The sequence below is a fragment of the Electrona antarctica genome (assembly GCF_951216825.1).
Source record: "Electrona antarctica genome assembly, contig: scaffold_210, whole genome shotgun sequence".
Classification (NCBI taxonomy): Eukaryota; Metazoa; Chordata; class Actinopteri; order Myctophiformes; family Myctophidae; genus Electrona; species Electrona antarctica.
In genome coordinates, this window is record NW_027637633.1 from 140,001 (window position 1) to 245,000 (window position 105,000).

General features: G+C 46.7%; 3 protein-coding genes across 4 annotated transcripts in view; 2 read left to right on the top strand and 1 right to left on the bottom strand.

Annotated features, from left to right (window-relative positions):
• Positions 1-9,572, bottom strand: part of LOC306918753 (peripherin-2-like) — a gene marked incomplete at its 5' end in the record, with an annotated part of 35,719 nt that extends 26,147 nt beyond the window's left edge. The window contains 3 exons of the mRNA XM_079531620.1: positions 3,236-3,336; positions 5,503-5,663; positions 9,254-9,572. Coding sequence (XP_079387746.1) covers positions 3,236-3,336; positions 5,503-5,663; positions 9,254-9,572 — 581 coding nt within the window. The remainder of the gene's footprint in view (positions 1-3,235; positions 3,337-5,502; positions 5,664-9,253) is intronic.
• A 20,078-nt stretch (positions 9,573-29,650) lies between these two features.
• On the top strand, positions 29,651-80,719 carry znf318 (zinc finger protein 318). Of its 2 annotated transcripts, none has more exons than XM_079531623.1 (18): positions 29,651-30,253; positions 37,394-37,521; positions 37,726-38,197; positions 43,844-44,083; positions 45,152-45,372; positions 48,024-48,264; positions 48,881-48,964; positions 50,643-50,803; positions 53,368-53,514; positions 56,822-57,354; positions 60,316-60,392; positions 60,600-60,699; positions 62,234-62,310; positions 63,229-63,495; positions 73,728-73,922; positions 74,771-74,870; positions 75,552-75,670; positions 76,145-80,719. In XM_079531623.1, the coding sequence occupies exons 1-18, from the start codon at positions 29,849-29,851 to the stop codon at positions 79,505-79,507; spliced, it is 6,930 nt and encodes a 2,309-aa protein (XP_079387749.1). In that variant the 5' UTR covers positions 29,651-29,848; the 3' UTR covers positions 79,508-80,719. The 2 variants fall into 2 exon arrangements, with proteins under 2 accessions (XP_079387749.1, XP_079387750.1); XM_079531624.1 differs by having other exon boundaries at positions 73,731-73,922.
• Positions 80,720-93,070: 12,351 nt separating this feature from the next.
• The window catches only part of LOC306918757 (serine/threonine-protein phosphatase 2A 56 kDa regulatory subunit delta isoform-like), a gene marked incomplete at its 3' end in the record, with an annotated part of 13,003 nt that continues 1,073 nt past the window's right edge, over positions 93,071-105,000 (top strand). The window contains exons 1-4 of the mRNA XM_079531622.1: positions 93,071-93,160; positions 95,965-96,045; positions 100,961-101,159; positions 102,879-103,078. Coding sequence (XP_079387748.1) covers positions 93,125-93,160; positions 95,965-96,045; positions 100,961-101,159; positions 102,879-103,078 — 516 coding nt within the window. The remainder of the gene's footprint in view (positions 93,161-95,964; positions 96,046-100,960; positions 101,160-102,878; positions 103,079-105,000) is intronic.

The window sequence follows — 105,000 nt, forward strand, 5'->3', positions numbered from 1 at the left end:
CTACTTATTCACTACAGCTCGCTATATACGGACTGAGGCAGAAAGTCATGTAAACCTTTTATTTACAGTTTGGTCTGTAAACTTCTACTGTAATAATAAAAATCACATCACAACAGTTGCAACGCTCACTTCACAGGGGTGTGATTTTTATTATTACAGTAGAAGTTTACAGACCAAACTGTAAATAAAAGGTTTACATGACTTTCTGCCTCAGTCCGTATATAGCGAGCTGTAGTGAATAAGTAGAGAAGTAGAGTTGCACTGCTCACTTCACAGGGGTGTGATTTTTTTATTATTACAGTACAATTTTTTTCCTTATGAAAGCAGAGAGTCTTCTGTTTCATACGGTATATAGTATTTATATGTCGCTATAGGCCTTATTTTGTGAATATTGAGGAGTTCACGTCCATGTCTTCTCTGAAGTTATCTGGTGGGCACAAGCTGCATTCAATAACCAATTACTGTCTAACTGTAGATGGGATCAATGTTTACTGTTTTCCTCGTAAAAGTACACATTCAGGGCTTTCATTCGGTGTATAGGATGTATAGGATATTTATTGGGTTCAATTTTATATCTGCCTGTCAATGTCTCTGACTTTAAACCATCCATAACTCTGCTCGCTGTTCAAGATAACCACTTCCAGGCAAATGCAGGTGTTGCAAAAAGGTCAATATCTCCAGAATGGAACATGGTAAAATCAAAACGTATTTTTTTAATTGAAGTGGACAAGTTCAGCTTTCTTTTGATGTAGGCGTGTGATTCTCGCTATAAGAGAACATTTTACTGTGGGCCCCCGAACAAGGCCTTTGTGCAATGTTAAACGGCAGCAACATCCAAATAGGCCTGTTGAGATCTTGCAGCAATCAAAGTGTTAACTTTAAAACCTTTATATTTATTATTGTGAGCTTGTAGATCTGTTCAAGCTGTTACATTGGGCTTGTTTATCTGTAAAGACAGACCGATCAATCGGACCGATTAATTAATCGGTCTGATTGATTGATCGAACCGATGCCGATGAATCTAAAAAAAAATCAAATCGGCCGATACCGACGTGTTTGCCGATTAATCTCCCATCACTATTTTAGACCAATCTGCATAATACGGTATATTAAAACCCATTTTGGGCGGGAACCCCTTTTGGTGTTTTAAACATTATGTTATAATTTAGCTATTGAAAAATAGCAGATCTACAAGCTCGTAGCGCGCCACTCGGCGCATATTGCAATATTCAACCCATTCTGGGAGGGAACCCCTTTTGGTGTTTTAAGCATTATGTTATGCTTTAGCTATTGAAAAATAGCAGATCGTTGTAGGTCTGCTATTTTTAAATAATCGTGAATCTTTGAATATATATTCTTTCAGAGTGAACGTTTTTAACTCAAATCTTTGAATATATATTCTTTCAGAGTGAACGTTTTTAACTCAAATCTTTGAATATATATTCTTTCAGAGTGAACGTTTTTAACTCAAATCTTTGAATATATATTCTTTCAGAGTGAACGTTTTTAACTCAAATCTTTGAATATATATTCTTTCAGAGTGAACGTTTTTAACTCAAATCTTTGAATATATATTATTTTAGAGTGAACGTTTTTAACTCAAATCTTTGAATATATATTCTTTCAGAGTGAACGTTTTTAACTCAAATCTTTGAATATATATTCTTTCAGAGTGAACGTTTTTAACTCAAATCTTTGAATATATATTCTTTTAGAGTGAACGTTTTTAACTCAAATCTTTGAATATATATTCTTTCAGAGTGAACGTTTTTAACTCAAATCTTTGAATATATATTCTTTCAGAGTGAACGTTTTTAACTCAAATCTTTGAATATATATTCTTTTAGAGTGAACGTTTTTAACTCAAATCTTTGAATATATATTCTTTCAGAGTGAACGTTTTTAACTCAAATCTTTGAATATATATTCTTTCAGAGTGAACGTTTTTAACTCAAATCTTTGAATATATATTCTTTCAGAGTGAACGGGGGGGGGGGGGGGGGGGGGGGGGGTTCCTGGAACAACATATTTTCAGATGGGGGTCGGCGGCTGATTACATATCATTTTTGGGCACCACTGATATAAACATAGGTATTTCAGAAAACTGTCAGGATTTAGAAGACATTTTTTAAATGTCGACGTCAGGCCTAAACGGGTTAAGGTCTAAACGGTTAAGGCCTAAACGGGTTAAGGTCAGTCCACAACCTAAACGGGTTAAGGTCAGTCCACAACAATGCAACTCTGTGCAACCATCTCTAAATGGCAGCGGTCTAGTGCCAACTAGTGGTCAGTGCAGACCACTGCAGCATTGGTGTGGGGGCCAGCCCATAGATCCTGTGGTCAGGTGGGTAAGTAGGACCACTAGTGGTTGACAAGAGGTACTGCATGGAGCTCAAATCGCAGTTCATCCTCTCCTCCAACAACATGTCTCCTCCTAGCTCAACCGGTAGAAATGTGGAGCACTCGTGTCGGGAGGCCAGGGTTCAAAAGTTGTAGTTGAAACGACACACAGCATATTCAGGCCTTTTATCACACATGATCCCATAACTCCCATTGTAGTAAATGTTAAATGGTGCATTTATATAGCGCCTTTATCCAAGGCGCTCTACAATGATTGTGCATTACATTCATAGCACACACGCACGGACACGCACACACACACACACACACACACACACACACACACACACACACACACACACACACACACACACACACACACACACACACACACACACACACACGTTAACGAACTGATGGCAGAGGAAACCATGCCAGGCATGCACCAACCTGCACATCGGGAGCAATATGAGGGTTCAGAGTCTTGAGGGTTCAGAGTCTTGAGGGTTCAGAGTCTTGAGGGTTCAGAGTCTTGAGGGTTCAGAGTCTTGAGGGTTCAGAGTCTTGACGGTTCAGAGTCTTGCCAACGGACACTTGGAGAGTCCCGGGACCACTCTACACCCCTGAGGGTTCAGAGTCTTGCTCAAGGACACTTGGAGAGTCCCGGGACCACTCTACACCCCTGAGGGTTCAGAGTCTTGCTCAAGGACACTTGGAGAGTCCCGGGACCACTCTACACCCCTGAGGGTTCAGAGTCTTGCTCAAGGACACTTGGAGAGTCCCGGGACCACTCTACACCCCTGAGCCACCGCCGCCCCCGTGTAAATATTTAGGATAGCAACAATTAATTCCGATGGGGCGTCGATAATTAAAAAAACGGTTGTTTTATACTCACTCTCGGACCTCGTCCTTGTTCATGTCCAGGTAACGGTTGCTGATCCACTGAACCTCGAACCAGTCGCGGTAGTTGTTGTTTCCACAGCAGCGAAACTCCACCTACAGTAAGAGACGTTGCACACATAGACGTCAAAGGGGGCTTCAGCCCCTGCCATTTTACCCGTCTGTAAAACAACCGCCCTTTTACCCGTCTGTAAAACAACTGCCCTTTTACCCGTCTGTAAAACAACTGCCCTTTTACCCGTCTGTAAAACAACTGCCCTTTTACCCGTCTGTAAAACAACTGCACTTTTACCCGTCTGTAAAACAACCGCCCTTTTACCCGCCTGTAAAACAACTGCCCCTTTTACCCGTCTGTAAAACAACTTCCCTTTTACCCATCTGTAAAACAACTGCCCTTTTACCCGTCTGTAAAACAACTGCCCTTTTACCCGTCTGTAAAACAACTGCCCTTTTACCCGTCTGTAAAACAACCGCCCTTTTACCCGTCTGTAAAACAACTGCCCCTTTTACCCGTCTGTAAAACAACTGCCCTTTTACCCGTCTGTAAAACAACTGCCCTTTTACCCGTCTGTAAAACAACCGCCCTTTTACCCGTCTGTAAAACAACCACCCTTTTACCCGTCTGTAAAACAACTGCCCTTTTACCCGTCTGTAAAACAACTGCCCTTTTACCCGTCTGTAAAACAACTGCCCTTTCCAGACCACGAGTGTAGCGTTTACTATGATGGAAGAAATACAAACTTCTCTCCATTTATTTCCATGCCATACCGGAAGGAAGGCAGCCTTCAGGAGAATAGTCTCCTGAACTTGGAACGCAGAATTTTGCATTGAAACTAATTTGTTTAGAAATCCATGCTGTTACTGCACCGCATCTAGACTCCAGCAGATAAAGAGTTGCTGGGTTGCGCCCAAAAATAGCTGATCTACAAGCTCTCAACGTGTCACACTGCGACGCGTTGTGAGCTTGTACATCTGCTATTTTCGCTATTTTGGGCCAAAAGTGCCGCCCTGCCTCTCTCTAACGCTCTCTGCACACAGTCTCTGACCTGCGTCATGTCCAGTGTCCCCCCTGGGTCATGTCCAGTGTCCCCCCTGGGTCATGTCCAGTGTCCCCCCTGGGTCATGTCCAGTGTCCCCCCTGCACATGGTGCCTGACCTGGGTCATGTCCAGCGTCCCCCGTGCACATGGTGCCTGACCTGGGTCATGTCCAGTGTCCCCCCCGGGTCATGTCCAGTGTCCCCCCTGGGTCATGTCCAGCGTCCCCCCTGCACATGGTGCCTGACCTGGGTCATGTCCAGCGTCCCCCCTGCACATCTGACCTGGGTCATGTCCAGCGTCCCCCCTGCACATGGTGCCTGACCTGGGTCATGTCCAGTGTCCCCCCTGGGTCATGTCCAGTGTCCCCCCTGGGTCATGTCCAGTGTCTTCCTGCTGGGTCATGTCCAGTGTCCCCCCTGCACACGGTGCCTGACCTGGGTCATGTCCAGTGTCCCCCCTGGGTCATGTCCAGTGTCCCCCCTGGGTCATGTCCAGTGTCCCCCCTGCACACGGTCTCTGACCTGGGTCATGTCCAGTGTCCCCCCTACACACGGTCTCTGACCTGGGTCATGTCCAGTGTCCCCCCTGCACACGGTGCCTGACCTGCGTCATGTCCAGTGTCCCCCCTGGGTCATGTCCAGCATCAACCTGCCTCTCTCTGACCTGCGTCATCCCCCCTGGGTCATGTCCAGTGTCCCCCCTGCGTCATGTCCAGTGTCCCCCCTGCTTCATGTCCAGTGTCCCCCCTACACACGGTCTCTGACCTGGGTCATGTCCAGTGTCCCCCCTGGGTCATGTCCAGTGTCAACCTGCCTCTCTCTGACCTGCGTCATGTCCAGTGTCCCCCCTGCACACGGTGCCTGACCTGCAACGTGTCCAGTGTCCCCCCTGGGTCATGTCCAGTGTCCCCCCTGCACACGGTGCCTGACCTGGGTCATGTCCAGTGTCCCCCCTGCACAAGGTGCCTGACCTGCGTCATGTCCAGTGTCCCCCCTGGGTCATGTCCAGTGTCCCCCCTGGGTCATGTCCAGTGTCCCCCCTGGGTCATGTCCAGTGTCCCCCCTGCGTCATGTCCAGTGTCCCCCCTGGGTCATGTCCAGTGTCAACCTGCCTCTCTCTGACCTGCGTCATGTCCAGTGTCCCCCCTGGGTCATGTCCAGTATCAACCTGCCTCTCTCTGACCTGCGTCATGTCCAGTGTCCCCCCTGCACACGGTGCCTGACCTGCGTCATGTCCAGCGTCCTCTTCATGAAGCAGCGTCCAGGCGTGTCCGTGTCCTTGTAGAACTTGATGCTGTTCTTCAGGCCCTCCACCAGGGTCAGGTACATGGCGAACTGCATCAGGAAACACAGCAGCGCCGTCACCAGCAGCACCACGTTGAAGCCTGCGGACGGATTGGTGACGTTAAAGAGAAAAAAAGGTTTTGTAATTGTTCTTATTCATTTTGGAATTGGATTGTTGACATGATTGTTGAATTGGATTGTTGACATTATTGTTGAATTGGATTGTTGACATTATTGTTGAATTGGATTGTTGACATTATTGTTGAATTGGATTGTTGACATTATTGTTGAATTGGATTGTTGACATTATTGTTGAATTGGATTGTTGACATTATTGTTGAATTGGATTGTTGACATTAAAGAAAACAAGGTTTTGTAATCTTTCTTTTTTTAGGTTTTCAAAAAACCCTGAATTTTTAACATTAACACTACTAGACCTGTAGGTGCCCGTCGGCCACCGGCCTACTGGAGAACGATGCAACTTGGGAACCTAATAATACCCGTTGTCAACTTGTCATAGCACCCGTTTTAACTAGGCCTGTCTGGCCCCTTTTCCACCGGTTGGTTCCCAATGGGAACCGGCAGGGACAGATTAACCCCCACGAGGGCCCCTAGGCCGGTATTGTTTGCGCGCGCGCTGCATTTTCGTATTTTTTCCGTGTTTTATCATCTTTTTGACCTAAATTTAACAAAATCAATGACCAATGAAGGGCCCCAGGAGCCCTTTTCGGGGTCCAATTCCCCCGAAAGGCCCCTGAGAGCCAAGGCCCCACTGGCCCAATGGCTAATTTGTCCCTGGGAACCGGTTCAGTTCGGTTCTTTATAGTCCATGAGCCAGAGCTTCAAAATTGGAACGTTAATTATGAATTGAGTTGCAAAACCATACCAATATTAGATTGTTATCACCATGACACTTCCCCAATTGATTACTTACACGAAGACAATGATTTATTGTATTACACATTTTACATTTTTAAATATGCAAATGAGGTAGGAAAATATGCAAAATAATAGAAAATATGAAAAAGCTTCTACTGTGGAAGGGTTATCATGTATTTACTTGTATTGATCCTATAAACAATTTAATATAGGTCTAGTTTTTCCCACCAATTTTGGAGCTCTGGCTCATGGACTAAGAACCACGAAGAACCAACCGGTGGAACGGGGGTCTCTGTATCTGTCTGTGTGTGAAGAGGGCAAACTGACTGACTGTGACTGTGGTTAAGTAGGCTAATCAAATGGCAGGTGTGGGGTTGCCATGGCAATCAATTGGCAGAGACTGGAAATTACACTTGTGAGGGGATTTAGGCTGATTGGGCCCACTGGCAGAGCCTGAGCAGAGCCTTTTGTGGTGGTTCTGGAGAACCGTGGGTCCGACCGACTCGAGTCCGGGCACTGCACTCCCTGCGGGGGTGTGGAATGCGTGTGTCGAATTTGGTATGCGGTCTAGTCTAACTTGGACTCAGGGGGGTGGACGCCTCTGCCTTGCATAGTCCCCAGTGAATAGGCAGGTTGCCCTTCACTGGTAACCTTACTTTGTTTTTTAAATATCAGAAGGTGTTGTATGTATGTATGTATGGATGTATGTGTTCTAGGCTTAGATTTTACTAAAAAGCCCCCCTTTTAAATACATACATATACACATACACATACACATACACACACGACGCGCACACACACACACACACACACACACACACACACACACACACACACACACACACACACACACACACACACACACACACACACACACACACACACACACACACACACACACACACACACACACATACCTACACACACACACACACACACACACACACAAACACACACACACACACACACACACACACACACGCACAACATACATGGGGACACACATAGCTGCGTAATGGAGCGGAGGCACCGCTCAAAAATCAGCTACAAAAATCACACCCGTGTGAAGTGAGGGGCGCTCTTATCATCAGACATCACATTCCTTGCTCAACCAATCAAATCATCACAAACCAACCGCAATTTGCGCCCTCACTTTTAGCTTCGATGTTTGTGTAAAACGCAAACCCACTTTACGATGACGTCACTTTACGATGATGTCACTTTATGATGATGTCACTTCATGATGATGTCACTTCATGATGATGTCACTTTTTCCGATCCTTTTTTAGTGGTGCAAACCACTCCAATAACCAGCTTTGTCTGTATGTTCGTGTACCTGTCTGTATGTTCGTGTACCTGTCTGTCTGCCTGTCTGTCTGTCTGTATGTTCGTGTACCTGTCTGTATGTTCGTGTACCTGTCCACTCAAAAAGGAGCATGGTTGCTATGGTTAGTGTGTGACGTCACTGACATCACGTCAGACCACAGCTGATCAGGCTATATATAAGACCTTGCACCACTCAGTTCACACGGGTGTGATTTTTTTATCAATTGCACAGATGTGACCATCAGGGACATAGACATCAAAGGGAGAGACTGCCCTCTCCAGACCACGAATGCCTCATTTACTACACGGTGAAAGAAATGCAAAATGTCCAAACCAGAACTTAAGGCAGCATTCAGGAGAATTGCTTTTTTTCCCCACAAGTCTCCTGAACTTCAACACAATATTTTGCTTTGAACAAATGTGTTTAGAAATCCATACACACCGCATCTCCACTAGCTACAGAGTGCTGTTGAGCCCAGAGGAGAGGAGAGGAGAGGAGAGGAGAGGAGAGGAGAGGAGAGGAGAGGAGAGGAGAGGGGAGGGGAGGGGAGGGGAGGGGAGGGGAGGGGAGGGGAGAGGAGAGGAGAGGAGAGGAGAGGAGAGGAGAGGAGAGGAGAGGAGAGGAGAGGAGAGGAGAGGAGAGGAGAGGAGAGGAGAGGAGTAGCGTTTGCATTTCTTCCACCATGTAGTAAATGCTTAATTGGTGGTCTGGAGAGGGCAGTGGTTTTACAGACGGGTAAAAGGGCAGGGGCTGAAGCCCCCTTTGATGTCTATGTGTGCACGTTCCTGTTGTCCTATGCTGTGTTGTACCGTTTACGTTTCAAACCTCTATGATCTATAATGGTGCATTTATATAGCGCCTTTATCCAAGCGCTATATATAGATTGTGCATTGCATTCACCCATTCACACACACACACACACACACACACACACACACACACACACACACACACACACACACACACACACACACACACACACACACACACACACACACACACTCACACACCTTTACATAGATTGTGCATTACATTCACCCATTCACACACACATTCACACACACACACACACACACACACACACACACACACACACACACACACACACACACACTCACACACCTTTACATAGATTGTGCATTACATTCACCCATTCACACACGCATTCACACACACACACACACACACACACACACACACACACACACACACACACACACACACACACACACACACACACACACACACACACACACACACTCACACACCTTTACATAGATTGTGCATTACATTCACCCATTCACACACCGATGGCGACGGAAACCATGCAAGGCACCAACCTGCACATCAGGAGCAATCAGGGGTTCAGAGTCTTGCTCAAGGACACTTGGACACTAACTCTGGGGGAGCCCACAGGGATCGACCCGGGAACCTTTCGGTTCCCATCCGACCCGCTCTCTACCGCTGAGCCGTGATCAAACCTACCGCAGCAGAACAGCAGGTAGTTCTGCAGCATGGGCTTCCACTTGGGGAACTTGGCGGGGTCCAGCGAGTCGTGGCACACCTTGCCGCCGAAGGCGTTGACGGCGCAGGTGACCAGGCCCACCAGGATGAGCAGGTTGGGCACAAAGTGGCTCTCGCTGTTGTCCATCATCTCACTGCGCTTCCGCAGCTCCACCTTGAAGAAGATGCCCATGCTGAAGATCAGGATGCCCGCCATGACCGACAGCCAGTAGAGCAGCCACAGCGCCTGGGCCAGCTTCACGCGCTTCGGCAGGTCGAACTTCACCGGCATGAACGCCATGGTTAGTTGTCAAACCGCGCACAATTCAACAACTATAAAAGATTTTTAAAAAAAAAAGTTCAAATGTTTATCTCCACCGTTCTGTGTGGTTTAAAGTGTTCGTGTCGGGGTTTTTTTTTCCTGGCAGTTTGACGGACGAGGTTCAGTTTGACGGACGCGGTTTCCGACGTTTTTTATCGTTCAGTTGAAGAGTAACGTGACGCAGGAGGGAAGCAACCGTCCCACCGTAAGTCCATCTGGAACGGGAACGTCCATTCTGGTCCTTGGACAAAACAAAACGAAATAAATAAGTAGGCTACAATGTTGTGAAAAAAATGTTGTTTAAAAAAATGTTGAACGTTAATCCAAATAATAAATATTCCTATAAATGTCGTGGTTCCGGATTCGACAGCTTATTCCAGACGGAGACGTTTCCTGCGAAAGGAAGCGTTGGCGCGTGAGTGGTGGCCAGCGAGCCTCTGCCTGCCGCGCGTCATCCTAATCCAGGGTAATCTGCCCCTAATGCCACTTGGGGCAGATTAGAACAGCCTCTAATCCGCTGTCTTACCATCTAATTGGTTTGTTGTTTTAAGCATCCTGCAGGAGCGTCCCTCCTGCTGGGGGAGAGAGAGAGAGAGAGAGAGAGAGAGAGAGAGAGAGAGAGAGAGAGAGAGAGAGAGAGAGAGAGAGAGAGAGAGGCTCCCAGCACAGGGAGCAAAGACTCCAGGCAGCAGAAACACAGGTGAAATGGTTTCCATAGAGGGTGTGGTGTGGTTGTGGTGTGGTGTGGTGTGGTGTGGTGTGGTGTGGTTTCCATAGAGGGTGTGCACATGGAGGGTGTTTTCATAGAGGGTGTGCACATGGAGGGTGTTTTCATAGAGGGTGTGCACATGGAGGGTGTTTTCATAGAGGGTGTGCACATGGAGGGTGTTTTCATAGAGGGTGTGCACATGGAGGGTGTTTTCATAGAGGGTGTGCACATGGAGGGTGTTTTCATAGAGGGTGTGCACATGGAGGGTGTTTTCATAGAGGGTGTGCACATGGAGGGTGTTTTCATAGAGGGTGTGCACATGGAGGGTGTTTTCATAGAGGGTGTGCACATGGAGGGTGTTTTCATAGAGGGTGTGCACATGGAGGGTGTTTTCATAGAGGGTGTGCACATGGAGGGTGTTTTCATAGAGGGTGTGCACATGGAGGGTGTTTTCATAGAGGGTGTGCACATGCATAAAGGTAATGGCAGATCCAGTGGCAAAGTGAATTTAATGTTGTTTAAAGACATTTAATGCAATCAAATAGGACTTTTCTGTGTGGATGTCTGGGCTGTCAAGGCCAGAAAGTAGGTTTTTGTCACTCAGTAGGCGTTCCCGCATAACTTCCGGGTACGATGATGATGTCACCTCTATACCTTCAAGAAATTAATTGTAAGGATTAAAGAATGGAGAACGAAGGGAAAGTTCACATAACAAGAAGACACAATGGCAATGATTATTACATAATGGTGCACATACGGTCGGTCAATAAGACATTCAAGCTATAAATCGGTGAATGGAAGAATCGCCAACCATTTTGCCGTCAGTGGTCTGTCCAGAGTCATCATGACTTTATATCGTTAACGTGCTTTGCGAGGTCACATCGGTGATCTTGACCGCTGACCCCGCACTTCTAATCGGTTCATCCTCGAGTTCAAGTGGAGGTCTTCTGCCAAATGTCATTAAAGACCCTCCGAGGTGTCCCTCAGATATCGCGCTAGTGTCAGCCTTCTGCTGCTGTTGTACTGACCGGTACAACCACAGTCTGATACTGTTGTACTGACTAGTTGTACTGACCAGTACAACCTCAGTCTGATACGGTTGTACTGACCAGTACGACCACAGTCTGATACAGTTGTACTGACCGGTACAACCACAGTCTGATACTGTTGTATGTTGGCGCTATGACAGGCCGTTCTGGCAGAGGTTCATCGTTGGCATCCAGAGAGTGTGTGTGCAAAGTTGGGCATAGATTGGGCCAACTGTGCCGGAGATTAGCTCGTAACAGATGGAAGGACGGACACACACAGATGGAGTGTGAAACATACTCTCTCCCCATGCCTTCGGCCTGGTGGAGACAACTAAACATACTCTCTCCCCATGCCTTCGGCCTGGTGGAGACAACTAAACATACTCTCTCCCCATGCCTTCGGCCTGGTGGAGACAACTAAACATACTCTCTCCCCATGCCTTCGGCCTGGTGGAGACAACTAAACATACTCTCTCCCCATGCCTTCGCCCTGGTGGAGACAACTAAACATACTCTCTCCCCATGCCTTCGGCCTGGTGGAGACAACTAAACATACTCTCTCCCCATGCCTTCGGCCTGGTGGAGACAACTAAACATACTCTCTCCCCATGCCTTCGGCCTGGTGGAGACAACTAAACATACTCTCTCCCCATGCTATGCCTTCGGCCTGGTGGAGACAACTAAACATACTCTCTCCCCTGCCTTCGGCCTGGTGGAGACAATTAACTAAACATACTCTCTCCCCATGCCTTCATGGTGGAGACAACTAAAACTCTCTCCCCATGCCTTCATGGTGGAGACAACTAAACATACTCTCTCCCCATGCCTTCATGGTGGAGACAACTAAACATACAATCTCCCCACGCCTTAATGGTGGAGACAACTAAACATACTCTCTCCCCATGCCTTCGGCCTGGTGGAGACAACTAAACATACTCTCTCCCCATGCCTTCGGCCTGGTGGAGACAACTAAACATACTCTCTCCCCATGCCTTCATGGTGGAGACAACTAAACATACTCTCTCCCCATGCCTTCGGCCTGGTGGAGACAACTAAACATACTCTCTCCCCATGCCTTCGGCCTGGTGGAGACAACTAAACATACTCTCTCCCCATGCCTTCGGCCTGGTGGAGACAACTAAACATACTCTCTCCCCATGCCTTCGGCCTGGTGGAGACAACTAAACATACTCTCTCTCCCCATGCCTTCATGGTGGAGACAACTAAACATACTCTCTCCCCATGCCTTCATGGTGGAGACAACTAAACATACTCTCTCCCCATGCCTTCATGGTGGAGACAACTAAACATACTCTCTCCCCATGCCTTCGGCCTGGTGGAGACAACTAAACATACTCTCTCCCCATGCCTTCGGCCTGGTGGAGACAACTAAACATACTCTCTCCCCATGCCTTCGGCCTGGTGGAGACAACTAAACATACTCTCTCCCCATGCCTTCATGGTGGAGACAACTAAACATACTCTCTCCCCATGCCTTCATGGTGGAGACAACTAAACATACTCTCTCTCCCCATGCCTTCATGGTGGAGACAACTAAACATACTCTCTCTCCATGCCTTCGGCCTGGTGGAGACAACTAAACATACTCTATCCCCATGCCTTCGGCCTGGTGGAGACAACTAAACATACTCTCTCCCCATGCCTTCGGCCTGGTGGAGACAACTAAACATACTCTCTCCCCATGCCTTCGGCCTGGTGGAGACAACTAAACATACTCTCTCCCCATGCCTTCATGGTGGAGACAACTAAACATACTCTCTCCCCATGCCTTCGGCCTGGTGGAGACAACTAAACATACTCTCTCCCCATGCCTTCGGCCTGGTGGAGACAACTAAACATACTCTCTCCCCATGCCTTCGGCCTGGTGGAGACAACTAAACATACTCTCTCTCCCCATGCCTTCATGGTGGAGACAACTAAACATACTCTCTCCCCATGCCTTCATGGTGGAGACAACTAAACATACTCTATCCCCATGCCTTCATGGTGGAGACAACTAAACATACTCTCTCCCCATGCCTTCATGGTGGAGACAACTAAACATACTCTCTCCCCATGCCTTCGGCCTGGTGGACACAATGATAATAGTATAATATCAGGATTAGGTGCTGTTGGGGTCAAAGGTTAATCTCCAGAGGTCCCAGCAGTTAGTATCTCCAGGGGGGATGTGTAGGGGTCAAAGGTTAATCTCCAGAGGTCCCAGCAGTGTTGGACCAGTTTAGCCCGGTCTAAAATAGCTCTGCCCCTCCGATGACCCCCACGCACGCACGCACGCACGCACGCACGCACTCACGCACGCACGCACGGGGAACAACTCCTTACTAATTTAATTTCTTCCAAAAGACAGCGAGGTGAGCAGTGAGTCAGTGTGACTGAACACAGTGCTAACACACACACACACACACACACACACACACACACACACACACACACACACACACACACACACACACACACACACACACACACAACTAAAGACAGATTTGTCGGCCGCCGCAAAAATCTACAACCTAATCTACGATCTATATAAAGCTCTCAAGTCACAACGTGTCTTGCTCGTGCGTCACGCTGGTGGTGTGAGCTTGTAGATCTGCTACTTTTCGGCACTCGACACCGTGGTGTGATGGAGCATAAATAACACACCGTCGTGTGATGAAGCATAAATAACACCGTCATGTGATGGAGCATAAATAACACACCGTCATGTGATGGAGCATAAATAACACACCGTCATGTGATGGAGCATAAATAACACACCGTCATGTGATGGAGCATAAATAACACACCGTCATGTGATGGAGCATAAATAACACACCGTCATGTGATGGAGCATAAATAACACACCGTCATGTGATGGAGCATAAATAACACCGTCATGTGATGGAGCATAAATAACACACCGTCATGTGATGGAGCATAAATAACACACCGTCATGTGATGGAGCATAAATAACACACCGTCATGTGATGGAGCATAAATAACACACCGTCATGTGATGGAGCATAAATAACACACCGTCATGTGATGGAGCATAAATAACACACCGTCATGTGATGGAGCATAAATAACACCGTCATGTGATGGAGCATAAATAACACCGTCATGTGATGGAGCATAAATAACACCGTCATGTGATGGAGCATAAATAACACACCGTCATGTGATGGAGCATAAATAACACACCGTCATGTGATGGAGCATAAATAACACACCGTCATGTGATGGAGCATAAATAACACACCGTCATGTGATGGAGCATAAATACACCGTCATGTGATGGAGCATAAATAACACACCGTCATGTGATGGAGCATAAATAACACCGTCATGTGATGGAGCATAAATAACACACCGTCATGTGATGAAGCATAAATAACACACCGTCATGTGATGGAGCATAAATAACACACCGTCATGTGATGGAGCATAAATAACACACCGTCATGTGATGGAGCATAAATAACACACCGTCATGTGATGAAGCATAAATAACACACCGTCATGTGATGGAGCATAAATAACACCGTCATGTGATGGAGCATAAATAACACACCGTCATGTGATGGAGCATAAATAACACACCGTCATGTGATGGAGCATAAATAACACACCGTCATGTGATGGAGCATAAATAACACACCGTCATGTGATGGAGCATAAATAACACACCGTCATGTGATGGAGCATAAATAACACCGTCATGTGATGAAGCATAAATAACACACCGTCATGTGATGGAGCATAAATAACACACCGTCATGTGATGGAGCATAAATAACACACCGTCATGTGATGGAGCATAAATAACACCGTCATGTGATGGAGCATAAATAACACACCGTCATGTGATGGAGCATAAATAACACCGTCATGTGATGGAGCATAAATAACACACCGTCATGTGATGGAGCATAAATAACACCGTCATGTGATGAAGCATAAATAACACCGTCATGTGATGGAGCATAAATAACACACCGTCATGTGATGGAGCATAAATAACAGACCGTCATGTGATGGAGCATAAATAACACACCGTCATGTGATGGAGCATAAATAACACCGTCATGTGATGGAGCATAAATAACACACCGTCATGTGATGGAGCATAAATAACACCGTCATGTGATGAAGCATAAATAACACCGTCATGTGATGGAGCATAAATAACACACCGTCATGTGATGGAGCATAAATAACACACCGTCATGTGATGGAGCATAAATAACACACCGTCATGTGATGGAGCATAAATAACACACCGTCATGTGATGGAGCATAAATAACACCGTCATGTGATGGAGCATAAATAACACACCGTCATGTGATGGAGCATAAATAACACACCGTCATGTGATGGAGCATAAATAACACACCGTCATGTGATGGAGCATAAATAACACCGTCATGTGATGGAGCATAAATAACACACCGTCATGTGATGGAGCATAAATAACACACCGTCATGTGATGGAGCATAAATAACACACCGTCATGTGATGGAGCATAAATAACACACCGTCATGTGATGGAGCATAAATAACACCGTCATGTGATGGAGCATAAATAACACCGTCATGTGATGAAGCATAAATAACACCGTCATGTGATGGAGCATAAATAACACACCGTCATGTGATGGAGCATAAATAACACACCGTCATGTGATGGAGCATAAATAACACACCGTCATGTGATGGAGCATAAATAACACACCGTCATGTGATGGAGCATAAATAACACCGTCATGTGATGGAGCATAAATAACACACCGTCATGTGATGGAGCATAAATAACACACCGTCATGTGATGGAGCATAAATAACACACCGTCATGTGATGGAGCATAAATAACACCGTCATGTGATGGAGCATAAATAACACCGTCATGTGATGGAGCATAAATAACACCGTCATGTGATGAAGCATAAATAACACACCGTCATGTGATGGAGCATAAATAACACACCGTCATGTGATGGAGCATAAATAACACACCGTCATGTGATGGAGCATAAATAACACACCGTCATGTGATGGAGCATAAATAACACACCGTCATGTGATGAAGCATAAATAACACCGTCATGTGATGGAGCATAAATAACACACCGTCATGTGATGGAGCATAAATAACACCGTCATGTGATGGAGCATAAATAACACACCGTCATGTGATGGAGCATAAATAACACCGTCATGTGATGGAGCATAAATAACACCGTCATGTGATGGAGCATAAATAACACCGTCATGTGATGAAGCATAAATAACACACCGTCATGTGATGGAGCATAAATAACACACCGTCATGTGATGAAGCATAAATAACACCGTCATGTGATGGAGCATAAATAACACCGTCATGTGATGGAGCATAAATAACACCGTCATGTGATGAAGCATAAATAACACCGTCATGTGATGAAGCATAAATAACACCGTCATGTGATGAAGCATAAATAACACCGTCATGTGATGAAGCATAAATAACACCGTCATGTGATGGAGCATAAATAACACCGTCATGTGATGAAGCATAAATAACACCGTCATGTGATGAAGCATAAATAACACCGTCATGTGATGAAGCATAAATAACACCGTCATGTGATGAAGCATAAATAACACCGTCATGTGATGGAGCATAAATAACACCGTCATGTGATGAAGCATAAATAACACCGTCATGTGATGAAGCATAAATAACACCGTCATGTGATGAAGCATAAATAACACCGTCATGTGATGAAGCATAAATAACACCGTCATGTGATGGAGCATAAATAACACCGTCATGTGATGAAGCATAAATAACACCGTCATGTGATGAAGCATAAATAACACCGTCATGTGATGAAGCATAAATAACACCGTCATGTGATGAAGCATAAATAACACCGTCATGTGATGAAGCATAAATAACACCGTCATGTGATGAAGCATAAATAACACCGTCATGTGATGAAGCATAAATAACACCGTCATGTGATGAAGCATAAATAACACCGTCATGTGATGAAGCATAAATAACACCGTCATGTGATGGAGCATAAATAACACCGTCATGTGATGGAGCATAAATAACACCGTCATGTGATGGAGCATAAATAACACCGTCATGTGATGGAGCATAAATAACACACCGTCATGTGATGGAGCATAAATAACACACCGTCATGTGATGGAGCATAAATAACACACCGTCATGTGATGGAGCATAAATAACACACCGTCATGTGATGGAGCATAAATACACCGTCATGTGATGGAGCATAAATAACACACCGTCATGTGATGGAGCATAAAGAACACACCGTCATAAATAACACCGTCATGTGATGGAGCATAAATAACACACCGTCATGTGATGGAGCATAAATAACACACCGTCATGTGATGGAGCATAAATAACACACCGTCATGTGATGGAGCATAAATAACACACCGTCATGTGATGGAGCATAAATAACACACCGTCATGTGATGGAGCATAAATAACACACCGTCATGTGATGGAGCATAAATAACACCGTCATGTGATGGAGCATAAATAACACACCGTCATGTGATAGAGCATAAATAACACCGTCATGTGATGGAGCATAAATAACACACCGTCATGTGATGGAGCATAAATAACACACCGTCATGTGATGGAGCACAAATAACACCGTCATGTGATGAAGCATAAATAACACACCGTCATGTGATGGAGCATAAATAACACCGTCATGTGATGAAGCATAAATAACACACCGTCATGTGATGGAGCATAAATAACACACCGTCATGTGATGGAGCATAAATAACACCGTCATGTGATGGAGCATAAATAACACACCGTCATGTGATGGAGCATAAATAACACACCGTCATGTGATGGAGCATAAATAACACCGTCATGTGATGGAGCATAAATAACACACCGTCATGTGATGGAGCATAAATAACACACCGTCATGTGATGGAGCATAAATAACACACCGTCATGTGATGGAGCATACATAACACACCGTCATGTGATGGAGCATAAATAACACCGTCATGTGATAGAGCATAAATAACACCGTCATGTGATGAAGCATAAATAACACACCGTCATGTGATGGAGCATAAATAACACACCGTCATGTGATGGAGCATAAATAACACACCGTCATGTGATGGAGCATAAATAACACACCGTCATGTGATAGAGCATAAATAACACCGTCATGTGATGGAGCATAAATAACACCGTCATGTGATGGAGCATAAATAACACCGTCATGTGATGGAGCATAAATAACACCGTCATGTGATGGAGCATAAATAACACACCGTCATGTGATGGAGCATAAATAACACACCGTCATGTGATGGAGCATAAAGAACACCGTCATGTGATGGAGCATAAATAACACACCGTCATGTGATGGAGCATAAATAACACACCGTCATGTGATGGAGCATAAAGAACACCGTCATGTGATGGAGCATAAATAACACACCGTCATGTGATGGAGCATAAATAACACACCGTCATGTGATGGAGCATAAATAACACACCGTCATGTGATGGAGCATAAATAACACACCGTCATGTGATGAAGCATAAATAACACCGTCATGTGATGGAGCATAAATAACACACCGTCATGTGATGGAGCATAAATAACACACCGTCATGTGATGGAGCATAAATAACACACCGTCATGTGATGGAGCATAAAGAACACCGTCATGTGATGGAGCATAAATAACACACCGTCATGTGATGGAGCATAAATAACACACCGTCATGTGATGGAGCATAAATAACACACCGTCATGTGATGGAGCATAAATAACACACCGTCATGTGATGGAGCATAAAGAACACCGTCATGTGATGGAGCATAAATAACACCGTCATGTGATAGAGCATAAATAACACCGTCATGTGATGAAGCATAAATAACACACCGTCATGTGATGGAGCATAAATAACACACCGTCATGTGATGGAGCATAAATAACACACCGTCATGTGATGGAGCATAAATAACACACCGTCATGTGATAGAGCATAAATAACACCGTCATGTGATAGAGCATAAATAACACCGTCATGTGATGAAGCATAAATAACACACCGTCATGTGATGGAGCATAAATAACACACCGTCATGTGATGGAGCATAAATAACACACCGTCATGTGATAGAGCATAAATAACACCGTCATGTGATGGAGCATAAATAACACCGTCATGTGATGGAGCATAAATAACACCGTCATGTGATGGAGCATAAATAACACCGTCATGTGATGGAGCATAAATAACACACCGTCATGTGATGGAGCATAAATAACACACCGTCATGTGATGGAGCATAAAGAACACCGTCATGTGATGGAGCATAAATAACACACCGTCATGTGATGGAGCATAAATAACACACCGTCATGTGATGGAGCATAAATAACACACCGTCATGTGATGGAGCATAAATAACACACCGTCATGTGATGAAGCATAAATAACACCGTCATGTGATGGAGCATAAATAACACACCGTCATGTGATGGAGCATAAATAACACACCGTCATGTGATGGAGCATAAATAACACACCGTCATGTGATGGAGCATAAAGAACACCGTCATGTGATGGAGCATAAATAACACACCGTCATGTGATGGAGCATAAATAACACACCGTCATGTGATGGAGCATAAATAACACACCGTCATGTGATGGAGCATAAATAACACACCGTCATGTGATGGAGCATAAAGAACACCGTCATGTGATGGAGCATAAATAACACCGTCATGTGATAGAGCATAAATAACACCGTCATGTGATGAAGCATAAATAACACACCGTCATGTGATGGAGCATAAATAACACACCGTCATGTGATGGAGCATAAATAACACACCGTCATGTGATGGAGCATAAATAACACACCGTCATGTGATAGAGCATAAATAACACCGTCATGTGATGGAGCATAAATAACACCGTCATGTGATGGAGCATAAATAACACCGTCATGTGATGGAGCATAAATAACACCGTCATGTGATGGAGCATAAATAACACACCGTCATGTGATGGAGCATAAATAACACACCGTCATGTGATGGAGCATAAATAACACACCGTCATGTGATGGAGCATAAATAACACACCGTCATGTGATGGAGCATAAATAACACACCGTCATGTGATGAAGCATAAATAACACCGTCATGTGATGGAGCATAAATAACACACCGTCATGTGATGGAGCATAAATAACACACCGTCATGTGATGGAGCATAAATAACACACCGTCATGTGATGAAGCATAAAGAACACCGTCATGTGATGGAGCATAAATAACACACCGTCATGTGATGAAGCATAAAGAACACCGTCATGTGATGGAGCATAAATAACACACCGTCATGTGATGGAGCATAAAGAACACCGTCATGTGATGGAGCTGTTTTAATTTAGCTGATATCCTCTGATCTGTGACTGAAAGAAGGCAGTCAACAGATTACCATTTAATTCACTTTATTGGTCAAATTCTAACAGAACTACAGTTTTAAATTCTAACAGAACATGTTACTACAGTGTATTCTAACAGAACATGTTACTACAGTTTATTCTAACAGAACATGTTACTACAGTGTATTCTAACAGAACATGTTACTACAGTTTATTCTAACAGAACATGTTACTACAGTGTATTCTAACAGAACATGTTACTACAGTGTATTCTAACAGAACTACAGTTTATTCTAACAGAACATGTTACTACAGTGTATTCTAACAGAACATGTTACTACAGTTTATTCTAACAGAACATGTTACTACAGTGTATTCTAACAGAACATGTTACTACAGTGTATTCTAACAGAACATGTTACTACAGTGTATTCTAACAGAACATGTTACTACAGTTTATTCTAACAGAACATGTTACTACAGTGTATTCTAACAGAACATGTTACTACAGTTTATTCTAACAGAACATGTTACTACAGTTTATTCTAACAGAACATGTTACTACAGTTTATTCTAACAGAACATGTTACTACAGTTTATTCTAACAGAACATGTTACTACAGTGTATTCTAACAGAACATGTTACTACAGTTTATTCTAACAGAACATGTTACTACAGTGTATTCTAACAGAACATGTTACTACAGTTTATTCTAACAGAACATGTTACTACAGTTTATTCTAACAGAACATGTTACTACAGTGTATTCTAACAGAACATGTTACTACAGTGTATTCTAACAGAACATGTTACTACAGTGTATTCTAACAGAACATGTTACTACAGTTTATTCTAACAGAACATGTTACTACAGTTTATTCTAACAGAACATGTTACTACAGTTTATTCTAACAGAACATGTTACTACAGTTTATTCTAACAGAACATGTTACTACAGTTTATTCTAACAGAACATGTTACTACAGTGTATTCTAACAGAACATGTTACTACAGTGTATTCTAACAGAACATGTTACTACAGTTTATTCTAACAGAACATGTTACTACAGTTTATTCTAACAGAACATGTTACTACAGTTTATTCTAACAGAACATGTTACTACAGTTTATTCTAACAGAACATGTTACTACAGTTTATTCTAACAGAACATGTTACTACAGTTTATTCTAACAGAACATGTTACTACAGTTTATTCTAACAGAACATGTTACTACAGTTTATTCTAACAGAACATGTTACTACAGTTTATTCTAACAGAACATGTTACTACAGTTTATTCTAACAGAACATGTTACTACAGTTTATTCTAACAGAACTACAGTTTATTCTAACAGAACATGTTACTACAGTTTATTCTAACAGAACTACAGTTTATTCTAACAGAACATGTTACTACAGTTTATTCTAACAGAACATGTTACTACAGTTTATTCTAACAGAACATGTTACTACAGTTTATTCTAACAGAACATGTTACTACAGTTTATTCTAACAGAACATGTTACTACAGTTTTAAATTCTAACAGAACATGTTACTACAGTTTTAAATTCTAACAGAACATGTTACTACAGTTTTAAAAGAGTACAAATAAAAATGGTAAATGGTGCATAGCGCCTTTATCCAAGGCGCTTTACATAGATTGTGCATTACATTCACCCATTCACACACACATTCACACACCCATTCATACACCGATGGCGGAGGAAGCCATGCAAGGTACCCAAGGACACTTGGACATGTAGACAGGAGGAGCCGGGATTCGAACCGCCGACCCATGGATCATTGGGTCGGGATAGACGGTAAAACTAACATTAAAACAGTCAGAACAGCATAAAATATAAGTCAATTGTATTGTGTGCTGCCTGCAAGTAATATGACTACAATGTGGCAACAAATATGAATAGAATAAGTAAGAAGTGTTTGGGATTTGGAATATAAATGTGTTCATCGTCTGAGCAGTCAGCAATGGCATATGACATTACATAGCCTATGCAATTTTGCAAATTATATGACATTTATGTCAACATAAAAAGAAACATTTCACCCTCTAACATTTCTTATTTCTAGGTCATTGAAATAATATCATGCACATGTGTCCACTCTGCTACACTATAGCGCCACCATCAGGCTGTGAGCCACTCTGCTACACTATAGCGCCACCATCAGGCTGTGAGCCACTCTGCTACACTATAGCGCCACTATCAGGCTGTGAGCCACTCTGCTACACTATAGCGCCACCATCAGGCTGTGAGCCACTCTGCTACACTATAGCGCCACCATCAGGCTGTGAGCCACTCTGCTACACTATAGCGCCACCATCAGGCTGTGAGCCACTCTGCTACACTATAGCGCCACCATCAGGCTGTGAGCCACTCTGCTACACTATAGCGCCACCATCAGGCTGTGAGCCACTCTGCTACACTATAGCGCCACCATCAGGCTGTGAGCCACTCTGCTACACTATAGCGCCACCATCAGGCTGTGAGCCACTCTGCTACACTATAGCGCCACCATCAGGCTGTGAGCCACTCTGCTACACTATAGCGCCACCATCAGGCTGTGAGCCACTCTGCTGCACTATAGCGCCACCATCAGGCTGTGAGCCACTCTGCTACACTATAGCGCCACCATCAGGCTGTGAGCCACTCTGCTCCACTATAGCGCCACCATCAGGTTGTGAGCCACTCTGCTGCACTATAGCGCCACCATCAGGCTGTGAGCCACTCTGCTACACTATAGCGCCACCATCAGGCTCTGAGCCACTCTGCTACACTATAGCGCCACCATCTGGCTGTGAGCCACTCTGCTACACTATAGCGCCACCATCAGGCTGTGAGCTACTCTGCTACACTATAGCGCCACCATCAGGCTGAGGCTGTGAGCCACTCTGCTACACTATAGCGCCACCATCAGGCTGAGGTGTGAGCCACTCTGCTACACTATAGCGCCACCATCAGGCTGAGGCTGTGAGCCACTCTGCTACACTATAGCGCCACCATCAGGCTGTGAGCCACTCTGCTACACTATAGCGCCACCATCAGGCTGTGAGCCACTCTGCTACACTATAGCGCCACCAAATAGCTGATCGACAAGCTCAAAGCCCTGATCCACAGCATCAAGTGTGCTCCGGAGCAGAATGAGAAAGAAAACTTTCATATCAGTAATTACTCACCGAGTGCTGAAATGGAGGATGTAAGAACACACTTTTGTTGGTTACAGCTCAGGGAAAATATTAGGTTTCCCCCAAAGTCTTGTGTTTATATTGTATCCCTGTATGTCCAGGCTGGTGGTGTGTTGTTGTTGTTGTTGTTGTCCCTCCTATATACAGGTTTAATGTTTGTTTTTAGTTCAATGTTTGTTTTAAAAACGCCATTGACAATGGAGGGAAAATCTTGTCCCCTAACACCAACATTAAATGCCATTAACAATAAAGACAATGTAATGTTTGTGTTGGCACCGTTTGTTTTACATCACATCACTTCATCAACATGATTAGGTGAACACCGACTGGGGCCCCCATCAAACCGACTGACCTACTTTTACTATTGGGGGAAAAAATCAACTGCTACGGATTATGGAATGGGCTGGAATTTACAGTACGTAAATTCCAGCCCAAATAACTGCAGGGCATGTAATATTTACTGTTCATGTAATATTTACTATTGGAAAATGGAAATGACAAAGATAAGTTGTGAAAAGTCCTCGCCAGTTGGGGGGCCCCCCGTGGGTTTACAGAACCCACCACCCCATGCAAATTACCCCTGCTCGGGAGTCCCGAGCATCTCCCTGTCCCGAGCGTCTCCCTATAGGGAGATGCTCGGGAGTCCCGAGCAGACGCTCGGGAGACGCTCGTCCCTATAGGGAGGTCCTCGTTGCACGTCCCACTGGGAGGAGACCCCGGGGCAGACCAATCAGGACCAGATGCAGAAAATCATATCTCCAAACTGGCCTTGGAACGCCTCGGGATCCCCCAGAAGGAAGTTACTAATGTTGCTCTGGAGAGGGAAGTCTGGAGCACTCTGGTGGAGCTGTTAGCCTGCGTGCTTTCTGGTCTAGAGGGGCGGGTAGTCTGGCCCAGCCAGCGTGCTTTCTGGGCGGGTAGCCTGGCCCAGCCAGCGTGCTTTCTGGTCCAGAGGGGCGGGTAGCTTGGCCCAGCCAGCGTGCTTTCTGGTCTTTTGATTGATTGACGTATTTATTAACAGTTTTCAGAATTACAGTACATTTCAAGCACAACTCAATACAAAGACTGTTAACTGTGGGCGACACCATAAAGCATTACACTTGTTTTAGTTGTTTACAATAGGGTCCGCCATTTTCAATTAATCAGAATGAAAGAATATTGGTTCACCGATCAGAGACCCCCTTAACCTTTGCCCCCCTATTATAGGGCATATTATTATTATTATTAAAGAATTATTCAGCAACAAGTGAATGATGATGACACAGTTTGACTGACCAGTCATGCAAGGGTCACTTACTGATATACTACTGTGTGTGTGTGTGTGTGTGTGTGTGTGTGTGTGTGTGTGTGTGTGTGTGTGTGTGTGTGTGTGTGTGTGTGTGTGTGTGTGTGTGTGTGTGTGTGTGTGTGTGCTTAGCTTGGTTGGACACGTGAATGGATTAGAAAGCTGAGGATTGCTGTGTATTAGAGCTAAAAGGAAGGAGTCACACACTGCAACGCGCACGCGCGCACACACACACGCACACGCACACACACACACACAGGTAAGACACGAACCGGCCTATTAGGTTATAGCGCCGCCATGAGGCTGATTTGAAAGATTTCAGGCATATCGTTCAAAACTCCTGCAAACTTTGGAAGCCAATCTTAGCCAATCAGGATGGAATATCACACAGTTATATAATAAGGGAAAATTAGCTAAATAGGCTATGTGTGGGAAATCTGCAAAAAAAATAAAGAAAAAAAAATAAAACATACCACTAGCCTCTACTCAGTCTACTGTCACCTCAATTTGTTCCAACCAAACTCTGTTGGGAAACTTTGTGACAGCTGACTTAAATTTGGGGTACCATATGTTATGGCAAAACATTTCATTATGCTTTAAGCCCTATATAGCATGTGATGTGTAAAACTAGGGGGTTTTCATTATTCTGAATCCATTGCAAGCATTAATTTTGCACAAAAAGAACTCCTTGGCTTGGGCTAAATTCGGCCATAGCCACGTACCAAATGTGCCCAAATGCGCTGACCTCATCACATTTGGGATGACGGCTATGGCCGTTTTTTAGCATTTCTATTTATTTGACATATATTTCTCTTTCTTCTAATTAGGGGTGCACGATTATGAAAATATGGCCGATATCCGATCTCCAATTATTTGCAGGGTTATATCCATAGAGTATATTATATCTGCCGATAATAGCCTAGATACTCTTTTCCAAGTGTCAACGGAATGACTACTGAATGAGATAAGTACACAATCAATGTAAAGTTTATTTTTACTTAAGATTTTACATCATATTTGATTTGGCTTTTGTTCAAGACTAGAGGTACTAGACATTTTTCATTTTATTTAATTTTTGGTGGTGAAAACCGATGAACTAATCTGGATTATTTTGAGACCGTTCCGATACCGTTCCATTTTTATGGACGATTCCGATTATGCTACCGTCTACCGAACAAGTCGGGTTTGGGGGTCAAGGACCCCCAAACCAACATTTATTAGGCCACGGACCCCCATTTGAAAACATATGCCAGTGACCCCGATAAGGGACGATTTTTACGGCTCTAGCAGTGATTCCGAAACACATTAATTTCACAGACCCCCCCAGTTTCACACGCATTATGCCACGGACCCCCGATTTAATGGCATTTCTATCTCTGGTACCCCCAATTTATATTGTAAAACCACTGTTCATTTAACTCTGAGAGTGTACAAATAGACACTTCTATATAGTCAAAGAATGCAGGAATTCATCATAAGGGAGGTACAAAGGGAAAATAAACATATAGCCTACAGTGAGGGGAAAAAGGAGTGGGCGGTGGTGGATTCAGATTTTTACGGAGGCCAGTTTTGAATTGCAGCCGTCCGTAGGTGCCCTTTGAGAGCGGTTTTGAAGGAGTCAAGGGATTTGCATGTCTTAATGACTGTTGGTAGGGCGTTCCACATTTTGGTGGCATAGGAGCGAAAATAATTTAGTCCCTTGTTTGTGCCGAATCTGGGTTGTACATGGTTCGTTGCACTCCCTCTGGTGTTGTGGGTGTTGATTGATTGATTGATTGAAGAATTTATTAACAGTTTGCAGAATTACAGTACATTTCAAGCACAAACTCAATACAAAGGCTGTTAACTGTGAGTGGACGACCCAATTAAGCATTACACTTGTTTCCAATAGGGTCCACCATGTTCAAATCATCAAAACATTTAGAGACGTACAAATAGACACTTCTATAGACAGAACAGGAATTCATCATAAAGGAGGTAAAAAGGGAAAAGAAATATATACAGTGAGAGGAAAAAAGGGGGGGGGCGGGGGGGGGGGGGGGATTCAGATTTTACGGGGGCCAGTTTCGAATTGCAGACATAATCTAGACAGGTACATGGGTATCTTGGTGGTGTATCGAATCTTGTGGACCAGACCCATTGCAAGATGCTGTACTCTGTCGTCGACCCTAAGCCATTCCAGCCTGTCAAAGTGGGCAGGGGTGAGGTGGGTTCGGGGGGTGAGGCCAAGTGGAGCCTGACCAGTCTGTGTTGGGAAGTCTGGAGCCTAGTTTTAAGGGCCTTTGAGGTGCTGTGGTACCAGGAGGTGTATGCATAGTCAACGAAACCTTGTACGAGGGCTCCTGTTAAGGTCTTCAGGGTGTTTTTGTTGACCAGTGAGGAGATCCTGTGTAGGAATCTTGTTCTTTGATTGACTTTTTTGATATAATAGTACTTTCTTTGGTTTTTAATCCTCTGTACTTATACTTTTGATTGATTGATTGAAATATGTATTAACAGTTTGCAGAATTACAGTACATTTCAAGCACAAACTCAATACAAAGTTAACTGTGAGTGGACGACCCAATTAAGCATTACACTTGTTTACAAGAGGATTGATTGATTGATTGAAATATTTATTAACAGTTTGCAGAATTACAGTACATTTCAAGCACAAACTCAATACAAAGACTGTTAACTGTGAGTGGACGACCCAATTAAGCATTACACTTGTTTACAAGAGGGTCCACCTTGTTCAATTCATCAAAACATTTAGAGACACTTCTATATAGCCATAAAGAACAGAACAGAAATTCATCATAAAGGAGGTAAAAAGGGAAAATAAACATATACAGTGAGGGGAAAAAGGGGTGGGGGTGGATTCAGATTGTACGGGGCCAGTTTCGAATTGCACTTTCCTGTGCTTTACTTTCCCCCCCTGCAAACTGTTAATAAAGTCCGGATTCCTTTCTTTGTGAATAAATGCAACTGCTGTCATGTGTTTTCTTTACCGCTGGGGGGCAGCAACACACCGGAAGCGCGTGCGCAGCAACCAAAACAACAGAAGATCGCAGCAACAACAACACACCAAACATCCGCCAAGTATTCCTTCAGTATAAGACCTTTTCTTATACCACCAAGTAGACATAAACAGAGACGTAAACACATCTTAAAACTGAGGTTTTTTTAAATACTATTTAAATAGTCTTGAGATAAAACAAAATGCCACTATTTATGTCCCAAAGTGACTGCAAAAGATTTGCTGCTACTTGTTTCAAAAAAGCTTCATACCCTTAAAATGTAACGGCACAATAATGTGACATAGATCTGTTTACATTTACAAAATACACTACCCGCTCCAACTGTATTATATAGCTTTTAATTTCCCCATTTCAACTGTTTTTATATTCAGATATAGTGTCGATTTTCGTCTTAGGCCTACTGTAAGACGAAAGACTCTTACACGAACAATACATTCCCATTGACAATGAATGAAGGATTTACGTCATATATAATATGTGTCTGATGATGTACGATGATAAGAGCGCCCCTCACTTCATATGTTTTCTCATGCTCCTTTGAATTGAATTGTTTTATTTTGAAACACGCGCGGGCGGAACGGAAGTGCTGTGTGTTGTTGTCGTCGCCGCTCGAGCGCAAAGGAAGCGCCGCCATGCAGTGTTGCCATGTCGGATTATTATAAGACACTTTGGACTTGTTTTTCTGTAAAGTTGCTTGTAAATAATTATTGGTCGATGCTGCAGGTTGCGGTTTTTTGGCCTTATTCCTAGAGTGTAGCTGTTTATTTGGGCTTGTTTCCTAATCTCGTTTAAACCAGCGATTCTCAATTGATTGATTTAAGTATTTATTAACAGTTTGCAGAATTACAGTACATTTCAAGCACAACTCAATACAAAGACTGTTAACTGTGAGTGGACGACCCAATAAACCCAATTGTTTACAAGAGGGTCCACCTTGTTCAATTCATCAAAACATTTAGAGACCTACAAATATACACTTCTGTATAGCCATAAAGAACAGAACAGGAATTCATCATAGAGGAGGTAAAAAGGGAAAAGAAACATATCACACAGTGAGGGGGAAAGGGATGTGTGTGTGTGTGTGTGTGTGTGTGTGTGTGTGGGGGGGGGGGTCACAAGATTTGTGTTGGTGTTAAAATGTTTCAAAGAATATTCCACATTTTGTCACATTTTTTTTCCATGATACTTTTGAAAATACTTAGCCCATATAGATCTGCTATTTTCAATATCCTAGTGCAGTTGCTTCTTTTTGGGCTCGTTTCCATAGACCTAGTTTGGCTTATTTCTCCCACAAAACCTGGCAACGCTGCCCTGGCCGCCATGTTGGAAGTGTGAGCTGCCCCGTGCAGTGCAGTCAGTCAGACTCTGTTATTATCATTACTAAACTACACACACACACAGAAGCTCGCGCGAAGGAACCATTTAAAACAAAAAACACGACCATTTTAACGTTTTATAACAAAAACGGGGATTTAATTAATTTAGCGGCAGTGGCTGTGAGATTAAAACAAGCTAAACGATGTACCGCGGACGGCCTCCGCCGAGAGGCCCTCCTCCGTACTCCTCCTCCGGCGGCGGCGGACCTCCGTATGAAGGAGGCCCGCCGCCGCACCACCACCGGCCCGGTGGAGGAGGAGGTGGAGGAGGCTACCCGCCCGGGCCTCCCTCCTACCGGGACGACAGAGGAGGAGGAGGAGGAGGCCGGGGTCCTCCACCGCCGCCGCCTCACTACCACCACCACGGAGGAGGAGGAGGAGGAGGAGGCGGCGGACCCCCACCACCAGAGCCCTACCGCCGCTCCTCGCCGCCCCGCCGCAGGTACCCTTCCCCCGGCCCGGGCAGCAGGGAGCACCGCGGCCCGCCGCCCGCAGACTACTGGCCGCCCTCCTCCGGCTCTTCTGGCCCTGGAGGCAAAGCTAGAGAGGTAAAGGGATACATTCCATGCTATTATTTATGTATGAGCTGAATGTTGTTGTATATCAGTGGTTTACAAAGTAGTGGGGGGTCCGGGGACCCCCAGGGGTCCTTGAAGGGAGTTCCAGGGGGGTCCCCTGCAGGGCCTGGGGTCCTTGAAGGGAGTTCTAGGGGGTCCCCCAGCTAAATGATAGTTTGGAACAAAATGGACCCTTGTGGGTCTGTAACTCCGAGAGTGTACAAATGGACCCTTATGGGTCTGTAACTCTGAGAGTGTACAAATGGAACCAAATGGACCCTTATGGGTCTGTAACTCTGAGAGTGTACAAATGGAACCAAATGTGGTCCATTTGGTTCCATTTGTACACACTCAGAGTTACATTTACATTGATTTTACTATATACATTGGGGGTCCCACAGATAGAAATGCCATTAAATGGGGGTCCGTAGACTATAATGCATGTCAAACTGGGGGTCCTTGAAATTAAAATGGTTGAGAATCACTGCTAGAGACGTACACATCATCTCTTATGGGGGTCCCTGGCATATCTCTTCAAATGGGTGGTCCGTGGGGCTAATTAGTGTCAATTTGGGGGTCCTTGACATGGAAAAAGTTTGGGAACCACTGGTATACATATTATGGAACATAGCCTCGAATTGCACCTTTTCTAAACTACATTTGGTTGTATATTTTTGGAACACAACCTACTGTTCAGATAATGTTTACCTAACTTTGCTACTGCAGGGAAAACATGTACATGTGTTACTATTTGTTACTACAGGGAAAACATGTACATGTGTTACTATTTGTTACTACAGGGAAAACATGTACATGTGTTGCTATTTGTTACTACAGGGAAAACATGTACATGTGTTACTATTTGTTACTACAGGGAAAACATGTACATGTGTTACTATTTGTTACTACAGGGAAAACATGTACATGTGTTGCTATTTGTTACTACAGGGAAAACATGTACATGTGTTACTATTTGTTACTACAGGGAAAACATGTACATGTGTTACTATTTGTTACTACAGGGAAAACATGTACATGTGTTACTATTTGTTACTACAGGGAAAACATGTACATGTGTTACTATTTGTTACTACAGGGAAAACATGTACATGTGTTACTACAGGGAAAACATGTACATATGTTACTATTTGTTACCACAGGGAAAACATGTACATGTGTTACTATTTGTTGACTCCTTGAATGCTCAAATTCTTGCACTCTTTATTCTGTCCCTTTGTTTGCTGTGCTGTGTTTTTGCTCTTTGAATGTCATGCTATCTAATCATATCTATGCTTCTGCATTGTCTGTATGGAAGTACTCTTATGTACCAGGCAGTGTACGCAAGATGGAACAATGAAATACAACCTTGAACCGTGATAAACTACTACTAAACTACTACTATGCTGCATGCTTAAAGTTCGAGAGGTTAGACCTAAACCTACTAAATGGAGCCTCATAGTAGTGTATGTTTGTGTACGTCTGATGAATTGAAAATGGAGGACCCTGATGTAAGTCTTAGTGCTGCTTTTCATGGTGTCGTCCTCAAAAGTAGCAGTTTTTTTTGTATTTCGTTTGAAATGTACCCATTCTACATACTGTGAAACAAAACAAAGTTAGAGAGGTACCTTAAAACCTACTAAATCAGTGGGTTTTCAACCCTTTTCACCATTAATTTATTCTGCATTTGAGCCACGGACCACCATTTGATGACATTTAGCCTCTCAGACCCATCTGAGCCACGGACCACCTTTTGATGACATTTAGCCTCTCAGACCCATTTGAGCCACGGACCACCATTTGATAACATTTAGCCTCTCAGACCCATTTGAGCCACGGACCACCGTTTGATGACATTTAGCCTCTCAGACCCATTTGAGCCACGGACCACCGTTTGATGACATTTAGCCTCTCAGACCCATTTGAGCCACGGACCACCATTTGATGACATTTAGCCTCTCAGACCCATTTGAGCCACGGACCACCGTTTGATGACATTTAGCCTCTCAGACCCATTTGAGCCACGGACCACCTTTTGATGACATTTAGCCTCTCAGACCCATTTGAGCCACGGACCACCATTTGATGACATTTAGCCTATATATATATATATATATATATATATATATATATATATATATATATATATATATATATATATATATATATATATATATATAAAATATATATTCCAAATCTGTCCCACATTTGTCCCACATTTTCACAATTTTTCAAAAATAGTAGACCTACAAGCTCATAGTGCGGCACCCTGTGCCGCACTATGAGCTTGTATATCTGCTTTTTTTCAATAGCTAAAGTATAACATAATGCTTAAAACACCAAAAGGGGTTCCCGCCCAGAATGGATTCAAGTCGGAGCGGTAAAGCTGTGTTCACATGGGCAGATGCAAAGATACAGTCTACCATTCATTAAAGCTGTGTTCACATGGGCAGATGCAAAGATACAGTCTACCATTCATTAAAGCTGTGTTCACATGGGCAGATGCAAAGATACAGTCTACCATTCATTGCCAATGGAAGCCAGCGACACGATGAAGATGCATCGCGTCACCAAACTTTCCAAGACGCACAAAGTACCCAGTGGTCTATTTTGCCATTTTTACCAATTGCAGCATTTAACTCCCATTTAATTTTATATGGTTATAATGTGGTTATATTATTCATGTAGAAAACAGAAGAAGAAATGATTATTATAACTAAAGCTAGCAAAATAATCTAGAATAAGAAACAGTACAGTAGTACAGTAGTGCATCCCGTGGATGCAGAGGTCGTTGTTTTATTGCGTCCCTTAACTATAAACTGCGGTTTGGGATGCAAAATGCACCCTATTTTAATCTCTGTGTACGGAACCTCCGCAGCCCGTTCTGATAGATAAACAGAACCTCCGCAGCCCGTTCTGATAGATAAACAGAACCTCCGCAGCCCGTTCTGATAGATCAACAGAACCTCCGCAGCCCGTTCTGATAGATAAACAGAACCTCCGCAGCCCGTTCTGATAGATCAACAGAACCTCCGCAGCCCGTTCTGATAGATAAACAGAACCTCCGCAGCCCGTTCTGATAGATAAACAGAACCTCCGCAGCCCGTTCTGATAGATAAACAGAACCTCCGCAGCCCGTTCTGATAGATAAACAGAACCTCCGCAGCCAGTTCTGATAGATAAAGTGCTGTTTGGAGCACCAGCCTGATTCAGTCAGTGTTCCGTCAATTTGTTTTGTCATGTCACATGTACATCAAAGTACAAAACAGGAGGAGGAAACTGAAAACAATTCTCCATTTGCGTGCGTGCGTGCGTGCGTGCGTGCGTGCGTGCGTGCGTGCGTGCGTGCGTGCGTGCGTGCGTGCGTGTGTGCGTGCGTGCGTGCGTGCGTGCGTGCGTGTAAATGACTGGATATGATATAAGCAGGCTGCAGGGCCATTGGTTTATATCTGAAACCAAGATGGTGGTTTTTGACTATTTGGTCATAAAGAAATTAACTTCAGCTGCTGTTGCTTCACAACCTGCTGCTGTTGCTTCACAACCTAAACCTTTTTGTGTACTTTGGTTTATGATCCATACCGTTTACTGTATAATAGTTGTTACTGTGAAAAAACGTGTAAAGATTAGTTTGCATAGCTTTTAATTTGTACTTTTGTAACATCTCTGTGGTTGCGTGGTATCGACAATGGTATTCGAAATCGAATATCAATACTTTTCAAAATATCGTATCTAGGGATGCATCGAAAGGGAAATTCTTGGCCGAAACCGAATATAGGAAACAGTTGGCCGAAAACCGAATATCCGAATATATATCTTTTTTGCTACCATTGCTGTCATGGCCGTACCTTAAAGCTACCTGATTTATGGCAAAATAAAATAAATGGTTATGGCAAAACTTAAATAATAATCACTATTATGGGTCCATAAAAAAAAAAATCAGCTCTTTTGAATGCATTAATTGCATACACTATTCGTGATATATTTTCTGCCTATTCGGGCCGAAACTGAATAGGCATTTTTAGCCATTTTCTGCCGAATATTTCCTGCGGCCGAATATTCGGTCCATCACTATCAAAGTTTGTAATCCAGTTTCGTTCCTTCAGTGTCATGTAATGGTAACAAAGTAACAAAGCTATGCTAACTAAGTTACCGACTGATTGACAACATGAAACACTGAACTTGATAAAACAATATAAAAAAACAAAACAATGTTCAAACAAAGCACGCCTGATTACCAGGAACATAATATTATAGATTCATTGTAAAGCCTTATTCATTCTTGGTAGCGAAAGATGGCCGACGCACAAGCTCAAAATAAATACATGAATAAAAGAAAACAAGAAATAATCACATGGTGATATTTGTCAGGTGAAAGAAGCTCTGTCTCCGTTGTGTTCTCCCCCGTCATATTAGTGTGATTCTTAAACTGCTATGGTCCAATCACAGCTGAGCATAACATGGGCTGGAGTCCTTTTTGGCCATGCACCCCCTGTTACCTCCCGACCTAGCTGACGCACCCCCCCACATGGAAATATAAATTGCATACGCTATATAGAGACATATATTTCCTATTTATCCACATATATGCACATATATGAACCTGAATATGGCATATATATGCAGCATAGGCTATATTCTGCATATACTTGCCATATATTGGCCTAATATATGTAAAAAAACATAGCACCACCATTAGCCTTTTCATGTCGCGCACCCCCTAGAAGGTGCTCGCGCACCACAAGGGGTGCCACGCACCACAGCACCCCCTAGAAGGTGCTCGCGCACCACAAGGGGAGCACGCACCACAGCACCCCCTAGAAGGTGCTCGCGCACCACAAGGGGAGCACGCACCACAGCACCCCCTAGAAGGTGCTCGCGCACCACAAGGGGTGCCACGCACCCCCTAGAAGGTGCTCGCGCACCACAAGGGGTGCCACGCACCACAGCACCCCCTAGAAGGTGCTCGCGCACCCCAAGGGGTGCCACGCACCACAGCACCCCCTAGAAGGTGCTCGCGCACCACAAGGGGTGCCACGCAGCACAGCACCCCCTAGAAGGTGCTCGCGCACCACAAGGGGTGCCACGCACCACAGCACCCCCTAGAAGGTGCTCGCGCACCACAAGGGGTGCCACGCACCACAGCACCCCCTAGAAGGTGCTCGCGCACCACAAGGGGTGCCACGCACCCCCTAGAAGGTGCTCGCGCACCACAAGGGGTGCCACGCACCCCCTAGAAGGTGCTCGCGCACCACAAGGGGTGCCACGCACCCCCTAGAAGGTGCTCGCGCACCACAAGGGGTGCCACGCACCACAGTTTGGGAACCACTGGGCTAGACAAACCTCTCCACCAATAGTTTTCCAATATGATAAAACATTGTTTTATAAAAGAAATGCCACGCACATATTTCTCCAGTGCTACGGCAGGCCTAGTGACTCTGTAACGGCAGGCCTAATGACTCTGTAACGGCAGGCCTAGTGACTCTGTAACGGCAGGCCTAGTGACTGTAACGGCAGGCCTAGTGACTGTAACGGCAGGCCTAGTGACTCTGTAACGGCAGGCCTAGTGACTGTAACGGCAGGCCTAGTGACTCTGTAACGGCAGGCCTAGTGACTCTGTAACAGCAGGCCTAGTGACTCTGTAACGGCAGGCCTAGTGACTCTGTAACGGCAGGCCTAGTGACTGTAACGGCAGGCCTAGTGACTGTAACGGCAGGCCTAGTGACTCTGTAACGGCAGGCCTAGTGACTCTGTAACGGCAGGCCTAATGACTCTGTAACGGTAGGCCTAGTGACTGTAACGGCAGGCCTAGTGACTGTAACGGCAGGCCTAGTGACTCTGTAACGGCAGGCCTAGTGACTGTAACGGCAGGCCTAGTGACTGTAACGGCAGGCCTAGTGACTGTAACGGCAGGCCTAGTGCCTCTGTAACGGCAGGCCTAGTGCCTCTGTAACGGCAGGCCTAGTGCCTCTGTAACGGCAGGCCTAGTGACTGTAACGGCAGGCCTAGTGACTCTGTAACGGCAGGCCTAGTGACTGTAACGGCAGGCCTAGTGACTCTGTAACGGCAGGCCTAGTGACTGTAACGGCAGGCCTAGTGACTGTAACGGCAGGCCTAGTGACTCTGTAACGGCAGGCCTAGTGACTGTAACGGCAGGCCTAGTGACTGTAACGGCAGGCCTAGTGACTCTGTAACGGCAGGCCTAGTGACTCTGTAACGGCAGGCCTAGTGACTCTGTAACGGCAGGCCTAGTGACTCTGTAACGGCAGGCCTAGTGACTGTAACGGCAGGCCTAGTGACTGTAACGGCAGGCCTAGTGACTCTGTAACGGCAGGCCTAGTGACTCTGTAACGGCAGGCCTAGTGACTGTAACGGCAGGCCTAGTGACTCTGTAACGGCAGGCCTAGTGACTCTGTAACGGCAGGCCTAGTGACTCTGTAACGGCAGGCCTAGGGACTCTGTAACGGCAGGCCTAGTGACTCTGTAACGGCAGGCCTAGTGACTCTGTAACGGCAGGCCTAGTGACTGTAACGGCAGGCCTAGTGACTGTAACGGCAGGCCTAGTGACTCTGTAACGGCAGGCCTAGTGACTCTGTAACGGCAGGCCTAGTGACTGTAACGGCAGGCCTAGTGACTCTGTAACGGCAGGCCTAGTGACTCTGTAACGGCAGGCCTAGTGACTGTAACGGCAGGCCTAGTGACTCTGTAACGGCAGGCCTAGTGACTCTGTAACGGCAGGCCTAGTGACTCTGTAATGGCAGGCCTAGTGACTCTGTAACGGCAGGCCTAGGGACTCTGTAACGGCAGGCCTAGGGACTCTGTAACGGCAGGCCTAGGGACTCTGTAACGGCAGGCCTGGTGACTGTAACGGCAGGCCTAGGGACTCTGTAACGGCAGGCCTGGTTGACGGATTTGGAAGAGATCTAGAAGGTTCTGGTTCTAAAACTGAACCAGTATTTAATGTGTTAAAATCCATATTTACATTGGAATGAATGAGCCCGGCTGGAAAGTGTCTAAGTGGGAGTGTCTTAGTGGGAGAGGGCGGGGCTTAGCTAAAGGTAAAGAATGGATTATTACTTCAATGAATTGTTCCATCCATAGTTTGACTGATGTCGGGTGCGTTTGTTTTCTCTGCAGAGATCTCCCTCTCCTCGAGGAGGAGGGGGGGGAGGGGGGATGCCACTGGACCACAACCTGGTCATCACAGTTGGCAACGAGTTGACCGGGCCGTCTGGCTCCGCCCCCCCACGCCACCTACAGAACAGGTGACGCAACACACGCACACACGCACACACACACACACACACGCACACACACGCACACGCACACACACACACACACAGGCACACAGAGTAATAAAAAAGATCTGCTATTTTTCAATAGCTAAAGTATAACGCAATGCTTAAAAAAACAAAAGGGGTTCTCGCCCAGAATGGGTTAATATTTGACAATGTGTTTTCTGTTTCCAGAGACGGCCCGTCGAGGCGCTCAAGCCACGAGCGCGGGGGCGGCGGCGGCCGGAGGCGGAGTCCCAGCCGCGACAGGGGGGAGAGGGGTCGGAGCCGGGGGCGGAGTCGCAGCAAGGAGCGCAGCAGGGCCAAGAGCCGCGGGCGCAGCAAGAGCCGCCCGCGCAGCCACACGCGCAGCCCCCCCAGCCCCGCGCACAGCCGGGCACGCAGCCGCGTGCGGAACACCCCCAGCCCCGACCGCTCCAGGGCGCGCAGCCGCGCTCGCAGCCACGTCCGGAACACGCCCAGCCCGGACCGGAGCCGAGCCAAGAGCCGGGGCCGGACCACCCCCAGCCCGGACCGGAGCCGGGCCAAGAGCCGGGGCCGGAGCAAGAGCCGCCCGCGCAGCAGGTCCAGATCCAAGTCCAGGTCCAGGTCCAGGTCTAGGAGTCACAGCAGAGGACGCAGCAGAGGACGCAGCGTGGCGCGCAAGGTGCTTACTTTACTAACAGAGGACGCAGCGTGGCGCGCAAGGTGCTTACTTTACTAACAGAGGACGCAGCGTGGCGCGCAAGGTGCTTACTTTACTAACAGAGGACGCAGCGTGGCGCGCAAGGTGCTTACTTTACTAACAGAGGACGCAGCGTGGCGCGCAAGGTGCTTACTTTACTAACAGAGGACGCAGCGTGGCGCGCAAGGTGCTTACTTTACTAACAGAGGACGCAGCGTGGCGCGCAAGGTGCTTACTTTACTAACAGAGGACGCAGCGTGGCGCGCAAGGTGCTTACTTTACTAACAGAGGACGCAGCGTGGCGCGCAAGGTGCTTACTTTACTAACAGAGGACGCAGCGTGGCGCGCAAGGGGCTTACTTTACTAACAGAGGACGCAGCGTGCCGCGCAAGGTGCTTACTTTACTAACACAGACGCAGCGTGGCGCGCAAGGGGCTTACTTTACTAACAGAGGACGCAGCGTGGCGCGCAAGGGGCTTACTTTACTAACAGAGGACGCAGCGTGGCGCGCAAGGGGCTTACTTTACTAACAGAGGACGCAGCGTGCCGCGCAAGGTGCTTACTTTACTAACACAGACGCAGCGTGGCGCGCAAGGGGCTTACTTTACTAACAGAGGACGCAGCGTGGCGCGCAAGGGGCTTACTTTACTAACAGAGGACGCAGCGTGGCGCGCAAGGGGCTTACTTTACTAACAGAGGACGCAGCGTGCCGCGCAAGGTGCTTACTTTACTAACAGAGGACGCAGCGTGGCGCGCAAGGTGCTTACTTTACTAACAGAGGACGCAGCGTGGCGCGCAAGGTGCTTACTTTACTAACAGAGGACGCAGCGTGGCGCGCAAGGGGCTTACTTTACTAACACAGACGCAGCGTGGCGCGCAAGGTGCTTACTTTACTAACAGAGGACGCAGCGTGGCGCGCAAGGTGCTTACTTTACTAACACAGACGCAGCGTGGCGCGCAAGGTGCTTACTTTACTAACAGAGGACGCAGCGTGGCGCGCAAGGTGCTTACTTTACTAACAGAGGACGCAGCGTGGCGCGCAAGGTGCTTACTTTACTAACAGGACGCAGTGTGGCGCGCAAGGTGCTTACTTTACTAACACAGACGCAGCGTGGCGCGCAAGGTGCTTACTTTACTAACAGGACGCAGTGTGGCGCGCAAGGGGCTTACTTTACTAACACAGACGCAGCGTGGCGCGCAAGGTGCTTACTTTACTAACAGAGGACGCAGCGTGGCGCGCAAGGTGCTTACTTTACTAACACAGACGCAGCGTGGCGCGCAAGGTGCTTACTTTACTAACAGAGGACGCAGCGTGGCGCGCAAGGGGCTTACTTTACTAACAGAGGACGCAGCGTGGCGCGCAAGGTGCTTACTTTACTAACACAGACGCAGTGTGGCGCGCAAGGGGCTTACTTTACTAACAGAGGACGCAGCGTGGCGCGCAAGGTGCTTACTTTACTAACAGAGGACGCAGCGTGGCGCGCAAGGTGCTTACTTTACTAACAGAGGACGCAGCGTGGCGCGCAAGGTGCTTACTTTACTAACAGAGGACGCAGCGTGGCGCGCAAGGGGCTTACTTTACTAACAGAGGACGCAGCGTGGCGCGCAAGGTGCTTACTTTACTAACAGAGGACGCAGCGTGGCGCGCAAGGTGCTTACTTTACTAACAGAGGACGCAGCGTGGCGCGCAAGGTGCTTACTTTACTAACAGAGGACGCAGCGTGGCGCGCAAGGTGCTTACTTTACTAACAGAGGACGCAGCGTGGCGCGCAAGGTGCTTACTTTACTAACAGAGGACGCAGCGTGGCGCGCAAGGTGCTTACTTTACTAACAGAGGACGCAGCGTGGCGCGCAAGGGGCTTACTTTACTAACAGAGGACGCAGCGTGGCGCGCAAGGTGCTTACTTTACTAACAGAGGACGCAGCGTGGCGCGCAAGGGGCTTACTTTACTAACAGAGGACGCAGCGTGGCGCGCAAGGTGCTTACTTTACTAACAGAGGACGCAGCGTGGCGCGCAAGGTGCTTACTTTACTAACAGAGGACGCAGCGTGGCGCGCAAGGTGCTTACTTTACTAACAGAGGACGCAGCGTGGCGCGCAAGGTGCTTACTTTACTAACAGAGGACGCAGCGTGGCGCGCAAGGTGCTTACTTTACTAACAGAGGACGCAGCGTGGCGCGCAAGGTGCTTACTTTACTAACAGAGGACGCAGCGTGGCGCGCAAGGGGCTTACTTTACTAACAGAGGACGCAGCGTGGCGCGCAAGGTGCTTACTTTACTAACAGAGGACGCAGTGTGGCGCGCAAGGTGCTTACTTTACTAACAGAGGACGCAGTGTGGCGCGCAAGGTGCTTACTTTACTAACAGAGGACGCAGCGTGGCGCGCAAGGTGCTTACTTTACTAACAGAGGACGCAGTGTGGCGCGCAAGGTGCTTACTTTACTAACAGGACGCAGTGTGGCGCGCAAGGTGCTTACTTTACTAACACAGACGCAGCGTGGCGCGCAAGGTGCTTACTTTACTAACAGGACGCAGTGTGGCGCGCAAGGTGCTTACTTTACTAACACAGACGCAGCGTGGCGCGCAAGGTGCTTACTTTACTAACAGAGGACGCAGCGTGGCGCGCAAGGTGCTTACTTTACTAACAGAGGACGCAGCGTGGCGCGCAAGGTGCTTACTTTACTAACAGAGGACGCAGCGTGGCGCGCAAGGGGCTTACTTTACTAACACAGACGCAGTGGTCATTTAAAACTACAGTATACTTCATTAGGACGGCCAAGAGTGAATTAAACAATGAAAACATAACTCGGGGAAACTCGGGAGGGAAAGTGTTCTACAGTCAATTAGTTTGTGTAACTCGTGTTCAGCAGTCAAAGTGATATTTAACACCCTGAGCGCCATAAACGGAGGTCTCCGTCCTATCAAATAGTAACGCTCGGGACGGAGATTAATAAAAGGTGAGGTCAAGATGGCGCCTGGTGCACCTTGAAATGCTCCCCGTAGCTGCAAACCGCTGGGCGCCTTGATTTAATGGTCCTATGTACACCCCGGGGGTTAAACCGTTGGGCGCCTTGATTTAATGGTCCTAAGTACACCCCGGGGGTTAAACCGCTGGGGCCACTAGAACAACTCAGCAGCGCCTGGGCCGATGGAGCCAGGGTGAAAAGAATGCCTTGATAAAAGGCTCCAAGCCGACCGCAGCTTAAAGAATGCCTTGATAAAAGGCTCCACGCCGACCGCAGCTTAAAGAATGCCTTGATAAAAGGCTCCAAGCCGACCGCAGCTTAAAGAATGCCTTGATAAAAGGCTCCAAGCCGACCGCAGCTTAAAGAATGCCTTGATAAAAGGCTCCACGCCGACCGCAGCTTAAAGAATGCCTTGATAAAAGGCTCCAAGCCGACCGCAGCTTAAAGAATGCCTTGATAAAAGGCTCCAAGCCGACCGCAGCTTAAAGAATGCCTTGATAAAAGGCTCCAAGCCGACCGCAGCTTAAATAGGTGAAAAATCAACTGCGACGGAACGGGCTGCGATGCGATTATTGTTTCTCTTAAAAAAAACAAAAAAAACACTGCCTAGCGCGAGGCCTCGCATGCGCAAGGCCCTGTGCGGCGGCACCATTCGCACTACCCAAAAAGCGGCCCTGCATATTATTGTCTCCCCCTGTTTAACGTTCCTCTCCTGACCAACACTGACCGGACAGCGTTCCTCTCCTGACCAACACTGACCGGACAACGTAACGTTCCTCTCCTGACCAACACTGACCGGACAACGTAACGGTCCTCTCCTGACCAACACTGACCGGACAACGTGTTAACGTTCCTCTCCTGACCAACACTGACCGGACAACGTTCCTCTCCTGACCAACACTGACCGGACAACGTGTTAACGTTCCTCTCCTGACCAACACTGACCGGACAACGTTCCTCTCCTGACCAACACTGACCGGACAACGTGTTAACGTTCCTCTCCTGACCAACGTTCCTCTCCTGACCAACACTGACCGGACAACGTAACGTTCCTCTCCTGACCAACACTGACCGGACAACGTGTTAACGTTCCTCTCCTGACCAACACTGACCGGACAACGTGTTAACGTTCCTCTCCTGACCAACGTTCCTCTCCTGACCAACACTGACCGGACAACGTAACGTTCCTCTCCTGACCAACACTGACCGGACAACGTAACGATACGGGGTGTTAACGTTCCTCTCCTGACCAACACAACAACGTAACGTTCCTCTCCTGACCAACGTTCCTCTCCTGACCAACACAACAACGTAACGTTCCTCTCCTGACCAACACAACAACGTAACGGTCCTCTCCTGACCAACACAACAACGTAACGGTCCTCTCCTGACCAACACAACAACGTAACGGTCCTCTCCTGACCAACACAACAACGTAACGTTCCTCTCCTGACCAACACAACAACGTAACGGTCCTCTCCTGACCAACACAACAACGTAACGGTCCTCTCCTGACCAACACAACAACGTAACGGTCCTCTCCTGACCAACACAACAACGTAACGGTCCTCTCCTGACCAACACAACAACGTAACGGTCCTCTCCTGACCAACACAACAACGTAACGGTCCTCTCCTGACCAACACAACAACGTAACGGTCCTCTCCTGACCAACACAACAACGTAACGGTCCTCTCCTGACCAACACAACAACGTAACGGTCCTCTCCTGACCAACACAACAACGTAACGTTCCTCTCCTGACCAACACAACAACGTAACGTTCCTCTCCTGACCAACACAACAACGTAACGGTCCTCTCCTGACCAACACAACAACGTAACGGTCCTCTCCTGACCAACACAACAACGTAACGGTCCTCTCCTGACCAACACAACAACGTAACGGTCCTCTCCTGACCAACACAACAACGTAACGTTCCTCTCCTGACCAACACAACAACGTAACGTTCCTCTCCTGACCAACACAACAACGTAACGTTCCTCTCCTGACCAACACAACAACGTAACGGTCCTCTCCTGACCAACACAACAACGTAACGGTCCTCTCCTGACCAACACAACAACGTAACGGTCCTCTCCTGACCAACACAACAACGTAACGGTCCTCTCCTGACCAACACAACAACGTAACGTTCCTCTCCTGACCAACACAACAACGTAACGTTCCTCTCCTGACCAACACAACAACGTAACGGTCCTCTCCTGACCAACACAACAACGTAACGGTCCTCTCCTGACCAACACAACAACGTAACGGTCCTCTCCTGACCAACACAACAACGTAACGGTCCTCTCCTGACCAACACAACAACGTAACGGTCCTCTCCTGACCAACACAACAACGTAACGGTCCTCTCCTGACCAACACAACAACGTAACGGTCCTCTCCTGACCAACACAACAACGTAACGGTCCTCTCCTGACCAACACAACAACGTAACGGTCCTCTCCTGACCAACACAACAACGTAACGGTCCTCTCCTGACCAACACAACAACGTAACGGTCCTCTCCTGACCAACACAACGGGGTGTTAACGGGGTGTTAACGGGGTGTTAACGGGGTGTTAACGGTCCTCTCCTGACCAACACTGACCAACACAACAACGTAACGATAAAAAACCTCCTAAACTCTTTTTCAGCCGAGCCGCGAGCGCAGCCGCAGCCGCAGCGTGAGCACCAGCAGTACCAGCAGCAGCCAGAGCAGCGACGGGGGCGCCGACGAGCAGGACGACAACAAGAAGAAGAGCAAGAAGAACAAGAAGGAGTTCCAGGAGCTGGAGCTGGCGCGGCGGAGGAAGGCTCTGGAGGAGACCCTCGGACAGCCCACCAAGTCCATCCTCAAGAAGAGGTTGGACTCTGAAGACTCTACTCCTATCAGGGTACGTAGATCAGTGGTTCCCACACTTTTTCATGTCAAGGACCCCCAAATTGACCCTAATGAGCCCTACGGACCCCCATTTGAAAAAGATATGCCAGGGACCCCCATGAGAGAAGATTTTGACGGCTCTGTTGTCCTCTGTGTCTCCAGAGCGTAGACTCTAGCTAAACGTTGTCCTCTGTGTTTCCAGAGCATAGACTCTAGCTAAACGTTGTCCTCTGTGTCTCCAGAGCGTAGACTCTAGCTAAACGTTGTCTTCTGTGTCTCCAGAGCGTAGAGTCTAGCTAAACGTTGTCCTCTGTGTCTCCAGAGCGTAGACTCTAGCTAAACGTTGTCCTCTGTGTCTCCAGAGCGTAGACTCTAGCTAAACGTTGTCCTCTGTGTCTCCAGAGCGTAGACTCTAGCTAAACGTTGTCCTCTGTGTCTCCAGAGCGTAGACTCTAGCTAAACGTTGTCTTCTGTGTCTCCAGAGCATAGACTCTAGCTAAACGTTGTCCTCTGTGTCTCCAGAGCGTAGAGTCTAGCTAAACGTTGTCCTCTGTGTCTCCAGAGGTAGACTCTAGCTAAACGTTGTCCTCTGTGTCTCCAGAGGGTAGACTCTAGCTAAACGTTGTCCTCTGTGTCTCCAGAGCGTAGACTCTAGCTAAACATTGTCCTCTGTGTCTCCAGAGCGTAGACTCTAGCTAAACGTTGTCCTCTGTGTCTCCAGAGCGTAGACTCTAGCTAAACGTTGTCCTCTGTGTCTCCAGAGGGTAGACTCTAGCTAAACGTTGTCCTCTGTGTCTCCAGAGGGTAGACTCTAGCTAAACGTTGTCCTCTGTGTCTCCAGAGCGTAGACTCTAGCTAAACGTTGTCCTCTGTGTCTCCAGAGCGTAGACTCTAGCTAAACGTTGTCCTCTGTGTCCCCAGAGCGTGGACTCTAGCTAAACGTTGTCCTCTGTGTCTCCAGAGCGTAGACTCTAGCTAAACGTTGTCCTCTGTGTCTCCAGAGCGTAGACTCTAGCTAAACGTTGTCCTCTGTGTCTCCAGAGCGTGGACTCTAGCTAAACGTTGTCCTCTGTGTCTCCAGAGCGTGGACTCGCCACGGGGAGGACTGGACACGTCGAGCATGTCGCGCGTGGCAGAGCGCCTCCTGGGGGCCGTGAAGGGAATGGAGCCCGACTCGCTGGCCTCCATGCTGTCCCAGCTCAGAGAGCACCCCCACATGGCGCAGCGCGCCGGGCTCGACCAATCGGAGATGGCCGGCCTGCTGGAGCTGCTGGGAGGGGGCGGAGCCAAGCTGGACGACAGGTGAGGATGGGAGACGGACGCTCAGTTTGACGCTGAGGTCATCGATAGCCAATAAGGGCCTTTCTCGACCCCACCCCTCTCCAATTGTTTATATTGTGTTTAGGATCCAAGATGGCCGCAGCACCAGGAGGGGGTGGGGCGGAGGTGACCTTACTGGGCTGCGTTCACACATTCAAGACACCTGTCTTGTGTCTGTTTAGTGGTCGCTCCAATGGAAGCCCATATGGTTTGACCAAACATTTTGTTTGGGGGTGCAGAACACATCCATCAAAGCTGTGTTCAGACACAAGTCAGGTGTCAGACACAAGGCAAGTGTCTTGAATGCAGCCCAGTAAGTCAAAGTCGTACGATTAGTCAAAGGCCTATACGTGATGGGTGAATTGGTCATTTATTTGATTAATAGTTAGTTATCATAGTGAAACTCCCCCAGTTGATTACTTACACGAAGACAATGATTTATTGTGTTACACATTTTATGAAATTGTACATTTAAATATGCAAATTAGGCATTATGTAGGAAAATATGCAATAAATAGAAAATGTGAAAAAGCTACTACTGTGGGAGGGTTATCATATATTAATTTACTTATATTGACAATTTAATATAGGTAGGCCTGAATTCATAATTAAAGTCTGGAGGTCTGGAGGTCTGGCTCATGGACTAAAAACTGGTTCTGAACGGAACCGGCTCCCAACCGGGTCTCAGAGTTACAGTCCTGTTAGGGTCATTCAGGCCTATTGCTCTTTATATATATATATATAAGGACATTTTGAAAATCTTGCCTTATATCGAATGTTACTGGTATGGTCACATATAAACCCCTTTAAAAAAATAATTGCTCTATGCTAACAGCCGCTCAGCAAGTGGATTCATGAATATGTATATAGACAATATTTTAGGCCAGTAAAATAGACTATATACCAAATGTCCCACTTCAAAGAAAACATTTGAATAGTTGACTGCCGGACTCAATTAGGTTTCATGAGGTGAAATTGTAATTGATAGAAAACAAGTAATTTTTTTAACTACTTCAAGTACCAGGTCTTATTACTTAATTTAAGACCTGGTACAGACGGACAAAAACAAATCACTTTCCGTTACTTACCTTAAAAAAAAAACGACATGGATCAGGTACTTACCCTAAAAAAAAACCCGACATGGATCAGGTACTTACCCTAAAAAACCCCCGACATGGATCAGCTACTTACCCTAAAAAAAACCCGACATGGATCAGGTACTTACCCTTAAAAAAACCCGACATGGATCAGGTACTTACCCTAAAAAAAACCCCGACATGGATCAGGTACTTACCCTAAAAGAAAACCCGACATGGATCAGCTACTTACCCTAAAAAAACCCGACATGGATCAGCTACTTACCCTAAAAAAAACCCGACATGGATCAGCTACTTACCCTAAAAAAAACCCGACATGGATCAGCTACTTACCCTAAAAAAAACCCGACATGGATCAGCTACTTACCCTAAAAAAAACCCGACATGGATCAGCTACTTACCCTAAAAAAAAACCCGACATGGATCAGCTACTTACCCTAAAAAAAAACCCGACATGGATCAGCTACTTACCCTAAAAAAAACCCGACATGGATCAGGTACTTACCCTAAAAAAAAACAGACATGGATCAGCTACTTACCCTAAAAAAACCCGACATGGATCAGGTACTTACCCTAAAAAAAAACCCGACATGGATCAGCTACTTACCCTAAAAAAAACCCGACATGGATCAGGTACTTACCCTTAAAAAAAACCCGACATGGATCAGGTACTTACCCTAAAAAAAACCCGACATGGATCAGGTACTTACCCTAAAAGAAAACCCGACATGGATCAGCTACTTACCCTAAAAAAACCCGACATGGATCAGCTACTTACCCTAAAAAAAAAACGACATGGATCAGCTACTTACCCTAAAAAAAACCCGACATGGATCAGCTACTTACCCTAAAAAAACCCGACATGGATCAGCTACTTACCCAAAAAAAAACCCGACATGGATCAGCTACTTACCCTAAAAAAAAACCCGACATGGATCAGCTACTTACCCTAAAAAAAAACCCGACATGGATCAGCTACTTACCCTAAAAAAAACCCGACATGGATCAGGTACTTACCCTAAAAAAAACCCGACATGGATCAGCTACTTACCCTAAAAAAACCCGACATGGATCAGCTACTTACCCTAAAAAAATCACACCCGTGTGAACTGAGTGGTGTAAGGTCTTAGCCTGTCTGACGTAATTAAATCATGTCTGACGTAATGAAATCACACCCGGGTGAACAGGGTGAACATAGCAACCATGCTCATTTATTCTGCACAAACAAAGCCAGTTGTATGAAATCACACCCGGGTGAACAGGGTGAACATAGCAACCATGTTCATTTTTTCTGCACAACAAAGCCAGTTGTAGGAGTGGTTTACACCACTCAAAAAACCCGACATGGATCAGCTACTTACCCTAAAAAAAACCCGACATGGATCAGGTACTTACCCTAAAAAAAACCCGACATGGATCAGCTACTTACCCTAAAAAAACCCCGACATGGATCAGGTACTTACCCTAAAAAAAACCTGACATGGATCAGCTACTTACCCTAAAACACCTGTGATTAACCCAACCCACATGCATCAGGCGCCTCTCTACTAACCGTGACAGCAGGCCCAAAGACGACATCGACGACGAGGAGAAGTTCCTGTATGGAGACAGCAGCGAGGAGCCCCGAGGACCGCCCCCCGCAGGCTCCGCCCCCTCCTCCTCCCACCACCACCACCCCGCCTACTCCGACCTGTACGGTGACGTCACGGAGGACTCGCTGTACGGAGACCTGTACCCCCCTCCCCCCCCGCAGCAACACGTTTACAACCTCACACAGGTCAGTACCCTTAGAAACACTTAGAAAACATAAAGTAGCTCATAACATGTCTATGTTGGATTTTTATGAAACAAACACTTTGCAGATAGAAAAAGCATCATTCAAGCTTTTTGTACGGCTGCAATGTTGGTGAGTTTGACATAATTTAATACAATTAGATAGGACTTTGTCTGTTTAGATGTATGGGCGGTCAATGGCAAATTGCGGCTAGTTCCCACCCTGCCAGTAACTTGTGGAAAGATGACCGCCGTGTGCATTATGGTCTATTGAGTATTCAAACATGCGTATTCTGAACATTTTGAGCATCTCAGAATATCTGTAGCTCCAACGGTTTAGAAGTTAGAGCCATGTTTCAACTAGCGGTCATCTTAAATAGGGTGTGGTCATTTTCAGGTATTTTGTCCCGGATAGAGAATTAGCCATAGTTCCCAAGTTGTCCGCGGCGGTCATATTAGCCAAGAACAGTTGAGATATTCTCTCCTAAATGAAGTGCAACATATCTTAGCCAGGTCCTAGACTAAAGTAAGTGTTTGTGTGTGTGTGTGTGTGTGTGCACGTGGCTGCACGTGGCTGTGTGTGCACGTGGCTGTGTGTGTGTGCACGTGGCCGTGCCCAGGTGCAGTCCGGCGGGCCAGAGGTTCAGTACCAGAGCAGCAGCAGCAGACCCACCCTGACTACAGACAACAACATCACGGTTCAGGTACAAACATGACCTTTTAACTACTCTCTATCCCAGAGCAGAGGGACGGGTCCTCCATGCTTCTGGTCCTGGTATCCCAGAGCAGAGGGACGGGTCCTCCATGCTTCTGGTCCTGGTATCCCAGAGCAGAGAGACGGGTCCTCCATGCTTCTGGTCCTGGTATCCCAGAGCAGAGGGACGGGTCCTCCATGCTTCTGGTCCTGGTATCCCAGAGCAGAGGGACGGGTCCTCCATGCTTCTGGTCCTGGTATCCCAGAGCAGAGGGACGGGTCCTCCATGCTTCTGGTCCTGGTATCCCATTGACGATTCTACAAATGTCTTCTAAATCCTGACGGTGGTGCTGAAACATTTTCATGTCAAGGACCCCCAAAAATATATAATTGGCCGCCGACCCCCATCTGAAAATATGTTGTTCCAGGGAACCCCCCAGAAGCAAAGATTTTTTAAGCATTATGTTATACTTTATCTATTGAAAAATAGCAGATCTACAAGCTCGTAGCGCGGCACCGAGTGCCGCGCTATGAGCTTGTAGATCTGCTATTTTTTTTTTAAATCGTGAAAATGTGGCGCAAATCTTTGAATATATATTCTTTCGGAGCGAACGATTTGAACTCAAATATTAGCTTCTGGAGGGCTCCCTGGAACAACATATTCTCAGATGGGGGTCTTCTGGAGGGCTCCCTGGAACAACATATTTTCAGATGGGGGTCGGAGGCCTCTGGAGGGCTCCCTGGAACAACATATTTTCAGATGGGGGTCGGAGGCCAATTACAGATCATTTTTGGGGTCCTTGACGTGAAATAGTTTGAGAACCACTGACACAAACATGGGGGTTTTCAGAAAACTGTCAGGATTTAGAAGACATTTAGTAGAATCGTCCTCGGGTCTAAATATGTTAATGTGGGGGGGGGGGGGGGTATTTAAGGTGTCCAACCCCCCCTCTGCCTCCTACAGTATAATAATAATGTGTGGGGGGGGGGGGGGGGTATTTAAGGTGTCCAACCCCCCCTCTGCCTCCTACAGTATAATAATAATGTGGGGGGGGGGGGGGGGGGGTATTTAAGGTGTCCAACCCCCCCTCTGCCTCCTACAGTATAATAATAATGTGTGGGGGGGGGGGGGGGGTATTTAAGGTGTCCAACCCCCCCTCTGCCTCCTACAGTATAATAATAATGTGGGGGGGGGGGGGGGGGGGGTATTTAAGGTGTCCAACCCCCCCTCTGCCTCCTACAGTATAATAATAATGTGGGGGGGGGGGGGGGGTATTTAAGGTGTCCAACCCCCCCTCTGCCTCCTACAGTATAATAATAATGTGGGGGGGGGGGGGGGGGGGGGGGGGGTTATTTAAGGTGTCCAACCCCCCCTCTGCCTCCTACAGTATAATAATAATGTGGGGAGGGGGGGGGGGGTATTTAAGGTGTCCAACCCCCCCTCTGCCTCCTACAGTATAATAATAATGTGGGGGGGGGGGGGGGGGGGTATTTAAGGTGTCCAACCCCCCCTCTGCCTCCTACAGTATAATAATAATGTGGGGGGGGGGGGGGTATTTAAGGTGTCCAACCCCCCCTCTGCCTTCTACAGTATAATAATAATGTGGGGGGGGGGGGGGTCTTTAAGGTGTCCAACCCCCCCTCTGCCTTCTACAGTATAATAATAATGTGGGGGGGGGGTCTTTAAGGTGTCCAACCCCCCCTCTGCCGCCTATGGTCCCGGCGGCGGGGGGGAGACCCTGGAGGAGAGCGAGCGTCAGGCGGTGGAGGAGTACGAGAAACTGCAGGACCTCCTGAAGACCATCGGCCTGGACCTGGGAGTGGCTGACCTCAGCAAGATGGCCGCCAGGTAGGGACATTATTTTACTGCACCTCAGCAAGACGGCCACCAGGTAGGGACATTATTTTACTGCACCTCAGCAAGATGGCCGCCAGGTAGGGACATTATTTTTACTGGACCTGGGAGTGGCTGACCTCAGAAAGATGGCCGCCAGGTAGGGACATTATTTTACTGGACCTGGGAGTGGCTGACCTCAGAAAGATGGCCGCCAGGTAGGGACATTATTTTACTCGACCTGGGAGTGGCTGACCTCAGCAAGATGGCCGCCAGGTAGGGACATTCTTTTACTGGACCTGGGAGTGGCTGACCTCAGCAAGATGGCCGCCAGGTAGGGACATTATTTTACTGGACCTGGGAGTGGCTGACCTCAGCAAGATGGCCGCCAGGTAGGGACATTCTTTTACTGGACCTGGGAGTGGCTGACCTCAGCAAGATGGCCGCCAGGTAGGGACATTCTTTTACTGGACCTGGGAGTGGCTGACCTCAGCAAGATGGCCGCCAGGTAGGGACATTATTTTACTGGACCTGGGAGTGGCTGACCTCAGCAAGATGGCCAGGGGTAGGGACATTACTTTACTGGACCTGGGAGTGGCTGACCTCAGCAAGATGGCCGCCAGGTAGGGACATTCTTTTACTGGACCTGGGAGTGGCTGACCTCAGCAGGATGATGGTTTCAGGTCAGTGTGTGTTGCTGCTGAGACACAGACAGATGATGGTTTCAGGTCAGTGTGTTGCTGAGACACACAGAGACAGATGGTTTCAGGTCAGTGTGTGTTGCTGCTGAGACACAGAGACAGATGGTTTCAGGTCAGTGTGTGTTGCTGCTGAGACACAGAGACAGATGGTTTCAGGTCAGTGTGTGTTGCTGCTGAGACACAGACAGATGATGGTTTCAGGTCAGTGTGTTGCTGAGACACACAGAGACAGATGGTTTCAGGTCAGTGTGTGTTGCTGCTGAGACACAGAGACAGATGATGGTTTCAGGTCAGTGTGTGTTGCTGGTGAGACACAGAGACAGATGGTGGTTTCAGGTCAGTGTGTGTTGCTGCTGAGACACAGACAGATGGTTTCAGGTCAGTGTGTGTTGCTGCTGAGACACAGAGACAGATGGTTTCAGGTCAGTGTGTGTTGCTGCTGAGACACAGAGACAGATGGTGGTTTCAGGTCAGTGTGTGTTGCTGCTGAGACACAGAGACAGATGGTGGTTTCAGGTCAGTGTGTGTTGCTGCTGAGACACAGAGACAGATGGTTTCAGGTCAGTGTGTGTTGCTGCTGAGACACAGAGACAGATGGTTTCAGGTCAGTGTGTGTTGCTGCTGAGACACAGAGACAGATGGTTTCAGGTCAGTGTGTGTTGCTGGTCAGACACAGAGACAGATGGTTTCAGGTCAGTGTGTGTTGCTGCTGAGACACAGAGACAGATGGTTTCAGGTCAGTGTGTTGCTGCTGAGACACAGAGACAGATGGTTTCAGGTCAGTGTGTGTTGCTGCTGAGACACAGAGACAGGTGGTTTCAGGTCAGTGTGTGTTGCTGCTGAGACACAGAGACAGATGGTTTCAGGTCAGTGTGTGTTGCTGCTGAGACACAGAGACAGATGGTGGTTTCAGGTCAGTGTGTGTTGCTGCTGAGACACAGAGACAGATGGTGGTTTCAGGTCAGTGTGTGTTGCTGCTGAGACACAGAGACAGATGGTGGTTTCAGGTCAGTGTGTGTTGCTGCTGAGACACAGAGACAGATGGTTTCAGGTCAGTGTGTGTTGCTGCTGAGACACAGAGACAGATGGTGGTTTCAGGTCAGTGTGTGTTGCTGCTGAGACACAGAGACAGATGGTTTCAGGTCAGTGTGTGTTGCTGCTGAGACACAGAGACAGATGGTTTCAGGTCAGTGTGTTGCTGCTGAGACACAGAGACAGATGGTTTCAGGTCAGTGTGTGTTGCTGCTGAGACACAGAGACAGATGGTTTCAGGTCAGTGTGTGTTGCTGCTGAGACACAGAGACAGATGGTTTCAGGTCAGTGTGTGTTGTTGCTGAGACACAGAGACAGATGGTTTCAGGTCAGTGTGTGTTGCTGCTGAGACACAGAGACAGATGGTTTCAGGTCAGTGTGTGTTGCTGCTGAGACACAGAGACAGATGGTTTCAGGTCAGTGTGTGTTGCTGCTGAGACACAGAGACAGATGGTTTCAGGTCAGTGTGTGTTGCTGCTGAGACACAGAGACAGATGGTTTCAGGTCAGTGTGTGTTGCTGCTGAGACACAGAGACAGATGGTTTCAGGTCAGTGTGTGTTGTTGCTGAGACACAGAGACAGATGGTTTCAGGTCAGTGTGTGTTGTTGCTGAGACACAGAGACAGATGGTTTCAGGTCAGTGTGTGTTGTTGCTGAGACACAGAGACAGATGGTTTCAGGTCAGTGTGTGTTGCTGAGACACAGAGACAGATGTATTCACCTCACCAACAGCAGCAGTGTTGTCGTGGTGTTGTTATAACTGAACCTTTATTGATCACTCAATCAAATCATTGGACAGCTATGGACTAAAGATTTAATTGTCCCCACCCCCCCCCCCCCCCCCAGGACCAAGGAGCGTCTCCAGGGTACCAAGGCCCCGCCCAAGACCCCCACCCGCCGGCCAGACAGGAGGAGCGAGCGGCGGGACTCGTCGGGGGGGAGCTCTGACGGGAGCGGCAGTGGCGGGAGACACCGCAAGAGACGCCGGAGGAGGTTTGGTTTAGTGATACTTCTGGTCCTTACTGGTCCTTACTGGTCCTTACTTCACACAGGATCTGGTCCTTACTGGTCCTTACTGGTCCTTACTGGTCCTTACTTCACACAGGATCTGGTCCTTACTGGTCCTTACTGGTCCTTACTGGTCCTTACTGGTCCTTACTTCACACAGGATCTGGTCCTTACTGGTCCTTACTGGTCCTTACTGGTCCTTACTGGTCCTTACTTCACACAGGATCTGGTCCTTACTGGTCCTTACTGGTCCTTACTGGTCCTTACTGGTCCTTACTTCACACAGGATCTGGTCCTTACTGGTCCTTCACACAGGATCTGGTCCTTACTGGTCCTTACTGGTCCTTACTGGTCCTTACTGGTCCTTACTTCACACAGGATCTGGTCCTTACTGGTCCTTACTGGTCCTTACTGGTCCTTACTTCACACAGGATCTGGTCCTTACTTCACACAGGATCTGGTCCTTACTGGTCCTTACTGGTCCTTACTGGTCCTTACTGGTCCTTACTTCACACAGGATCTGGTCCCTACTGGTCCTTACTGGTCCTTACTGGTCCTTACTGGTCCTTACTTCACACAGGATCTGGTCCTTACTGGTCCTTACTGGTCTTTACTTCACACAGGATCTGGTCCTTACTGGTCCTTACTGGTCCTTACTTCACACAGGATCTGGTCCTTACTGGTCCTTACTTCACACAGTGTGGATCTGGTCCTTACTGGTCCTTACTTCACACAGTGTGGAACTGGTTCTTACTTCACACAGTGTGGAACTGGTTCTTACTTCACACAGTGTGGATCTGGTCCTTACTGGTCCTTACTTCACACAGGATCTGGTCCTTACTTCACACAAGTGTGATCTGGTCCTTACTTCACACAGGATCTGGTCCTTACTTCACACAAGTGTGATCTGGTCCTTACTTCACACAGGTGTGATCTGGTCCTTACTTCACACAGGTGTGATCTGGTCCTTACTGGTCCTTACTGGTCCTTACTGGTCCTTACTTCACACAGGATCTGGTCCTTACTGGTCCTTACTGGTCCTTACTTCACACAGGATCTGGTCCTTACTTCACACAGGATCTGGTCCTTACTGGTCCTTACTGGTCCTTACTTCACACAGGATCTGGTCCTTACTTCACACAGGATCTGGTCCTTACTGGTCCTTACTGGTCCTTACTTCACACAGGATCTGGTCCTTACTTCACACAGGATCTGGTCCTTACTGGTCCTTACTGGTCCTTACTGGTCCTTACTTCACACAGGATCTGGTCCTTACTGGTCCTTACTGGTCCTTACTTCACACAGGATCTGGTCCTTACTGGTCCTTACTGGTCCTTACTGGTCCTTACTGGTCCTTACTTCACACAGGATCTGGTCCTTACTGGTCCTTACTGGTCCTTACTTCACACAGGATCTGGTCCTTACTGGTCCTTACTGGTCCTTACTGGTCCTTACTGGTCCTTACTGGTCCTTACTTCACACAGGATCTGGTCCTTACTTCACACAGGATCTGGTCCTTACTGGTCCTTACTGGTCCTTACTGGTCCTTACTGGTCCTTACTTCACACAGGATCTGGTCCCTACTGGTCCTTACTGGTCCTTACTGGTCCTTACTTCACACAGGATCTGGTCCTTACTGGTCCTTACTGGTCCTTACTTCACACAGTGTGGAACTGGTTCTTACTTCACACAGTGTGGATCTGGTCCTTACTGGTCCTTACTTCACACAGGATCTGGTCCTTACTTCACACAGGTGTGATCTGGTCCTTACTTCACACAGGATCTGGTCCTTACTTCACACAAGTGTGATCTGGTCCTTACTTCACACAGGATCTGGTCCTTACTTCACACAGGTGTGATCTGGTCCTTACTTCACACAGGTGTGATCTGGTCCTTACTTCACACAGGATCTGGTCCTTACTTCACACAAGTGTGATCTGGTCCTTACTTCACACAGGTGTGATTCTGTGGATCTGGTCCTTACTTCACACAGGTGTGATCTGGTCCTTACTTCACACAGGTGTGATTCTGTGGATCTGGTCCTTACTTCACACAGGTGTGATCTGGTCCTTACTTCACACAGGTGTGATCTGGTCCTTACTTCACACAGGTGTGATCTGGTCCTTACTTCACACAGGTGTGATCTGGTCCTTACTTCACACAGGATCTGGTCCTTACTTCACACAAGTGTGATCTGGTCCTTACTTCACACAGGTGTGATTCTGTGGATCTGGTCCTTACTTCACAAAGGTGTGATCTGGTCCTTACTTCACACAGGTGTGATTCTTGTTACTACCAGTGACGGTCACGGCTCGGACAGCAGCAGTAGTAACATATTGTAGTATTACAGTAATGTATTGTATTACAGTAACATTATCGTATATTACAGTGACAGTCGCATCTCAGACAGCAGCAGTAATGTATTGTAGTATTACAGTAATGCATTGTTTTACAGTAACATATCGTAGTATTACAGTAACATATCGTAGTATTACAGTAACATATCGTATATCTCCACAGTGACAGTCGCAGCTCAGACAGCAGCAGTAATGTATTGTAGTATTACAGTAATGTATTGTTTTACAGTAACATATCGTAGTATTACAGTAACATATCGTAGTATTACAGTAACATATCGTATATCTCCACAGTGACAGTCGCAGCTCAGACAGCAGCAGTAATGTATTGTATTACAGTAACATTATCGTATATTACAGTGACAGTCGCAGCTCAGACAGCAGCAGTAATGTATTGTATTACAGTAACATATCGTAGTATTACAGTAACATTATCGTATATTACAGTGACAGTCGCAGCTCAGACAGCAGCAGTAATGTATTGTATTACAGTAACATATCGTAGTATTACAGTAACATATCGTAGTATTACAGTAACATATTGTAATATTACAGTAACACATCGTAGTATTACAGTAACATATCATAGTATTACAGTAACATATCGTATATCTCCACAGTGACAGTCGCAGCTCAGTCAGCAGCAGTAATGTATTGTATTACAGTAATGTATTGTATTACAGTAACATATCGTAGTATTACAGTAATGTATTGTATTACAGTAACATTATCGTATATTACAGTGACAGTCGCAGCTCAGACAGCAGCAGTAATGTATTGTATTACAGTAACATCGTAGTATTACAGTAACATATCGTAGTATTACAGTAACATATCGTAGTATTACAGTAACATATCGTAGTATTACAGTAACATATCATAGTATTACAGTAACATATCGTAGTATTACAGTAACATATCGTATATCTCCACAGTGACAGTCGCAGCTCAGACAGCAGCCGCAGCAGCAGTCGGGGCAGCCGCGGTCGCAGCTGGAGCAGCGAGGACGACAGCCGCAGCCGCACGGCGACCAACGCCACCAACACCACGACGCGCCGCAACCGCTCCCCTCCCTCCTCCTCCTCCTCCCTGACCCGCAGCGGCAAGGAGGCCAAGGGGGAGAAACAGCCCCCTGCCCCCCCCCTGGCCCCCGCCGCCGCCCCACCCCCCACCCAGCAGCACCCCCAGCCCATCCAGCACCCCCACCCGTACGGGCAGACCCCTCCCCCCGGCATGGTGCCCCCCAACTACCCGCCGCCCGGCTACTACATGCCCTACATGCCCCAGCAGTGGCCGCCCATGTACCCTCCCCCCGGCATGGTGCCCCCGCCCCCCCACGCGCAGCAGCAGAGTCCCAGGGACGAGTACGGCAGCCCCCCCGACCCCTACAAGACCGCCCCGGACCCCTACAAGACCCCCCTGGACCCCTACAAGCAGCCCTACATGAAGACTGTGCACAATGACCACGGTAAGACCAGTATACTAGTCCAGTCTGACCAGGGTTAGACCAGTAAACCAGTCCAGTCTGACCAGGGTTAGACCAGTAAACCAGTCCAGTCTGACCAGGGTTAGACCAGTAAACTAGTCCAGTCTGACCACGGTAAGACCAGTAAACCAGTCCAGTCTGACCAGGGTTAGACCAGTAAACCAGTCCAGTCTGACCAGGGTTAGACCAGTAAACTAGTCCAGTCTGACCAGGGTTAGACCAGTAAACCAGTCCAGTCTGACCAGGGTTAGACCAGTAAACTAGTCCAGTCTGACCAGGGTTAGACCAGTAAACCAGTCCAGTCTGACCAGGGTTAGACCAGTAAACTAGTCCAGTCTGACCAGGGTTAGACCAGTAAACTAGTCCAGTCTGACCAGGGTTAGACCAGTAAACTAGTCCAGTCTGACCAGGGTTAGACCAGTAAACCAGTCCAGTCTGACCAGGGTTAGACCAGTAAACCAGTCCAGTCTGACCAGGGTTAGACCAGTAAACCAGTCCAGTCTGACCAGGGTTAGACCAGTAAACCAGTCCAGTCTGACCAGGGTTAGACCAGTAAACCAGTCCAGTCTGACCAGGGTTAGACCAGTAAACTAGTCCAGTCTGACCAGGGTTAGACCAGTAAACTAGTCCAGTCTGACCAGGGTTAGACCAGTAAACCAGTCCAGTCTGACCAGGGTTAGACCAGTAAACTAGTCCAGTCTGACCAGGGTTAGACCAGTAAACTAGTCCAGTCTGACCAGGGTTAGACCAGTAAACCAGTCCAGTCTGACCAGGGTTAGACCAGTAAACCAGTCCAGTCTGACCAGGGTTAGACCAGTAAACCAGTCCAGTCTGACCAGGGTTAGACCAGTAAACCAGACCAGGGTTAGACCAGTAAACTAGTCCAGTCTGACCAGGGTTAGACCAGTAAACTAGTCCAGTCTGACCAGGGTTAGACCAGTAAACTAGTCCAGTCTGACCAGGGTTAGACCAGTAAACCAGTCCAGTCTGACCAGGGTTAGACCAGTAAACCAGTCCAGTCTGACCAGGGTTAGACCAGTAAACCAGTCCAGTCTGACCAGGGTTAGACCAGTAAACCAGTCCAGTCTGACCAGGGTTAGACCAGTAAACTAGTCCAGTCTGACCAGGGTTAGACCAGTAAACCAGACCAGGGTTAGACCAGTAAACTAGTCCAGTCTGACCAGGGTTAGACCAGTAAACTAGTCCAGTCTGACCAGGGTTAGACCAGTAAACCAGTCCAGTCTGACCAGGGTTAGACCAGTAAACCAGTCCAGTCTGACCAGGGTTAGACCAGTAAACCAGTCCAGTCTGACCAGGGTTAGACCAGTAAACCAGACCAGGGTTAGACCAGTAAACTAGTCCAGTCTGACCAGGGTTAGACCAGTAAACTAGTCCAGTCTGACCAGGGTTAGACCAGTAAACTAGTCCAGTCTGACCAGGGTTAGACCAGTAAACTAGTCCAGTCTGACCAGGGTTAGACCAGTAAACCAGTCCAGTCTGACCAGGGTTAGACCAGTAAACCAGTCCAGTCTGACCAGGGTTAGACCAGTAAACCAGTCCAGTCTGACCAGGGTTAGACCAGTAAACCAGTCCAGTCTGACCAGGGTTAGACCAGTACACCAGACCAGGGTTAGACCAGTAAACTAGTCCAGTCTGACCAGGGTTAGACCAGTAAACCAGACCAGGGTTAGACCAGTAAACTAGTCCAGTCTAACCAGGGTTAGACCAGTAAACTAGTCCAGTCTGACCAGGGTTAGACCAGTAAACTAGTCCAGTCTGACCAGGGTTAGACCAGTAATCTAGTCCAGTCTGACCAGGGTTAGACCAGTAAACTAGTCCAGTCTGACCAGGGTTAGACCAGTAAACCAGTCCAGTCTGACCAGGGTTAGACCAGTAAACCAGTCCAGTCTGACCAGGGTTAGACCAGTAAACTAGTCCAGTCTGACCAGGGTTAGACCAGTAAACCAGACCAGGGTTAGACCAGTAAACTAGTCCAGTCTGACCAGGGTTAGACCAGTAAACTAGTCCAGTCTGACCAGGGTTAGACCAGTAAACCACGTGTCTGGTTCTGAAATGGAACCCATTATCCCATCTGTATAAAACATAATGTTTCTCTCAGCTTTACAGAGATATAAACATAATGTTTATATCAGCTTTACAGAGATATAAACATACTGTTTATATCAGCTTTACAGATATATAAACATAATGTTTACATATCAGCTTTACATATATATAAACATAATGTTTACATATCAGCTTTACAGAGATATAAACATAATGTTTACATATCAGCTTTACAGATATATAAACATAATGTTTACATATCAGCTTTACAGATATATAAACATAATGTTTATATCAGCTTTACAGATATATAAACATAATGTTTATATCAGCTTTACAGATATATAAACACAATGTTTATATATCAGCTTTACAGAGATATAAACATAATGTTTACATATCAGCTTTACAGAGATATAAACATAATGTTTACATATCAGCTTTACAGAGATATAAACAATGTTTACATATCAGCTTTACAGAGATATAAACATAATGTTTACATATCAGCTTTACAGATATATAAACATAATGTTTATATCAGCTTTACAGATATATAAACATAATATTTCTATCAGCTTTACAGATATAAACACAATGTTTATATATCAGCTTTACAGAGATATAAACATAATGTTTACATATCAGCTTTACAGAGATATAAACATAATGTTTACAGAGATATAAACATGTATATATTTCTCTCAGCTTTACAGAGATATAAACATAATGTTTACATATCAGCTTTACAGAGATATAAACACAATGTTTATATATCAGCTTTACAGAGATATAAACATAATGTTTATATATCAGCTTTACAGAGATATAAACATAATGTTTACAGAGATATAAACATGTATATATTTCTCTCAGCTTTACAGAGGGAAAGCAGAACAAGTCAAGATTCCAGTGTGTCTGATGAGCAGAACAACCAGAGTCAGAAACAAAAGGTTTGCTCGAAACACTCCAAGACTCAACGCAACGCGATATGCCTGGTCATCTTTTAATTAACACATATTAACATTATTGATTAATATGATTATGTGATATAATATCGTGTGTGTGTGTGTGTGTGTGTGTGTGTGTGTGTGTGTGTGCGTGCGTGTGTGCGTTTATCTGTGTGTGTGTGTGTGTGTGTGTGTGTGCGCGCGCGGTAGGTTCTAGAAGAGAGGGAGAAGCTTCGGACGGAGAGAGACATCCGTATGAAGAAGAAAGAATATCTGATGAAGGAACTGGAGAGACTGAGGAAGCAGCAAGGTGACCAGCAACCACTGCCTTGCTCAAGGGTTGTTCTGGACCAGCAACCACTGCCTTGCTCAAGGGTTGTTCTGGACCAGCAACCACTGCCTTGCTCAAGGGTTGTTCTGGACCAGCAACCACTGCCTTGCTCAAGGGTTGTTCTGGACCAGCAACCACTGCCTTGCTCAAGGGTTGTTCTGGACCAGCAACCACTGCCTTGCTCAAGGGTTGTTCTGGACCAGCAACCACTGCCTTGCTCAAGGGCCTCTGGTGTTCTAGACCAGGGTCTCTCTCCACAGCTGTATGCTGGTGTTCCAGACCAGGGGGTCCGGGGACCACCACTGGTAACCAAATGGACCCCTAGATCTGTAACTGTTGAGAGCATAGCATGAAACCAAATGGCTCTCAAGAGTTTAATTACAGTATTGTTAACACTTTGACTGATTGTCCCAAATATAAGACGACTCATTATAAGACGAGCCCCATTTTTCAAGAAGAAGGAAAAAGAACATTGAATGTCAACTAGTCTCTAGTCCCTGATTCTAAAACGGTTAGTCCCAATACTTGATTCTGATTGGCTGGTTACCGTCACGTGACCGTTGTAAATTTCACCGATAACCCACACCTTCAATCACTTTATATCATTCGCAGCTGATTCCGCACCTCTGTAGCTGTACTGGGGACGGGGAGCGCTTGATTGCCTTACGAACCCATGCCGTGCGGGCGTCTAAGCACCGCCCGGCTCATTATGACTGTGAATGTGTGGCTCCAGGCAGCCCCGTAAAGACATCAAGCGCTATTCTCCCGTCACATAGCCTACTTGCCGAGCAAAACAAGGAAGTGATGTGGCTCGCTCTGGTGGCGCAAAGCGTAGCTACTTTTGTGAATTTAATAGTTTCATTAGGTTAATATTGCTATATTTTTGTAACCGTTTTAGAAAAGCAATAAGCCACTCGAGGCCCAGCTTATCGGGTATTTTACAATGGCTGGGAGGTAGAAGACCCTCCGCTGTGCGTCGGGTCTGCCTATGCCTCCCAGACATTGTAAAATACCCGATAACCTGAGACCTCTCGTAGCTTATTGCTTAATTATAATACCACCCTGTTTATTAGGATATTTCCATTGGGTTTTATATTCAGGCCAATAGGGTCAATCCATTCACGTGGCCCGTTATTTGAGCCTCTTATAGGAGGCCTTTACAAGGGAAACAAACACCCCAGGCTTGACCGGACGTTAGCAAACGGCTGACCAATTCTATCGCGGGAGGATCGCCGACCACCCGCATGGTTTGTTGCACCGCGACGGACGTAAAAAAAAAACGCTTGTTTTGATTAGAATCTGTGATTGAGATTCGTGTGTGTGTGTGTGTGTGTGTGTGTGTGTGTGTGTGTGTGTGTGTGTGTGTGTGTGTGTGTGTGTGTGTGTGTGTGTGTGTGTGTGTGTGTGTGTGTGTGTGTGTGTGTGTGTGTGTGTGTGTGTGTGTGTGTGTGTGTGTGTGTGTGTGTGTGTGTGTGTGTGTGCGTGTGCGTGCGTGCGCGCGCGCGCGCGCTAGGTGAGCTCCTCAGGAAGAAGCGTAGAGAGAAAGACGGTCATAAAGATCCTCTGCTGTCAGAGATCAGCCGCCTGCAGGTATGTGACCTTTGACCTTTACACATGCTGTACCCAACGCAGTTAACCCATTCAGGACTGAGGTTTTAGACTTTCTTTAGAATCGGCCTAACAGGTTTTAGAAGACTTTCTTTAGAATCGGCCTAACAGGTTTTAGACTTTCTTTAGAATCGGCCTAACAGGTTTTAGAAGACTTTCTTTAGAATCGGCCTAACAGGTTTTAGACTTTCTTTAGAATCGGCCTAACAGGTTTTAGAAGACTTTCTTTAGAATCGGCCTAACAGGTTTTAGAAGACTTTCTTTAGAATCGGCCTAACAGGTTTTAGACTTTCTTTAGAATCGGCCTAACAGGTTTTAGAAGACTTTCTTTAGAATCGGCCTAACAGGTTTTAGACTTTCTTTAGAATCGGCCTAACAGGTTTTAGACTTTCTTTAGAATCGGCCTAACAGGTTTTAGACTTTCTTTAGAATCGGCCTAACAGGTTTTAGACTTTCTTTAGAATCGGCCTAACAGGTTTTAGACTTTCTTTAGAATCGGCCTAACAGGTTTTAGAAGACTTTCTTTAGAATCGGCCGAACAGGTTTTAGACTTTCTTTAGAACAGTTTTCTGAAAACCTCATGTTTCAAAGGTGGTTCTCAACCTTTTTCATGTCAAGGACCCCAAACATTATATGTAATTGGCTGCGGACCCCCATCTGAAAATGTGTTGGTCCAACTTCCAGGGACCCCCCCCCCCCCCCCCCCCCCCCCAAAAAACGTTCACTCTGAAAGAATATGGGTGAATGGACGAATATAATGCACATCAATCTATGTAAAGCGCTTTGGATAAAAAGCGCTTTACATAAATGCACAACCATGAATGCTCAATAAACCCTTAAATAAGCGACACAATAAACCCTTCCCATGAATGCCACTGCGTTCCCCCTCCCGTCCTGCAGGAGGAGGTAATGAGCCAGATCTCTGAGCTCCGTAAGGAGCACGAGGCGGCGGAGAGGAAGCGCTCGGAGGTGGACAAGGTGGCGTCCATCTTGGGCCTGACGCCGTCCGACCGGCCGCGCCGCCCCGCCCGGCCACCGGCCAGCGTCAAGAAGGAGGAGGAGGGGGAGGAGCCGGAGGAGGAGTCTCCGCCACCGCAGAAGAAGAGCAAACGCGAGCGAGGCGCCAGTCCTGGCGAGCAGCGGTCAGCGACCGACGGAGCGGCCAAGGTAGTAAAACGCATCCACCACCATTTAGGTGTAGTGTAGCGCCACCACCAGGCACACGGCAGGAACTACACCTCTCGACCTCTGGCCACCGGGGCCCAGCAGCGCTCCAAATGGACTTAGGGATGGTCGATATAGAGCGCCCAAGTCCTGACGTCACTCGCTCATCCCCTGGTTCTAAAGTCCTGACGTCACTCGCTCATCCCCTGGTTCTAAAGTCCTGACGTCACTCGCTCATCCCCTGGTTCTAAAGTCCTGACGTCACTCGCTCATCCCCTGGTTCTAATGTCCTGACGTCACTCGCTCATCCCCTCGATTCCCCTGGTTCACGGGAGTAATTTCTCTATGGAGAATAACATGGGGTGATCTTGAAATCGTCTCATATAAGCGTTGTGGTCCAAAAATAAACAAGCTGTCTCGGCGATATTGCCAGGGAGGTGTCTCTGTATCGTTTATGACAGTCAGTCAGTCATATATGATACAGTCTGTTTCTAGCGAAAATGTAACTAATTCAGCAGCAGTAACAATAGCGTTTTCTCTCATTCAGTTGATTCTTCATATCCATATGAGTGAAACAGCCGGGATGACATGTTCATTTTTCAAACACAGTTCTTATATGAGGCGATCTAAGATCCCCCCTATGGGGATTACAATGCAAATAAAACACAGTTCTTATATGAGGTGATCTAAGATCCCCCCCCATGGGGATTACAATGCAAATAAAACAGTTCTTATATGAGGCGATCTAAGATCCCCCCCCTATGGGGATTACAATGCAAATAAAACAGTTCTTATATGAGGCGATCTAAGATCCCCCCCCTATGGGGATTACAATGCAAATAAAACAGTTCTTATATGAGGCGATCTAAGATCCCCCCTATGGGGATTACAATGCAAATAAAACAGTTCTTATATGAGGCGATCTAAGATCCCCCCTATGGGGATTACAATGCAAATAAAACAGTTCTTATATGAGGCGATCTAAGATCCCCCCCCTATGGGGATTACAATGCAAATAAAAAGTACATGAACCCGTGGATTTGCGCCCTCTAGCGATATTGACGTCAGACTTCGGTGCTCTATTGATATCCAGTATAGTTCATTGTTATGGCCGCAGCCATAACCGATACTAACCGATATGATCTTGTTCTGTATATTAAAAAAAAAAAAAAAGGCCAGACAATTTAATTGCCGGTCCCTAGGATGGACCCTTTACAAACGGGACAATTGGGCTTTTTAAAAAAAACATCTCTGGGACCCCAATCTACACTGTAAAATGAAGGGCGTACAATTTACAATTACAATTTAGGCATTTAGCAGACCCTCTTAATCCAGAGTCACTTACATTAAGCATACAAATGGAACCAAATATGTGGTTCCATTTGTACGCTCTTTGAGTGTACACATCCCCAGCTGGTCCCCGGAACCCGATGTGGAGAACCAGTGTTCTAAAGGTCAAAGGTCATTAGTAGGGTTTAACGGAATATAAAATGCTACCACACACAATGTAATATAACTGTGAAACAGGATAACTTGGACTAAATTTATCTCAATCGTTGAAAGTAGTTTGGAAAGCCATTTATAGTATTTATAGTATCTTTGTTTTTGTAACATTTTAAATGTAATTGATGTTTATATAATAAATATGAACCCTAGCTATGACCCGTGACCGCGTCTACATTTTAGAATTATGGAGACTAGTCTAACCCATTCTGGAGACTAGTCTAACCCATTCTGGAGACTAGTCTAACCCATTCTGGAGACTAGTCTAACCCATTCTGGAGACTAGTCTAACCCATTCTGGAGACTAGTCTAACCCATTCTGGGCGGGAACCCCTTTACTATGGAGACTAGTCTAACCCATTCTGGGTGGGAACCCCTTTATTATGGAGACTAGTCTAACCCATTCTGGGTGGGAACCCCTTTACTATGGAGACTAGTCTAACCCATTCTGGGTGGGAACCCCTTTATTATGGAGACTAGTCTAACCCATTCTGGGCGGGAACCCCTTTACTATGGAGACTAGTCTAACCCATTCTGGGTGGGAACCCCTTTATTATGGAGACTAGTCTAACCCATTCTGGGTGGGAACCCCTTTACTATGGAGACTAGTCTAACCCATTCTGGGCGGGAACCCCTTTACTATGGAGACTAGTCTAACCCATTCTGGGTGGGAACCCCTTTATTATGGAGACTAGTCTAACCCATTCTGGGTGGGAACCCCTTTATTATGGAGACTAGTCTAACCCATTCTGGGCGGGAACCCCTTTATTATGGAGACTAGTCTAACCCATTCTGGGTGGGAACCCCTTTACTATGGAGACTAGTCTAACCCATTCTGGGCGGGAACCCCTTTACTATGGAGACTAGTCTAACCCATTCTGGGTGGGAACCCCTTTATTATGGAGACTAGTCTAACCCATTCTGGGTGGGAACCCCTTTACTATGGAGACTAGTCTAACCCATTCTGGGCGGGAACCCCTTCATTCTGGAGACTAGTCTAACCCATTCTGGGCGGGAACCCCTTTATTATGGAGACTAGTCTAACCCATTCTGGGCGGGAACCCCTTTATTATGGAGACTAGTCTAACCCATTCTGGGCGGGAACCCCTTTTATGGAGACTAGTCTAACCCATTCTGGGCGGGAACCCCTTTTATGGAGACTAGTCTAACCCATTCTGGGCGGGAACCCCTTTATTATGGAGACTAGTCTAACCCATTCTGGGCGGGAACCCCTTTACTATGGAGACTAGTCTAACCCATTCTGGGCGGGAACCCCTTTTGGTGTTAGCATTATGTTATGTTATGATCTGCTATTGAAAAATAGCAGATCTACAAGCTCATAGCGCGCCACCGAGTGGCGCGCTACGAGCTTGCAGGTCTGCTATTTTTGAAAAATCGAAGAACGACTGACAAAGAAACATAGCTTTTTCATAATCTGATCTCAGGTCAAAATGGGTTAAAGGAGATCAGTCTACGTCACACAGACCAGTGTAACCACAGCAGATCAGAGATCAGTCTACGTCACACAGACCAGTGTAACCACAGCAGATCAGAGATCAGTCTACGTCACACAGACCAGTGTAACCACAGCAGATCAGAGATCAGTCTACGTCACACAGACCAGTGTAACCACAGCAGATCAGAGATCAGTCTACGTCACACAGACCAGTGTAACCACAGACCACAGACCAGTGTAACCACAGACCACAGACCAGTGTAACCACAGACCAGTGTAACCACAGACACCAGACCAGTGTAACCACAGACCACAGACCAGTGTAACCACAGACCACAGACCAGTGTAACCACAGACCACAGACCAGTGTAACCACAGACCACAGACCAGTGTAACCACAGACCAGTGTAACCACAGACCAGTGTAACCACAGACCACAGACCAGTGTAACCACAGACCACAGACCAGTGTAACCACAGACCACAGACCAGTGTAACCACAGACCAGTGTAACCACAGACCACAGACCAGTGTAACCACAGACCAGTGTAACCACAGACCAGTGTAACCACAGACCACAGACCAGTGTAACCACAGACCACAGACCAGTGTAACCACAGACCACAGACCAGTGTAACCACAGACCACAGACCAGTGTAACCACAGACCACAGACCAGTGGAACCACAGACCACAGACCAGTGGAACCACAGACCAGTGTAACCACAGACCAGTGTAACCACAGACCACAGACCAGTGGAACCACAGACCACAGACCAGTGGAACCACAGACCAGTGTAACCACAGACCACAGACCAGTGGAACCACAGACCACAGACCAGTGTAACCACAGACCACAGACCAGTGGAACCACAGCAGTGGGTTTCAGTCGTGTAGACTTAACCCATTTAGGCCTGACATCGAAATTTAAAAAATGTCTTCTGGATTTCTTTGATTTGATTTGATTCATTTAGAAAAGCAATCATAATACATCATTATAATCAGCGATTCAAGGATTTCACAGTAAAGTCCAAAGACTTATTTCCACTGAGGTCCTCTCACACTGAACGGAACAATACTTTAAAATACATCACAAATACATAACAGTACATACACATTACATACACAACACAACAAGTACGACCCTATCCTTCCCTCTAAGATGACACTTTATAGGGGAACCTTTCCCAGTAACCATTGTTTAGTCTTCTGTTTAAAGGAGAATTCCATACTAGAAGGCTTTCTTACCTTTATTTGTAGTTGTTACGTCCCCACCAAAGAGGTCCAGGTGTTATTTTGTGCAAAAGCGCATTATTGGCTATTTCCCCTACCATAAGCCCTCAATTAATTGCATTGAATTGAATAGGGCTATGGGGTGTTGTGCTAATTCGCTTATTTCCATCGCTCAAAAATATTTTTTTTTGTATATATCCTCTCTTCATAATGTAAATAGTATCCCAAGCGGAACACTTTACTACTTATTTCGATGGAAATAAGCAAATTAGCACAACACCCCATTGCCCCATTCAATTCCCATTCAATGCAATTCATTGAGGGCTTATGGTAGGGGAAATAGCCAATAAGGAGTTTTTGCACAAAAAAACACCTGGACCTCTTTGGTGGAGACGTAACGACTACAAAGAAAGGTAAGAAAGGTAAGAAAGCCTTCTAGCATGGAATTCTCCTTTAAGACTGTTGGGACCTCTCTCCGTATTTCATTGTATGGACCATGTTTAGTCTAGCCATTGTAACCTTGCCTTCTACTGGGAGCCCGTACTGGTTCCTTCCTATATGGGTTCTGGGTCCCGTCCCTAGTAGAACCCTGATCAGTCTATATATGGGTTCTGGGTCCCGTCCCTAGTAGAACCCTGATCAGTCTATATATGGGTTCTGGGTCCCGTCCCTAGTAGAACCCTGATCAGTCTATATATGGGTTCTGGGTCCCGTCCCTAGTAGAACCCTGATCAGTCTATATATGGGTTCTGGGTCCCGTCCCTAGTAGAACCCTGATCAGTCTATATATGGTTTCTGGGTCCCGTCCCTAGTAGAACCCTGATCAGTCTATATATGGGTTCTGGGTCCCGTCCCTAGTAGAACCCTGATCAGTCTATATATGGGTTCTGGGTCCCGTCCCTAGTAGAACCCTGATCAGTCTATATATGGGTTCTGGGTCCCATCCCTAGTAGAACCCTGATCAGTCTATATATGGGTTCTGGGTTCCGTCCCTAGTAGAACCCTGATCAGTCTATATATGGGTTCTGGGTTCCGTCCCTAGTAGAACCCTGATCAGTCTATTACGCAACACTGAAGACTTCAGTGGTCTGTAGAGAAGAGTTTCAATACTGAAGACTTCAGTGTTCTGTAGAGAAGAGTTTCAACACTGAAGACTTCAGTGTTCTGTAGAGAAGAGTTTCAACACTGAAGACTTCAGTGGTCTGTAGAGAAGAGTTTCAACACTGAAGACTTCAGTGCTCTGTAGAGAAGGGTTTCAACACTGAAGACTTCAGTGCTCTGTAGAGAAGAGTTTCAACACTGAAGACTTCAGTGCTCTGTAGAGAAGAGTTTCAACACTGAAGACTTCAGTGCTCTGTAAAGAAGAGTTTCAACACTGAAGACTTCAGTGGTCTGTAGAGAAGAGTTTCAACACTGAAGACGTCAGTGCTCTGTAGAGAAGAGTTTCAACACTGAAGACTTCAGTGCTCTGTAGAGAAGAGTTTCAACACTGAAGACTTCAGTGCTCTGTAGAGAAGAGTTTCAACACTGAAGACTTCAGTCGTCTGTAGAGAAGAGTTTCAACACTGAAGACTTCAGTGCTCTGTAGAGAAGAGTTTCAACACTGAAGACTTCAGTGCTCTGTAGAGAAGAGTTTCAACAGACTTCAGTGCTCTGTAGAGAAGAGTTTCAACAGACTTCAGTGCTCTGTAGAGAAGAGTTTCAACAGTGTTAAGGGCCTTTCAAACGTGAAGCGACACTGGGGAGCAGTCGCGGTGCGACAACGCAAGCGTATTTACGTGAGCGCGGTCCCGTGCATTTGTTGCGAGCGTGCTTGTTTCATGCACACGCCCGCGACTCACCAGACCTGGATACTGTTTAGCTTTTTTTTTTTACGCTTGCGTTGTCGCACCCCTCTTCAACAGACCTGGAGGAGACCTGTCGTTGGTCCAGGCGACAACGCCTGCGTTCCTCGCTTCACGTTTGAAAGGCCCTGGTATCCTAATAGATTAGTACGATTACCGTCTGAGAGCAGCTCTACCTGGGTACAGATTACAGAATAAGAGCAGCTCTCCCTGGGTACAGATTACAGAATAAGAGCAGCTCTCCCTGGGTACAGATTACAGAATAAGAGCAGCTCTACCTGGGTACAGATTACAGAATAAGAGCAGCTCTCCCTGGGTACAGATTACAGAATAAGAGCAGCTCTACCTGGGTACAGATTACAGAATAAGAGCAGCTCTACCTGGGTACAGATTACAGAATAAGAGCAGCTCTACCTGGGTACAGATTACAGAATAAGAGCAGCTCTACCTGGGTACAGATTACAGAATAAGAGCAGCTCTCCCTGGGTACAGATTACAGAATAAGAGCAGCTCTCCCTGGGTACAGATTACAGAATAAGAGCAGCTCTACCTGGGTACAGATTACAGAATAAGAGCAGCTCTCCCTGGGTACAGATTACAGAATAAGAGCAGCTCTCCCTGGGTACAGATTACAGAATAAGAGCAGATATGTACAGATATGTTCCAGTTAGTTACTGGGCCGTATTTAGACAGTTGTCGAGGACAGGTGAGTATGTAGCTAGATGGGTGGATATATTATACACAATATAGATATACAAATATATATAATAATAAAAGCTGCAATCCATAAGGTTCATCTGGGATCCTCGCCAGTCACACACACTTCTACTGTTGTGCTATCGGGGACTTCTCGCTTGAGTGGAGGGGCCAATTCATACTCCTATTTCACCGCTGTAGTGCCGAAATGATTTCGGCTCGTCGGAAATTTTCAGTAGCACCGAAGAGACGACTTTAGGACGGTACCCGCCCCCCCCCACATTGTAGGCTCTACAGAGCCGAACCCACTTTTATTCGGCTCTAAAATAGGAGTATGAATCGGCCCTTATGCAGTTGTATTAGTTCAATCGTATTAACATACCAGCCGATTCGACCGTTATCATACCTTCTTATGGGCCCAGTATGGCCATACTGGCATACTCACCATAGCCTGGTCAAGGTTTCCCCCTGGTGGACGTGTCATTTCCAACTATTGTCGGCGCATGGAAACTAGGGGCTACTAATATATACTATTCTCTGCCTATCGGGACGTAACTCGGACGGCGCTGAGTCGGGTCTGGTGGCCGTCGCAACGCTCTGCTCGGCTAGCGCCTCGCGCGGCGGTGCCTCACGTAGCTCAAGGCCACCAGACACGGCGCGCCTCCGTCAGGACATCAGTGATAATGACAATCGCTGATAATGACATACTGAAACAGTGAGTATGCCAGTATGGACATACTGGGCCCATAAGTTGGTATGATAACGGCCATACTGGCCCCATTCAATGGTATGATACCAGTCGAATGGGGTGAACATACGCTACGTACAGTCTGCTCTTAGTGAGAGTGTTTTCATTCAAACGTAAATCATTATGGGTTGCAGCTTTCAGAACCTAACCAATGGTCAGTGGCGGTGAGGGAATACGTTTCTGTTGCCATGATGTGTGTTCTTTCAATTCCATTCATTGATCACTGGTTATTATTGTTATTACTGGTTATTATTGTCGGGCAGAATCTTATCTCCACATTTTAACGTTTTGTGTTTTTTTTCATAAATTCATCCATTGATTATCACACTACAGCATCACATAAAAGTAACAGATCTGCAAGCTTGAAACTCGACGCGGGTCGACGCGTTTTGAGCTTGTAGATCTGCTACGTTTCGCTGTTTTAAAAAATATATATAATCCTGATCAGTAACAGTTTTAGACGTCTGAGTTTTCCACCCGGCAGACGAATTGAAGATAAATGAACTACTGTATAGATTATAGAATGTTAACTTGGTGACTAAGACCTTTAGTTTTAGTCACATGGTGCTGTTTGTGTTACAGTATTTAACGATATGAATGAATATGTCAACGTTTTGGTGATGAAACAATGAAACGGTACTTAGGGCTGTCACCATTATACATTTAAGTTGACCATTAGTTGTCACCCAAATATAACGATTTAATGTTTAGTTGTTTTTTTGCATTTAACAATAGAACGTTACAATTTGTATTTCTTCTGGTTCCTTTTACAGGGCAGATACGTCAATGACAAATTATTTTTTAAGATTTTTAAATGGCGTAAATAGTTGATCTACAAGCTTGTAGATCTGTTTTTTCGACATGGAAACGATTGACGATTTTGCACCAAGAATTATCTCACATAATTGTGATTATGTCATAATTGTGACAGGCCTAAAGGTGTGTTCAACAGATCCAGGTGATCCATGTGATAACCCATGAATATGTGGAGATGTTTGTCATCATGACCTCTGACCTGTCCTACAGCTTTTCACCCCGAGCATCATAGTCTCTCGTAGCCAGACAACTATTCCACAATCTCCAAATGCTATATAGAGTCTGGAAATCCGAGTAGGGATGCTGCTATTTCCGTTCACGAAGATATATTTTAAAATATCTTTACATTTTTTTCCCTTTTCTGCTAAGCAACAAGCTATAGTATATATGCTTAGATGTTTTCTATTTATATTAGGATACATTTGGGCAGACTGTAAAGACACTTTATATTTTACTCATGATCAGAGCTTCCGTCGCTCCAGACTGTATGACGGAAGCATTTATATTTGACTCATGATCAGAGCGTCCGTTGCTCCAGACTATATGACGGAAGCATTTATATTTTACTCATGATCAGAGCTTCTGTCGCTCCAGACTGTATGACGGAAGCATTTATATTTGACTCATGATCAGAGCTTCCGTTGCTCCAGACTGTATGACGGAATCATTTATATTTTACTCATGATCAGAGCTTCCGTTGCTCCAGACTGTATGACGGAAGCATTTATATTTTACTCATGATCAGAGCTTCCGTTGCTCCAGACTGTATGACGGAAGCATTTATATTTGACTCATGATCAGAGCTTCCGTTGCTCCAGACTGTACGACGGAAGCATTTATATTTGACTCATGATCAGAGCTTCCGTTGCTCCAGACTGTACGACGGAAGCATTTATATTTGACTCATGATCAGAGCTTCCGTTGCTCCAGACTGTACGACGGAAGCATTTATATTTGACTCATGATCAGAGCTTCCGTTGCTCCAGACTGTACGACGGAAGCATTAATATTTGACTCATGATCAGAGCTTCCGTTGCTCCAGACTGTACGACGGAAGCATTTATATTGGACTCATGATCAGAGCTTCCGTTGCTCCAGACTGTGACGGAAGCATTTGGACATTGCAAGAGGCAACAGTCTGGCCACACGAGACTACAAACATCATAACCAACTAGAACTAATAACCATATAATTATATTTATATCCTTCTCATGCTCGCCGGGAACAGCCCTGATGGAACACGTTTATTTACGTGTGACCGATTGTCATTATTCTTATTAACGTTCTGTTCTGAGGGGCAGGAACAGAGGGCCGAGTCTCGTAAACTTGTTGTTCACAGATAAACCGTTGTTGTTTTTGTTGAGTTTTCCTTCAATGTAATGCTTAAAAGTTAAAGTTGTCAGGGGGCGTGTCTTACCCCATATGCTTTTTTGATATGGGCTAGTGCAAAAAAGTCAAAATCAGCATCAGGCGAGATTTAAAATGAAACAATCAATTGGGATATTATGAACCTTTGATGCAGAGACTGATTGAAATGGTCGAAAGTTAATTATAATGTTAACGCGATTACGAGGCTGTCAACATGGGATTGTTTTATAAATCGGTCCTCAGCGCTGGACCCAGTCAATTTAAATCTGTCGTCATGAGACAGAAATGAGCGCCTAAATAATAATTTAAAGAATAAGACTTGGATTTCCTAAGAAGGATTTCCGTAAATATCGGTTTGAGTAACTTCATCCTGTCTTGTGGGACCCAGAGCGACTCAGACGAAGGTAAGAGATTTTATATTTTGAGGGGCTGAGAGTTTAAACAAATCAATTCTTCAGATGTTTTCTGCACTTGTGCGTGATTGTGCGCGTGTGTGTGTGTGTGCGTGCGTCTTTCTGTGTGTGTGTGTGTGTTCCTGTCCAAACTAACTCCCGATAAACGTGTGTTTCTTAGCAGAGCGGCGCCGCATCGTCGAAAAACCTGTCGACTTCGGACAAAGGAGAGCTGTCCGTCGGCGCCAAGGCCCCGCCCCCCACCGACCTGTTTGAATATTACGACGCGGGGAATCACTGGTGCCACAACTGTAACGTCACCTCGGGATCCATGTTCGATTTTTTCACTCACTTGCACTGCAAATCTCACCGGAAGGTTTGTGACACGCACAGGGCTCGTTCGTTCCCACCAACGAACAACCCTGAGATATTATTATTATTATTATAAATTAATTCATAATTAATTGCATTTTTGTTTCTAAGCACTCAAAAAGCCCTTTGCGATAGTTCGTTCATTCATTCGTACATTGTGTGTCACTTGTGTTTAACATTTTGTAAGGGCTGGGAGCGCGTTCTGAAATGCAGTGTTATGTGGTCGTGTTGTGTTGCGTTACCGAGGCTTATGAAGAACGTAAAATATAATATGTCAATGGTTTTATGTTTCCACGGGTCGTATCAAAGGACCACGCTTCATATATTCTGTTCTTCCTTTGTTAGTGATAATGCTAATAAAGCATTCTCTTCCTTTGTTAGTGATAATGCTAATAAAGCATTCTCTTCCTTTGTTAGTGATAATGCTAATAAAGCATTCGACTGTTGTTGGATATATTTCTGATAACTCTTATATTTGGTAATATAGCGATTATGTCTTATTAGCAAATATCACTAACATCGACTTGTGTTTTCGTCAAATCCTATGATTTGATGTCGAGCCACTTTGATGTTAATTAATAATAGACATCGTAGTGGAATGTAACTCATGGTGTTTAGTATTTCTGATTATTCAGTATAAACTTTACAGTATCGAGAATATCATACAGCATTGAGAATATAATCTCTACGGCAATAAGAACATAATGCTGTAAACTTGTACCTGGTAATGTAAAACCAAAAAAAACGACAGCTTTTGAAGCCATTTTATTGATCGAACACTTGTTTGCGTACCTGACCTAACTTGTGATTCCGGAAACCTCCCCCCCCCCCCCCCCTCCCCCACACACACAGACTCTGGACCCCTACAACAGACCATGGGCCTCCAACCCCAACAAGACCAGCAGCAATAAGACCTACTCTGGACAGGAGAAGATGACCAAGCCGGCCAAAGGTACTTAAACTTCCTCCTCCGTTAAAACAATCACCCACCAGGAAGGATTTCAACCAAATCCTTTTTGTGTTTAAAAAAAAGAAAAACATGTTTTTTTTTTTAATTAATTAAATTTTGTAATGAAAATGTTTGAGCTGTTAAATGTTGTAGTAAATCCCCTTCCTTCAGGTTCCCTTCAGGTGCTTCTGTCTGGCTGTCGGGTTCTGGTTCTGGTGCCGCTGCTGCCTCCTGTTGTTGTGTGTCTTCTTTTAAAAGAGAACCTCTTGACTTCTGAACGAAGCTCTGAAACGCCCCCGATGTTTGCACCACGGACTCGCGTTGGGAGCTCCGCTGTCCCTTCACACGCCCCCCCCCCCCCCCCCCCCCCCCCAAAAAAAAGAAAAAAAAGAAATGTTCTCATGGAGTCCCACGTGGATATCATGATGCATTGTGCTTGTATATTCATATTTCCGTTTTTTAAAAGGAAGAAACCAAACCACATATCTCTGTATTGTCATGAGATGGAACGTTGACTGACCCTGACTAACCGGCTGTCGTCATCTCATGGCAGGTGTGTTGCTGTGCCGTCTCCCGCGGCTGGCTGGCGGTAGCCAGGTAAACATGAATGAGGGCAGCACAGCGTTGTTGGGATGCTCGTTCAGGGTAACTCTTTGCCTCGATGTCTCTCCCTCTCTCTCTCAGGCTCGGAGTTCCTGCTGCCCGTGCGAGGCTTCTTCTGCACGCTCTGCCACGCCTTCTTCGGAGACGCCATCTGTGCCGAGGAGCACGTGACCACGCACGCCCACAACGAGAACTACAAGGTGGGTGGGACCGTCCGTCCGTCCGGCGATCGATCGATTGATCGGTCGATCGAATGGAGGGTTTTGTTTGCATCTGAGGAGTCTGACAGGTAACGCATTTCTACTAGGGAGAGATGTTAGGAGAACTTCATGATTATTTTTAAATGCTTTTTCTTCAAGATACGAATGATGCACTTACACGTATTGTCTTGGTTGATGAGCACAAAAGTGAGGCAAAAATAATCCAAACGTGTGTGTGTGTGTGTCTCTGTGTGTCTGTGTCCGTGTGTGTCCGTCCGTGTGTGTCTCTGTGTCCGTGTGTGTGTGTGTCTGTCCGTGTTTGTCCGTGCGTGTCTCTCTGTGTGTGTGTGTATCTGTGTGTGTGCGACGTGCGGGTGTGTGCGTGTGTGTGTGTGTCTCTCTGCGTGTGTGTGCGTGTGTGTGTGTGTGTGTGTGTGTGTGCGTGTGTGTGCGTGTGCGTGCGTCCTCCCACAGAAACAGATGTACGAGAACCCGCTGTACGAGCAGCGGCGGAACCTGGACCGCCAGGCCGGCCTGACGCTGGAGACCAAGAAACGCAAACACGACGAGGAGACGCACGGCAAGGACGACAAGACCTCCTCTAAGCACAAGAAGGACAGGAAGGACAAGAAGAAGGACAAGGACGAGGACGGCAAGAAGGACAAGGAGGACGACAACAAGCCCAAGGCGGCGGCCGCGGCGGCGGCGGGGGGGAAAGGCAAGAAAGACGAAGCCAAACAACAACCCGCCAAGAAAGAGGAGGAGGAGAAGAAGCCCGCCGACAAGAAGGACCTCCTGGACGATCTGGAGAAGTTCAAGCCGGTGGTGGGCCGGCGTGGGGACGGCGGGGCGGGGGAGAAGAAGCACATCTGGGTGCCGGGCAGGGAGGACCGCGAGGAGGAGGAGGAGGAGGAACGCTCGCGCTACGGCGGCGGCAGCAAGAGGGACGACGACGAGCGCTACGACGAATACAAGTCGCGCTCATCGCGCTACTACTCCCGCAGCGCCGACGACGGCTCCCGCTACGGCCGGCACATCTTCGGACCGTCTCGGTCTCGGTCGTCCCGCGACCGGGACGACCCGACGCCGAGGAGCAGCAAGAGCGACAAGGAGACGTCCTCGTCCTCCTCCAAAGCGTTCAAGAAGCCCGAGCCCTCCTCCTCCTCCAAGGAGAAAGAGGAGCCCAAAAAGGAGGCGGCCACCGCCGCCCCTCCTCCTCCGACGAAGCCGTACGAACCGCCCAAGGTCCTGTGCGGCCCCAGCCCGGCCATGAGGGCCAAGCTGCGCAAGCAGAGCGCCGAGACGGCTAAAACGGCGGCGGCTCCGCCCGCCCCCGTGGCGCCTGCCGCCGCCCCTGCGCCCACGCCCCCAGCCGCCGCGCCGACCGCTCCGTTCGGGAAGTTCGTGTGGAAGAAGAAGGAGAACGTCCTGGCCAAGGAGGCGGAGCAGATCGCCGCGCAGTTCCTCAAGGAGGACGAGGCGGCGGTCAGGGAGCGCGAGACTGTGCTGGCCGAGGACTCGTTCGCCAAGTCGGTGGCGGTGGCTCAGGAGATCGCCCACAAGCTGGCGGCCACGCGCCCCGGGGTGGGCGGCGGGGTGGGGGCCGTGGCGCCCTGGAGCGGACGCATCCGGCCCAACCTGCCCGGCCCGCGCCACCCCAACACGATGAGGAGGGGGGGCGCGGCGGGGGGGGGCACCACGTCCGTGTTCACCAAGCCCGCTCCGCTGCCGTCCTTCCTCAGCTACGTGTCGCCCAGGCCGCCGCAGGCCGGGCAGTTCGCCGTGCCCGACAGCAACAACCACGCCTACACGCACGCCGCGCCCATCGGGCCGCAGCTCCCGCCCCATTTCCCTCCTCCCAACCTTCCTCCTCCTCCCAACCTTCCTCCTCCCAGCCTTCCCCCGCCGCCGTTCCCCCCGCCCAGCACAGCGGCTCCGGCTCCTCCCCCTCCGCTTCCCGCCGCTACAGAGACCAAAACCGCGCCGTGTGTGTCCGTAACGACGGTAACGGCGTCCGGAAGTGTAACGACGGGAACTGTGGCGAAGGCGACAGCGGTAGCATCGGCGGAAACCGCGGGAAGTACCTCGACCGCCAGAGGGACCGGCGGCGGGGCGAAGGCCACGCCCCCCGCGGGCAACACGATGACCATCGGACCGATGGCGAGACCCACGGAGGCCGTGTCGGCCGCCACGGAAGACCTGAAGGCCAGAGCCATGAGCTACGCCACGGCGAACATGGTGATGGCGGCCGCCGCCGCGGCTATTCCACCTCCTCCTCCGGCTAGGGAAACCATGGCGACCGTGGCCGCCGCCCCGGAGTCCATGCTAGCCCCTCCTCCCACCAACGTCGCCATGATGACGTCCATGATGGAGCCCGACGTGTTCGTGCCGGGCGTTCCACGCAGCGAGCAGACGCGGGCCGTGTACGTCAAGCCACCGCCCTTCATGAACAGCGGCGACGGGGCCCAGAAGTCGGAGAAGCTGAAGTCCAACCTGGCCGCGGCCAAGGCCAAGGACCTGTTCGACATCTTCTACAGCAGCATCGGCCCCTCGGCGCTGTGCATGCCCCCCCCCGCTGCCGAGAAGAAACCCATCGCCAAGAAGAGCGGCAACTCTCCCGCCCCGCCTCCCGCCGCGCCGCCTCAGCAGCTTCAGTCCACGGCGCCCACGGTAGCCCAGTCCAAACCGCCGGCTCCACAGCCCCAACCCCCCGCGGTGCCGCCGTCATCCCTGAAAGAACCCGAAAGCAGCCCGGCCGCCGCTGAGGTTTCGTTGTCGTTCGCTCGTCCCGGCGAGTCCCAAGCCGCTGCGTCGCAAAAAGCGATACCCGAGACCCAGCCACCTCCCCTGAGCCAGACCCAGCCCCTTCCCGAGGTCCAAACGCCACCCCAGACCCAGCAACCCCTTCCCGAGATCAAGAGCCAGCCACCTCCCGTGACCCAGACCCAGACCGAGCCCCTTCCCGAGATTAAGACCCAGCCCCTTCCCGAGGTAGAACCACCACCCCGAACCCAGGCGCCACCACCACCTCAGAAAGAAACACTTCCCGATGCCCAACCGCCTCCCCAGACCCAGCCGGGTCCCGACGACACCCAGCACCCGTTACCCGAGACACGGCTGCTCCTCGAGGCCCAGGCCAAACCCCTACACACCCAGGCTGCCCCCCCGCAGATCCAGGCCGAACCCCCACACACCCAGGCCGAACCCCCACACACCCAGGCCGAACCCCCACACACCCAGGCCGAACCCCCACACACCCAGGCTGAACCCCCACACACCCAGGCCCAACCCCTACAGACCCAGGTCGAACCCCAACCTGCCCTGGAACCCCATCCATGCCCAGAGTCTGTTCTGCAACCCACGCTGGACCTCCTTCAGCACATGGCTGAACCTGAACCCGAGGCCGAGCCCGAAACCGAGCCCACCAAGCCCGCCGCCCTTAAAGGCAAGTCCAAAACCTCCCCGCAGGCCAAGAAGACCCCTCTGGCGCGGGGGCGTGGCCGGGGTCGACAGACGCGCTCCGGCACCCGGTCCCAGACCCGGTACCAGACGCGCCGGCAGCAGCAGCAGCATTCCGACGACGACGCGCCCGCCGAGCCCGACTCGCTCCTGGAGTGTTCGTCGTCCTCTTCAGAGCCCAGCGGCGGCCAGGACGCCACCGCCTCGGGCGCCTCAGAGCCTCAGGCCTCAGAGGACGCCGCCGCCACGCCCCCCCAGGACGACCAGCCGCCCAGCGTGGAGAACCCCGAGGAGCCCACCACCCCCACCCCCGAAACCCTGGGGCTCCCGTCAGACATGATGACCATGGGCTTCGACTACGACTTCGATTTCGAGTAGAAACCCTCCGAACCCGGGGAGGGGGAGGGAGGGGGGCTTAATTTCAGCGTAACGTTAGGGATGGTCAGTAGGTGGACGAACGGACGCCAGACCGTCGGTCCGTCCAGCCGACCCGCTCGAGATGCTGGAGCTGAAAAAGACTTGACTCTGAAACCGTCAACCTTTTTTTTTGCGTTGATAAAAAAAAAAGCTAAACAAAAAATGCTATCTTTTTAGAAGAAGCTTTGGAGGTAAAGGACTTGTTCCCTGGTTCTTCTTTCTCTGTCACGGTAACATACTGTAACATCACAGTAACATACTGTATACTGTGTGTCTACGGTAACATACGGTATACTGTGTGTCTACGGTAACATACGGTATACTGTGTGTCTACGGTAACATACGGTATACTGTGTTTACGGTAACATACTGTATACTGTGTGTCTACGGTAACATACTGTATACTGTGTGTCTACGGTAACATACTGTATACTGTGTGTCTACGGTAACATACGGTAACATACGGTATACTGTGTGTCTACAGTAACATACTGTATACTGTGTGTCTACGGTAACATACGGTATACTGTGTGTCTACGGTAACATACGGTATACTGTGTCTACGGTAACATACGGTATACTGTGTGTCTACGGTAACATACTGTATACTGTGTCTACGGTAACATACGGTATACTGTGTGTCTACGGTAACATACGGTATACTGTGTGTATACGGTAACATACTGTATACTGTGTGTCTACGGTAACATACGGTATACTGTGTGTATACGGTAACATACTGTATACTGTGTGTCTACGGTAACATACTGTGTGTCGTTGACGAGCCTCGGACTCATCTGTTTATTTCTTCCTTGTTTTTGTTTTTTTGTTTAATTTCCTCGTTTTTCGTCGAGACGAGGCGTTACTGATTTGACAGGAGCCACACGTCTCAGCATCGATTGATCCCCGGGAGAACGTTGGTTTGTATGACCTCATCATTCGATGTTGAATTGAATTGAAATTTAATTGTGAATTCCCCCTTTTTTATAGCACAGACAAATCACATATTCCACGAACAACTAAACACATTAACTCATATTTTGTGTGTCATTTCCTAGCCCGCTGGTCTGTGTACTTGTGTAGCTGAACGAATCGAAAAGACAAAAAAATAAAAAAGCTTGTCTTGATAATGTTGCTTAATTTCTGTTCAAATAAAAAATGAATAAACGGTGACCGTTGTACAGACGTTTTGTAGTTTCATTCAAATGGAAGTCCTTTATCTTAAATTAAGTCCAGATGGAAGTAAGCTATAGAGCGTCGCAGTCCCGCCCCCTTTCATGACGACGCCAGGCCCGCCCCCTTTCATGACGACGCCAGGCCCGCCCCCTTTCATGACGACGCCAGGCCCAGGAAATAATTTTTCCTCATAGACATTTCAAAAAGTATTTATTTAAAGACCTTTTAAGCGCCGTACGAAGCCAACTCGAGTCGTGACAAATCATGACAACAAACACAATAATTACAAAGAAGAAAAACAACAAATAAAGTGTTGTAACCTGCCGGTTTTTTTTCTTCTTTCTAATTCTTTGTTTGGCCCAAAACATTGTGTTTATTGTCATGATTTGTTACGATAACAGTTGTCTTTGTCCGCGGCGTAAACGTCTTTAAATAAATACTTTTTGAAAAGTCTGAGGAAAATGAACGGTGTGTTTTTTCCGGGGTCTCTCGAGGGGGCGGGGCTGCGACGCTCTATAGCCTCACCGAATAACGGAATTTAAGCTCAACTTATATTCCTCCCTTCGACTGTCGCCAAAGATATGCTGTTCGCCAATCTGTTGTAAATCAGTGGTTTTCAACCCTATTCATATCAAAGTCCATTGTTTATTCTGCATTTGAGCCACGGACCACCATTTGATGACATTTAGCCTCTCAGACCCATTTGAGCCACCGACCACCATTTGATGACATTTAGCCTCTCAGACCCATCTGAGCCACGGACCACCATTTGATGACATTTAGCCTCTCAGACCCATTTGAGCCACGGACCACCATTTGATGACATTTAGCCTCTCAGACCCATTTGAGCCACGGACCACCATTTGATGACATTTAGCCTCTCAGACCCATTTGAGCCACGGACCACCATTTGATGACATTTAGCCTCTCAGACCCATCTGAGCCACGGACCACCATTTGATGACATTTAGCCTCTCAGACCCATTTGAGCCACGGACCATCATTTGATGACATTTAGCCTCTCAGACCCATTTGAGCCACGGACCACCATTTGATGACATTTAGCCTCTCAGACCCATTTGAGCCACGGACCACCATTTGATGACATTTAGCCTCTCAGACCCATTTGAGCCACGGAACCACCATCTGATGACATTTAGCCTCTCAGACCCATTTGAGCCACGGAACCACCATCTGATGACATTTAGCCTCTCAGACCCATTTGAGCCACGGAACCACCATTTGATGACATTTAGCCTCTCAGACCCATCTGAGCCACGGACCACCATTTGATGACATTTAGCCTCTCAGACCCATCTGAGCCACGGACCACCATTTGATGACATTTAGCCTCTCAGACCCATTTGAGCCACGGACCACCATTTGATGACATTTAGCCTCTCAGACCCATTTGAGCCACGGACCACCATTTGATGACATTTAGCCTCTCAGACCCATCTGAGCCACAGACCACCATTTGATGACATTTAGCCTCTCAGACCCATCTGAGCCACGGACCACCATTTGATGACATTTAGCCTCTCAGACCCATCTGAGCCACGGACCACCATTTGATGACATTTAGCCTCTCAGACCCATCTGAGCCACGGACCACCATTTGATGACATTTAGCCTCTCAGACCCATCTGAGCCACGGACCACCATTTGATGACATTTAGCCTCTCAGACCCATCTGAGCCACGGACCACCGTTTGATGACATTTAGCCTCTCAGACCCATCTGAGCCACGGACCACCATTTGATGACATTTATCCTCTCAGACCCATTTGAGCCACGGACCACCATTTGATGACATTTAGCCTCTCAGACCCATTTGAGCCACGGACCACCATTTGATGACATTTAGCCTCTCAGACCCATTTGAGCCACGGACCACCATTTGATGACATTTAGCCTCTCAGACCCATCTGAGCCACGGACCACCATTTGATGACATTTAGCCTCTCAGACCCATCTGAGCCACGGACCACCATTTGATGACATTTAGCCTCTCAGACCCATTTGAGCCACGGACCACCATTTGATGACATTTAGCCTCTCAGACCCATTTGAGCCACCGACCACCATTTGATGACATTTAGCCTCTCAGACCCATTTGAGCCACGGACCACCATTTGATGACATTTAGCCTCTCAGACCCATCTGAGCCACGGACCACCATTTGATGACATTTAGCCTCTCAGACCCATCTGAGCCACGGACCACCATTTGATGACATTTAGCCTCTCAGACCCATCTGAGCCACGGACCACCATTTGATGACATTTAGCCTCTCAGACCCATTTGAGCCACGGACCACCATTTGATGACATTTAGCCTCTCAGACCCATTTGAGCCACGGACCACCATTTGATGACATTTAGCCTCTCAGACCCATCTGAGCCACGGACCACCATTTGATGACATTTAGCCTCTCAGACCCATTTGAACCACGAACCACCATTTGATGACATTTAGCCTCTCAGACCCATTTGAGCCACGGACCACCATTTGATGACATTTAGCCTCTCAGACCCATCTGAGCCACGGACCACCGTTTGATGACATTTAGCCTCTCAGACCCATTTGAGCCACGGACCACCATTTGATGACATTTAGCCTCTCAGACCCATTTGAGCCACGGACCACCATTTGATGACATTTAGCCTCTCAGACCCATTTGAGCCACGGACCACCATTTGATGACATTTAGCCTCTCAGACCCATTTGAGCCACGGACCACCATTTGATGACATTTAGCCTCTCAGACCCATCTGAGCCACGGACCACCATTTGATGACATTTAGCCTCTCAGACCCATCTGAGCCACGGAACACCATTTGATGACATTTAGCCTCTCAGACCCATTTGAGCCACGGACCACCATTTGATGACATTTAGCCTCTCAGACCCATTTGAGCCACGGACCACCATTTGATGACATTTAGCCTCTCAGACCCATCTGAGCCACGGACCACCATTTGATGACATTTAGCCTCTCAGACCCATCTGAGCCACGGACCACCATTTGATGACATTTAGCCTCTCAGACCCATTTGAGCCACGGACCACCATTTGATGACATTTAGCCTCTCAGACCCATCTGAGCCACGGACCACCATTTGATGACATTTAGCCTCTCAGACCCATTTGAGCCACGGACCACCATTTGATGACATTTAGCCTCTCAGACCCATTTGAACCACGGACCACCATCTGATGACATTTAGCCTCTCAGACCCATCTGAGCCACGGACCACCATTTGATGACATTTAGCCTCTCAGACCCATCTGAGCCACGGACCACCATTTGATGACATTTAGCCTCTCAGACCCATTTGAGCCACGGACCACCATTTGATGACATTTAGCCTCTCAGACCCATTTGAGCCACGGACCACCATTTGATGACATTTAGCCTCTCAGACCCATTTGAGCCACGGACCACCATCTGATGACATTTAGCCTCTCAGACCCATTTGAGCCACGGACCACCATTTGATGACATTTAGCCTCTCAGACCCATTTGAGCCACGGACCACCATTTGATGACATTTAGCCTCTCAGACCCATTTGAGCCACGGAACCACCATCTGATGACATTTAGCCTCTCAGACCCATTTGAGCCACGGAACCACCATCTGATGACATTTAGCCTCTCAGACCCATTTGAGCCACGGAACCACCATTTGATGACATTTAGCCTCTCAGACCCATCTGAGCCACGGACCACCATTTGATGACATTTAGCCTCTCAGACCCATCTGAGCCACGGACCACCATTTGATGACATTTAGCCTCTCAGACCCATTTGAGCCACGGACCACCATTTGATGACATTTAGCCTCTCAGACCCATTTGAGCCACGGACCACCATTTGATGACATTTAGCCTCTCAGACCCATCTGAGCCACAGACCACCATTTGATGACATTTAGCCTCTCAGACCCATCTGAGCCACGGACCACCATTTGATGACATTTAGCCTCTCAGACCCATCTGAGCCACGGACCACCATTTGATGACATTTAGCCTCTCAGACCCATCTGAGCCACGGACCACCATTTGATGACATTTAGCCTCTCAGACCCATCTGAGCCACGGACCACCATTTGATGACATTTAGCCTCTCAGACCCATCTGAGCCACGGACCACCGTTTGATGACATTTAGCCTCTCAGACCCATCTGAGCCACGGACCACCATTTGATGACATTTAGCCTCTCAGACCCATCTGAGCCACGGACCACCATTTGATGACATTTAGCCTCTCAGACCCATCTGAGCCACGGACCACCATTTGATGACATTTATCCTCTCAGACCCATCTGAGCCACGGACCACCATTTGATGACATTTAGCCTCTCAGACCCATTTGAGCCACGGACCACCATTTGATGACATTTAGCCTCTCAGACCCATTTGAGCCACGGACCACCATTTGATGACATTTAGCCTCTCAGACCCATCTGAGCCACGGACCACCATTTGATGACATTTAGCCTCTCAGACCCATCTGAGCCACGGACCACCATTTGATGACATTTAGCCTCTCAGACCCATTTGAGCCACGGACCACCATTTGATGACATTTAGCCTCTCAGACCCATTTGAGCCACCGACCACCATTTGATGACATTTAGCCTCTCAGACCCATTTGAGCCACGGACCACCATTTGATGACATTTAGCCTCTCAGACCCATCTGAGCCACGGACCACCATTTGATGACATTTAGCCTCTCAGACCCATCTGAGCCACGGACCACCATTTGATGACATTTAGCCTCTCAGACCCATCTGAGCCACGGACCACCATTTGATGACATTTAGCCTCTCAGACCCATTTGAGCCACGGACCACCATTTGATGACATTTAGCCTCTCAGACCCATTTGAGCGTAAAATAAAACCAAATGGATTTGGTTTCATTTTATGCTCTCAAGAGTTAAAGATCTGTAAGATCTATAAGGGTCCATTTGGTTACCAACTGTCCCTTTAGCTGGTGGTCCCTGGACCACCTGGAACCCTTAAGGACCACTGGTGGTCCCTGGACCACCTGGAACCCTTAAGGACCACTGGTGGTCCCTGGACCACCTGGAACCCCCTCAAGGACCACTGGTGGTCCCTGGACCACCTGGAACCCCCTCAAGGACCACCTGGAACCCCCTCAAGGACCACTGGTGGTCCCTGGACCACCTGGAACCCCCTCAAGGACCACTTGGAACCCCCTGGACCACCTGGAACCCCCTGGACCACCTGGAACCCCCTCAAGGACCACTGGTGGTCCCTGGACCACCTGGAACCCCCTCAAGGACCACTGGTGGTCCCTGGACCACCTGGAACCCCCTCAAGGACCACTGGTGGTCCCTGGACCACATGGGGACCACCTGGAACCCCCTCAAGGACCACTGGTGGTCCCTGGACCACCTGGAACCCCCTCAAGGACCACTGGTGGTCCCTGGACCACCTGGAACCCCCTCAAGGACCACTGGTGGTCCCTGGACCACCTGGGGACCACCTGGAACCCCCTCAAGGACCACTGGTGGTCCCCGGACCACCTGGAACCCCCTCAAGGACCACTGGTGGTCCCCGGACCACCTGGAACCCCCTCAAGGACCACTGGTTAAAAACCATTGTTGTAGAGAGTTGAGTGTGTAGCTGCTGTGACAGTTATTTAGGTGCTAGTGCAAGATGTTTCAATCTGCCTCGTCTCTGAGTAAAATTGAAACGTCAGTCACCCCTTGAAGTAGCACCTAAAAGGTTTTTTTTTATTAAACGATCCAGGCTCTAATGCAAAGTTAATTCTCCATGACAGATGTGTCTTATGTCCCTTTCTAGACAATCCGTTGTCTGTAACGGAGTTTGGAAGATGAAATAAACGTAGGCTGTCAATCCACTGCCCTGGGAACCATAAAACAAGTATTGTTTACATGGAGTAGTGTATTGTAGGTCTGCAGTAGCCTGATTATCAGACTGTAGCTTTCTAGAGATGCAGTCCACTCAGAGAGTGGGCGGGGTCTTTGGGCTGGATCCAGGCTAGGTCTGCAGTGCTCTAGGTAAGTGCTTTGCAAAAATGGGTCGGGACCCATTTTATAGTATTTCAAAACATAAGTATATATATATATTTTGAAGCCAAAAACAAATCTAATATTTTCCGAAGTTGATAAATGTACAAAAGAAAAAATAAATCTTAGATTTCCTCAGAAATGTCCTTACAATTTCATACATTTCAACTAACAGGTAGTGAAAACAGGCTCTACAAGATCACAACACCGTGGCGATGCAACATGGTGTGAGCTTGTAGATCGTCTATTTTCATTTTAGCAGACGCTCTTAATCCAGAGCGACTTACATTTAAGCAATAACAAAAGCATGGTATACATCACATATATAAAAAGTAGTTATCATGAATCATGCGTAAACTAAGAACGTAACAGTGGAGTATCTATGTAAACTATTACTATACATACTAATATATTATACATGTGTACTATAAAGTGCTATGACTACATAAAGTGCAATTCTAGAGCTGTCTACGTAACAAGCTATAAGTCTGTTTAAAATACTATCCAAGTCTACATAATGTGCTATCTAAGGGGCTAGGCTGGGGCAAGTGCTACGGGCCATGGTGGAGTCTGAAGAGGTGGGTTTTCAGGCTACGGCGGAAGATTGGGAGTGAGGCTGCAGTTCTGACTGTGATGGGAAGTGCATTCCATAGTTTTGGAGCCAGAAGGGAGAAGAGTTTGGGACGTGTGGAGCGTTGTCCCGGCGTTTCCGGTCCTAGTTTGGATCCCAGAGACATGTTCCGGTTTGGATCCCAGAGACATGTTCCGGTTTAGATCCCAGAGACATGTTCTGGTTTGGATCCCCGAGACATGTTCCGGTTTGGATCCCCGAGACATGTTCCGGTTTGGATCCCAGAGACATGTTCCGGTTTTGATCCCAGAGACATGTTCCGGTTTGGATCCCAGAGACATGTTCCGGTTTGGATCCCAGAGACATGTTCCGGTTTGGATCCCAGAGACATGTTCCGGTTTGGATCCCAGAGACATGTTCCGGTTTGGATCCCAGAGACATGTTCCGGTTTGGATCCCAGAGACATGTTCCGGTTTCTTTTGGGAACCACTCGCTGCTCTAGTTGACCCTTTAACCCATTTGGGCCTGACGTCGAAATGGCACAATTTTTTTCTACTCAGTCTGTGTCTCATAGGATGGCTGTGGGCAGTTTAGAAACCGTCTTCCAGTGACATCATTAGGCAGATTTCTTTTTTAAGCAAGATTGTTTTACAAAAATGTTTAGATTTTCATTATCGTGAGAACGATGGCTTCCATTTTCGCATTGCAACTTTTCAGGACTAGAAAGCCTAAAGTTTCTATTTACTTGTATTCCCCATCGATGATGTCACTGGAAGATGTTTGATGAACTGCCCACAGCCCTCCTATGAGACTCCGACTGAGTAGAAAAAATCGTGAAAATGTGGCACCAATCTTTGAATATAGGCTATATATATATTCTTTCAGAAGACTTTGTATTTATTTCGACATCAGGCCTAAATGGTTAATGTAGTTAATTCAACGCTAAACTATCACAGATGCGTCCTAGGTCTTAATGGGCACAAGATCACATGACATGCCCCTAAAGAATATTTAATTTAAATATAAAAATGTGGTGCTTCCATCTAGCAGCAGCTGAATGGCCTCAGTGTGGCACACAGCGGTGGTGTGATTGTTAACGCCATAGATGTGGTGCTTCCATCTAGCAGCAGCTGAATGGCCTCAGTGTGGCACACAGCGGTGGTGTGATTGTTAACGCCATAGATGTGGTGCTTCCATCTAGCAGCCTCAGTGTGGCACACAGCGGTGGTGTTATTGTTAAAGCCATAGATGTGGTGCTTCCATCTAGCAGCCTCAGTGTGGCACACAGCGGTGGTGTGATTGTTAGCGCCATAGATGTGGTGCTTCCATCTAGCAGCCTCAGTGTGGCACACAGCGGTGGTGTTATTGTTAACGCCATAGATGTGGTGCTTCCATCTAGCAGCCTCAGTGTGGCACACAGCGGTGGTGTTATTGTTAACGCCATAGATGTGGTGCTTCCATCTAGCAGCCTCAGTGTGGCACACAGCGGTGGTGTGATTGTTAACGCCATAGATGTGGTGCTTCCATCTAGCAGCAGCTGAATGGCCTCAGTGTGGCACACAGCGGTGGTGTGATTGTTAACGCCATAGATGTGGTGCTTCCATCTAGCAGCAGCAGAATGGCCTCAGTGTGGCACACAGCGGTGGTGTGATTGTTAACGCCATAGATGTGGTGCTTCCATCTAGCAGCCTCAGTGTGGCACACAGCGGTGGTGTGATTGTTAACGCCATAGATGTGGTGCTTCCATCTAGCAGCCTCAGTGTGGCACACAGCGGTGGTGTGATTGTTAACGCCATAGATGTGGTGCTTCCATCTAGCAGCAGCTGAATGGCCTCAGTGTGGCACACAGCGGTGGTGTGATTGTTAACGCCATAGATGTGGTGCTTCCATCTAGCAGCAGCAGAATGGCCTCAGTGTGGCACACAGCGGTGGTGTGACTGTTATTCTGTCCCTTTTTATGCATTCAGTAACTGCAAACAAAATTTCACTGACTTCACATGGGACAGTTACACAGTTTGACCACTAGATGGCAGTAGGGTATCAACTGAAGAAACGGGAGGACATTATGAACCAGCAAACGCAGATTAACTGGGAGTGGGGACCCCCTGGTCCATTTGGTTCCTCTAGGCCAGTGGTTCCCAAACTTTCTCACGTCAAGGACCCCCAAATTGACACTAATTAGCCCGAGGACCCCCATTTGAAAATACATTCCAGGGACCCCCATAAGATTTTATTTTACAGCTCGCAGTGATTCTCAACCTGTTTAATTTCAAAGACCCCCAGTTTGACATGCATTTAGTCTACGGACCCCCATTTAATGGCATTTCTATCTCTGAGACCCCCCAATTTATATTGTAAAAGGAATGTTAATTTAACTCTTGAGACGGGTCCTTTTGGTTCCATTTGTCCATTCAGAGTTCTACAGACCCATAAGGGTCCATGTGGTTCCAAACTATCATTTAGCTGGGGACCCCCTGGAACTCTCTCAAGGACCCCTGGCCACATGAATATCCAGGTAAGACACTTACGTTTTTAAAATTACTATTTCTGATTAATTGAAAATGGACCTTCTTTAGTGCCTTTGTCTGGTTTTGTCCTCTCAGCATATTTTGTGTTTAACTGAAACCATGTCCCATCAGGCAATGCAAAACTAGTATCACTGTATCAGCCTGATACTTTACCCACATCATAAGTTTGATTAATTGAACATGGTGATCCCTCTTGTAAACAAGTGTAATGCTTTATGGTGTCGTCCACTCACAGTTAACAGTTGTTGTATTGAGTTGTGCTTGAAATGTAGGCCTACTGTAATTCTCCAAAACTGTTAAATACTTCAATCAAAATGTAATTCTAAACTAAAGTAAACGTAATTTAAATGGACTACATTTGAGGTTTATTTTAATAATTGCCTGGTGAGAATGAGATGACGATACACTATAGTATCAGTCATGTAGACTAGTTACTAGTAGTTTAGTTTGAGAACAACATTAATACTCAGTCATGCAGATGTAGACTAGTTACTAGTAGTTTAGTTTGAGAACAACATTAATACTCAGTCATGCAGATGTAGACTAGTTACTAGTTTAGTTTGAGAACAACATTAATACTCAGTCATGCAGATGTAGACTAGTTACTAGTTTAGTTTGAGAACAACATTAATACTCAGTCATGCAGATGTAGACTAGTTACTAGTAGTTTAGTTTGAGAACAACATTAATACTCAGTCATGCAGATGTAGACTAGTTACTAGTAGTTTAGTTTGAGAACAACATTAATACTCAGTCATGCAGATGTAGACTAGTTACTAGTTTAGTTTGAGAACAACATTAATACTCAGTCATGCAGATGTAGACTAGTTACTAGTTTAGTTTGAGAACAACATTAATACTCAGTCATGCAGATGTAGACTAGTTACTAGTAGTTTAGTTTGAGAACAACATTAATACTCAGTCATGCAGATGTAGACTAGTTACTAGTAGTTTAGTTTGAGAACAACATTAATACTCAGTCATGCAGATGTAGACTAGTTACTAGTAGTTTAGTTTGAGAACAACATTAATACTCAGTCATGCAGATGTAGACTAGTTACTAGTAGTTTAGTTTGAGAACAACATTAATACTCAGTCATGCAGATGTAGACTAGTTACTAGTTTAGTTTGAGAACAACATTAATACTCAGTCATGCAGATGTAGACTAGTTCTGCTACTGTCGATTAGTCCGGAGTCACACCGGAGATGGTGACCTGTCGAACAACAGTGGGACTGCAGGGGGCGCTGATTTTTTCACTTCTGAGAAATCCATAACTGTTGGAAGAAGGTGAAAAGATGGCAGGTTAGAAGAGAGTTGATTAAAAAAAAGGACCTTTTTAAGTAAATCTGACAACATAGGTTATACAGATTTATTCAGACTATAGATGCATAACTTATGTTGAAAAGGGTTTGGGTTTGGGTTTGGGTTTGGGTTTGGGTTTGGGTTTGGGTTAGTGTTAGTGTTAGTGTTAGTGTTAGTGTTAGTGTTAGTGTTAGGGTTAGGGTTAGGGTTTGGGTTAGGGTTAGGGTTAGTGTTAGGGTTTGGGTTTGGGTTTGGGTTAGGGTTAGGGTTTGGGTTTGGGTTAGGGTTAGTGTTAGTGTTAGTGTTAGTGTTAGTGTTAGTGTTAGTGTTAGTGTTAGTGTTAGTGTTAGGGTTAGGGTTAGGGTTAGGGTTAGGGTTTGGGTTTGGGTTTGGGTTTGGGTTTGGGTTAGGGTTAGGGTTTGACAAGCCTGAGGAATACTGGACAACTCACCCCGGTGCTTGCCTGTTTTTCCTCCCATTTAGACCTGAGGACGTTTCTAAAAAAAAAAGTCTTCTAAATCATGACAGTTTTCTGAAAACCCCTGTTTCTATGTCAGTGGTTCTCAAACTGTTTCATGTCAAGGACCCCCTATTATATATATGTAGCCTATTTGGTCGCCGACATCCATCTGAATATATGTTGTTCCAGGGACCCCCGGAAGCAAACTTTCGCTCTGAAACTGAAAGAATAAATATTCAAAAATTTGTGGCACATTTTCAAAAAGAGCAGATCGATCTACAAGCTCGTAGCGCGGCACCGAGTGCCGCGCTACGAGCTTGTAGATCTGCTATTTTTAAATAGCTAAAGTATAACATAATGCTTAAAACACAAAAAGGGGTTCCCGCCCAAAATTGATTAAGGGCTTAATTATCTCCTTTGTGGTCCATGTAGACACCGGTTATAGCATAGCACCGGTCAATACAAAGACTGTTAACTGTGAGTGGACGACACCATAAAGCATTACACTTGTTTACAAGAAGGTCCACCTTGTTCAATTCATCAAAACATTTAGAGATGTACAAATAGACATTCTATATAGCCAAAGAACAGATAGAATGTCTATCATAAAGGAGGTAAAAAGGGAAAAGAAACATATACAGTGAGGGGAAAGAGGGGTGAGTGGGTGGGGGGGGGGGGGGATTCAGATTTTACGGGGGCCAGTTTCGTATTGCAGCCGTCCGTAGGTGCCCTTTGAGAGCGTTTTTTTAGAGACCGAGTTGAAAATTGCAATTTATGAAACATAATATCAAGAGGATTGATTGTTTGATTGAAATGATATTCTATTGTAATTGTAGAATGGGAAATGGCAACAGAGGTAGGCAGAGGTAGCAACAAAAATAAAAACGAATAAATTAGAAATATAAACACAAAGCTAAGAGATCAAAACGTTAAAAACAGTGAAAAAGTGTTAGCTAGGGAAAGCAATGTTGAAGAGGTGTGTTTTGGAGGGTGGAGGCTTGTCTGAGTGTTTTGTTGGAGTGCATTCCACAGGGTTGGGACATGTTCAAATATACAATACAATATACAATCTATGCTAAAATGTAAATACAAATCATCACATACACAGATAGGAAAAGGGCATAATCCTCTGGTCACAGGATTCCACGGGTCACCAGGTTGCGTGTAACTAACAGCAGAATCCCTTCAAAGTAATGTCCTCATTGGACGCTTTCTGTCCAATCGCAAAAAAGAGAACGCTGTGGGTTCGTCGTCACTAGGCAGGATGAAGGCCCTGTCCGTCGACCAATGGGGTTCCTCCGTCGGGGGCGGTGGGCTGGGCGGGGCTGGCCGCAGACTAGACCAGACCACCAGACCAGAGCGACGCAGCGAGCTGACAGCAGCCGAGCCACAGCGTCTGAGTGCCGGGGAGCTGGTGACGGATGTCCCGCTGAATGAGAAGCCTTCCATCCCTCCCTCCCTCCATCCATCCACCATGAACAAGGCCAAGAGCAAGAATAAGGACACTAAGGTGAAAACATGGCCGTGATATGATGTTAAACATGTGATGACATGTTCATATTTAATGTGTGTTTGAATTGCGGGCATATAATTATGCAGCTGCATAGCTACAGAGGGATGTAGCAGTTACCGTTATGACAATATAATAACGGCAATGGTTGCTTATTGAGGATGATTGTCTTATGGTTGCTTTTATACATTTGGGATTTTCATGTGTTTTATGAAAATCCCCCCCATTTTAATAATTCAATGCACAAATGTTTACAAATGTGATGTGTTAGGAGAATTATATAGCTGTGTATTTATTTTTTTATTTTGTTGTTGTTGTTATAACATTTATTAGACATCAAATATATATATGTTGTATTGTTGGGGAGTAAATGTTATAGCTTGTTGCTGCTTGTTATAAAGGCCTGGCTCGGCTAAAAGCTAATGGGTTAGCAGTTCTAGTGCTGTTCATTCATTCATTCATTCATTCATCAGCATCACTTGATGGAATCATGAATCCAGAGGTTTTAACAGGAATGATGAATGATGCTACAGCAGGTCTGTCTGTCTGTCTGTCTGTCTGTCTGTCTGTCTGTCTGTCTGCCTGTCTGTCTGCCTGCCTGCCTGCCTGCCTGCCTGCCTGCCTGTCTGTCTGCCTGTCTGTCTGTCTGTCTGTCAATCTCGACTCATATTGTCTTCAGGGTGTTGCTTACATTCTGTACATAGAGAATGAGCCATGGTTAGAATGTGCTGCTGTGTGTTCCGTTGGGGGGGGGGGGGTAGTTATTAGGATACCAGAGAACTTACCAGTTTATCGACTCGCCGCGGTTTAGTGCATTTTAGTTTTACTTCACCTCCATTTAGAGAGAGAGAGAGAGAGAGGATAGTTGTTTAGAGACACTATATGAAGTAGGAATGCTAAAGTTTAAACACCAAAGTACCGAAACAATGTAATTAATTAGTAAACAATCCTGAATTGGTAGGCCTACTATCATTGGTATTCACATAAGCTCTACTCAACCTTTTATCATCATCTAGTGACCATTTAATTGCACAAAATAATTTGATCACTTTGGAAATGAACTATAACATCTGTGGGTTTGACACATTACTACACTGATGAAGAGCATGTTATCATAACGATGAAGACATTGATGAAGAGCATGTTATAACGATGAAGACATTGATGAAGAGCATGTTATCATAACGATGAAGACATTGATGAAGAGCATGTTATCATAACGATGAAGACACTGATGAAGACATTGATGAAGAGCATGTTATCATAACGATGAAGACATTGATGAAGACATTGATGAAGAGCATGTTATCATAACGATGAAGACATTGATGAAGAGCATGTTATCATAACGATGAAGACACTGATGAAGACATTGATGAAGAGCATGTTATCATAACGATGAAGACATTGATAAAGAGCATGTTATCATAACGATGAAGACATTGATGAAGAGCATGTTATCATAACGATGAAGACACTGATGAAGAGCATGTTATCATAATGATGAAGACACTGATGAAGAGCATGTTATCATAACGATGAAGACACTGATGAAGAGCATGTTATCATAACGATGAAGACACTGATGAAGAGCATGTTATCATAACGATGAAGACACTGATGAAGAGCATGTTATCAGAACGATGAAGACACTGATGAAGACATCATGTTAGCATAACGATGAAGACACTGATGAAGACATCATGTTAGCATAACGATGAAGACACTGATGAAGACATGTTAGCATAACGATGAAGACATTGATGAAGACATCATGTTAGCATAACGATGAAGACACTGATGAAGAGCATGTTAGCATAACGATGAAGACATTGATGAAGAGCATGTTATCATAACGATGAAGACACTGATGAAGAGCATGTTATCATAACGATGAAGACACTGATGAAGAGCATGTTATCAGAACGATGAAGACACTGATGAAGACATCATGTTAGCATAACGATGAAGACACTGATGAAGACATCATGTTAGCATAACGATGAAGACACTGATGAAGAGCATGTTAGCATAACGATGAAGACACTGATGAAGAGAATGTTATCAGAACGATGAAGACACTGATGAAGACATCATGTTAGCATAACGATGACACTGATGAAGAGCATGTTATCATAACGATGAAGACATTGATGAAGAGAATGTTATCATAACGATGAAGACATTGATGAAGAGCATGTTATCATAACGATGAAGACATTGATGAAGAGCATGTTATCATAACGATGAAGACACTGATGAAGAGCATGTTAGCATAACGATGAAGACATTGATGAAGACATCATGTTAGCATAACGATGAAGACACTGATGAAGACATCATGTTAGCATAACGATGAAGACACTGATGAAGAGCATGTTAGCATAACGATGAAGACATTGATGAAGAGCATGTTATCATAACGATGAAGACATTGATGAAGAGCATGTTAGCATAATGATGAAGACACTGACGAAGAGCATGTTATCATAACGATGAAGACATTGATGAAGAGCATGTTATCATAACGATGAAGACAGCATGTTAGCATAACGATGAAGACACTGATGAAGAGCATGTTAGCATAACGATGAAGACACTGATGAAGAATTTTCGCTGCGGAGAGTTCTCCGGATACCAGTGATTACTGTAACTTATCCTCAAATATGTGTCTATATGATCACGGATCAGATAATACTGTTAGCCTAGTTGGTAGGCTACTGTATGTCACTGGGTAAGTAGACAGACGTCTGTGGTTGTACACTGTAGTAAACAAATATTGTTTTGTGGTTGATATTCTACAGGACCCTCCGGTGGTGAAGGCTGCTAAGAGCAGCAGTAAAAACAGCGTCAGTAAAGAACCGACAGCCGACAACTCAGATGAGGTGAGTCTGACATCCTGTTCTGATTGATTGATTGATTGCTTCCAAATTTGACGACTGGTAGGCTATAATTAAAGCTGCTATAAGCAATAATATGTCATTTTTATTCAGTTATTATTTTTATTTTTTTTGTATTCAGACAGCCTGCAATGGGTAGAACGCCCCCAAAAATAATGTAGTCTCTGTGACACATCTAGGGGCCACAATCTGCATTCAAATATTTTCCTAGAAGCTTTGTCATTGGTCGATTTACCTGTCTACTTCCTGATTGGTTAGTCATTGCGACCGGGGTTTTTTTTCCGACCAATGACAAAGCTTCTAGCTAGGAACATCGGTAACCCTTCATTTTACGGTACGGTAATTACCAGGTAACTACCAGGTAGTAGTTATAAGTATTTACCCATTAATTACCTGGTAATTACATGGTAACTTCCAGATACATTACTCAGTAATTACTCAGTAATTACCAAGTATTACCCAGTATGTATAACTATTTACTGTATAATCTCCTGGTAATTATATGGAACTTACCATGGTAAATGACACACTGGTTGCCAGGTAATTACCAAGTATGTTCCTGACAATTACCAGGTATTTATACGTTTTTAGTATGTAATTACCAGCTAACTACCCGGTATTTATAAGTATTGACTCTGCAACCAGGCACGATACCCTGGTTGCAGGTACTATAGGTATACCAAGTATTTTCAACAACTACCAGGTATTTACTCTGCTACCAGGCAAGTTACCCAGTAGGTACTAGGTCATTACCAAGTATTCTCCTGACAACTACCAGGTAATAACATGGTAACTGTATTCACTGTGTTTACATGGGTACTACCCATGAAACACGTGGGTAGTAGCCTACCAGGAAATGACCAGTTGTTACTAGGTCATTTCCTGACAACTACCATGTAATTACCTGATAGGTAAGCGTGCTCTATTGCCATGATATTACCATGTACCTACCTGGCAATTGTAGATTATAATCCTCCCCATTACCCATCAGGGTGTATTTTGAACTTTGAACTTTGAATTTTGAACTGGCAATAACTGTTAATTACCAGGTATTTACTGTGAAAATTAACAGGTAAAACCAAGCAAGTTACCGTGTAAGAAAGGTGGAATTGTACTGTGAAAGGAGTTTTAAGAGAGATTTTGAGAAACAAGTCAGGTCTACGAAAACCAGCCCAAAAGAGGCAACTAGGCCGCATGAGCACGCACGCACGCACGCACGCACGCACGCACGCACGCACGCGGCACGCACACAGCTATTTGAAAATAGCCAATTTACGTACAAAGTCACTAAGGAGTCACATTGAGGTGTGACCTTGTAGATATGCTATTTTTATGATGTGTTTATTGTGAAGGGAAAATGTACTGTCATCTTGTCCCCTAAACACAAACATTAAATGCCATTAACAATAAAGAGAATTTAATGTTTGTGTTAGCACCGTTTGTTTTACATCACCTAATCAACATGAGTTAGACTTTAATATATTAGCGCCCCTCACTTCACACAGGTGTGATGTGTTTTGTGCCTGTAGTGTAACTCTGAGGACCCCCTAGGGGTCCCGGACCCCCTGTTGAAGACCCATGATCTCTAGAACAGTGGTTCTCAAACCTTTTTTGTTTGTTTTTTTCACCTGTAAGTAATCCATATAATATAATACGATTTTAGTCGACTAAATCTACAGGTGATTTAGTCGACTAAAATGTATTTTGGCGGGCCTTGATGCCGTCGTGATGGCTAATTTTACACTTGAATTAGTGTAAAACAAAACAAAATAGCAGATCTACAAGCACACAACACGTCGCGCTGCGACGTGTTGTGAGCTTGTAGATCGGCTATTTTCAGCATGCAACCAAGTGTAAAAGGACTCGTACTGGATCTCTTGTCCACTAGTCCCTTCCTAGTGGATCTCTTGTCCACTAGTCCCTCCTAGTCTAGGTTTTATTCTCTTGTCCACTAGTCCCTCCTAGTCTAGGTTTTATTCTCTTGTCCACTAGTCCCTCCTAGTCTAGGTTTTATTCTCTTGTCCACTAGTCCCTCCTAGTCTAGGTTTTATTCTCTTGTCCACTAGTCCCTCCTAGTCTAGGTTTTATTATCTTGTCCACTAGTCTCTCCAAGTCTAGGTTGTATTCTCTTGTCCACTAGTCCCTCCTAGTCTAGGTTTTATTCTCTTGTCCACTAGTCCCTCCTAGTCTAGGTTTTATTCTCTTGTCCACTAGTCCCTCCTAGTCTAGGTTTTATTCTCTTGTCCACTAGTCCCTCCTAGTCTAGGTTTTATTCTCTTGTCCACTAGTCCCTCCTAGTCTAGGTTTTATTCTCTTGTCCACTAGTCCCTCCTAGTCTAGGTTTTATTCTCTTGTCCACTAGTCCCTCCTAGTCTAGGTTTGATTCTCTTGTCCACTAGTCCCTCCTAGTCTAGGTTTTATTCTCTTGTCCACTAGTCCCTCCTAGTCTAGGTTTTATTCTCTTGTCCACTAGTCCCTCCTAGTCTAGGTTTTATTCTCTTGTCCACTAGTCCCTCCTAGTCTAGGTTTTATTCTCTTGTCCACTAGTCCCTCCTAGTCTAGGTTTTATTCTCTTGTCCACTAGTCCCTCCTAGTCTAGGTTTGATTCTCTTGTCCACTAGTCCCTCCTAGTCTAGGTTTTATTCTCTTGTCCACTAGTCCCTCCTAGTCTAGGTTTTATTCTCTTGTCCACTAGTCCCTCCTAGTCTAGGTTTTATTCTCTTGTCCACTAGTCCCTCCTAGTCTAGGTTTTATTCTCTTGTCCACTAGTCCCTCCTAGTCTAGGTTTTATTCTCTTGTCCACTAGTCCCTCCTAGTCTAGGTTTTATTCTCTTGTCCACTAGTCCCTCCTAGTCTAGGTTTTATTCTCTTGTCCACTAGTCCCTCCTAGTCTATGTTTTATTTGTTGACAACCTCAACAGTATATTTAGTCATAGTGTTAGTGATCATGGCCCTATACCCTAACCCTAACCCTAACCCTAGTGATCATGGCCCTATACCCTAACCCTAGTGATCATGGCCCTATACCCTAACCCTAACCCTAGTGATCATGGCCCTATACCCTAACCCAAACCCTAACCCTAGTGATCATGGCCCTATACCCTAACCCTAACCCTAGTGATCATGGCCCTATACCCTAACCCTAACCCTAGTGATCATGGCCTTATACCTTAACCCAAACCCTAACCCTAGTGATCATGGCCCTATACCCTAACCCTAACCCTAACCCTAGTGATCATGGCCCTATACCCTAACCCTAACCCTAGTGATCATGGCCCTATACCCTAACCCTAGTGATCATGGCCCTATACCCTAACCCTAGTGATCATGGCCCTATACCCTAACCCTAACCCTAGTGATCATGGCCCTATACCCTAACCCTAGTGATCATGGCCCTATACCCTAACCCTTAGTCCCTGCTTGGCTTTAGTCATAGTGTTAGTGATCATGGCCCTATACCCTAACCCTAACCCTTAGTCCCTGCTTGGCACTTTGATATTTTTGAATTGGAATCCTCGATTTGCATTTCAAATGCATTTAGTTATAGTTATGTTAACTTTATGAACTGTTACATAACATAACTAGAAAAAGTGCCCTTCTGGGCACAGGTCTCCACCAGGAGGATAGGACTGTGTGAGATGTTTGGCAAAATGTTTAGGAGTAATATAAACATGTTTGCCTTTGATGGCAATTGGATGATTTGAGGCATTTTGTTCCAAAAATGGGTTTTGCAAAAATCAACCTGTTGGTGGCGCTATAACAGGCCAATGTGAAAAGGGTGGGATATATTCCTCAGCCTAGTAAGAAAATGTGTGAAAGATTTCACGTAAATTGCATGCTGCGTTCATGATTTGAGGCTTTTGTTCAAAATGGGGCAATCTTGCAAACTGTGAAAGCCAATTATAGCCAATTAGGATGGAATATGAAATATCAGACAGATCCGACTTGAGCACATGACCATAGAGATACTGTGTAACGATTTGTGAGATTTTCGGACAGAATCTGGAGGAGTAATATCAAAAAATGTGTTTTACCAAAGTCGCCCTCCTGGTGGCGCTATAAAAGGCAGATGCGGAAAATGCAGGTCAAAGGTTTGTCCTTGGCCTCTAGGGATTGTGCATGCAACGTTTCACGCAGATCGGTGCAGTTTTAGATAAAAATGTGAAAAGCTGCCTCATGGTGGCGCTATAACAGGCCGTTCTGGAAAATGCGGGGCAGAGGTTCATCGTTGGCATCCAGGGAGTGTGTGTGCAAAGTTTGGCATGGATCGGGCCAACGGTGCCGGAGATTAGCTGGTAACAGACGGACGGAAGGAAGGACGGAAGGAAGGACGGACGCACACACGCACACACACACACACACGGACGGAGTGCAAAACATACTCTCTCACCATGCCTTCGGCCTGGTGGAGACAACTACATTAGACACAAAAAGACAATAACATTGTAATACTAGTCATTAAGTACTAGTCATTTAATACAAGTCATGAAGTAATTAAAGCGTTTTTTGGAATTGTAACGGCTGAAATCATTACCTTTTTATTACATTACATTACAGTCATTTAGCAGACGCTTTCATCCAAAGCGACTTACAATAAGTGTATTCAACATAGGTAGGGAACAAAAACTACTAATCACCAGAAGTCTTTAGTGCATTTTCTGCAAAAACAAGCAACCAAGAGTATACCTAGCGCTAAGGTAAAAGTGCAATATATCAGCTACCTATTTCCTTAAACAGATGAGACAAAATAGCTAAATCAAATGAGCATGAGCTAAAACAATTAAGTGTATCGACTAAACTCAAATCAATACTATATCAGTATTCTGATATTAACGTGCGTGTGTGTGTGCGTGTGTGTGTGCGTGTGTGTGTGTGCGTGCGTGCGTGCGTGTGTGTCTAGGCCCAGCAGAGCTCCAAGCGGCCCCCCGGGCCCCCCGGAACCCCCGCCCCCCCCAGCACCAGCACCCCTCCCCCCACCCAGCTGCAGAAGATCAAGTACTCTGGAGGTCCTCAGATCGTGAAGAAGGAGAGGAGACAGAGCTCCTCTCGCTTCAACCTGGCCAAGAACAGAGAGCTGCACAAGCTGCCTGCTCTCAAAGGTACTTCATTCTCATCTTGCCATCTACGTTTATAAACGTACCCCCCCCCCCCCCCCCCCCCCCCATGGTGAGCCGCCGCGCACCCGACCATCGTTAATCATTTGCAGTGGCGTGCACAGATAGACACTAGGGGGTGCTAGAGCACCCCCTGCCCTTTTGGCAATGTGCCCTTTTGAAAAAAGAAAAAAAAACTTTTTTTCTTTTGATTTTTCAAAAATAGCAGATCTACAAGCTCATAGCACGCCACCGAGTGGCGCGCTATGAGCTTGTAGATCTGCTATTTTTCAATAGCTAAAGCATAACATAATGCTAACACCAAAAGGGGTTCCCGCCCAAAATAGATTAAGGCAACCGGCCGGTTCCACGCGCTGCACAAGGTGCCCTTTTTTAACTTGAGCACCTGCCCCTCTAAATATCTGTGCACGCCACTGATCATTTGTGAGTTTGTATCGCATCGCTGAGACAATGTAGCTGGTTGTTCTGCTAGCTAAAGGCTGTGGGCTAATGTAGCTGGTTGTTCTGCTAGCTAAAGGCTGTGGGCTAATGTAGCTGGTTGTTCTGCTAGCTAAAGGCTGAGACAATGTAGCTGGTTGTTCTGCTAGCTAAAGGCTGAGACAATGTAGCTGGTTGTTCTGCTAGCTAAAGGCTGAGACAATGTAGCTGGTTGTTCTGCTAGCTAAAGGCTGAGACAATGTAGCTGGTTGTTCTGCTAGCTAAAGGCTGAGACAATGTAGCTGGTTGTTCTGCTAGCTAGAGGCTGTGGGCTAATGTAGCTGGTTGTTCTGCTAGCTAGAGGCTGTGGGCTAATGTAGCTGGTTGTTCTGCTAGCTAAAGGCTGTGGGCTGTGTTGTGTGGTGTCGTTCCACTTCCGGAACGACATAATTAATTAACCACATAACCACGCGACCATAATTATTTACATTATGAAAACCATGCATCTTGAACAACCCTGGGATTACTTATGGAACCTGCAGCAGATGTGAGTAATGGGATTACTTATGGAACCTGCAGCAGATGTGAGTAATGGGATTACTTATGGAACCTGCAGCAGATGTGAGTAATGGGATTACTTATGGAACCTGCAGCAGTATGTGAGTAATTATGGGATTACTTATGGAACCTGCAGCAGTATGTGAGTAATTATGGGATTACTTATGGAACCTGCAGCAGTAGGTGAGTAATTACTGTAATCTGGACGTTTGTTTTGGTTTCAGTGGTTGAGCCGCTAGCAAACATCCTCCTGCTGCTTAACGACTAGCCTACAAATACACTGCCTGTGAGCGTCTTTGTCTACAAATACACTGCCTGTGAGCGTCTTTGTCTACAAATACACTGCCTGTGAGCGTCTTTGTCTACAAATACACTGCCTGTGAGCGTCTTTGTCTACAAATACACTGCCTGTGAGCGTCTTTGTCTACAAATACACTGCCTGTGAGCGTCTTTGTCTACAAATACACTGCCTGTGAGCGTCTTTGTCTACAAATACACTGCCTGTGAGCGTCTTTGTATCTTTTGCATCTGCCCGTGTGGGGCAGAGTAGAATTAAGCAATAAGCCACGAGAGGTCTCAGGTTATCGGGTATTTTACAAGGGCTGGGGGCGTAGGCAGACCCGACGCGCAGCAATTATGTACAGCCCTGAATGTGTTGGTTCGTCCTCCTCACCCACCTCCTGTCCTCCCCGTCCTCCTCACCCACCTCCTCCTGTCCTCCCCGCTCAGATGTGCCCCCTATGGAGCAGGAGGAGCTGTTTGTGCAGAAGCTGCGCCAGTGCTGTGTGCTGTTCGACTTCGTGAGCGACCCGCTGAGCGACTTGAAGTACAAGGAGGTGAAGAGAGCCGGTCTGAACGAGATGGTGGAGTACATCACCCACAACAACGACGTGGTCACTGAGGAGATCTACCCTGAGGCCGTCATCATGGTGAGTACATCTACTCTGAGTACATCTACTCTGAGTACATCTACCCTGAGGCTGTCATCATGGTATGCACTTTAGTTTCCTGCCTCTGTACCCCCTTTTCCCTGATTTCTGGATCAAACCGTGTTTGTAGTTTTCAGTCAACCTGTACAGGACACTACCTCCATGTTTGTAGTTTTCACACTGCCCTCCATGTTGTAGTTTTCAGTCAACCTGTACAGGACACTGCCCTCCATGTTTGTAGTTTTCAGTCAACCTGTTCAAGACACTGCATCCATGTTAACACTCTAGAGATTTGGTACCAGTTCCGTCATCACTTTAAGTTCACCTCCGCTTCCATACAGGGCCCTATCCAGAACAATCATGCATTTCCCCCTTCTTTATTAGACGAGGCATTCTCCATATGGAAGCGTAAGGGCATTAACACTTTCTGGGATTTATACTCTGAGGGCACCTTCTCCAGTTTCACCTCCCTGAGCTCCAGATACTCTATACCTCAATCACACCTTTTCAGATATTTCCAAATTAGACACTACATCTCATCCAAGTTTACTGGTTTCCCTGTGCTACCCACCACTCAGCCCTGGGAGGTTTCCCTGTGGTACCCACCACTCAGCCCTGGGTTTCCCTGTGGTACCCACCACTCAGCCCTGGGTTTCCCTGTGGTACCCACCACTCAGCCCTGGGAGGTGTCCCTGTGGTACCCACCACTCAGCCCTGGGAGGTTTCCCTGTGGTACCCACCACTCAGCCCTGGGAGGTTTCCCTGTGGTACCCACCACTCAGCCCTGGGTTTCCCTGTGGTACCCACCACTCAGCCCTGGGAGGTGTCCCTGTGGTACCCACCACTCAGCCCTGGGAGGTTTCCCTGTGGTACCCACCACTCAGCCCTGGGAGGTTTCCCTGTGGTACCCACCACTCAGCCCTGGGAGGTTTCCCTGTGGTACCCACCACTCAGCCCTGGGAGGTTTCCCTGTGGTACCCACCACTCAGCCCTGGGAGGTTTCCCTGTGCTTCCCACCACTCAGCCCTGGGAGGTTTCCCTGTGCTGCCCACCACTCAGCCCTGGGAGGTTTCCCTGTGGTGCCCACCACTCAGCCCTGGGAGGTTTCCCTGTGCTGCCCACCACTCAGCCCTGGGAGGTTTCCCTGTGCTGCCCACCACTCAGCCCTGGGAGGTGTCCCTGTGGTACCCACCACTCAGCCCTGGGAGGTGTCCCTGTGGTACCCACCACTCAGCCCTGGGAGGTTTCCCTGTGGTACCCACCACTCAGCCCTGGGAGGTTTCCCTGTGGTACCCACCACTCAGCCCTGGGAGGTTTCCCTGTGGTACCCACCACTCAGCCCTGGGAGGTTTCCCTGTGGTACCCACCACTCAGCCCTGGGATGACTTACTAATTCTGATATCTCAACAGAAGGCAGTTATTTCCCAGTTATACTCTAACATCATGTCACTTGATAAACAAAAAAAACAGCTTGGGAACAGGAACTGGGTATTGCACCAACTCAGAAATGGTGGGATGGGGCAATCGACAAGGTTAGCTCCACCACCTCCTGTGCTCGTCTCGGTCTAATTCAATTTAAAGTGTTACACAGAGTCCATTACTCTAAACTGACTGTCCACTATATACCCAAACGTTACAGATGAGTGTGACAGAGGCCATGGTTCCCCATGCAACCTTAGTCACATGTTTTCTTTACTGCCCCAAACTACGCTTCTACTGGGAATCAATTGTTAAGGCCCTCTCCGAGGTGCTCGGAGTGGATATACAGCCTTGTCCCCTACTGGCCATCTTCGGCACTCCTGCTGAGTCCCTGCGTCTGGACCTTTATGAAAACAGTGGCTTTCACGTCCTTACTAGCCAAACGCAGGATTCTCCTGCACTGGAAGGCTGCCCAGCCACCTTCCACTGGAAGGCTGCCCAGC

Excerpts from the sequence above, each read along its gene's own strand:
- znf318 (XM_079531623.1), top strand. The coding sequence starts at position 29,849 with ATGTACCGCGGACGGCCTCCGCCGAGAGGCCCTCCTCCGTACTCCTCC. Across the intron at positions 48,965-50,642 it reads ACAACAACATCACGGTTCAG|GTGTCCAACCCCCCCTCTGC; the intron begins GTACAAACATGA and ends GGGGTCTTTAAG. Across the intron at positions 63,496-73,727 it reads CGACCGACGGAGCGGCCAAG|CAGAGCGGCGCCGCATCGTC; the intron begins GTAGTAAAACGC and ends TGTGTTTCTTAG.